This window comes from Ptychodera flava, chromosome 11, assembly GCF_041260155.1.
Source record: "Ptychodera flava strain L36383 chromosome 11, AS_Pfla_20210202, whole genome shotgun sequence".
In the NCBI taxonomy this organism is placed as follows: Eukaryota; Metazoa; Hemichordata; class Enteropneusta; family Ptychoderidae; genus Ptychodera; species Ptychodera flava.
Genome location: NC_091938.1, coordinates 8655532 through 8799710, shown reverse-complemented (window position 1 = coordinate 8799710; position 144179 = coordinate 8655532). Strand labels below are relative to the sequence as shown.

General features: G+C 38.8%; 3 protein-coding genes and 2 long non-coding RNA genes across 7 annotated transcripts in view; 3 read left to right on the top strand and 2 right to left on the bottom strand.

The window, feature by feature from the left end:
* Positions 1 to 14919, bottom strand: part of LOC139143450 (carbamoyl-phosphate synthase [ammonia], mitochondrial-like) — a 74070-nt gene extending 59151 nt beyond the window's left edge. Inside the window, exon 1 of one of the 2 annotated variants that reach the window (XM_070713780.1) lies at positions 14735 to 14919. The gene's annotated coding sequence lies outside the window, so the exon portion shown is untranslated. Of the gene's footprint in view, positions 1 to 4845; positions 5134 to 14734 lie in introns of those variants that run through there. The other variant, XM_070713781.1, reaches the window with a different exon arrangement.
* A 26224-nt stretch (positions 14920 to 41143) lies between these two features.
* LOC139143449 (HHIP-like protein 2) lies at positions 41144 to 72546 on the top strand. 2 transcript variants are annotated; one of them, XM_070713778.1, is made up of 9 exons: positions 41144 to 42308; positions 45682 to 46010; positions 65116 to 65245; positions 65538 to 65720; positions 65898 to 65951; positions 67136 to 67221; positions 68683 to 69054; positions 69548 to 70195; positions 71004 to 72546. In XM_070713778.1, exons 1-9 carry the CDS (start codon positions 41257 to 41259, stop codon positions 71111 to 71113), a joined length of 2964 nt encoding a protein of 987 aa, XP_070569879.1. In that variant the 5' UTR covers positions 41144 to 41256; the 3' UTR covers positions 71114 to 72546. The 2 variants fall into 2 exon arrangements, with proteins under 2 accessions (XP_070569879.1, XP_070569880.1); XM_070713779.1 differs by having other exon boundaries at positions 41145 to 42308; positions 65538 to 65680; positions 65870 to 65951.
* Positions 72547 to 74357: 1811 nt separating this feature from the next.
* LOC139143448 (uncharacterized) lies at positions 74358 to 87174 on the bottom strand. Its single transcript, XR_011554591.1, has 3 exons — positions 87064 to 87174; positions 86601 to 86812; positions 74358 to 76804 (listed from the first exon to the last, which is right to left on the bottom strand). It is a non-coding gene; the product is annotated as an uncharacterized lncRNA (long non-coding RNA).
* LOC139143447 (uncharacterized) lies at positions 80354 to 108145 on the top strand. The gene is made up of 3 exons (XR_011554590.1): positions 80354 to 80479; positions 102871 to 102996; positions 105238 to 108145. It is a non-coding gene; the product is annotated as an uncharacterized lncRNA (long non-coding RNA).
* A 2087-nt stretch (positions 108146 to 110232) lies between these two features.
* Positions 110233 to 135988, top strand: LOC139143446 (ly6/PLAUR domain-containing protein 1-like). The gene is made up of 3 exons (XM_070713776.1): positions 110233 to 110623; positions 130529 to 130663; positions 132353 to 135988. The coding sequence occupies exons 1-3, from the start codon at positions 110542 to 110544 to the stop codon at positions 132637 to 132639; spliced, it is 504 nt and encodes a 167-aa protein (XP_070569877.1). The 5' UTR covers positions 110233 to 110541; the 3' UTR covers positions 132640 to 135988.
* The last annotated feature ends 8191 nt before the right edge of the window (positions 135989 to 144179 follow it).

Below are 144179 nucleotides of genomic sequence, written 5' to 3'. Positions count from 1 at the left end.
CGGAATACTGCTGTATCAAACTAGAAATCAATGGAAATTTCAAAACTTCACAGAGGTGAAAAAGACTATGATACAATAGGTGAGTGTACATGTCTCACTGTGGACGTATCCACTCAAAGTGACAAAGCAACAAGTCCGATGTGCAACATATTAAGTTTGATATAAAAGCCAAATTAATTAATCTTTATTTTGCAGGTAGCATGCATAGGTTTTATGGATTTCAAAACATACAGAGTGTGTTGGAGCAGGACTTTACCACTTTGCTTTTCTGCCTGCAAATCTTCCTTTGCAAATTTCATAAAATTCAACTAAAACGCCTACATGCTTGCAGAATGTTACACTTACAGTGTAAAATTATGGAGGCAAAACACAAGTTCCCGCTTTGGTTTTTTAATTCAATGGAAATAATCATGTAAATATAAAGTCTCCATGAGTAAAATTTCCTGTGCATGTTTTTGAAACGCGTTTCTGCTTACCTTTCAAAATTATGAGTTGACGCATAACAAAAAACTTAACTACTCTGGCCTTAAAAGCTGAAGTATAAGTTAAGTTCAATCATTAACATGCAAAAATAAATACCTGTCTACGAAAAAAACTGCTAAGCAGAGGCAAATGTAAGGTGCGCAATGCTACATTTAGAAACAACGCTATGATCACGATCATCGCTATATATGTACTGTAAATCCATGGTATGGGATGAAGCAATGATTCGGCATAAAGTTTATCATTGCAAAATTCAACACGGCTTGTCGGAGGATACAATTACAAATTTGGGGGAAGATCTGCACCGAAGAGTACGTTAAGAAAACTAGAACCTGTCTTTTGTTGAGGATCTATGATAAAAAAATTTGAACTATATCATTGTATTTCACAAGTTTCATTTTGATTTACCCTGAGTTGACCCACGTCCTCGCAGGGTTATAACCTCTTGTTACAAAACATTCAGGTTTTGAAATGCTCTTGCCGACCGGAAATTCATTTCAACTCGAGAGCAAACCAACATACCGGTGCATTAGAGATACGTCAGGAAAACAGAATCCACTCAGTGAAAATTCTGAAGCATCCCTGAGCGCTAATCAACAAAATGTATTTCACCTCTTTGGTTTCAAAGCCTCTCATTTTTCCTCAGCTGAAGAAACTCAAGAAAGAAAATTAAATGTCCTTATTATATTATCAGTCTGTGACAAATATAAGCCATCCCTCGAAAAGGTTTTTATCGTCAAAATTATCAATGCCACTACATCAGCTCCTGTAATTGGTTGCGAAGGCTGAAAGTGAATGTGATTTTACATACAAAACTAAAAACCTTTTACCAAATAAGGTTCCCTAAATGTCACAGGAAATTTGTGTGTCATGTTTCTGGATGTTATTGAATGATATTCGATTTTTCCAGCGGAAGGCAAGAAAGGCTGGGTTTAATTATTAATTTGCTTTCTGTAAGAAGACAGACTTTCAGGGAAAATGATAATCGGATGTTTTCAACCTTGGGATAAAAATGGCGGTCTCAAACCCATGCACCATCTCCCTTCTCTTATTTTCATTTGTCACGAGAGAAAAAATACCAATTTATTTATAATTTCAAATCTGCTGGTCAATTCTCGTAAATAACGTCTTCTGACGGTTTTACTCTGTAAAAGTCATACTGAAGTCGGGTTGGGAAATTTGATTATATACAACACAAGACAGGTGACAAGCCTCACGTCTCAAACGGCAATGCCGTGACAGGATGGCTTCGGAGATTTGCAAATATTCACATGTACATGTATATCATCATGCTGAGAGTGAAGTGTTGGCCATAAGGAAACCTTCATCCAGAAAGACAACAAAAATTACCCCGTTTTTGTCAGAAATACTGGAAATTTCAAAATGTTACATTTCTTAAAATACTTCACCAAACCAGATATGAACTGAAAATGCTCACGTGTTTCATACAGTTATGTGTAAATTTGAACCTTTGCCGCATGTTTGCAACTTCATTGAAAGTATTATGATCAACATAATGAACAATAATCACCGCCGATTAATTCTCAAAGGTCATGAAGTATACAAATATGTAATCAGCTGAAATAAAAATATTAAAGTTCTTTGACTGCTGTCATTGTATCACCATTTTATATAGCAAGTGTAATTACCATTGGCCAAGTCCTTCAAGCCATATATGCCGAGCTGTGAAAGCTCATTAGATATGCAAATTGTAAATTAGCTGACATGAAAATGTGAAATGACTTTCGATATTGTTTTAACCAGGTATAATCATCAATGTTGTCATGTTTTGCCAACTTTGATCAAGTAATTCCCAGTATATATCCCTAATAAGCAAAGTTCATTAAATATGTAAATTAGGAATTGACTTAAGTAAAAATGCTTAATGATTGTCAATAATGTTGTATCATGGTATCTGCAATATATGTAGCAAGTTTTGTCAACTTTGGTCAAGTCAATTCAGATATATATCTCTAATTAGGAAAGTTCATTAAACATGCAAATTAGGAATTGGCTGAAGAGAAAATGCTTAATGACTTTCAATAATATTGTATTACAGTGTCTGAAATGTACATAGCAAGTAACATCAATTTTGATCAAGTCAATTCAGATGAATATCCCTAAGTAAGAAAATTCATTTAATATGCAAATAAGGAATTGGCTGAAGTAAAAATGTCTTTTGACTTTCAATAATGTTATATCACAGTATCTTTGATGTATATAGCAAGTTTCAATGACTAAAATCAAGTTAAATTGTATTGCTATATACCAAAAATCAGACCTCTAGCTCTATTGGCTGGCTCAGAATTAGATATGCGCATAATTAATGAGGTACAGGATGTGATGTCATAAGGTCTCCCATCATACCAAATATGAAGGGTGTAGCACTTGTGGTTACTAAGTTATGGCCATATATGTATATTGAGGTCAAAGGTCATCGGGATCACATGACATTTTGTCAAAAAAATTGTATTGCTAAGTTATACCTATATACCAAAAATCAGACCTCTAGCTCTATTGGCTGGCTCAGAATTAGATATGCGCATAATTAATGAGGTACAGGATGTGATGTCATAAGGTCTCCCATCATACCAAATATGAAGGGTGTAGCACTTGTGGTTACTTAGTTATGGCCATATATGTATATTTGAGGTCAAAGGTCATCGAGATCACATGACATTTTGTCAAAAAATTTGTATTGCGAAGTTATCCCTATATACCAAAAATCAGACCTCCAGCTCTATTGGCTAGCTCATAATTAGAAATGCACATAATAAATGAGTTGCAGGAAGATGCCAAGGTCAAAGGTCAAGTGGAATCCCCAAAATTGTGGAGAGCAATTTGGTCCCCTACTGGCCATTGTCCAATAGACGCTGGCTGTCTTGGACTTTAACATAGGCCAGAATAAGCCATTGCCATAGCTTAGCTGCATAGGTATAGGGGAGGTCAAAGGTCATAGAAAAATCAGAAAAATAATACTTTAAAAATCTTCTTCTCAAATTTGCAATACCTGTGACTTTGATATTTGGCATGAAGGAGCAAGGCTATATTAGGTCTAACCAGGATTAGGTTGGTAGCGGGTCGAGTTGACTGGGGTCGAGTTGGTTAGGGGTCGAGATGTCCAGAAACCATGGTCATCATGCTTCCCATAGACTACCATGTATCACAAAAATTAAAACTGTGGTAACTTCATTAATATGCAAGCCACGCCCACCAAAACCTTTTCAGTTCTAGCCATTTGAATTCTGAAGATGTCTACCAAATTGACTGAAATACGTTCAGCCGTTTTTGAGATAATGGGGATACAGACACACGGACACACACACAGACACACAGACACACAGACATGGCTAAACCATATGCTCACGTGTGTGAACATAATTTCAGCAAAAAAGTCAAGAGGAAAAAGAAGTCAATTTGTTTTTTGCTAAAGCATTTGCCTTTGCCAATCAATAAAGTCTATGGAGAGATTGAATGCTACAGTTCGTATTCAGTAAAGGCATCCGCAGATAACAAGTACAGTTGATTTGAGACTCGCACGAACTACAAATGAAATAGTTCAGAATTATTGATGTACCTGTTGTAAAGAACAACCACCCTACATGTCAAATAACGCCTTACAAAAAGTATTGACACATAATATGTCACCAAGTGGAAGATATGTTGCAGAATCTATATATCAGGTATTTTAAATATAAAAAAAATGCAGTCTTTTTTAAAGTTCTAGTTTTAGGTTTTATTCACAGTCACACGACAAAATGAAAAGGTATAATTTTCATGCATAATCTCAAGGTTTTTGTACATTTTACACCTTAGTAACCGGACAAAACTTTGGCAGTCTTATTCCACTCTCTTACATGCAGCTTTAAATTTTTGCATTGAATAAAGTAAAAACGAATGTCAAACAGTAAGAAACGTACTGACATAAATACACTTGACTTTGTAGCTCAGCTTGAATACACCTTCAGCATTCAGCATGTAGGTCTGTCTTTTGTGATGACAAAGGTCTGTCTCACAAACTGCCAATCATCTTCTGGATTTAGAAAAATACAAAAACCACTCAAACTTGCAAACACTCCTTCATTTCCCCTACTTGATTCAACAGTGCTCCTGTGCCATTCGTTTTTCAATTTCCCTTGACACATATCAGCCTCCTCCTCAATATAAAATACCACTATCTCATAATCTACAAGCAAAACACTAAAATCCGGATTCCTCCAGGCGAATGAGATAAAAACACTGATAACCTTTATCAATATGACTTCCGTTACCATGGGAAAGAAAACAGAGCCATGCTTGTCGAAGATGATTCATATTCAAGCAGTGAAATTACATCGTTTCTCGGCATACCGTTGCACCTACCTGGATCAAAATGAGAAGACCACGTTAACCTGTGATCAAATATTGATAGTCCGAGTCAGATGAAACCTTCCAACGCTGATGAGCATTGATGAGATGTTTAAATAAAAGGACAATCTTCCAAGTCCCACTGGGTCTTGAAAATAATATGATGGGCAGCCCAAGATCGGAGCTTCTCCAGATTCTTTTGGCGACTTCCAAATATGATTAGCAGCATAGAGACAGGCGCTGAGCAGTCTGCTAATTTACCCTCATCTACCTCGATTCCTGTTTGTGTGTCAGGCACAAATTGCAAATTTGAAGAGATTGCATCTCAAAAGGGTTAGCAAAATAGGGCAGACTATACCACTAAAAAGTAGGGATGTCTGGGTGATATTGACGTAAGAAAAAAAATCGAAAATATACAGTTTCTTATACGCTGATCAATTTTCTTGTCTGAATATAGATTTTTTGTTGTTCTGACAAATAGTATTCTCATATCGTAAACGTTACCCGTTACTATAAGAACACAATTGCTAATTTTTCCAGAGAGGCTGTTATTTCCTTTGATATTCTTTTTCTCCTCCACAACTAAACTTACATGCACATACAGTGTGTAAAGAAACAAAACCTTTTACGCTTAACTTGTATGTGCAGTCATGGTGAAAGTCGTATTATAACAGACGATATACGCCGGCTGATCCTAATGGGCTTTAGTCTATACATTCATTGATGTAGCAAACTTGAGCTGAAAAAAACATTTAACGCTCCATTAGCTGTAATTTTTGATATGTTTCTATTATTCTGTTTGTTAAATGCAGTTTCTTGTTCTACCTCCAAAATAATGTCAACATGCACTTAAATTTATTTGTCAACAGTAATATTTCATTAATTCATATTTTGTATAGCACTTCATGCAATTTGTATTGATAAGTTTGGTTTTTTTGACATAGCTAATATTGCTTATACTTACGTACAGGAGAAGAAAAAGAAATTTTAATTGTTTTGGAGATAACAAAACAACGAAGATTGATATCGAGTTGGTTCAAGCTCATGTTCCTTACAACCAACATGATAGTTTCTTCGATTTGACAACAGTGATCTAGATTTATTCTACAACCTGTACATAGTTACATGTACTGGCTTTTTATTTGATCTTCTCCTTCATAATTTCAGATGGAAGAAATGTATTTACCATAAAAAATACTCGAAAAATTATGTGTACACCATCTATGATGATTTAAAAATTGTGAAAACACGTGATTGTATTAAAAATAATAGTTTCTTCAATATGCAAATTTCAAAATCAACGGTATTATTACTGAGCTCAAATTTATTTTTAAAAGTATACATGTAGACTTGGACAAAATGAACTAGTTTGAATGTACACGAAGGAAGGAGATTGCCGTAGTGACAGACGAACGAATGATTAAATTTCTGTTTGACAAGTTCTGTGGAATCCACACGTTATTAACTTTGCATTCAGCCGTGAGAAAAGTACTTAAATAGGCTTTTCATTTTAGTGGACATGGCTATAAAAAAACTGCAAAGTGGATTTATGGGAATCTCTGGCTGCAAGCAAATGTTTGTCATCACATAGAAAAGGGTCTATGATGAAAGCAGCTTGTTCAAGGTTGAGGTCATGTTGTGAGAGACGTCAACATCACACGACAGCTGTATTGCACGGTACATAATATATGAGTTTTGAGTGGGAAGACAGCGTCACGTTTGATAAAATTTTCATTATTTTTTGTCTTATAAAACATTTTTTCCCCCTCTTCTTCCCTCAGGTATGTTAAAACAAAAGTAGCAGCCATGCAAACACAAACCACTGTACATTGTATACAATATACAAATTGTTTTTGTTGACCCATGATTGTCAGAACAGATTGCCAAATTTGGATGTCAACAATAACATTGGGTGTTTACGTACCTGTACACAAATGTACACCAGTGTTTTGAGATGATCTCCGAGTATTTTGAAATGACTTAGGAATGGAGCACACCATGTAGAAAGTAGAATAAATGTATTCACGGAGTAGATTTGTGTTTTCAAAACAGAAAAGAAACACTAGAAAATAAATAAACTGTTCTACCTAAACTTCAAAGCAGTAAATTTCTACAAGTAAAAACTGTAAGTCAAACTTTCTTAAAACCAAATTGTTGGCTAAAACTCATTGTTCTTATTGAATTATTTCCAAACAGCTAATCAGGCAGAGCATTGCCCTGGTTTCAGACTGTAAATGATGATAATTTACTAATCAGCTACAGCATTCCGAGCAGGTGCACATCTCAAGAAACTTCAGAGAGTCCAGTATACTTGTTTCTTGATTAGATGATAAAGTTATAACTTGGCATTTAAACAAAGCTGCCTTTTTTTTTTGCGCACTTTGAAGAATACATTCATTTTAATTCCTGAATATGCATAAAGATAAAAAGAATGTTTACTTTTAATTCAAATCACAAGTTATAGCACAGCAAATGATGGCAAGTTGCTCTTAATTTTCAGTTTTATCAGAATCTGTTGCAAGGGAACTTTTAACCTGAGTGACGAGATTTGTCTCGAAAAATACTGAAAAATTTATTCCATCAGCTACCGCAGTAAACAGAACGAAATCATCTGTCAACATCACCTGCCATTTTTCACGTGATAATTTCCACCACCTCTGCTTGTTGTCATAAAAACCATATTGCTCAGCTGGCTGATACATGTACATGTAGTCTAGATAACCATCCAATCTGAAAGACACTGGGTCCAATTTTGTCTAATAAATTTTTCTAACATGTAATGATTTCTCCGTGATTTCTTCGCCAAAGAACAGAAAGTTCAGTTGTTGTAAAAAAAGCAAGAAAATCTAAGAAAAAGTGCCACATCTAGAAAAGCAAAAAATATGCATCAATTTTTGAGTAAACCGAGTTTTATTCTACAATTTCTTTTCCCAAAATAGCCCTTTGTATAATACACTGCCTGATCCCATCTGCAAATGCTTTAGAAATCAGAAAGTTGCCACTTTGTTGGAATTTTTTACTCTCATTTCCTTACATCACTTCCACATTTCAGTTCCCTGAATGATCACCCGTGTACAGACCGTGTACAGACCGTGTACAGACCTATCCATGGAGAGTCCTTCGGGAGCTCTCCTGCTCAATTAAATCAGCCATATTGATTTTACAGACTGTTCAATTTGACGAGGCTTCCCCGCACAGCATACAAATCATTGACGGCAATCTGTAAATCACAACGTCCACACACTGAACTAATTTACGCACCCTTTTCGGGCCACTGTTGCGAAAGTCAACTTCAGTAAATAAATGTTGCCTTGCTTTGTGTATTAACCCTTTGAGTGCCAAAGTCAATTTTTGTCGCCTACATCAAACTAGTCTATGCATAAGTCAACTTTTTGCTAAATTTTGCTAAAATTTAGATAAACATCATAAGCAAAAAAATGTGATGTTCATTTGGTCCAAAATAGTCAAAAAAAATTACATAAAAATTCACAAATGCAGCGCTCAACGGGTTAATCACAGTACGGTTACATGAGCTTTTAATCTACATACATGTAAATGAAGAATATTTACACTAAATCTGCACAGTTTCTATATTTTTAAGAAAATACTTGTATTGGGTTGGATGAGAAGTAGCTGGATAGAAATGGTGGTCAATTTTGTACACGTACAGTACATCAGTACATTTCTGTATTTCCAACATATTTCCAAAATCAATACCTTGAATTTTTGTCCTTCACCTCATCAATAGCCATAGTCACTTCAGATATAATAAATTAATATAGAATATGACATCAAATCAATTCCAGCAATCGTTATCATTTAAGGCAAGTAACAGCAAATCGATATTGATATACACAACCTGTAGACATAGATGTGCTTTTACTGGCAGAGGACAGATCATGTAGGTGTTTAAATACAATACATGTATGTTTGCTGCAGGAAAAAATTTCATAAGTCATGAAATCAATGTTTGGAAAAAAGATAAATATCAACTGACTACCAGATAAAAAATTACTATCCATGTACTACATACATATCTATCTTATCACAACCATGCATTGAGGTATTTCTCCATTTCTCTAATTATTTCATATATACATGTACAGGTTATCTGGCAGTCACTAGATCTTATTGCTATCTCTTCATTGTCTCTTGTGCTTCATTTATCACTAGCCTGCCCTAAAACAAACAAGTGACTGTGAGAATACATTAGAGAGTTAAAGTCATTTCTAAGCCAGGTTTGTCCTCAAAGATTTAAAGTAGAACTGGTTCACAGATCAGATATTTTTTGTGAAGAAACCATTTCTCGCAATTTTTTTTTTGACCAACTATTTCTCGCTACTTTCTCCAGCTCCAGTCCCTCCAATTCCTTGGGAAATTTTGGGGAAAATTCTCCATCATTTACATACATACTGTACATGGAACAATTACTGCGCTCAACCACCCATTCCATTCATCAATCAATCAATGAAGGCAGCCTCCATTTCATTTGGGTCAAAGGTCAAATCAAGACCACTTGGAACTGGAGAAAGCGGAATGTCCTTGATTCAACGTACATGTGCCCATAGCATTTTTGAAACACCATACGCTGAGCAAAAGATTTCTATATGCTACAATGCAATACATTAACATTTAATAATAACAGAGCAGGTTACGGTTATTTATAGGGTATTGAAAGCAACAGACTGTTGAATTATCTTAGCGACTAAACTGCATTGTACTTCCATACCATATCATTATTCGAAGAGATGTTCAAAACAGTGACTGATGTACTATATGTACACCAAGAAAAACAACAACAAATGGTTTTTTTATCACGTTTATGTTTTGTTCTGATGCAACATTTGGTAACCCTTTGACCCCATTTCCCTGTGTACGGGTCCAATTTTGCCACAGAAGACAATGGGATTGGTCCAAACCATGTTGATGAAAGGGAGTGAGTGTGGTTCTATAATAATTGTATTAACACTGGCCATTGATCAATCTTGTTGGTACTACTTATCTCACCAGTAACTGAGAGCAAGACGAAAAGCAGCCCTTCAAAGTAATTATTCATTCTTATACTGTAAGTAATGCGTCTAAACATTAAAATTTCTGAAAATCTTTTGAAAACTTTCATATTTGTTTTTTGCAAGATTACAACACTCAGGTGCGTTGCGTCAGCAAATTTCAGAACAAGGTTTTGGTACAATTGTTTTACTATCTTGGTTTTACACAAATGAGTGTACAAAGAACACTGAAACATACGTGAGAAAATGTTAATTATAGACGGATGCCCAATTAGCAGAAAACTACCCCGTCAGCAATTCTTTGATTTGATTATGAAGGAATTTTCCCCCGTGTACAGCTTTTCCTTCATGTCTTCCTTCGGTTTCCAAGATGCTACACAGTCATTCACATGTCTGAGAAAGGTAGCCAAGCCCTGGCATACAATTGCATGGGTACTGTATGGCGCACTGCACTGCCAGCAACGAGCGACCGTATCTTTCTGCACAAGATATCAGTAGACAGACATATCCCATATGAAAATTGACATTCATAAATGGAACATAAAACATTCAAAAAGTTGAAATCGACACCAAGCTGGTGTCATCTGAAGACATTTACAGAAAAGACAAGACTGCATACTTCATCACGGGCGCACAGAAGGGCGCGCATTCACAACATATGGTCGGTTGGTCCATCGATCGCAGGTCACAGCTATCTTTTCCACTGCAAATGTAGCTTGAGATGATGCAACACCGGGTAGACCTACACTACACAGGTGATGCAACAGAGGGCAAAGCTTTAGAAGGCACTACCTTTACTATCTTATCTTATCCAGTGCAGATAAGATGGATTGCTCATTGCCCTGTTCAAGGTGATCAGAGGGTCAGCTGAGGTCAAACAAATAAACAATCACCCAGGACATCAACACCTCTGTGAAAAACAGTTCTCGGGCTTTACTCAAAACTTGTAAAAATTTGAAATACTCATTAATTAGAATGATTAAAAGGTAAAAGAATGACACAACTGTAACAGGGTGATGTTGTTTGAAGCTCCGTTAGCAATGATTTTACCAGACTAGTTGATAAGAAAGGACATGTAACTAAATACTATACAGATACATCTACATTGCCGTGGTTTTGACATTACTTGTCAAGACAACTTTCAAACGTGAAAGATGTCAAACAAGAGCTCTTTCCCACCTCAAATACACTACAAAGAGTGCACTTCCTGCTAGAATTTAGAGTTCTCAAATGGCTGGCTGGCTTGCCTTACTAACACATGCAGCATGACCTGACCTAAAATACTCCAGTCAATTTCGCTGACTGACAGCTGGACGGTCCATTGTGAAGATGGGGGTTAACAGAATCGCTTTGAGTATCAAATGACTGATGGGGTGACTTTCTACTTCTGCTTTTTTCAAAAGGCTGTCCCGGATGAATTATTCACAAACCCACGTGTCCTAGTTTCACACTGAATGGTGGCATACACATGCAATATGGCAGCCATAAAGTGAAAGCAATATAGATATGCCCCATTTTTACAGTGTAGAATTACCATTAGAATTCTCCAAACAAAATATACCTACTGGAAATAAGTCTGACGGGCAAAAAAATGAATGCCAATGGTTTGGGCCCTTCATTGACACTCAGCTTGTTGACTGCCAAGCACAAAGCATGGCCTTCTCTGTTTGCATTAGTCACCACAATGCTACATATTCATACAGAAACTCTCTCACTTCGTGGTATGCTACCCCAAACTTCTTGGGCAACCATATAAGCAACAGTCAATATACACTGACTTCCAGACTTCTCACAAATGGACTTTCACTTGAATACAAGCTTACTGTAAGACTGTAACCGCGTTTGGTAACGAATTACACACTGAATGTTTAGCGCGCACATTTTTCTAAAAACAATCCTAAGGAACACTATGACCTTAGAACCATACATGTGTTCTACAGTATTAATCGGGTCAATGATACATCCTTCAAAAGCAACTACAGGCCGGCCATCTTGATAACTGAGCCAAACACAGATCAAAGAAACACTATATACATACTTTTTATATCACAATTTTCTTGCAACAATCCTCTGTATCCTTCACTGAAACATATTGCCATTACAACATTGCAAATAGTTCTAAAATTTGAATGGGAGTTTTTTAACATTGATCTCTGAAATCCTAAAATGTGAAAATCAAAGTGGCCATCACTCAATATCAGGTCATGTTTGAAAGGGATATGTTGGTATATATGATGTTATATATTCAATTTATTTATTTATTAAATAAACACACAATACTTTGGTCTTTTCTCTTCCTTCAAGCAAGCTCATAACCTTGATACATGAAATTCCAGATACATCTCTTCGTTTGACCTTAAAGCGCAGTGGTCGTCGCGCTGCGCATCCTCCTAAGGGGGTCCCCCTCTGTTGTAAACAAATCCAAGAACGCCGCACATGTTACGGGTTGATTGTAATGTTTGCTATATTGCCGCTTGTTAAAATGGCGGCTGATCTGTCACAAGCATACCAACTAACCAAATGTAACACGCAATTAAAGGTCAATTAATCTAAGTTAAATATCTGCTGAATATTGAACAATAATTGCACGCTGGATTGAGATCATACTTGCTCATGATTTTCTTTAATCAGTTGAATGGGGCTCGGCTACTGATATCGCTCGAGCCATAGAGCTAGACGTACGCAAGTACGCATGTATACGCCAACAGACTATCAACGACTGGGCTCTAGTTTTCGACATCGCTAGCAAGGACGAGAGCTTTCATTTCAAGAGGCTCGACAGGCTCAAACTACAGAAATCTACAGCTCGCAGAGCAATGCCCGCTGCAGCAAGAAGCATCTCTACATCTGTTCCGTTCCGTGGTCTGTATGAACGTCCGTGTCAAACCGGGTATATGGCGCGCTACCTCGGCTGTGGAGAATCCAACTCAACTACAAAGTTTACCCCGTTTTGGGGTGCAAACGAGAATTCGGAGTACAGGTATCAAGTCAAGCGAAGGACCTTTCATAGGTCTTCTTGTTATGTGGGGTTTATCTCACTTGAAAGAGGTTTCAGACCTACCTGGCAATCAGTAGGTACAACAACGAAGTTTGCCCAGCACCGGTAGGCCTACACCAGGTAGCGGTTGGATCACTGCCATGACCGCGCGCGTGCACAGGACCGGGGCACAGGATCTCTCGATACGTCTATGCAATTTTCCTGCCAAATGCCGCGAAAACCCGCTCGTTTTGTCTATTGTTTCCTGTCATTTTACTATTTCTTACCACGTAATACTATGAGAAGTAAGACATGGTGATCAACAGTTGGTTGTGGGCCAAGTCGTCGCGGGCCGGCCGGTACGTTGTGGGACCGGATTCTCTATATCCGTGTACGTCAACGCGGTGACCGTCTCCCAACAACATCTCCCGTGTCATGCTCTGGCTTGCCGATCATGGTCTTGAGTGTAATTTTTTGTGGTAGGCATTGTGCTTGTTGCTGGTCTACATATATAGGCAATGTTGATCATTTTAGTTATGTATTTTCACTGTACTGTACATAGCATTGTGTACAACCAGCGTGATCGCGCGCGATCAAACCTTTTTGAATACTGTGTCTGCGTACAGTAAACTCAGCGACATAATTTGCTGAGTGTAGTGTCCCAATGTTCGTAGCTCTACACGAGTTTATAGATAGAAATACACCACTGAAGTTCGTTTCCGATCTTAATATTTTACTATTGCATGATGTTGAGTCTTACAAAGGCCTTAACAAAGTTGCGGACTGCTCCCATCTCACTCCTATTGAAGTTGAGAAGACTTATGTTTACAAAAATTTATGTTTATCAACAAAAAAATCACGCACGCGCAGCGCGACGACCACTGCGCTTTAACATAATTCGCCTGTTCGACAATACCATGAATACTTTAGGGACCGTTCAGTTTTTACGGCCGGGTGGGGCCGGCAAAATCCAGGGGGGGTCATCATAATTTGGAATCCGCAAAGGGGGGTCATCGCTTTTTCACTGGTAGGAAAGGGGGGTCACCACATTTTCAAAACATAATACCAACAATAAAGTTCACTTTATGCCATGGCCATGATCGACCCTCTTTACAGCACTGGTACGAGGGTGCACGTGGTTTTTTGTATCGAAACACTGTGGGCTGGGCTATGTACTGAGCTGATTGAGTGAGTGTCGTCGGGGCCTGGGTTGAGAATACTGTCCCAACATGATGCGTTTCAAACATGTAAAATTGGACCAGCGCACATCAAAACGATGTTCAGAGTGGATGCGCTCGCGGTTAGGCCCTAATACGGGATGATGCAATCAGGAAGTAACGTTACCGCTAATATTCTGTGAGGTCACTGGCAAATACTTGTCTGTAAACAACAGTCATCACTGACCACAATATCGCTATGGGTACGGGTTGGAGAGTCTATGATAGTCTGAAATCAACCTTGCACAATTCCTAACGAAAGCCGTCTTACATACACTTATTACACACGGTACGAATGTCCATATCGAATACACGCGCGGCCGACCATAATTCAAGCAACATTTCGATTCCTCGATCAAATGAATGACAGGCAGTGATCAGACGTCAACAAACCAGCGCGCCTTTAGCTAGTATTACCATGCCACAGCGCACGTGGCTTCCGAGTTTAGCACAACAGAGAAGCGATCCCGTCTGTTAATGAAAAGAAAGTTGAAGTGTGTCTTCGTCCGAAAACATGTGCGAAGCATGGACGAAAAACAGCATAATATTTGAACGTGCAATCGACAATGACAACGAGCAAATGTTACGTACACACTGTACATTGAAGTTTTTCTCCTTGACCTGTGGAATGAAGGTGGAATGTCAATTTTTAATCCTAACAGACGACCGGCCTAGACGCAACATTAGACAGTAGAACTCACCCGATTCGCCAAAATTTCTGCTCAGTTGAGAGTGCGATATAGCTTCAGCTCTGTTTCGCTGGTTTCACAAACACAGTTTACCACATATGGTATGTCAACTCTTTGCTGCCGCCATTTTTGAAATGTGATGGTGAGCCGCACTCGCTCACTCCAGCTGCCTTATTAGCATAATATTGACAGGATTCAAGCTAGCGGTGGAGGTGTGTCTTCATTCTACAACTGTGATTGGCCACAATCTTGGATTAATTAGGAGGGCAAATGGGAAATGGCGCGAAATGGTCTCGAAGTAGCCCTGCGCTGCAGCTTTGTACCGCGTGTATCGTGCTGCGGTGTGTTTCCCGGCGTTTATACGGCCTCCCACTACATGTGGGAGGCCGTATATGTGGGAGGCGTATAACGCAGGGAACACACAGCTAGTCTGGAAGATGAATAACGCTATTTTAACCTTGTCCCTCCATCAATTTCAAATTTGATGGAGCGATTGAGAATTTATTGTGTTCATCATACTCATTTTTGAAGCGGTAGCGTAATAAAAAGTTTTAATTATAGAATTTTAAACTTCAGAAAGCTAAAGTTACTAATATCATAAGACAGACACACCACAGTGAATGAATTTACGCGTTGATTAGGGGAGAACCATTTGATTTCCTGGGGGGTATGGAAGATTTTGAGAAAAAAACATGTCACCAGGTGAGATAGAAGGAAAAAAAATTGATACTGTCATGGCCTAAGAAAAAATTGTCATAACAGACAGAAATGAAAAAAATTGTCACAATGCGCTAGAAATCAGCAAAATTTGGAAACCTTATTCTCATGTATTCTTTGCCAGCGCGCCGCCATAGGCGGCGCAAAACCACAAGCAATTCTTATGGGTTTTTTTCCCAGCACTTATGATATAAGCATGCACTACATAGGTCTACTTTACACCTCAGTACACTCAATGTTTTCCTTACCTTTTCTGACCCAAGAAATCATATTTCAGGATTTCTGTTGCAATATCTCAATGGCATAGGCACTATCTAAAGGGGACTATTTGACTTCTGTAAATTGTGAAAATTTAAAACACAAGACAGGAGTCAATAAACTAGACTGTTAAAAACAATATATTATTCTCTCAATATAAATATGTTAGAAAGATGTACAAGTTGACAATGAAAAATTGAGGAACAGCAAATATAATGAAATACAATGTGTGAGCCTTGTTTCTCTGACCACAAAAGATAATATCTTCCCTGAGAACTTACATCGATGCTTGGTCATATCATGTTAATTATGATATGACACCACACACCGGATCGTGGTGAACTCTCTCAATAACTAATCTGGCTTCTCCTCTTTGAGGACGAAGATGACTTAATAATCACACAACCAAGCGGAGGGGATACAAACAAGAGAGCGACTGATGAAGGAACCCCATTTTTGGTTCTTAAACAGCGTTAAGACAGTTAAGACGAATCACTCAATCAACAAACCTGTTTACCGGGGACCGGGATTCACCGGTGTCTCGCCATGTATTCGGAGGAATGTAAGGGGAAGGGGTCACTAAAAAAATTGAAAACTTCAGTGGAGCGTTACTCAAAATGTGGAGAGGAAGAAGGGGGCGGGGTTACTCAATTTTTATGTGCGAAATGAATTGAAACACCTCTCAGATTGCACCATGGCACACATCCATTTCTCAAAATTTTCAATGCGAGAGGGGGGCACCCCCCTCTCGTGTTCTCCCCTTGGGTCCTCTAACAGTTTTACTGGTAAAAGACAAATTGACAATACCTCTTGGATTGCACTTTACTGCACAGTGGCGCACATCAATTCCTCAAAATTTTCACAGGATCTAGGACAAAACTGAACTGTTGTGAATTCATCCTTTATCATCACAGAAACATGTTTTAATTTACCTCAGTTCAATGACCATTTTGACAGTTAAACTTACCATATTCAGGCTTTTCATTAGAAGCTGGCAGCTGGAGAAATGGCACAAGAAGGTCACAGATTTTCCGTTCCTGTATATTCATTTGTCTTCAGTCTCTGGCAAACAGAACTGTTTTTCACAAATTGTATTGTCATTGTTCGGTTGTTGAATATTGTGACTCAAATACTGATCATGTAAAAATATCAGTGTTCAATGTCATTTTCAAACAGTTTAACCGAGTGCAAAATAAACTGAAACTCCTCTCAAATTGCACCATTAAATACTGTCAATTTCTCAAAATTTCCAATACGAGAGGGGAACCCCCCTCTCATGCTCTGCCCCTTGGGTATTCTAACAGTTTTACTTATTAAAAAATTAAAAAACACCTCTCAGATTGCACCAGACTTCACCATTGCACACATCAATATCTGAAAAATGTCCATGCAAGATAGTAGAAAGCCCCCGTGACACTTTCCCCCTAAGCCTCTCGCGTGTTCTCCCCCTGTACTTTCAAATTCTGCCCGGTCAGATATCCTAGTGAAAACCCTGTCATAATATCCATCCAAATTAAACAATATACTATATGGTTTGATACTGCGTGAGCTTTTATATCTTTATTTTATTGTGACTTTGAATTTCATTTTGATGGGTTCACGTTTTTTGAACCATCATGAGTCTACGCAGGGTACATCAGGATTTCAAAGGTCTTTACTGTTGCTGTATTTTGTAAATTTTACAAGTACATGTATTGGTATTTAACTTTTGTAAGTGGGGGAATCAGTCAAAATTCAGAGTTAGAGAGGGAGGTTACTCAAATTCATCATGGTTGGCGAGGGTGGGTCACTCGAAATTTCGTTGAGATTACTTACTGCATCACTTCCCAAGTGAAATGAAAAACATGAAAATTTTACGTGGTTTTGCTGGATTAGGATAATCCTTCAATCCGATGCAGTGGAGTTGAAATACCTTTGCCTTCATGCATGAACGTTTTATTGTACCTTATTCATAAGGTGTTTGTGGCAAAATAAAAAGTACCTTAGCACTGACGGTGATGGCGCCCTTTATTTTTCCGAGATTTTGCAAACGCTGAAATATGAATAAAACGTTTTTACTAGTCTGCACACAAGGTTTCGGAAGTATGACAGTATAACATTGAAAATGTCTAAGCATAAGTTTGACCATAAATATTAATGAGGGAAGCCGTCTGGAACATGTCCAACGGTTACATCGAAGTACCACTGTATGGCGTCGATATTTCAGAGCTTTCAGAGCTTGATAGGATTTTGAAGGAATGCATCTCCCTAGCTGAAGGCTAGTACACCGTCTAGGTATGTCCTGGGTGATACGTTGGGAGATTTGTTTACCACTATATGAGGACTGTGGTGATGAACTTGCATTGAACGTGAACTTCAATGAAAACTCAAAAATGTATTGAGGTGGAAAATATACGCCGTTGCGTGTGTGTTAAACTTGTTCGATGTGTTTGTTTGCAGCGAATTCGACATTAAGAGTTATCATTTTCGGCATCACCATTGAACAGGCAATTTTGAAACCTAAAGAGCTATAATAATGAAACAGAGAATATATGTATACAATTTTTCTTATTATTTCAGACAAATGGGAGTCACATGGATAAAAAAATCTGATTATTTCCTGGAAAAAGATAAGTACATTATGTACTTATCTTTTTCCAGGAAATAATTAATTCCATTGTGCCACTTTGGCAGTAGATACATCTACAATCTTACATGTGCATGGAAGTTTTAATGTGGTTGTGCAAGTGTTGAACTGTTGTTATACTTGTGACCCTAGTGTTGGTTACCTTGTTTATGATCTTGGATAGCTGTTACATTCACGGCATAGGAGGATATTATCTGTATGTTATGGCAGCCTCTTTTCACGGAACCGTGAATTTTATGTTGGTGCTGTTTTACGACAAACTGTGAATTGCGTGAGTCGAATAGAGACAGCTTACTAGAGAGCAACATCTATGCTGTTTCTATTTAAAGTGCAAGACACTCCCCTTGAGTTGATACAGTAATCTTACTACCAATAGCACCAAGATAACAGTTCAATGTCGTTAGGATTGTGACTAGTGTCGGACACTGCTAAATGTACTTCATTTGAAAAGCTACCGTCGGTATTCGTGGTTCATCTTCAGCTATTGAGAAATATATTTTTCTATAACTCAAACGGGATTCGAACCCCCACACACTCACGGCAACATCGCCTAGCTGCTAGGCCTCACACAAAACCAGTCGGCCACCGTTTCCAACCCAAAAGAGTTGGTCACAGTAACCGACTTAGATGTTACAATCCTGTGCGCGACCATAGAGAAAGATAGATGTCTATATGTTTCTCTGTGGCGCGACCGAGCAACACAGTGTGCGAGGAGCAGACGACACACAGACACAGTACAAACACATATAGTAATCGGAAAAGCACGAAGCTTTTTACTGATTTAAAGATTATGAAGGACGATTTGCAATCTTTCAGTTCAACAAATGTCAAATATATTTACTTTTGATTCTTTGTCTTACATTTCAATTTTACTTAAAACCAACACATGCCTCTCTACTTACTGAATTAAAAAAGGATAATTCCGAGCCTTTTACCACTCGTCTTAAAAAAAGTTGCGCGCCCATCTTTCTTCAATTGCTTTCACGTTAACCATACTTTACCTCGTCTATCAATAGCAAGATCAGTGGCAAGAAACATTAACATGGCGTACATTTATCGTTCAACAATACTGTAACATTAACAAATTGTTAAAAAGTATAATGTAAGAATTAATCAATTCTGGATAATGAAATGCGGTTGTCCTTTAATGTTGCATTTTCATTATTTGATAATAACCTGAGAGCAACGTTAATAGCCAAAGCATGCAATAAAAATATATTTCATATTTTTCATTAATGGGTCAACATTCAAATTAAGCGTATTAGTAAGTCGCACCTGGCATATATACCAAACGTTCCACATACCAAAAATGTACAAACAGATGGTTCAGTTCTTCCTGTTGAAAATAACGTAGACCTTGCACACAATAACGGGACATCGCAATGAAAAAAAATTATTCTTTCTTTTTTTGTCGCCTTGATTTAAATTCTCAATTAATTCCCGTTTTTAATCTTATGTGAACGCATCGCAGAATGGAAATCCATATTGTCAGTCATGAACCATATTTGACACGACACAGGTTGTTTATAAAAAAACGCCCCCTTGCGAAACATGGAAAAGTTTGGTCTAAGAAAACTAACGTTCAGAGGGATATATAGATACGTCAAAACAAACTCCATTTGTTCAATTTATTTGCTCTTTGAAGGCCATGAAGCAGATGTTTTACTGATTATCTACTCAATCATCTTTCATCAGTTACAATAAAAACTGAATACCTTTTATTAGAGGGAAAACTGAATGGAAAATACAAGATGCACATGTATGGGACTATATAGTCCATGTATCGATTTAACACAACAAAAACGCAGACCGTAGACTGCCTGATCAATTAAAAATACATTGAATTCGTTATGTAACTTGAAGAAGTCCTACAAGAGGTCTTCCTGTTGTGTTATGTTTCAGGAAACATAGATTTCGAATTGGTAAGACGATGTAAGAAACATAAGATACAATCTTGTTACTGTTCGTTTAAGTAACATTATGTCGGCTACACGCAGCTATTATATATCATCAACCTGAATCCGGGCACAATTCGGCCAACCAATAAACCAATTTGCATTTTCAAAAAAGAAATCGAAATGGAGCTAATTTTCAATTTTCAAATGGTTTTGTCATCTTGATTATTAACTTTTAGGCCTATTTCTAAATTTAAAATCTTTGGGCTGAGATTGAAATATAGGAAACAGGTGTATACTGCTGTGAGGATGGCACTTTACGGCCATTCAAATTTCCCTCTGACAAACTCTATTTCCCACAATTCGTATTTCCGTTTTCTCAATTTCCAATATACCAAATGTCCGATTTTCCCATTTCATTTGGGGCGTGGCCCAGTATCTTTTCATACTATGGCGGAAATAACTGTATCGAATTGGAATTAAGGTGTAACATTTATCTCAGTGTGACCAAATGTACTAGGGCGGGGCTTGGTTACGATGATTGGCACAAGATACTTTTAAAAATTAGCGGGGATGAGGGACTGGTCAGTTTCTTCGGCCTTGGAGGCCGGTGGATTCATGGGGGTCACCCTGTTTTTCACTTTGGTGATGGGGTCACCTATTTTGAAATGCCCAATTGGGGTCAGTGTGTTTTTAAATTTCGACACGGGCTCATACTTGCCTAGTATGCATCGTGCTAGCCATGGATTTCATCATTCAGTTTCATTTTTCGGCGCTTCTTTCGGGCGCGTAACTTTACTAATATATAAGATTATGACGAAAATACCGCAAAGGATTCACGAGGACATTGGCGCAGCGTATCGCTCGACGCGAAGCGGAGGGTGATGCACGGCGCCGATGTCATAGTGCATCCTTTGCGGTATTTTCGTGATAATCTTATTATTATACATCTTACATTCTTCACTGGGACATCAAATTGTCTAGCTGTGCAGCTATCTGTTGGCGGGGTAGGTGCGTGGCTATGCAGGTCATCAAAAGGTCATCAAAGGTCAACCCCGCCTTTTGATGACCCGCATAGCGGCGCACGCTATACCCCGCCAACAATAGCTGCGTTTCCACAGCTACAAATTGTCAGAGTAGTGACCGCTTTAGTGCAATGTCAACATTTTTTCTTCCGATTTATAGTGCAAATGTAGAACGCTATCTCAGACGGCTTCTGCAAACTCTGGAGTGTGTGTACTAGTACTACACACGTACGTACAGAGCGCGCGAGGCTGAACAAACTGGCCAATCCCTAACATCGTCTCACATACTGGAAGACAAGAAAAAAGCTGTTCTTTGGTTGGTAGAGTGCACGTGCGGGTGCGCGTTCAGCCGCAGGAAATTCAAGAAATGGGTGATCGATAAAGGAAGAAGTCACCGCGAAATAGGTGTTCATCTCCAAAACGTTTTGCCCACGGCAAGTGGTATCTCTGAACGAACTGTTAGACGATGATGTCTCAAACATGATATCAAACGCCTTTAAGGTCAAGATTTGGATCGGGTTGGAACGGGTGCAATTTGTAAAGTGAGCCGGCATACGGATTAAAACTATGATATGAGGAGAACATCATTGCGTACACAGATTGACAGCTGAATAAATTGATCAGATAAAATTAAATGTGGATGCCGCGCTCTGATTGGGCTGATGACTGTCACAATTTTACACAATGTTCCAGTTTGCGGCGTTGACGGAAAGCGCGCAAAACCTCAGCAGGTCAGGTCAAACTGATTATATCGGCCTTTCCTTTCCGGCAGCCGCAACACTATTGTTCCTTGTATGTTCGTTACTCGATCCATTGAACGAGTTACCCGCCCAAATAACTGTCACATGCATTCCTAGGCCAAAGATAGATACTATCAGCTGCCACGCCCCAAATGAAATGGGAAAATCGGACATTTGGTATATTGGAAATTGAAAAAACGGAAATACGAATTGTGGGAAATAGAGTTTGTCAGAGGGAAATTTGAATGGCCGTAAAGTGCCATCCTCACAGCAGTATACACCTGTTTCCTATATTTCAATCTCAGCCCAAAGATTTTAAATTTAGAAATAGGCCTAAAAGTTAATAATCAAGATGACAAAACCATTTGAAAATTGAAAATTAGCTCCATTTCGATTTTCTTTTTTGAAAATGCAAATTGGTTTATTGGTTGGCCGAATTGTGCCACGGATTAACCTGCACCATTCGAATCCATAAATTGCTCTCAAAAGACCTTGAGCGATCTCTGTGAGCAGGTGAACTTTATTTGGTTGCAGTGAAACTGAAGAATTCCGGGTTTAAATTGAGAAAATTGCTGTAATACATCGCTGTTTTCTTCATTATCGGCACAATCGCCACAAGTAATGACGATATCCTCACCCTGGCATCGAAATTGAATAGTCAAATGTTGAGAAATGTATATCTTGTTACTATCACATTCAACACTCCAGTGCCTTGATATTTGGCGCGATAACAGTAATATAGGTAATATAGTAATGCAAGTGTGGTAACATGTTACACGTGCATCTATTTTCCAAATTTTGTAAAATAGCATCCGGAGGAAATTCGATCATTATTACTTCCTTTCAGCTGCTGTGAGTTATGACCCTTTTCAACAAGAGTAACCTCTCTATATGCAGATGTAGTCATTTTCATACGTATTTTCATCATGAATGGTTGGAGAATGGACGGCAACTCGTTCTGTGTATTTTTGGTGTTCCTGGCTCTGTTGGTACACTTTCATCGATGTGGCGGAGTGAAGACACAGAACAGCTATGGTCATGGTGCATTTCCCTTTGTTTACAGCCGGGAAATCTTGCTGAGCTTGCGTGACCAACAGGTGTCTGCTATTGTTTTGAATGCTAACTTTCCAGCTGATATTTTACGTACAACGATACACTCAGACGGTAACGACAATTTTACTGCAGGAACTCACAAGCGAAGAAAAGAGGTAGGAAGGGTGGTGTAAGACAAAAACTGAGACAGCGAAAATCCAGACTGCCATTACCAACTGTACTTCTAGCAAACGTTCGTTCTTTACGTGCAAAGGTCGATGAACTGCAAGCTAATGTAAACTACATGAATGAATATAAAATTCATGTCTGTTTGCTTTCACGGAAACTTGGTTGGATGAACAGGTTGGTGATCAAGATTTATTTGTTGATGGTTTCGGTACACCAATCCGTTTGGATAGAGACAAAGAGAAGACAGGAAAAGATCATGGCGGCGGAGTGTGTTTTTATGTAAATGAGCGATGGTGTAAAACCGTGACTGTCCGTGATGGAATGTGCACACCTGATATTGAGCTATTGTCTATTTCTCTTCGTCCGTTCTACATTCCCAGAGAATTTTCTCAATTGTTTTTCACTTTAGTCTACGTACACCCACGAGCGAATGTTTCTACAGCAGCTGAACACATATCAAATAATTTACAGAAATTGGAATCACTTGCCCCGGATGCTCCGAAGTTTGTACTTGGTGACTTCAATCATTGTGACTTTAGCAAGAGAGCAAAAAAATATCCACCAATATGTTTCGTGTCCTACTCGTTTTGATAAAATACTTGATAGGTGTTATGGTACAGTTCCTGACGCATACAAATCTTTTGCGTTGCCCTCTCTTGGATCTTCAGATCACAATGTTGTAATGCTTGCCCCTATCTATAAACCAGTCATTAAGCGGATTCGTAGAGTAACAAAAGCTGTGAAGAACTGGTCAGTAGACAGTATTTCTAGCTTACAGGCGTGTTTCGAATGTACTGACTGGGAGATGTTTTATCATTCTTGTATCGATTTTAATCAACTTGTCGATGTCATTTCTTCCTATATTTCATTTTGTGCGGATTCTGTTATTCCTACGAAAAATGTTAAAATTTTCCCCAATAACAAGCCATGGGTGACCAAAAAATTAAAGTCTATTCTCAACCAGAAGAAGAGAATCTTTTTTCAGGGTACATCAGGCGAGAAGCAGTTGATAAACAAAGAGGTCAAGAGAGCGATTAGGCAGGCAAAGTTAGATTATAAAAATAAAATTCAATCAAAGTTTCTTTCTGGTAACTTTCGATCTACTTGGCAAGGTATCAAGCATATGGCAGCAGTAAATAAGGTTACTCATTCAGAGTCAAAAGTTACACTAAATAACTTAGACTCAGCGGCGCTGCCAAAGGTCCTGAACACATTCTTCACTCGTTTGAAACAGAGGATTTTTCATCTCAAATCACAAATCTAAAACAGTCATTATCTCCTGAGTTAGGGATGTCTATTGAGACAGAGAAAGTAGCTAAAACTTTAAAATCATTAAATGTGAACAAAAGTCCAGGTCCTGATTGTATTTGTGGTCGCACCCTGAAGTTCTGTGCTGATCAGCTTAGTGTAGTCTTACAACACCTTTTCCAAGTTTCTCTTGATACAGTTAGTATTCCTGCCATATGGAAAAATTCTATAGTAGTACCAGTCCCAAAGAAAGCTAGCCCTAAAGAACCCAATGATTTTCGACCTGTTGCTCTTACTTCCCTGGTAATGAAAACATTTGAGAAAATAATTAAGTCCATTATTCTGACAAAGGTTGGCAACAAACTAGACCCCCTACAATTTGCATATCGACCGGGAAAAGGTGTTGAAGATGCTAAGCTTTTCATTCTCAATACACTGTACAAACACTTAGAAAAAACAGGTGCTCATGCAAGAATCCTTTTCGCAGATTTCTCCAGTGCTTTCAACACAATCCAACCCCACATCCTTGCAGAAAAACTCTTAAAATTTAATTTTAGCAATCAACTTGTACTTTGGATTATTGACTTTCTTACAAATAGATCACAAAGGGTGTTTGTCAATGGTATTTTGTCAAGTATCATTCAAACAAATACAGGTTCTCCTCAGGGTTGCGTTCTGTCTCCTCTGTTGTACATCCTTTATACTGACGATTGTAGAAGTACACATGAAGGTAGCCATCTTGTTAAGTTTGCTGACGATAGTGCTCTGCTTACACTTCTACAGGGATCAGAATGTCATCATGGTCCCGCTCTTAGTGAGTTTGTTGAGTGGTGTGATAATTCGTATCTAAACTTAAATGTTAAGAAAACTAAGGAAATGATAATTGATTTTAGGAGGCAAGAACGCAACCCTCCTACGTCCATTGTTCACGATCAAGAAGTCGAGATTGTTTCGAAGTATACATACCTTGGTTCAATATTTGACAACAAATTGAAATGGGATCATAACACCGATGCTATACTGAAGAAGGGGCAGCAAAGATTGTACTTTTTAAGGAAACTGCGTTCATTCATGGTTGATAGACAAATTTTATCTCTTTTTATAAATCTTACATTGAAAGCGTTATCTCATTTTCATTCATTTGTTGGTATCAAAATCTGTCTGTTAAAAACAAAACTTCACTTGATAGAATTGTTTCACTTAGCTCAAAACTAATTGGTATACCCCAGAGAAGTCTTTCTACGTTTTATAATCAGCAAGTACTCAGGAAAGCCCACTCAATTCTTTTGTCTAGTGATCATATTTTATCAGCAGAGTTCGACACACTTCCCTCTGGTCGGCGTTTTAGATACCCGGCTTGCAGGTCAAACCGGCGCAAGTTGTCATTCATTCCAACCGCTGTGCGGCTTTTAAATGATTCCTAAACTGTTTTTTGTATAGTCCTGCGTCTCCTACCATTTTGTAAATTTGTGTTATATGTTTTTGATGTTGTATTTGAGCCACGCTTTTTAATTGCCCGTGTTTGGGATAAATAAAGTTCTATTGAATTGAATTGAACATAAGCGTTACTTACAGACTAACCTGTCCGAAGAAGACGTAGCTGTAAGGCAGTAAAGAAACCTGTTAGTTTTAAGAGTCATGAAAATAATAATGCGATAGAATTATATCATAAATTTGGTGATATCATCAATTTATTACCATACCAAAACGAATTTCGAAAGACTTGACTGATGTCACAGCAAAACTTGCTAAGATTGATCACTAATTCTGAAAAGGAAAAAGTGACAGAGATGTAGTGAATTCTGAGTCATTGTGGCATAGCTTACAAAAATATACGTGGCAAGAGTATTTCGACCATCATGTGGCGTCCTTGTTGTCACTGATTTTCGTGTAGGGAGGGAGGGCGGTTTCAGGCCGTAAATAATGACGACTCCCTTATATACAACGCATTACAAACGCATTACAAACTTGATGACCAATAAAAAAATTTGCACTGCTACTCCATTTGAAAAAAAAATGATGCAGGTGTGTTGCTCCCATACCCACTTCCTCCATACCCCCCCCAAGAAATCAAATGGTTCTCCCCTTATATGACCGGCCCTGAGAGCTGTGAATGTGCATGCCGTTCTGTGGCGTATTGATCCACCGATAACCGTTACAGGTGGATCCATGGCAGCAGGGCTAGCCCTGCCATGCATAGCTATGGTATAGTCATAGTATACTATGGTGTATAGCTTCAAATTTTCAACTTCAAATTTAGGTTATCCGACAGTCTGTGTGCGTACTGCAGTCGCTTGTGAGCCTTGACTTTTTACAATGGAGGTTGCGAATGTATTGTTCAACAGGAAAAACAAATAAAAGAATGTCATGTCTCCATTAATACTTCTGATGCAGTTATATTGTACACACCCAGCGACGGTATGCCACGAGATTTTGACCAGATCACGACATATATGCACGAGCGATAGCGAGTGCATATATGAAGTGAACTGGTCAAAATCGAGTGGTATACCGTCGCTTGGTGTGATTTATTGCTATCATATCATAACAGTATATTGAAATTCTGGCGTGGAACGTCATAAATGGACTTTTGCTCAAGCTGAAAGCTCGCGCCTATGCCAACCGTGGTATATTGTCAATATACCACGGTTCTTTTTGCGTCTCGACCAATCAGATCGCTGTATTTGCACCATCAATATACTTGTATGATATATTAATTAAGCAAAAAAGCACACACAGCGACGGTATACCACGAGATTTTGACCAGTTCACGACATATATGCACGAGTGATAGCGAGTGCATATGAAGTGAACTGGTCAAAATCGAGTGGTATACCATTGCTGGGTGTGATTTCCTTTTATTATATCATAACAGTATATTGAAATTCTGGTGAGAAACGACAAAAACAGATTTTTGCTCAAGCTGAGAGCTCGTGTGTGTGCCAACCGTGGTATATCGCCAATATACCACGGTTCTTTTCGCGTCTCGACCAATCAGATCGCTGTATTTGCGCCATCAATATATTGGTATGATATAATATATTATATATATAATATATTATATTATATTATATTATATTATATTATATTATATTATATTATATTATATTATATTATATTATATTATATTATATTATATTATATTATATTATATTATATTATATTATATTATATTATATTATATTATACAAGATAATCACAACCATACCCATTAATAAACCAATAATACTAGGTCAAATTAGTCATTGTGAGCTATTATAAACATAGAGACAAAACAACACAGAATAAACAGCAAAGCATCGGTGCACACACCATAGACCAATTCGTGAAAGAAAGACACATGTTATAGACAGAAGTTATACCAGATATGAACTGAAAATGCTCGCGTTTCATTATATATTACAGGTGTGTGTAAATTTAAACTTTTGCCATATGTTTTCAACTTCATTAAACGTGTCATGATCAACATCATGAACAATATTCACCACAGATTAATTCTAAAGGTCATTAAGTATACAAATATGTAATTAGCTGAAATAAAAATAGTAAATTTCTCTGACTGCTGTGATTGTATCACCACTTTATATAGCAAATGTAATTGCCTATGGTCAACCGTCAAGTCCTTCAAGCTGTAAATGTCAAACTATGAAAGCTCATTAGCTATAAAAATTATAAATTAGCTGATATGAAAATGCGAAATGACTTTCAATACTGTTTTAACCTAGTATCATCAATGTACATACCATGTTTTGCAAACTTCGATCAAGTAAATCCCAGTATACATTCCTAATTAGGAAAGTTCATTAAATATGCAAATTAGGAATTGGGTGAAGTAAAAGTGTATAATGACTTTCAATAATGTTGTATCATAGTATCTTTAATGTACCTAGCAAGTTTCATCAACTTTGGTCGAGTCAATTCGGATATATATCCCTAATTAGGAAAGTTCATTAGATATGCAAATTAGGAATTGGCTGAAGTAAAATGCTTAATGACTTTTAAGAATGTCGTATCCTAGTACCTTCAATATGTATGGCAAGTTTTCGTCAACTTTATTCTAATCAATTCAGATATAGATCCCTAAGAAAGTTTACTAAATATGCAAATTGGGAATTGGCAGCATATTCGATCCAACTCATTATAACTAAAGGTAAAACTGAATCATATTCCAGCCTGTTTATGCTGACATCAGCTCATGATGACATCGTGGATGTTTCACAAGCGTATTGTCTAGATTGTATGTTTTTTTTGTCACTGTTTGCAATTAACGTATAACTGTCCGAATTTACAAAATGTATGGAACTTTGCGTTGCACCAGTTTTCTGAGAAGCATAGCTCCGTAAACGATTTACCTCTGACAAACCTCTGACCGTCCTCGAACAAATTGCAACAATAGAAGACACCCTTTTTTCAGTCGACAGTCTAAGCCTTGTCATTATAAACAGGTTTGTTTTACTGTAGTGGAATAAAATAATCTATTGCTACGGAAACCGCCCATATCGACAGCACCGTTGCTTCTAAAACAATCTAACCTTTAAGTGACCATATCTGCTCTATCCTGAGCGATTCTTTTGAAAACAAGCATTTACAGTATTGTATTGTCTTAGCAAGACTGCTGATGGAACGGATGATATCGATGAGTGCCTGATTTCTTCTCAAGGGAACGTCTAAAGCATTCACGTTTCCTGCTCGTTTATCGCACGTCATCATTCAACTATATGCAATATTGTCAAATCATGTTGATATGCCTCCCGATTTTCCAAAATTGTTCCTCAATTTCCAATAAAGAGCATAGCAATTGTCATATGTCGGTACAGTGGTGCGCTTGTCCCGGGGTAGTACATTGTAGCGTCCTGCACTTAGCATCGAGCACTTGTCTACATGATACATACATACATACATACATACATACATACATACATACATACATACATACATACATACATACATACATACATACATACATACATACATACATACATACATACATACATATGTGTGTGTTAATTTTTAATGTGTTGCAGTTGAAAGCATTTATTTATTAGTTTTTGTGCGACCTAGTAATCAACGTCCAAACTTTGAATGAAAATCCCACAGAATTTGTACATTGTCTATACGCGTTCCGTGAGGACCTCGTTTCAGGGGAGGTACTTGTTCAGAGAAATGGTAGGGTATGTGGCTGCACCTAAAAACCCATGGCCAATGTTAGATCTGAAATCTCGTTATATTAGGACCCCTTTTAGTCCTCAACAATCATTGAGCAAGGTAAAAAGTCTCATCGTCGAAATTCGCAAAGATTATAGGGGTGAAAACCAAGCACTTGCATGACAGGGGCACCTGCAAAGCCTACCTCATTTATGTTGTTGCTAGCCAAGCCATGATTTGTCAAAAACATTTAAGGGAATAAAAAACTAAATTTTGGTGTGTTGCGTCCAGCTTCTGAAAATTGTCAGTTATCACCAGTTGCAGTCTGAACTTATTTATTAATTCCGAACCACAAGAAGCCCGCCCTTTCGTCCGTAAAGCACCAAGTCATGTGGCCGAGCTACCAAGATAAATACCTGGATAAGCAGATCCATTCTGTTGTGATGTTTCTATTGCCAAAAATCTTCCCAATATGGAATTCTGACAAATTAATGACTGTGTTTCAAAAATCAAATCGACATTTACTTTGGCTAAAGCTCGAGGGTCTCGTTCATGGTTCTCCTACCACAGAAAAAAACACCTTGTATATCGATGCTTGCTGAGTTCACAATTGTGGAACACTCAGAAAGAATCTTCCTTTTACATTACAGACGTTAGTCCACACTGGACACTCCACGCGCCTGTTGCTGACTGCGGCTTAGAGCCAGTAGTGGTGCTAGCTAGATGCTGTGGATGGGAACGGTCGGCTGAAATTCATTCTTGTATTTTATGACTGGGCACTCAAAAATCAGACCCCATTTTAGACAGTAGTTTACAGTGGAATAACATGTAATACCCTCATTTAGACCAAATCGGCGTACGGTGTTGTATTGCTGGATTGCTGAATACCTCCTTAATAGCTTGGAGGCCAATAGCCATGTTAGCCATATGAATAGCTTGCTTTTAGCTCTTCTTGGCTATTTAAGCTTTTCTGAATTTCCAAACGACGTTTTTATCCGTTATTAGCCGTTGTTAGGGAGCTATTAGCCGGCTACCAGCTAACCATTGGTGACTTCTGTGAAGGACTGGCTATTCAGCTATTCAAGCTGTTAGCTATTATAGCCGCTAATAGCCTTTTTAGCATGCTATTAGCTGGCTACTAGCTACCCAGTAATGACTTCTTTCAAGGAATGGCTATTCAGCTATTCAAGGTATTAGCCGCTATTAGCCGTTTTCAGCTGAGTAATGGTGACTTCTGGGAAGGGCTGTTCAGCTATTCAAGCTATCAGCCGTTTGTAGCTCCTGATAGCCGTTTTAGCCAGCTATTAGCTGGCTACCATAGCTGGCTACCAGCAGAGCTGTGGACACGTCCTAAAAGGCCTGAGAACTACCACAGTCACGTGTGATCTATTCCGCTCTGAGACTATGCGCCCATAGACGTGTGTATATATGCGTCTATGGGCGCATAGTCCGAGAGTGGAATAGATCACACGTGACTGTGGAACTACTTACAAAGTTACGAGCGTGAATCTTACATATGTGTACATAGAAGACGTCTCATAAATATACTGAAAAAATATTGTAGAACGAAGAAGGCGGTATTGACTTCTATATGGGAATCGTTTTCATTCATTCATGGCTGGTAAAGGGTGGAAAAGAGTCGTAGGTCGCAGTGCGCCGGAGCGCCCGCACGCGACGGAATCTTTCAGTCTAGGCTGGTGTAAGTTTCTACTAACCATGGCGAATTCATTCTGCATTGAAAGCGAAAGAAATCACAAAGTTATTGAAAAATGAAGTTATCAGGAGAATCCTGCGATTGGAAGAACCCAGAAAATACTATAAAGCCAAAGGGCTGGTTGAATGGTACAGTAGCTATTCAATTAGTTTATGTTTGTAAAGGTTTCATGTGATTGCAAGACTTGATTAGATAACAGTGGCAGGTTTTGCATTATCTTTTGTTCAGAGACGTAAAACTGCATGAACAAAAACTCTTTGCAGAAGACTTACCACAACTGATATGAATTTACATAGGAAGTTACACAAGCGTTTGGACGATAATAAATAAACTGTAGGTAGAACCGTGAAAGTAATATCAAATGTCAGGTTGTGTTAGAAATACCTAATTACATCGGGCCATTACACTGTACATGCTGGACCGCTAATTTATCATTTGATACCAAGTCGGCTATTTTGGTGATTCAACTATAATAGCGGAATAGCTGCTAATATCCTGAGTGTCGAGGCTGAATAGCTGATAAATATCTAAAAGTTGGCCTTGTTTCCAATCCAGCAATCCCGCACCTTTATGGAGTCCAAATCCACAGTCGCTCGAGAGCTACATGTATTCAGCTCTGGGACTATTCGCCCCATAGACGAGTATACAGAAGCGAGAAATATGCTTCTATATACTCGTCTATGGGGCGAATAGTCCCAGAGCTGAATAGCTCTCGAGCGACTGTGTCCAAATCGCTGAAAAACCGAACCCATTGGGCGGGATGCATATATTTATTAGAAAGTAATGAGGTCTCCCCGGTTATTGATGCTAAATTGAATAAAAGTATGTGGTGTGTTTGAGTGCAGGCGAGACCGGTTGACGGATCCGCACTCTCAAAGTGTTTAGTAGACCACAGGGTGTTGTCTAAATGTCCGTCCCCAGGGGTGGGTAGGTGTTTCGTTGTATTGCTAATAAAGATATATTCTACCAACCTTTGGTGTTTTGGTCTTAAACTTAGCACTGCCCTTGACAATCTTGCGTTAACGTTTTATCAACATGCTGTATCTATTATCTGATGAGTTTGAGTGCCTAATTGGCCAAAGTAAGCAAGGGTAAATTACTAAGCTGTGGACGCTGTCACCAGATTATCACCGGATTAAATTTGACAAAGTCAACAACGAACGCGCCAGTAAGGTATAACTGAAGAAAGGGCTGAAACTCTCAAAAGCCATGTTCACAGAAATCTACTTTACAATAAACATTCCTAATTTTTCGAACGTCAACAGTTTTCTGACATGTTTAAACGGGGACAGGCCAATTTATGCCTTCGTCGGTTGCTTCTATGAGCAATAGAACACTAATCGAAGTGATGGAGTCAGTGTCCCGATGTGGTCCGTCAGACCGGAAGCCGGAACTAGAAACCTTTGACCTTAGAAATGTTTAGTTTAAGCTCACATGATCGATAGAGGTAAACAAATTAGCCAACATGCTTTGGGATCGAGGAAGGTTGGATCGAGGGTCAAGCTCATCGGTGTTTATAAACATGGACATGACAATCTGTGTGTTTTTGACTACAGCCGGTCATCGTTTAGGGGAAGAAACTCGCCGCTTGTTACATAAAAACTGACTAATCGGCAAAAGTATTTTCATGCCTTTTTATAGGCCTATGCTTATTCGTTTCAAGATGAGATGAAAGCTGCGAAGACACATTGGAAGCATAGTAATACTCAACCAGGTTGATCTATACGTTGGGGAGATATTGATGTCACGGTCTTGTCGAACGAAAACGGGGATGTTTAGGCCACAGCAAAGACGATAAATCAGTCAGCTAAATAAAACGAATTTTTTTGGACACCATATCTTTTTATGTCAGTTTTTGAACCCGCGTGAAACCCTGCGTAACAATGTAATAACTATATATAATCAAAACCTTTTGGACATATCTTTTTATGTCAACGTTTGGACACGCTTTAGAAATGCATGATATAGCATACTGTATATGTCTGACTGTCGGGGAAACACTTCTTGCGCCGCTGTCGGACTCAGTCGCGCGATCGCGGTGTCTTTCCCCGTCTTTCCCTCGCACATTCGCTTTCCCACAAATTTTTTTGTATAAAAAAACCGCAGCTTTACAACTAAGGATGTTCGACTTCGAAGTTTATGCAATCCATCATCATATGGCCACTGGCTCGCCTTTACATGTTATGTGCCCGGGGGGGGGGTAACTCCCATAGATGGCTATACGGGGAGGGTCCGCGCGAAAGGGGTCGTTTTTTTGCACTGTTTGGTATCAGAAAGGGTATACTTTTCACGAGGTGTTGGTATGAGAAAGGGTCCGGTTTTAAACACAAACTGACATTTGTTAAAAAATCATGCTGTCAACACTGGAAACCCATGTATCTACATCCCAGATCTACCATCAATATATCTGTCGGTTTGACTGTTGGTACCCCTGGTACGCAAGGCGAGTGAGTCGTATCTGTATACGTATGGTATTTATTTATTTATTTACACTTTTAATGAGCGTCCGAGTTACTCAAATGAGTAATTTTCACCAGGGCTCGATAATTAACAAGTCACAAAACTGGCAAAATAAATAAATAAGATTACAGCGGAATGTTCTTTGTTATATATTCTTTTAGAAGCACCTTGAAATTTCCAATAGTCGAAGCTAATCTAATATCATTTGGCAGTGAATTCCATAATTTAGTTGCACGATAATGAAAACTCCGTTGTCCAATATTTAAAGCAGATTTCGGAATATAACAATCCTGTCGAGAAACCGAGCGCGTTTGATAATAATGGACATTACTCTGAAATACAAATAAATCCGACAGATAATGTGGAGCACTGCCAGTCATACACCTGAAAGTTAACATTGCCATAAAGTATACAATTCTTTGTCTAACAGACATGACATTTAACGAAGAAAACAAACTGACTGAAGGGTAATCATTGGGCAATTCAAACAGAATACGTAACGCTCTCTTTTGTAATATGAAAATTTTGTCAAGATTTTTTGCTGTGGTATTTCCCCATATTACACAACAATAGTCAATAGTGCTCTGAATTAATCCATTATACAAAACAAGACGATGGTTCATCGGAATAAAAGGACGTAATCTTAACAAAAGACTTATTCTCTTACTAAGAGTCTTACAAAGAAATTCTATATGGTCGTTCCATGATAAGCATTCATCAATAGTTACTCCTAATATTTTTCCGTGATTGCTACGAGAAATTTCAGTTTCATTAATACAAATAGACAACGATTGGTTTGACTCTTTAAACTATTCAACTTGTGAGAAGTCGTTACCAGAAGATACTTTGTTTTGCTGACATTAATGCACATTGAATTTGCCGTTATCCAATTGGAAATTGGCAAAACTGAATTATTCATTTTTCAATAACATCATCAATAGATTTTCCACTTGCCTGTAAGTTTTGATCATCAGCATACATGTGTAAAGTTGGAGTATCGGCACATAATGATAAATCATTAATAAAAAGCAAAAATAACAACGGACCTAGGATTGACCCTTGTGGTATCAGATAGCTGTGGAAACGCAGCTATCTGTTGGCGGGGTAGCGTGAGTTGCTATGCGGGTCAAAGGTCAACCCAGCCACTCACATAGCAACTCACGCTACCCCGCCAAGAGATTGCTGCGTTTCCACAACTAGGTATCAGAAAGGGTAGGGTTTTTTGCTCAAAACTGGTATCACAACAGTTTGGGTTTCCATGTTCGTGCGGAGCCCCCCCGTACTATTAGCCATGGAGTTACCCCCCGGGGTTATGTGCGACTTTGCTCGGAGTTCACTACAATTTGACGTAGGCTTCGTCGGCTATGGCGCGTAATCAAGGCCAATATTCTAACTCCCCATTTTCAACTATACAAAGCGACATTCAACATTCTAACTCCCCATTTTCAACTATACAAAGCGACATTCAACATTCTAACTCCCCATTTTCAACTATACAAAGCGACATTCAACATTCAAACTCCCCATTTTCAACTATACAATGCCGCATTTTCAACTTTCGAACTCCACATTTTCAACTATACAATGCCGCATTTTCAACTTTCGAACTCCCCATTTTCAACTATACAATGCCGCATTTTCAACTATCAAGGCCAATATTCTAACTCCCCATTTTCAACTATACAAAGCGACATTCAACATTCTAACTCCCCATTTTCAACTATACAAAGCGACATTCAACATTCTAACTCCCCATTTTCAACTATACAAAGCGACATTCAACATTCAAACTCCCCATTTTCAACTATACAATGCCGCATTTTCAACTTTCGAACTCCACATTTTCAACTATACAATGCCGCATATTCAACATTCTAACTCCCCATTTTCAACTATACAAAGCGACATTCAACATTCTAACTCCCCATTTTCAACTATACAAAGCGACATTCAACATTCAAACTCCACATTTCAACTATACAATGCCGCATATTCAACTTTCGAACTCCCCATTTTCAACTATACAATGCCGCTTTTTCAACTATCGAAGCCATAGTGTCCCCCTAGACCACAAGCCAGCGAACACAAGCCAAAATTAGCATACATATAGTCAAATACGTCTTCAAAAAATCGTCGGTGTCATTTTACATGAAACTACTTATCACTTTGTTAGGGAGTCCCAAACACACGGTGACCTCGCAGTTACTTTTAAACATGGACGACACCGAGTTTGTTCGTGACCACGTCAGTGATAGTTTGTCTAGGCTGCTACTTGACATTGACTAGCCCGACAGACGGGGAGATGTGTCACGTAGGTGTGAGAGTCTTGTTAGACTTTTGTCACAGTTAGGCCTAACACAGAGTAACATACACAGAGTGGCAACACTTGCATGCCTTTTGTTCCATGGTCGTCTCCGTAGACTATTGGCTTTTCATATTAAATGAGCTTCAAAGGTGTTAAACTTTTTGGAGGCTTTGTTTGTGGTTGATAATTACACGAGATTATGCGAAACATACGACGAGATGGCATCATACTGCCAGTCGCGTAGCAACCATAGTTACTTTGTGAGCTCTCAGGCCAGAAACACTGCTTCACGCCAATCAAAACATAACACGCCAGCAGTTTCATAAACATGTCCTTTCTTGACGCACGTGTAAAAGACGGTATGACTGACCGTAACCATTGAGTAAAACCAGACAGTATCGATAAAAGACTTTCAAATTTGGTTCAAACACACTCATTATATATTCATAAAAATATGAGAGGAATTTTTAAAACGGTAAAACCCACTTTCCTGAAGCTCAAAACATTCCCGTTTTTGCAAGCAGATCAATTCCGATCAGCACCACACGACAACAACAACACAAACTTTGTCGAACATACTTTCGCTTAACAATTGGTGAAATCCGAAAATTACCGAAGGGTGCATGGTCGGCACTCTTCGGAAAAGAGAGCCAAGAGCTTCGTGAGGCGAGGCAAACATGGATTGCTTACGTAACCGCCTCACGCCTTAAACAATAGGTGTTGCCACTCTGTGTATGTTACTCTGTGGGCCTAAGTGGCATTTGAATGTGTAGTGAGCGTATTGTCCAGCCGGTGCAAGCCGCTCAACGTGAACACATGATGTTGAACATAGTGGTCACGGTGTAATAAAGGGAAAGTGGCTTCACTCATCAGCCATCTCGTCTTGTATGTGGTTTGGTGTGTTTAGTGTTAGCTCTGCATGGCATGGCTGTGTGTTACCATAGGGGGTCCAATCTCCGATGATGACGATGATGATGATTAAATATTTAAAAATGAAGATAAATAAACATATATTTGGACTCAGTAAATTTGTTGTTATTGTTGTTGTCGTTGTTGATACTATTTGCAGAAAAGAACAAAGTATGCGCTGCAAATTTCAACACAGCCTAACTATACATGTGCGTCGCAAATTCAATACAGCCTAACTATACATGTGCGTTGCAAATTCAATAGGCCTACAGCCTAACTATACATGTGCGTTGCTGCCTAACTATACATGTGCGTTGCAAATTCAATACAGCCTAACTATACATGTGCGTTGCTGCCTAACTATACATGTGCGTTGCAAATTCAATACAGCCTAACATTACCCAAGGGGTGTCACTTCATTGCCACACACTTTTTTTCGATCGCCAAAAATGCACCTAGCATGCATCGAAATCGGTAAATTCGACGTAGGGTCAAAGCACATTAGTCCTTCTCAATAATACTCCAACATTTTTACCTCTTACCGATGAAAAGTCGAGAAATCAGCAAGTTTTTCAGCGTATCTGGACGTCTCTTACATTTCAGATTTAAAAGGCGAGGCAGTGTATTGAGTCACGTGGGCGCTTTTCAAATCGAACCAATAGCAGAGCTCGCCAAAATGCACCCAGCAAGCATCGAGAGCGGTAAAATTCGATGTAGGGTCAGAGCCCGTACTGAACGAATGGGCCCAGCGTGAAAACCCGGCAGTAACGTAAGTTTCTCACGTCTTTGGAAGACTATGGGTGACACTGTCTGCGTGCGTCTGCATACGAAATTCTGGTAACTTTAACAGTTCCAGTTCACCCGCAGCAAGAGATCGTTCTTTCCAAAGATGTGAGAAACTTACGTTGCCTCCGGTTTTTCACGCTGGTCCATTCAGCTCTGCTATTGGTTCGATTTGAAAAGCGCCCACGTGACTCAATACACTGCCTCGCCTTTTAAATCTGAAATGTAAGAGACGTCCAGATACGCTGAAAAACTTGCTGATTTCTCGACTTTTCATCGGTAAGAGGTAAAAATGTTGGAGTATTATTGAGAAGGACTAATGTGCTTTGACCCTACGTCGAATTTTACCGATTTCGATGCATGCTAGGTGCATTTTTGGCGATCGAAAAAAAGTGTGTGGCAATGAAGTGACACCCCTTGGGTAATGTTAGGCTGTATTGAATTTGCAACGCACATGTATAGTTAGGCAGCAACGCACATGTATAGTTAGGCTGTATTGAATTTGCAACGCACATGTATAGTTAGGCAGCAACGCACATGTATAGTTAGGCTGTAGGCCTATTGAATTTGCAACGCACATGTATAGTTAGGCTGTATTGAATTTGCGACGCACATGTATAGTTAGGCTGTGTTGAAATTTGCAGCGCATACTTTGTTCTTTTCTGCAAATAGTATCAACAACGACAACAACAATAACAACAACAATAACAACAAATTTACTGAGTCCAAATATATGTTTATTTATCTTCATTTTTAAATATTTAATCATCATCATCGTCATCATCGGAGATTGGACCCCCTATGGTGTTACCGGCGTTATACGGCCTCCCACTACATGTGGTTGGAGGCCGTATAACGCCGGTAACACACAGCCCTGCCTAGCCCTGCGTACGATGCTGTGTGTTCCGCTACAGCTAATCGCCACGCTCACCAGGCGATTAGCTGTAGCGGAACACACATCATCGTACGCAGGGCTAAGCCCTGCCATGCAGGGCTAGTTTAGTGTTTGAGTTGTGTTTTTGGCTGTAATAGTGTGGAAATTAATAAGCGAGTTGTTAATTTTAAAATAAGCCATGGCGAGCCACGCATGCATGCTCTTGATTAGACGACATGATAGCGACCGAATTAGGCCTACGTGATGGCGGAGGTCGGCGGTAAATCTTGATAGCATCACAAGTGTTTCCAGTCCACATTTTTGGACCCTCTAGAACATCACATAGGAATAACTCTAAAACTCCGAAACGTCATGTGACGTATCTATGACGCGTTCTGACGTAGTATAGCCCAGAAGGAAAACGTGGGTAACTACAATGAAGCAAGTTAGGGATGCCTAGGGAGAATGCGAATCCTAAATGTTGAGTTCGAGAGTTGAAAATGTGGAGTTCGAAAGTTGAAAATGGGGAATAGCAATCCCAAATGTTGAGTTCGATAGTTGAATGTTGAGTTGTAAGCTTATAGTTGAAAATGGGGAGTTTGAATGTTGAATGTCGAGTTGTATAGTTGAAAATGGGGAGTTTGAATGTTGAATGTCGCTTTGTATAGTTGAAAATGGGGAGTTTGAATGTTGAATGTCGAGTTGTATAGTTGAAAATGGGGAGTTTCAATGTTGAATGTCGAGTTGTATAGTTGAAAATGGGGAGTTTGAATGTTGAATGTCGAGTTGTATAGTTGAAAATGGGGAGTTTGAATGTTGAATGTCGAGTTGTATAGTTGAAAATAGGGAGTTAGAATATTGGCCTTGATTACGCGCCATAGTCGACTGATAGAATGGAATAACAGAGATGTGTACATCGGACACAAATGCGAATGCACCGTTTTTTGCGCCTCCGTCGGACTCAGTTGCTGTGTCTTTCCCTTGCACGTCAGCTTTCTCGAAAATGTGTTTTGTATAAAAACAACTTTACAGTGAAGGATGTGATCCCTCGAAGTTACTAATACACTTGTCGATTTGATATGCGAAGACACACTGACGACCAGTTATTTATTAGTTCTCAAACCTGGTGAAAATCAGTCCGCGACACTAATCGATTATATGTGTTTTGGAGAACGTCCTAAGAACCTGACATGACCCTTGTTTGATGCGTTAGGTAGTTGAGTATAAGGATTGATAAAATAATGTATCAAATATACACAGATTAACGCGACTGCACTATCATATTCTTGGCAGCTCAATGACGTTTATGGCCGAGAGGGCGGGAGTCTCAGACCCAAGGGAGCATAAGCAGTATGCAGTACATTGCATGCTTTCCATGCAAAATCCGGCTTTGACTAATGTTCCCGTCCTGTTTCCGAGCATAACTTTCGAGCTGCGTAGCTAATAATGTTGAGGACAAGATATCCGAATCGTTCGTGTTCGAAATGCTACTTCATTTGCAGAGAGAACATTCGACCTTCTTCTTTGTGTTTTAATTAGCACATTGGGTCAATTGAAAAATTCAGAGCAAACTATCGCGGTGTATAAAATCTGCAGGCACGTAGTCACCAACCCACAACACCGCTCGTACTGCACACAATCGGTCGTATGCAAAACATGTCTTTTTTGTTACTTGAAAAAGAAGACTAATACAAAAGTGTACGTATTGCAAGAACGCAGTTGATAAACTGGACAAGTTGAAGGCGAGCTCGAACGTCGAGTTAATAAAGTCTTTTCCGTTCTTGTTCTCGACTAACACGGAATTTTTCAATATACCCGTGAAGTCTGATTCAGTTCGATGCGGTGTTAGGCACGTCGACCAAGGTGGTTTTTGCCGGGCCAGCAGGAAGAGTATAAACACATCTCCGATACGTTACCAAGGTGTGTTCAACACATACCACGCATTCCTGGGAGGTCCTCCTTTCCGACCTGTTCGTTTACAAATGAATATTCAAGTTTGTTTTGCCTTCTGTTTGTTTCTGAATACATGAATATAAAGTGTCCACTAGTTTTACGGACCACCTCTGGACATGGCTTTTGAGAGTTTCAGCCCTTTCTTCAGTTATACCACAGTCCCTCTATCCAGATAGAGGGACTGTGGATAGAGGGACTGTGGTTATACCTTACTGGCGCGTTCGTTGTTGACTTTGTCAAATTTAATCCGGTGATAATCTGGTGACAGCGTCCACAGCTTAGTAATTTACCCTTGCTTACTTTGGCCAATTAGGCACTCAAACTCATCAGATAATAGATACAGCATGTTGATAAAACGTTAACGCAAGATTGTCAAGGGCAGTGCTAAGTTTAAGACCAAAACACCAAAGGTTGGTAGAATATATCTTTATTAGCAATACAACGAAACACCTACCCACCCCTGGGGACGGACATTTAGACAACACCCTGTGAGTAGACTAGAACAAAGACTGTGGTATGTATTCAAAGTCGTTGGCCTTCACGATGTATTGTCTGTTGGGCTTGAAATGCAACTTTGTTTGACTGCAAAAAAGGGCGTGCCACAGTATACAGACAGTCGTCGTCTTACAGAAAGCAATCCAAAACCTGTTAAGCCGACAGTATGGCACTTTTCTACACATTTTCTCTGATTTGTTGTGTCATAGCAATATCAATAATACAGCCAACTTTGGAACATCCTCAGTGTTTGGATTATTACGCACCCTTCGATGCAAGCCAAGATCTAAGTTTTTGCAGAGATTACTCCGACTTTGGCTGTTGTACGACAGCTCGGGACAGCGAACTCGAATCAGACTACCAACAGATTATTGCTCAGATAAGTGCTCTTTCGGTTGCGTGTAAGAATTATACACGGGAAATTCTTTGTACAGAATGTTCGCCTTACGCAGCCCACATTTTTGGAGCTGAAGAGACGTCATTTATAGCCTCTTTTCCAGGTCTATGTACAAGCTACTGCTTAGATTTCGCCCAGGAGTGCACACAGGTAATCAGAATGCTCACCACAGATGGACGATTAACCTCTTTGCTGCAGGATTCCGCAAGTAGCTTTTGCGATACCGTTGCGGCTGTCGATACGGACTATTGTCAGCCTGATGTCATGTATAGCGAAGAACTAAACCAGGAGATAACAGTGGCTGTGAGTGACTCCCACGGTTGTCTTTGTGTTGAGGAATTCGCTAGTGGACTGCGAAACCCGATCGCTGCCGTTCATGCTGGCGACGGCAGCCATAGATTGTTCATTGCTGAACAAAGGGGCAAGGTTTACGTTTATTTCATGAACGGAACAAAAGTCCCTGAACCTTTTCTGGACTTAGAAGACACAGTGTTGACAAGCACAAGGCGAGGAGACGAACGCGGGTTACTAGGAATTGCTTTCCATCCGAAGTATAAGGACAACGGAAGATTTTTCATTTTCTATTCTGTACTGTCTGATGGTACCCAACTAAGTAGAATAAGCGAAATGAGGGTATTAAGTACAGACGCTAACAAGGCAGACCCTGATTACGAACGTATTCTTTTAGAAGAGGACGAACCCAGAGCAAACCATAATGGAGGTGAACTTATGTTCGGAGACGATGGTTACCTGTACTTTACACTCGGTGATGGCGGTGGGAAAGCAGACGCCCATGGTGAAATAGGCAACGGTCAAAATTTGTGAGTCAAATTACAGTCCCTTGGGACTGTAGTCAAATGCAAATAATATGAAATACTGATCGATGTGCCTAGACTTGAACAACTCGAACTATTTCTTAATCATATTCTGTGGTGATTAAGAGTGACAGAAATGCATGCGTGTGCTATTCTTGTGATGGCTTTTAGATGTGCAAGAAATTGAGAGTAAAGGTCTCAATTGAAACTTTCCGTTATTTTAGTATGCCAAACAATACCAAATATATTTGCTTTTCAGCTCGAACAGCTATCCCAAACAAGTTCATATTATGGCTGTTGCTGCTAAAGGTGACTAGAAATGGACAGTCTAAGAAATATTTTATTGATGTCATAATTATGACATTGAAAACCTGAAACTGTTGTAGTTAAAATGATAAAGTGACATTTCAGTGACATGCCTAGCATTCACTATGGTGTTAATTGTTGTTTATCAGTATCAAGCCTCGTCACTAGGAAATTAACCAGTCACATTTTCAGACTGGTGGTAGAGGGACTGACCTTCCATACAAAACGTAATCAAAGGATTGTGATAAATTGTTAAGTCGAGGTCCCTGGTTCACACTTGTTTGCCTTCGCGATAGGATTAAACCAATATATGGCTTAATCCTACCTAATGAGATTGTTTCCACCAGAAAAAATTGACGTCACACAACCGTAGACAGCAGTCCCCCCTTTACCGCCCATGATACAACCAACGCAATCGTGTTGTCAGTGTTCTAATCTCCTCCGATTTCTTCGCAATGTACTCTTCTTTGAAATATTCAATAGTTCAGAGAAATATCTAAGATGTTATGGTTCTTACGGTAATTGTTGTTGTTGTTGTTGTCGTTGTTGTTGTTGTTGTTGTTGTTGTTGTTGTTGGGGCTTCGCAGAAGCTTCTAGTCAGAATAACCAAAATAGTATAAATGAGGTCCGCGTCAAAAGAAAAGTGCCAATTATGACAGGGGTTCATTTTCCGGTTTTCAAACAAAAATGTTTTGATGCAACTCTCATTATTTGTGAAGACTTAAGATTTATTGTCAACTGTTATGAGCCTAATTCCTGAATACTGCCCTTTTCCACAAACATCATCCATAACGCAGAAGTCACGGTTGATTGATAAGAATTGCATTTGTCCTCTATTACAACTAAGTTGATAGACCCAAGAGGACGACTTACCCTCGCCCTGGGCATTTCTCGTTTGGCTTGCTCAGAGGTACTCGGATTCTTCAAGGTAATAAGTGACTGCAAGAGACATTCAGAGTTTGTTGGTGCTATGCGTAGGACATATTTTAGGCGGACAGTTCACACTGGCCATCGCCCACGATACAGCTTTTTCCGTGTCTAGGTTTGCCTCGGTGAAGAGCGGGAGGGCGAGAGCGGTGATCGTCGTTCGTCTGTCTCATTGTCGAAGCACATCGTTTTAAACAATAGCCGAAGACGGGGTGGCTTCTGTAATACCGTACACTATGTCTGAATCGAAGATAAAATATTCATTCAACCATATGCATGCAATGGTTATATGACTCTATAGGCCAAGTCACCATGCTAATACTTCCTGTAAATGTCGATATCATACGTGTAGAGACAATCTTCACCTGTCTCATCAATGTAACCAACATTTTATGGTCTTATGTTTACAACCCACTAATAGGTGAAAGACTGTGAATAACGAATTACATTACAGTAGCAAGGTTTACATGATGTTTGGTCAACGATCGCCTAGTGTTTAATCCTTGTGGAAGGATTTAATCTTGTGGTAACCAAAGTTTGTTTTCACTGACTATACGGCAACTTGCTTCGAGGTTTGCAAATGTGATATGTAGATTTCTATGGATGATCTAAATCACATTTCTTCTATAAATGAACGAAGTTGGATTTCTCGACGATTTCTTATAAAGATATTTTAATAAAAAAAGTCTGCCCGATTGTTTAAAAATTAAGATTTCTGATTATCATCTCTATATTGTGTGCTTATCATTTATGCCAAGGTTTAACTGCAAAATTGCATCGAATACTTTGTTACTTTCTGGTTTATTATCTTCTGATTCGCGTGATTTTGTGAATTTGAACATCCAGAGTAAATATAATATGGTAATTTCCATTGTTTAAGAACTTACATATATATATATATATATATATATATATATATATATATATATATATATATATATATATATAATTGCGAACATTAAGTTGATTATTGGTCATAAGTCTGATGTAAATAGTTTGTATTATTTTCAGAGATATACAATGTCGGTTAACTTAAATAATACTTTTATCACATTGTTCCTCCTTAACATTGGTAAAATATATTTATATTACTGAATGATTCATCTGGCGTACTTAAAGTTTCTGAAGAAGTTACATTTACAGAAAAAATATTTAATATAATTATACTGAAGTCAGTCTGATCAGTCATATCATAGTTTGTGCTCCCTGTTCAGCTTTTCTGCAACTGTGCTTGCGAATATCGTTAAATATGTTGTCGACGAGTGGGTATTCGTGCAATGGAAGAACATTTATATCTCCACAAGTCTACGAGATGGACTGTACAATGCTAAATAACTATAAAAACAAGTATTAAAGCAACGTCCCTATGGATAAAAGGTAGCTAGCAGTTTAAAAACTTACATAAAACACAAAGCGTATGTGTGAGATGACGGTCTATAAGTAGCTCTGTTGACGCCCTTAGGTAGCTCTATTAATGCCTGTAGGTAGCTCTATTAATGCCTGTAGGTAGCTCTATTAATGCCTGTAGGTAGCTATATTAATGCCTGTAGGTAGCTGTATTAATGCCTGTAGGTAGCTCTATTAATGCCTGTAGGTAGCTCTATTCATGCCTGTAGGTAGCTCTATTAATGCCTGTAGGTAGCTCTATTCATGCCTGTAGGTAGCTGTATCAATGCCTGTAGGTAGCTCTATTGATGCCTGTAGGTAGCTCTATTAATGCCTGTAGGTAGCTCTATTCATGCCTGTATATAGGTAGCTGTAATAATGCCTGTAGGTAGCTCTATTAATGCCTGTAGGTAGCTCTATTAATGCCTGTAGGTAGCTGTATTAATGCCTGTAGGTAGCTCTATTCATGCCTGTATATAGGTAGCTCTATTAATGCCTGTAGGTAGCTTTATTAATGCCTGTAGGTAGCTCTATTAATGCCTGTAGGTAGCTCTATTCATGCCTGTATATAGGTAGCTCTATTAATGCCTGTAGGTAGCTCTATTAATGCCTGTAGGTAGCTCTATTAATGCCTGTATATAGGTAGTTCTATTGATGCCTGTTGGTACTTTTAGTGATGTATATTGCATACTTACATTCAGAATGGAATGTCATCGTTAAATCTGCAAAATTATTTTGAATATATTTCAATTTATTGCAGACAAACTCTTCATGGTTCTATTTCGCGAATAGATGTCGACAGCGAGGACAACGACCTCCCATATGGAATTCCGCCAAATAATCCATTCGTTCATGTTCCCGATGCAAGGAATGAAACCTACGCCTATGGTACACGTAATACATGGCGCTGTTCAGTAGATCGAGGTGACCCAGAAACAGGAGAAGGGAAGGGTAGAATATTTTGTGGTGACGTTGGTCAGAGTCTCTATGAAGAAATTAATATGATTATCAGTGGTGGAAACTATGGATGGAGAGGAAAAGAAGGATATACCTGCTTTGACCAGGACATGTGCAATAGTGCTGTTCTTGGTAAGGTTTCATATCGCCTGTTTTGGAAAGCTATAGGCGCACTGTGTTCTATGACCTGTTTTGGAAAGCTATAGGCACACTGTGTTCTATGACCTGTTTTGGGAAGCTATAGGCACACTGTGTTCTATGACCTGTTTTGGGAAGCTATAGGCAGACTCTGTTCTATGACCTGTTTTGGGAAGCTATAGGCACACTGTGTTCTATGACCTGTTTTGGGAAGCTATAGGCACACTGTGTTCTATGACCTGAGTAGTAAAGAAAAGGTGGTCAACTGGGATAAATAAGAATTTTTACACCCATTTTATTCATTTATCTACATGAAGCGAAGGAAAAATTTAACCATCCATGTAACTAAAGTATAACCCTGACCTATATACGAACTCACTCACGCGCAGCAGTGCATTGTCCTGAACTAAGCGGGGAAATTCCCTTCTGAGCATGTTTATACACGTTCCGAAGGTGTACGGGAAATTCCGTGTGAGTCATCACCATCAAACTAGCCTATATAAAGGAGCCCCGTTGTCAGTCCGGCCGGCCGGTCGCGGAGTCTAGCTGATGTTGAACACGAAGTTCCTATAGGTGCGAACTTGTTCACCTGATAGATAAAATTTTAGTAATTTCCTCTGAACTTAAAATGTGACGGAAGACCATTACTTCAAATAATATGAGACGTTTCAGATGAATGGTACTGATATCTAAAGTGTTCACTCTTTATCTCTACGTACAAATGTAGTTCCTAAGTCGTTCTCTATTCTATTCCCACCAACAAAACATTCAATACTCATTTCCCCTCCCCGATCTTTATCAATACTTATGATAATATCACAAGTTGTTCTGTTATCTGTTTTCATAGCATAATATCCAACCAAATCGTCAAATTCATCTCCAGTAGCTAACTTTACACATCTAATGAGAACTGTACCATGTTGAAGTATTTTCATATTATCAGTCATCTGTTGATTTACAGTCTGTAAAGTTAATTCAGCTGCCTCATCACCGACACTTTTCAGACCCAGTTTCTTTAAAGTTGTGTCCCAAAATAATCTAACTGGAACTCCGCTAGCTGTATACGAGCAATAATTCTCCCCCTCGTTTATCCACCTTCTTAATGTATTATCGGCCTTCATTATTGTATTAAGAGGACTAATTTTAAGATGAATTGGTATACCAAGAAGTGCAATGTATGGATTCGTAGGAGTAAGCCAACTACGAAAATCTAACAATTTATATTTGTTTACATTGCTATCAAAATAAATCACATTCGGAGTTCCTGGTGGTTCAGCAACACCTCCTGCAATTTCACTATCCAATATATCTAAGATGTTACGCGGCACATTATAAGGCATGAATTTCTGACTAGCCGAATCCCATGTCAGAGCAAAAGGAGTAGGATCATTCGAAGCCTTTGTGGCGTCAATTACAGTTTCATCAATGTCTTTAAGTTCGGAAAATTCTACAGCATGTTCGTGGGGTGGCGCCGCGGCATTGGCTAAAACGAAATATTTTTCGCGGTCTTTATAACGAAGGACGTAATCCTTATTATGATTAGCAGCCATCTTAGTATTATTGTTAACTTTAACATCACTCAGATCTTCAAGCTCAAGATTTTGCATACGAATTGTACCTAGACCGAAGCCACTTGGATCAGACATACTCCGTAGGGACCTATATACAGTGAAAATTAAAATAATACCTTGTAATATACAATACACAGTCATGGCTTCAGCTATAGGAATGACAGTTCTCGGTGCTGTATTAAATGCAACGGCATTCACAGGAGGAAATATTATCGGGCAAAAGCTTTCTGGGAATGGTGACGCTCTTATTGAAGAGAAGGTCCGACATGATAAAGCATTAGAAAAATTTGAACATGATCGCAACGTCTGGTCAGAAAAAAGATTACTACAGGCTGACTGGGAAAGAGAAAATCAGGCAAAGGATGCGCATGCTGCGGCAGAATTAAGAGATACAGATGCAGAAATCCTGGAAGAAGCAGAAGCGGTGCAAAGCAACTATGCATCAGGTCGTTCCGAAGGGCCAGTTCAATTCTCAGATTATTATCAACCCAGTCCTGAACAAAAGAAATATGAAATGATTTATATTGCTGGAGGATTGGTCGTGGGATGGTTCATCTTCCGATAGGGTTACACCGGCCCCGCTTCGGGACTACAATAATTCAATACAAAAGCTAATTGGCCAGTTATTGAAATCGATCATGTTCCCATCCTGATCTGTTATCCAGATATGCATTGAATTCATGTAATCTCCCCCTTTTCTCAATGGCATAGAAATTGCTCCGTTTTAAAATCGTAAGTAACCTTTTCACTTATTCTCTCGTATCCCGGATGGGAAGTATTTGTAAACAGTTCGATACTTTCCCCTGTATGTATCCTCCGGAGGCACCCGAACCAAATGAAACATAATTTCCAGTAACATCGACTACATCTGAATGAACTATATATTTAGTGACTGTTAAGAAATCCACTTTCTTCGGACTCATAGTACTTTTTATAACTGGGTTGTCCTCAGGTTTATCTGAAAAGCCGACGACGTTGGCGAAGCTACCTGTGGCATTGAAATAGACTTTAATATCTTTAGCCAAAGTTAGATAAACATGGTTTGTCGGCAGATGTTTTCAAAATTAATTTTTGCTTCAACCCGATTGCTTTGTTTAACGTATCGATATTGTAGTTACCTGGACGTATTGATTTAGTCTTCTTCGGTTGGTCACCTTCTTGATATTTTATTACATTATTCGTCGATGTTATGTTATGCCATGAATTATATAGTCCGCACTCTAGCAGTCTTATCTTCGTAAACTGTGTCGTGTCAATGCAAGGGTAAAAATTAACAGTGACTGGTTCACCTGTTTGGCTTTCAATCCAAATGATCATTGTTGTACGTTGTATATATTACTAAGTATAAGTGTTCGATGAATATATTATTATTCCGAAGGTGCCCATTACACAGTATAAGGTTCTGCAGGAATAATATTTTTCTGTTCAAGGAGATCTTTGGTCGCAACCGCAGCAGCAGTCGCACCGCCTAATTTTGCCAATCGAGTTAAATTTGGTCGACTTGGATCGCCAACCTCTATTTTCAGAAATTTGCTGGAGATCATTAGATATCCCATCGCAAGTCCTGCGATTACAATACCATCGTACATTGTGTTTACAACTGTTTTAATATCCATGATTGCTGACTAGTATATAAAATAGAAAAATAAAAAAATAAAAAATATGGGGAGTTAATCCATCTCATACAATGTAGAGGAGCTGGGTCCCCCCTCTCCCTCCCCCTCCCCTGTCGGAACTGTTCCGGAGGGAGCTGCTACGTGCTCTGTTTTTTTCGCTTTCTGGGGAGGATCTTTCCGAGGGGACAAATATGTCGAGCACGCCCCCAATATAGTCCTAATGCAGTCAATGAAACTCCACAATTCCTAAAACAAGATAACATTTATTATACCATTTATTATCGCGTGAATTATTATCACACTGTTCTTTCATTGTAGGCGGTAGGCTTATACAGTTTGTCGCTACCGCATCACTCCCCTCCCCTCCCTCCCCCTCCATTGCTTTTAGTTTCTTCTCCTTGTTTTTCCTGTTCCATTCCGCTAATTTCTTGCCCGCAGCAACTCTCCCTGGATGCTTCGGCGGTAACGTCACTTTCTCTATGTTGCGCTGTGTCGGAATCGGCGGAGCCGTTTGCGGTGTGGGCTCCGTCGGCGGGGCTTCTGACGGAGTCCCTGGCGGAGCCGTTTGCTGAGTCGGCGAAGTTGAATCCATTTATTTCAGGTACTATATTAAACCCGATTTTTTTAAAATTTAAATGTTTACCCGTAATTAAACCAGTGGAAATTAGAGCAATCAGGGGTCCACATGTGTAGGCTATCCGTCCTGATAATCGTTTTATTTCACTGTTTAGAATAAAATCCTTTTTAAGATCAGTGGCATAGTTATCTCGATCATCGATTGGAACTACCTGACTGATTGCACAGGCTCCTAGATCTATGAAACTTTGAGTGATGGTATCACTTATAAGAGAACTGTATTTCGCTTCGTACATTTTGAAGGCTTTATCCACCGTTTCATCTTTCCATTTTTCTACGTCAGCAACTGTAATCTCCTTACCAAAAATAACTTGCTTTGACCACTTGCGATGACACAGAGTATTTTTTCACGTTTTGTCTCTATTATGGATTGATTATTGTCCGAAGGCACTGAAGGTGCCGAAGCCCCTTCGGAACCGTTCCGGTAGGGCGCTGCCATATTTGCCGCTGCCGATGACTTTATTAAATTCTCCATTGTTTGCAGTATGTTATCTATTCTTAGTAAAAAATAAAAAATTCGTTTAAACCTGAATCCGAAATAAAGTATTAACATAGTCTGGAATGTTAGTACCCCTAACAGAACCGTACCGACAGGGATTCCGACAGGGATTTCGGGAAAATTCTCCTCCATTTAAATCTATATGTATATAGAAACACGAATAATGAGTACAGACTTATTCCCAGTTGCTTTTCAATTGAATAAGACGAGCGTACCGGCAGTACAGCATGCTGATACCCCCCTTCCAAACCGGACGGGGGAATAAAACCTATTCTCATGGACTTAGAAATATATGTAACGCCGACAGATAAATTTACTTTCCATCCTCGGGATGTGTTCAAAGATAATGTAATCACTCATAGAACAGCAAAAGAAAGTAATGTCTGGCTGGGCAGCCCAAAGATGAAATACTGGGACCAGCAACTGAATTTCGCTGTATGGTGCAGCACTACTGGTTGCGGTATATCATTCGCCCATCTCTTTGATAAGAAATTTCCTCCGCAAATACGATCATTCTGCCGTTTCCATGTATATTTTACAATACGTCGTATCCTTCACGAAATGGGCGTTGCACTTCCAGACGATACCCCCACCTTCAAAGCGGGCGACAATCCATACAATCTCGTCCAATATGAACTTCTATGTACAGAATTTGGAAATATAAGTCCAACGAAGTCCGACTTTCGTTATCGAAAAGGTCAAAATAAAGGTCTTGGTTATGGTTATGAATATTACACTAATCGTGGACCCGTTCGACAGCCAAAAGCGATATACAACGGTCATGACTTTTTCCTCTCTGCCGACGGAGGTGTTTTCTATACACATACAATTTTTGGAAAGAAAAAACATGTACTGCCCGACAAAGACAGACCACACTATTATTTCTTCCGAAATGATGGATCGGAGGGACAATATAATAGTTTCATTCCTCTGAAGGGAGACTCGGGACTAACAAAGGCCGGTCTCGCTCGCCTCAACGAAAGTCTTGAAGCCTACGTATATTGCATACTCGGCGCACAAGCAAATATTCGCAGTACCATAGTAGGTGATACTGGCAGTGCACAGCAAGTCCGAAAAGAATTCGGTGTTCTCCTCGAAGATGAAATTCGTAATACCGACAAAGTAATTAGTTATAGGCGATATCAAGACACAATAATGAATACTGGTGTCAAACTTGATATGGCAGTTTCACCAATTTACTTCTCTTGCCGTCTGAGATGGTCATCCTTTCGGGCCCGGCAATCTCGGGTTATAATAATGAATTGCAATATGCAACAGAATCTATGTCCTCGGGTGGTGAACGGTGATATAAACACGGAAGTTCGAGAAAGTGCTGTACACGAGATGGAGGGGTGGGATGATCCTGTGAAGTGGCAAGACGAGCCCGGAGAGTCACCTCACAATGACACGACTCGGGGACCCCCTCCCCTCCCCTCCCCGGAACGGGCAGCATCTACGACCAGCGTAGACCCTATTCACGAATATGGTAAAATTGGTTTGTTATCTTTAGCAATATTCATTACTATTGTAGGTACTGGAATAAAGTCACTAACTATATAGTTCATTCAGATGCTGTCGATGTGACTGGGTTTCATCTAACTCGAACCAGTAACTTAAAAGAACTAGAAGAGATTCATTAATTACAGTATATAGATCCAGAGGAAATGTCAATATACGTAACCCCACCATTCAACATGATTATAACTGGACCGACATATTCTGGCAAAACAGAATTTATGTTGGACCTCCTCACCGGTCCGTACTTAAGGAAATTCGAATATGTGATATTCATTTGCCCAACATTCATGAATAATAAAGCGTATAATAGAAGATTCATTTTCACCGATGATAATGTGTTTATATTTCCAGTCGGACTCGATGCAGTGGATGATACATTAACCTACGTGCATAAAGAATGGGCTGGAACGAACACTTTAATAATCCTCGATGACTGCGCCTCGTCCAAAGATATGAAGAAGCGCAGTAACGTTTTAGTCCAACTTGGTTTCAGCGCAAGACATGACGGATTATCTGTCTGGGTTCTGACTCAACAATATACTAGTATTAGTAAACCATTTAGGGAAAACATACAGATGTTAGTACTATTTTACACACCGAACAAGATAGACAACAAAACTATTATAAAAGAATATGGAATGGAGGTGTCAGAACGGGAAGCCGTGGGTCTAATCAAGCAATTGAAAAGTAGGCCATTCAGTAAACTAGTATTTCGTTTACGGAATCCGTACGACATAAAATTATTCGTATAATATAACAATTATGGAAGCTGAAGCCGAAGGCACCCCCGAAGGAACTCTTAGAGAATTATATTACAACCCGAAAACTGGTTTTGGAGGTGTACAAAAATTGTATGACGCAGCACGGGCCAGCGGACTGAAAGTGACCAAGAAAGAGGTGCAGGAGTGGTTAAAAACTCAGCTAACTTATAATCTACATAAACCGGTACCTCGTACTCGTGGGGGTGCCTTCCGGGGCGGCCGTCGCGTTTTTGTAACATCGATAGACTCTCAATGGCAAGCGGATCTCGTGGAATTCCCTCCCCCGTTCGCAAAAGAGAATCGTAACATTCGATACATGCTAACAGTAATCGATGTTCTCAGTAAATACGCATGGGCTAGGCCGATACAGTCAAAAACGGCTGATGATACGTTAGAGGCGCTACAAGACGTGATTAAGAAATCCGGGAGAAGACCCGACAAACTTCAGACAGATGAGGGGCGGGAATTTACTAATCGAAAAATGCAGGGGTGGTTGGAGGAGGTGGGAATTCACTGGTTTCACACCTACAGTGACAAAAAAGCTAGCGTCGTTGAACGTTTTAATCGGACCCTCAAGACGATGATGTGGAAATACTTTACATACAGACAGACACGTGAATGGCTTTCTATTCTACCCCACCTTCTCGAGAATTACAATAACACCGTTCACGGAAGTATCAAAATGAAACCCAGGGACGTAACAGAGGAGAACGATTGGCAGGCATTTTATACACTATTCGGTCCTGAGTTGGCAGCCGGGGGAGTTGACCCTGAATTCAAGCCGGGAGAACGGGTTCGAATTACAAAATACAAGACCACTTTTAAGAAAGGATATTTACCAAATTGGACAGAGGAGATTTTCGTAGTTTCAAAAGTTGTGTACGCAGCTGGCTTGGGAACACCACCAGTTTACAAAATAAAAGATCTGAATGGAGAGGAAATACTCGGCACTTTCTATTCTGATGAACTTCAGAGCGCACCTTCAGAACGCGACGAGCTGTACAGAGTAGAACGAATTTTGAAGACGAAAAAAATTAGAGGAAAGAAATATTATCTGATAAAATGGAAAGGTTATCCAGAAAGTTTCAATAGTTGGGAGCCAGAGGAAAATGTTATTAGTACTAACGTAAGTACTTCGTAAGTTCCTGTCCATGGTACTTGTCAAGTACTACGTAAGTTCCTGTCCATGGTACTTGTCAAGTACTAACGTAAGTATTTACGAAAGTTATTCAATAAGTACCATGGAAAAAGTCTTAATTTCTTGAAAGCCGAAAGTGTCAGTTTACCACCCCACTTCCACCCCCCACCTGGCCAAGTATTTATCATGTACTGTCGTAAGTAATGTTCACTTACTGCATCTTTTTCGGCCGTATGTGGATGAGGTGGGGGCCCCTCAGTTCCTCCGAGGCACATATTAAGTTTGCAAGATCTTCAAAACGACTTCTCATGTTACCACAGTTCGTTCTTTCGAGTCCCCCTTGTTCAGCTTTATCGATAAGTTCTGGTTGAAGTATAATGTACACAACTGACATAAGCCATAGACAAGTAACTTCAAAGTCCGGTGTTACAGAACCGTAGGGTTTCATAATGTCAAGTGCTCGTAGGTCAAACGAAGCATTATAAGCACACACAGATTCACAAGCGTTAAGAAGTTTGTGTAGGTTCTTTAGTGAGACTCGAGGTTGTTCTAGTTGTTCTTGACCAGGTGGGAAGTACGCTTTTTCAAGTTCCTCCTCCTTGAAACCGTCTATTAAAAATCCCTGGCTGCCGCTATCGCGTGAGCTGCCCCATGCAATTCCAAAGTCAAAAGCTCGTGGATATTCTACTGGTCCGACTGTCTCGGTATCAATTGTTGGATTAAGTATATTCTTGAGAACGAGGGGGGTAAGAGCGTTCCGAATTACCAAACATGGAAGTCTGTAGTCGTGGCAAATTTCTAAGAAAGTCTGTTTGAACTTATTGTGAATCTCTTCTAGTTCTTCTAAGGCGGTACCGGTGATTTCGTACGACCTGGCTCGAGTCAACACATTCCGCCTGCAATAATCCCAAGGCATATCTTTGAATATGATAATGAAACTGGGTAAATGGTCAAATGCTCTAGAAACAATCTTTTTTCTTCCCACTCCGTGGAAACGCCCCGGATTCGAGAAAAAGTCAGATGTTGAATTATGGAAGAGTCACAAATAATGTATTGTTCTGAAGGGAGGGGGGAGGAGGAAACCTCCTCCCTCCTCCTCCCAGCCTGACATTGTAAACTAAGCGTATGTTCTATAAACTGGTTCTGAAAATCGGCAATCGAAACGGGGGTGACACGCCCATTATAAAAGTCGGCAATGTTGCTGGAAAAACTAGTGTCAAATTCTGGTACGTGATACGGATCCAAATTTATTGCATCGTAACTCTTACCACTTCCAGTTGGTCCATTTATGAATATGTATGACATTTTAGGATACTATATCATAGAAATTTTTTTAAAATTATTTTTTATTAAGATATATACGATAAGACAATGACAATCCTTTCTATTTCAGATGCAATAAAAATACTTGAAACCGGAGAAAACATCAAAATTGATGATGGAGGCAAATTAGTATTTGGTGAATATGTAGATCCTTTCATATACGTAGACAGTGAGCTAGAAGTAGTTTTCAACATCGGACCTAAATATGGTTCGGGAGGAGATCCAGCTACATGTGATGGGGTGTGTGTCAGTTGGCAACTGAGTCTTCAAAAGTTTACTGATTTAATAATATTCCGTACCCTAGGTGAAAGTTTCGATGCATCTACTGCTAAAAGTTATGCTCTAAGCCTGGCCGCTCACTCCAAGAATAATTCCTGTGGATTTTACAATCCATCTAAAGTGTATCAGAAGCGAGGAGCGAGGCGCAAGCCGGGCATGAGGTATTTTAAATTTCAGTTTAAAAGAGGGAGAGGGAGAGGGAGAAATCACGATTTCGCTACATGTATTGATATGGTTCAAGAAATTGACTGCGGTTTTAAAACAGTGAGTCCGTTACTACCAGTCCGAGAAAATCCTGCTATTGTACCTCGTAATATCCGAAAAGGTAGTAAGATAGAATTCTTAGCATTTAAACCGCGCTTAAGTAAGCGTGGCCTTTCTTTCACTGTTGAGAGATTAATATTTTGTGCTGCGCCTAATAAACCAGAAATTCAAGATGTGGAAGAACTAGTCGACTTAGAAAGATTAGGTGAGATATATAAACAAATAAATGCTGACAAAAATATTATAGTGGATTTTGATGACCTATCATAGAATAATTATTTTTCATTTTAAAAATTTTTAGGATAGTATATATCATAAAGATTATTATGGCCCGTCGATTACATACAGCATTCAAGGGAGCAGTTTTACAAAAAAAATTTCCTGAAGTCAAGCGAGTCAAGGATATCGGGGAGCTGGTGGATATTGAAGGTATGGTCCATTCGGAACGAAAGATGTACTCTGTTTTTACCGAAATGGAAGTCAAATTATCGGATCCGAAAACTGGTAATACACAAAATCGTACATTGCCTGTTAAATTAAAAGATACATACACAAAAGATGTAAGAGGATCGGGATCGGATGTGGGGCAACAATTAATAGATCGCTACGATCGTATGCTTGATACAATTGAAAATGTTGAGGGTTCTGGTCTCGTTCTCGAGGAGATACTTAATTTTGAAGTAATTCTAGTAGAAGTTTTACTCGGGGCTGGCCCGGGGGCTGGCGCAGTCCAACTTCCCAGATGGTTAAAAAATAAGCATTGTGTGAGCGATCTGGTGCTACCTTCGGCAGCGAGAACTGTTTTCAATACGCCATCGTAGCAAGTTTAAAGTTGGCCGACCCCGAGTTTCGTGAAAAGAAATGTGGTCAGGTAAGGAGAAATGGAATACGTACGCCCCATTTATGGCTGACTACTGTTGGGAAGGTATTCCCACGCCCACGCCCGCCGATATGACTGTATTCAGGCGCTTCGAGCAGCAAAATCCAGGGGTCAAACTTCAAGTATTTCAGATCTACGAAAATGATCCCGCTCCCCCGTCCGACATAACTGTGTTATATAGTGCCCCTGGCGGAGCCCCTGACGGAACGGAAGGTGAAGCCCGTTCCGAAGGTGATAGGAATCAAATAGCAAATATCTTACTGATAGTTGGCGAAGACGGCGGCCGTTCTCACTTCGTACCAATTACTGCGGAAAATCGCCTTCGTAATTCTCGTACTAATCGAAAGAATGAGCGCAGACGGAAGTGTATTTGCCCGGTTTGTAAAAGAGGTTTTAAGTCAACAGAAGAATTAGAAAAACATCAGGTATACTGTGGAACAGACACTGCCCAGCCAGATTTCCTAAGGAAGTGTGTCAATTTGAAGGACATCGGAAGAAGGTTCCTTCTCCCTACGTCGTCTATGCAGATACTGAGGCAATTATTGAGAAGGGGACCGGCCGGCACATTCCAATTTGTCTTTCGTATGTTATGGTGGAACGGGGCCCGGGCCGACCCACTGTTTATGGTAAAAGAACATTCACAGGTCTCTCCTGTGTTACAGACTTTCTAAAGGATATGAAAGAACGGGCCGAGTATTATTCTAAATCGTATTATTGGAAAATAATACCGATGAGGGATCCTTCTAATTACCGGCGCGACGGATGTGATCCAGTCTGTATTGCATGTGGAGAGCCGGCAGGATACCGAGTAGTGAAGGAGGAGGCGACCTTCTATTGCGAAGGATGCCGGCCGTCAGAACCATTCCTATCTACTTTCACAACCTCAAGGGATACGATGGTTCTTTTATTTTGAAAGAATTACATGAAATCGACGCCGGAGGGGGACCAGAGCCTAAAATCATAGCTAAGACGAGCAATGGAGGAATTATGGGTCTCTCGAAAACATTTATTTTTCACGCCTCAATTGTTGTTGCCGGAGGGAAGAGGGAGATAAAGAGACGTTTCTTTTCTATAAAGTTTATGGACAGTGCTCAGCTGATGATGGGGTCATTGGCGAAGTTGGCAAAAACTGTGCCGGAGACCCACGGGTGGACGGCAGTACCACTTACGTACCCGGACATTCAAAGGGCGAAAGGTTTCTTCCCCTACGAATATTTAGACTCGGTTGACAGACTGGGAGAGAACCAGCTCCCGGAGAGGGACAAATTTTATAGCGAATTGACGGAAGAGGGGATTTCTGAGTCTGATTCGAACATGCATTAAGAGTATGGGACGAAGTTGAGTGTAAGACGATTCGTGATTATATGGAATTCTATTGTGAGACTGACGTTCTACTTCTTGCGAATATATTCGAAAATTTCCGTGACACATGTTTAGAAGCATATAAGTTAGATCCGGCCCATTACATGTCAGCGCCTGGCTTGACATGGGATGCTATGTTACTTTACACGGGTAATAAGTTTAAACTCATTCAAGATGCTGAGCAGATGACTTTCGTACAACGGGGAATACGAGGAGGTATCAGCCAGTGTAATATTCATTATTTACAGACAAATCATCCGGCTTACGCTGGCCCCGCCGGCGGGAATTACGATCCGGAGAAACCGGTGACCGAAATAAAATATCTCGATGCAAAATCTCTACGGCTGGGCAATGAGTCAGGCAATGCCTACGGGCGGACTTCATTGGATGACGATGGAAGAGTGGGAGGAATGGGAAGAAGGGGCCCGAGGCGGAGCGGGGGGCGGAGCCGGAGCGTGGGGACCTGGTTCCACCTTTCCACCAAGTTTTCTAGAAGTAGACTTAGAATACCCAGCCGAATTACATGAAGAACACAGCGATTTGCCATTAGCACCGCATCACTATGAATTTCCGAGGCAGGGCGGTCGACTGATTACAAGTGTGATGGATAGAGAGTCCTATGTCTTACACTACAAGTTGCTGGAATTCTATCTTCGGATGGGAATGAGATTGAAAAAGATTTATCGGGTGCTTGCTTTCGATGAAGCTCCATGTCTCGCGAAATATATCGACTTTAACACTAAAATGAGGGCAAACGGGAAGACAGATTTTGAAAAGAATTTCTATAAGCTGATGAATAATGCAATGTTCGGTAAGACAATAGAAGATGTTCGAAAGTACAGAGACTTTAAATTTGTTTCGGACTGGAACGGCACGGATAGTGGACGTAAAAAGATTCAGAAGTATAATCCAAAGATGAAACATATAACTTTCATAACTTCCGAAGAGGATGGCGATTCCTGCGACAGTGCCCTACTGGAACTGAAAACGGATGAGCATAGATATGTAAAACCAGTTTTCATCGGCGCCGCAGTACTGGAACTTTCTAAGCTGCTTATGTATGAGACGCATTACAATTACTTTCGGGCCCAGTTCCCTGGAATACGATTAGCCTACATGGATACTGACAGTTTTGTTTACAGTGTACCAATACCCTCCCGGATCCGGACGTAACTTTCAATGATATAGTTCGGGAAGATGTGGAAAAGAATGGTGAGAAGTCTATATATGATACTAGTGGGATGAGTGGACCCAACTTTCCGAAGATAATAAAAAAGTGATAGGTAAATTTAAAGATGAGTTGAATGGTGAACCTATTCTTGATTTTGTCGGCATACGCTCGAAAGTGTATGCTTTTCGAACTCCAACTTCGGAGACGAAAAAAAATAAAGGGGTGAAAGATGTTTGTGTTAGAAAACATTTGAACTTTGAAGATTATAAAGATCTGTTTGAAACTGGGAAGAAGCCGGAGCCGGCACAGTTTGTACAGTTTGTACGGAAAAAGGCTGGAGAAATCCGTAGTGAAAAGCGTAGTAAAATCATGATGGCGCCAAATGATATCAAACGTGTGCAGTTATACAATCCAGACACGGGCGAATGGCTGGCAGAAACATGGCCGATAGGACGGACGACGGGTTTAAAATTGTAAAGACATTAATCTACTATTTTCAACAGTGACCTGGGCATCACTGATAACATAAATGTGGGCAAATATATTATCATTGTGAGCGTCATCGCCAACCCACGCGGTATCTTTCTTCAGGATCTCAAGTTGAATTCCGTCCTTTGTGTTAATTACTTTTAAACCATTTCCATGAAACTCAATATCTTTAAAGCTACGCAGATCGATAAACAGACAGAATTTATTCTTCAAATAATCGACCTCATCTATATCAATTTCACACCAATCTTTATCTTCAGCAAAATACCGTCGCACCTCTCGCCAAAATTGTCTTGGTATCATCTTCTGAGCGTACACTTTATTTGCAATGCCTTCGATTGATACAGACACAGATTCAATGGAGGGGTTAAAGAAAAGTTCACTGTTCAGTTCTGACTGATTCTGATTTTTAGTGAAGAGTATAGCGATACCTCTAATGCTACGTCGTGGTACATTTATATTTTCATTGATAACCGTGTCCGATTCTTTGAATGGGATTGTTCTAAAATAATGTATATGCTCGTAAAGGTAACTTTTTCCACCGTTGTAATAACCAGCAGTTGACCTCGCGAGATTGAGGTCAGAAATTGTCTCGTATTCCATTTGAATGTTTTTTAATTTATAATTGGTTGTAATCAGTTTATTACTGACAAGTAATTGGGGGGCGGGTGCCAACGTAATTTCCCATTCAATATGACTCCCTAACGCTGATGGATATGCAACTCCATGGCCTGTTATGAGGGGGTGAGTGAGACGAATAGCATATTTTGTTTTATATGTGTCAAAAAGTAAATTATCACCCACGACGGCAGCATCTGCATCGGCCGAACCGCTTCTTAATTTTCTTAGATTTTCGTTCTGAATTCAGTACAGTGTCATGTTCGTTCTCTCCTTTTTTATGTTTGAAGAGATCGCGATAACATTCAATAAGGTTATATTTATTCAAATCGAAAGTGTCTGACCCTCAAATGTGAGTTTCATACGCTCCACCAAATTTTTTGCAACATTTTGTACTACACGGGTAGTTCCACCTCCCATTACTTCGAGATCAAAAACCAGGTCGAAAGTATCTGGAACTAAGAGTACTCCGCTTTCTAACTTTGGACATCGTATGATAAGTGTCTGGCCTGGATCTGCCTCACTTGGATTATGAGCAATCACGTGATGAGTTCTTTCTGACTTCGTTCCATTCGGTATTCGGTTGGTGAAAGTCGGTGATAATGTTCTATCGTACCCCATTTTCGTGTAATGTATATAGTAGAAGAAAAAAAGAAAATAAATCACATCTTACATTTCACTTCGTGTATATAATAACTTAGAAGAAAAAATCACATCTTTACGTAAATATTTCCGTCTGACTGAAAGATAAATCGATTGCCTGTGTCGCGAATCAATCGAAGAACCCAATATTCTTGGAGATGATGAGCCTCTTGGTCATCCTCAGTATCCTGGAATACAGCTATGAATTCTAGTCGCTTAAAGAAGTTAGTCTTCTGACATTCCTTCACGAAAGCTAAAATGTTATGATATAGATTATCATCTTTGAGTCGGACACCTGGATTTGCTCGAAGTATATGTCGATTTACTCGTCGGAGTTTGCACCATTCCAATTCGACAGAGAAACCAAACAGGTCTTTATTTTTAGAAAGAAACTTTGCAATATTCTTTTCACCAAACATGTCGATGCCGTAGGGGGTGATAATTAATACATAATTTTATTTATAATGACTAATGTTAATCCAGTTAAAAAATATCCATAGCTGTTCTCCAACAAATCCGACAACCGATCCTGCTGTTTTTAATAGAAAACTGACGAGGGAACCGATTAAACCTGGTATTGCAGCAGCACTTTTTGCGGCCAATGTTTTTAACCATTCGCCAAATTGCTTTACAATTTCTTTCGCTTTTGTATATACTTTGGGTGGACCTGAACCAGACCCGCCAGTTCCTGCTCCCCCTCCTCCTCTAGTCACAGCCAGGGCAATTGTTGATATTGTCATTCCAAGGGCAGTCAGTATTGCAGCGATTGTAATACCATTTCGTTTAAATAACTCTGTCAGCTTCAGCCTGAGTGACAATTCTGGATCAGAAATTACATCACGAAGAGACCTAGTCGTAGCCAGACTTTCACGTGCCTCACTGATCTTACCATGTTCGTATTCAATTCGATTGTCAACTTTAGCTTCTCTTGTTATGAGTTCAGCTAGTAGTTTCTTGGCTTTTTCTTTTCCTTGGGTGTGATCTTCAGGAATTTCCTTTAACTGTTTTTCAGCTTCTCTTTTCAATAGCCTTATTTTACTTTTTCGTTGTTAAGGTCGCTAATACGCATATTCGCAATCCTTAATTCATCATTAATAGCTCTATATTCTGGGTTTAGATTGTTCCATTGTTCGATTTTATTTTCAAAAGCTTGTATTTTATCTGCATTACCAGAAGCATCTTGCCGTAACTCTGTCAGTTCATCTTTGTATATACCCATGTCTTCTGGCGTCATCTTCTCAGCCGGTATTTTATCATTTTTCACATCTTCAGAATACAATGTACGACTCACATATTCGGGCTCTGCGCTGTCCCCCGTCTTACTGTATACTTTAGTTACAAATTCATATCCTCCTGCTTCTTTTTTTACTGTCTTGAGCGATTTAAAACCACTTCCTGAAATTTTGATAGTCTGAGTTCTTTATAATACAGCTTTCCATACTTAATCTTTGCATTCAAAAATAATTCGTTTCGTGCTGCTTCATCAGTAATATTATTCTCGTTTAAGAATTTTTTAGCCATTTGTATTTTAAGTTCTACTCCAAATTTAGTCGAAGGATCTACCTGCGGGCTCCGCGCGCTTGAGCTATCCCGGTAAGGATCGACTTCTGCAAGAGCATTATCATCTTCTATAAAGAATGTTTCAGCAGTAGCATCATCATCGTCATTTACATTTTCATCATCTAAACCCTGGAGTGGTATATCTTCTCCTCCTTCTGCCATATTGTATTTCTATATTACTACAATTATTTTTTATCCCCCCTTACATATACAGTAAAAATGCACATCTCAGTTGTTGAAAGCGTTGAACAATTGGCTGATTACATAGAAAGAACAAGTGCTGCATATCGACGAAGTTATAAATTAATGGGTCGAATTGATATGGCTCTCAATATTACTAAGGGAATTCTTGTAAGCTCTGCTGTCATAGCGGCAATTCCAACATTTCGGTACTGTTAGCCTTAACTCCTATACCAGGTGTTGTTATTGATGTGATACAAGGGAAAACTGGTGTAGCAAAGAGACGAGAGAAATATAAACATTATTATGTTCAATATAAACAGCTGCTTACACAAATACAAGAAAAAGGCGCAACCCTTCGGAACGAGGAGGCTCCGGGGTCAGAACTTATTCAGGACATATTTCATCAGGCGCTAGAAATTCAAAAACAAGAAGGATTTAGTCCACCTCTGGAAAGATATTTAAGACATTATGGATTGAATGGATATGAAATTTAGTTCGCACCGATAGGAACTTCGTGTTCAACATCAGCTAGACTCCGCGACCGGCCGGCCGGACTGACAACGGGGCTCCTTTATATAGGCTAGTTTGATGGTGATGACTCACACGGAATTTCCCGTACACCTTCGGAACGTGTATAAACATGCTCAGAAGGGAATTTCCCCGCTTAGTTCAGGACAATGCACTGCTGCGCGTGAGTGAGTTCGTATATAGGTCAGGGTTATACTTTAGTTACATGGATGGTTAAATTTCCTTCGCTTCATGTAGATAAATGAATAAAATGGGTGTAAAAATTCTTACTTCATCCCAGTTGTCCACCTTTTCTTTACTACTGACCTGTTTTGGGAAGCTATAGGCACACTGTGTTCTATGACCTGTTTTGGGAAGCTATAGGCACACTGTGTTCTATGACCTGTTTTGGGAAGCTATAGGCACACTGTGTTCTATGACCTGTTTTGGAAAGCTATAGGCACACTGTGTTCTATGACCTGTTTTGGGAAGCTATAGGCACACTGTGTTCTATGACCTGTTTTGGGAAGCTATAGGCACACTGTGTTCTATGACCTGTTTTGGGAAGCTATAGGCAGACTCTGTTCAATGGCCTTGCCTGAAAACTCTTAGACGGCCTACTTTGGAAGGCACTACGGCCCCTGTGATCTATGACTATTGTCAAGTGTTCACGTATCTCAGAAATAGAAATTCCTCATCTACTAACACATGAAAAATAGTTAAGGTAGAATGCACTTCGGGGACAGATATTCGGATTCTCAAACTTTTACAATTCTTTTCTGATTTACCTCTTATGGGGCTCATTTTAAAGCCCTTGGTATAACAAAAATTTCACTTAGTTTTTCGAAAATCGAAGATTTTATTTTTCTTCATAATCATAGAGTTAACAAGTGATGGCGGCCATTTTGATTTTCAAATATCGGTAAATCTTGGTTAATTTGTTTCTCTGGTACAAAAATTTGCACGGTGATCCCCGATTTTTATTCTTGATCTTGAAAGAGAATCGTGGAAAGAGTCCCTAAGGAAAGTTTGAGCAAAAGTTTAAGTCTCTCACTTTCGTGTCGCATGTAATTGGGATGGGCCGGGAGACTCCAAATTTTTCGAAGTTTCTAGGTAGGGCGTTTCCTTCTTTCATCTTGCGAAGTTAAATGCTATGGCTCATTTTCTAACGTTTTTATCGAGTCTGATGTAAATAATAACCTTTTAGGCACTGTTTTAACCCAAGGGTATAGAGGTTGTTTAAAGTGACAAAGGGATTGAAATCGTTGCTCTCTCATTCACAAGGCCACACTCCATTAAAGGTATACTATCACCTGTTCCAATTTTGCCACAGTTACCATGGAAAGAGAAAATCTAACCAATCACAGATTTTAAGCAGGTGGCCGCCTTTTAAAAACAGCGCCCTCACATGGGCATTTTGAATACCAAGGAACGCCCTTTGACCATATATGGGCATATTTAGAATACAGGTGACTGTAGAATGCGCCTCGGAATAGATATTCAGACTCCCAAACTTTCACGGCTGACTTGCAGCGTGTTTGCAAGGTTATATCTGATTGGTCGATTGTCATTATTCACAGCAACTTAGGGAGTTTATTTTCATTGTTCAATTATAACGGTGAGATTCTGCCAACCAATTGGATAAAAGCTTTCAAATCGCTGCAAGTCGCCCCAACTTTCACAATACTATTTTGTCTGCCACTTATGGGGCTCATTTTAAAACTTACGGAGTAAATATAGTTTTAGTTTTCACCGACTCATTTTTCTGAAAATCGAAATTTGTATTTTTCAAAGTAGAGTTAACACAGGGATTGTGGCTATTTTGAATTCCAAATGTCGAGAAATATTGGGTAATTTGTTTTTATAGTACTAAATGTTAAACGGTGTCCCCTGATTTGTATGTTCTTGATTTCGAAGGGGAATGTTTTAAAATTTCCTCCCGGAAAGTTTGAGCAAAAGTTTAATACTTTCAATTTGAGGCGCGTACTAACTTAATGTGCTATGGCACTCATTGCATAACACAAATTACTATACATATTTGCCAATCGTAAAAAGAATAAATATTAACTTTTGTTTCTCTAGGCGATGACGTTCTTCCAATCCATGCCTACGATCATTCAGTCGGTAAATGTGTGATTGGTGGTTACGTCTACCGTGGATGTCAGTCACCAAATCTGCAGGGACTTTACATTTTCGGTGACTTCTACAATGGGTATGTCACCTTTAATGACTGCTAATAGCATTGTTTGAAAATTATTAACTCAATCGCGAAGAATAGCTTACAAATGTTGTGCGGTAGTTCGTCGTTTGTCAGGGCAATGTAGCTGATAGACAGCAGCAGCCAGACGGTCCTCATTCATATTTCTGGTCCTTGACACTTTTTGTAGTACTAACACCATAGAAACCGAACACTATTATGTGCGTCTAATTGAAATAGGGCTTGGTGACATCTTGCTAATGAGTCAAATCGTACCAGGTACAGTCTATTCTTACATGTATTTCAGGAAGTTATTCAAGCTGACAGAGAATCCTGAGACCGGTGCATGGGAAAGTGAAAGGCTGTGCATGGGAGATGACAGTATTTGTAACAGCGGACTCACCGGAATTTATCCAACCAAAATACTTTCTTTCGGCGAAGATGAATCGGGTAAGATGACATTTTCTTTGAGGAACATTTTCAACATCACGTAAGTTCATCTTATAATGCACCTAACAAGAGTGGGTTCCAATTACCATCCACAGACTGTTTCGTCATATATCGGTTGTTATACCAAGTTACCTGAAGCTGACTACCGTTGCCATGAGTTTATACATTTTCTCATGTTTCCCATTTCAGGCGAATTATACATATTATCCACCAACAGAGAACGCAATAACAACAATGGTGGCAAAGTTATGAAAATCGTCGACCCAGCCAGGTAACTCACTTTAATATTGTTAAAGGTATACAGTCACTTGTAATCTAAATATGCCCATATATGGTCAAAGGGGTCTTCCTTGGTATTCAAAATACCCGTATGAGGGCGCTGTTTTTAAAAAGCGGCCACCCGCTTAAAATCTGTGATTGGTTAGATTTTCTCTTTCCATGGTAACTGTGGCAAAATTGGAAACAGGTGACAGAATACCTTTAATATAATACAAGGAACGGGGAACTTGAATGCTATGGACACAGACGGCATAGAAACAAAAAATAACGACATTGAGACTATTAGTTACCAAAGAAGCAGACCTATTTTGTCTGATAACAGCCAAATATGATAGGGTATAAGTTACTACACTGTACCTAAACGATGTTTCAGCGTGTCTTATTATGCATGTAATCTTGACTGCACCATATCAACAGAGCTGAGCTCTTCTTTGATTCTTACAATCACCACTGTTCAAAAACCACAAGAAAATCGTATCCATTCCATCAAATATTGAACATTTCAAAAAAAAAAATAACGAAATTACTTTGATTTGCTTGATTATGAAATGAACTAGATTGGCATATGATAGTATAGAACAACAAATAAACCTTAGAATGAACAACTAACTTTAGGTTTTGTTTCCTTTGACCTATGCACCGACTCTTCCTTTTCGCAATGTCATACCCAGTTTTCTAAACTCAGGAGCAGTAAACGAAGGAGATATTTTGTTTCAATTCATTCATCCTATCTATCTATCTATCTATCTATCTATCTATCTATCTATCTATCTATCTATCTATCTATCTATCTATGTAGTTATTTACATCTCCATCACCTATATCGAGACCGATAGTCGATATTTACTGTAAAGTTACCTAAGGCATCGCTTTACTGACATGTCTTCGAATTGTGTCAGGGTCATGGCGAGTAGAGGTCAAACAATACGTCAGTTCCGGCATTACTGGAGGGAGGTCCGTCTTCAGTGATTCCGAGTACCATAGTGATCTTTGTTCATCCACTATCGTCCGCTCGCACGGGTCCGTTACTTCCCACTAACTACCTGTCATCTGTTTTCGGGAAGCATCCAGCTGCCCGGAAAAAAGACCTTGGCCAGCGAAGGTGCTATTTTTCAAGTATTTTGTTCGTCAATTACTTTTGAAAAATAACGGCTAGCTTTGATTTTTTTTCGCCAGGCGCGGAGATCCCGAGAAATGTGGTAAAAGATTTGATGACCACGATCTCATGGTCTCGACTGGAAAAGTTACGCCTACCCATTCAGGTTAGTAATGCTTTAGAAGTGCAACACGGTGCACGTCATTTTCATCAAATGAATTCTTGCTGTTTTGGAAGTATCATTTACCACACGGGTAGGTGGCAGTTACTTGTCAGTACACGCCGAGTTTTGGTCTCGTCATAATATCATGATTTATATAGTTTCTAATACATCTTTCAACACAGAAACGATGTCGAAAACACTTAAACGTCGCATTTAACCTTTTCCCTTTATAGTTGATAACAATTGCATTATACGGCTCTCTCTCTCTCTCTCTCTCTCTCTCTCTCTCTCTCTCTCTATATATATATATATATATATATATATATATATATATATATCTCAAAGAAGTGGGAAACATGACGTCAGCCTATTCCTTCCGATCACTCTCACAAATATACAGACCTCTCTCTCAAAACTTGATCTTCTTTCCGGAACTAACATGACGTTTAGAGTTGTATTTTAGATTGAATGAGTTATGCATACCGAGTGCAATATTTCACAGTTTTAAGACGATCCCACGTTTAAATATGTACTTGAGAAACAAACAGGCCTCTGGCTAAATGACATTCGCCGAGAAATGACCGTGACGATCCTACAAATTTGGCATAGCTGTGATTATCTGTTACTATGGCGATTTCACGCAGTATTAGCAAAGGACGAGACCGTTGAACGAATTCAAAGTTCATGTTAAGGTAGAACGCACCTCGGGGACAGACATTTGAACTCTCAAACTTTTACAATTCTGTTCTGATATACCACATGTGGGGTTTCATTTTAAAGCTCTTGGTGTAAGAAAACTTTTCATCGGCTTAGTTTTTCGAAATTCTAAATTTTTATTTTTCTCAATAGAGCTTACACAGAGATGGCGGCCATTTTGAATTTCTAATATCGGTAAATCTTGGGTAATTTGTTTCTCTAGTACCAAAATTTGCACGGTGACCCCCTATTTTTATTCTTGATTTTGAAAGACAATGGTTGAAAAATTCCTTGAGGAAAGTTAGAGCAAAAGTTTAAGTCTTTCACTTTCGGGTGCATACTACCTTAAATTGTTTACCGTACATGTAGGTAAACTCGAGAAAACTAGCTCTGAGGAAGAAATACCGAAGGACAGGATCTGAAATTATCTAGAAGCGTATTCGTTCAAAATGAAATCTAAATGAGTAACTTGTATTGTAAGCAGCGGGTTTTTTCGCCACGCCCTTTGAACGCAATTTTCATATTACAATTGCAAAATCTGGATAGAACAGAGCTGCGTACGGGAGTAAATTTAATTGAAAACAGCAAAGTTAGTCAAATGGGATTGCTTACCATGACAGCCATTCCCAAAGATTCAGAACGAGGCTCTATAACTAATTAATATATTCTTAAAGTTTTGTCCAAACCTAAGGGCTTAGGAACTTTTAGAAGTATTCAGTATTTCAGTGCACACAATGAATAATTTCCACACTTTAAATTTAATTGTAGTGACAACAACATCACTGGCCACAACGACTGAAATGTCACAAACTACAGCACCAGAAACATCACAGATCCAATCGACACAAAATATACAAACAACGGCAGCGAAGGTTACACCGACCGATAAACAGACGTTGAAAACGACCAAGGAGGTAAAAGTCACTACAGCTGAACTGTCACAAACCGTAGCTTCAGGACCATCACGGGTCACCACAACCCTATCGTCACCAGTAACACTGGCATCCTTAATCAAAACTGCAGAAGAATCAGTCTCCACGTCGGCTGAAAAGTCACCTTCCAAAAGCACTGAAATCCTTCAAACTACAGCAACCGAAAAATCTGAGGTTACAACTCCAAAGAAGTCGACAGTCATCACGAGTAAGGAATTATACGCCACATCGAAAGAAATATCAAAAATTGAAGCAACTGACAGAGTAACTTCCACCCATGCAGGCTGGTAAAACGGCACTCTGCTATCACAGGTCAAGAACAGAGAGGCTCTGAGTGGGCTATGAATTGAGAAATGGCGCTTTTATCATGGTGGCATTGTATATACGACGTACACAAAGAACCCAGACAGAAATGGCATGAGTCAACCACCACAACTTACTCTCACAGAACTACAGACCATTCTTTCTGTGACATCCTTCTATGCAAATTAATGACTCGTTTTATAGAGCGGTATATATCAAGTTTGTTTTTACTTATTGTTAGTAATTGTTAGAGTATCGAACAATGGAATTCCAAGCTCTATAACTAATTAATATATTCTTAAAGTTTTGTCCAAACCTAAGGGCAAAGAAACCTTTAGAAGTATTCAGTATTTCAGTGCACACAATTAATAATTTCCACACTTTAAATTTAATTGTAGTGACAACAACATCACTGGCCACAACGACTGAAATGTCACAAACTACAGCACCAGAAACATCACAGATCCAATCGACACAAAATTTACAAATAACAGCAGCGAAGGTTACACCGACCGATAAACAGACGTTGGAAACGACCAATGAGGTACAAGTAACTACAGCTGAACTGTTACAAACCATAGCTTCAGGACCATCACGGGTCACCACAACCTTACCGTCATCAGTAACACTGGCATCCTTAATCAAAACTGCAGAAGAATCAGTCTCCACGTCGGCTGAAAAGTCACCTTCCAAAAGCACTGAAACTCTTCAAACTACAGCAACCGAAAAATCTGAGGTTACAACTCCAAAGAAGTCGACAACCACAATGGAACTGAATCATGTATCGACGCAAAAACCAAAAATTAAAACAACAAATATGCCACAAACTACCGCCGTTTCAGAAAAACATACGAGATCGTTTACAACAGAGGAGGAAAGAAGTACTAAAACCCCACAGCTTCGGCACACATGGTTTTCTAACAGTGAACCATCGCAGCCCAACGTGACGGAAGTCCAAACGACTGGAAAACCAAACATCAGTGAGACCGACATAGCCCCAGACAGCACAAACGATGTACGGGACACTACAAATCCCGGTGCTTTTCGTAAGTCAAAATAAGATTTTGAAATTCAGTGTTTTTCCCCTCTGTTCAAACTGTATTACAGTGTCCCAGATCTACAGTGCGTCTAAGTGGCTTTACGATAGTGTGGTGCACGGTCTTGCTCCGATCTGCTTCTTTGTAAACCCTTTGAGCGCTGTAATTTTCTCCCGCCAAAAATTTAGTGCAAAATTTTACAAATTTTTATGAATTTTTCTGTAATTTTTTGATAATTTTGGAACCAATGGACATAGCATTTCATTGGCTACAGTTTTTTCTCAAAATTTTGGCGAAAATCTGAGGAAAATTTATTGGGTTTATTTTATAAAGGGGACAAAATAGACTTTGGCGCTCAAAGGGTTAAATAAACTAATGGATTGTAACCAAGTGCTGCACGACACGCTTGCAATAACGCTTGAACTCTAAAGCGAGGAATTTCGAAAACACCTCCGTCTTGAAATGTTAGATTTAATAACGTTTAAGCACATTGAAACTGAAATAGACAGATTAGTCGATGTCTTTAGTGGTGAAAATAATTGACTACTTCCGTACTTTCGTAAAGAATGTACAAAATGTAAAAACATAGTGTTTAAGAGTGTACCAAACGTGCTAATAATGCAATAACTTACAAACTATTTGACTAAATATGTCAAGTATTTTACGAACAAAAAAGGAATGTGATAAAAAGTAAATGAAACGAGTTGTTGTGAAGATATTTCAGACCTTATTGTCACTCTTTATCAATCCGCCACAAATGAAATTATTTCTTTGATGGTAATCGCATGTTTGAAATTCTCATCTTTTTTCTCCACAGGTGTCAGTGGTACCACTTCGACATCAGTGTCCCTCATGACAGTCAGTACATGTATCACGGTGACCCTATATGTTATTATGAATTGGCTGCGTGGGCTGTCGTTCCCTTGAACTGAACTTTGATGTGAATATTTGTATGAACACATTTAACAGATGTAAACATTGGCTTTAAGTTTACAGAGATGAAAGTCACATAGTAAGGTTAACACATTGACCTTTGATGGTCGATTTATTTTTTTGAAATTCCCAAATTCAATTTCTTGTAGATATTTGTACATATATGCACTTTCAATAATCCCACTCCAGTCAAGGAAATTTACATCTAAAAAATAACTATGCATAGTGCCTAACTTCATATAGTGGCTAACTTAAATGCTTTAGTGTCCCCTTGTGTCTCTAACCGTGCTGAAAATGCTACGATCTCTACAAAATGCAAATCTTGGTACTTTTCTACCGTGGCCGAAAAGACCATCGTATGGACACTGAAATTGCCACTGTGTTCAAAGAAACAGTAGGAGTACACCGAGTGAGAGAATTACTGCATTGTGGTAACTTCAACTACAACTTTGACATTTCAAGTTAAGGTTTCCATTTGAACATCATGAAGAGGGGTGCAGAAACCAATAATTAATTTTGAAAGAGCTTTGTTGTCCATAACGTTCGCCTTTCAGAGAATTCCCCGTAAAGAATTTCATAGAAGAATAATTTTCGGTTACGAAATAACTTCCCCATAGACCTAATCTATGGAGGTGGAAAATAGCAAATACAGTCAAATATGTTTTAATAACTGTCGGCGTATTCGCTTTGTTTCTGAGCAAAAATTTCCTGACATCGTGGGTGAAACACTTAACTTTGATTTTTTCAAGAAAAATTTGTCGTGGCAAAATCATCTTTTTGTATCCATATGTTACAGTTAGCATACTTTATACATGCCAAATATAATAGCATGATGTGCAATACTTTTATTATATATTAGTGAGGTAATGAATAAGAATGCGTATTTATGAAGCAGGTTCTGGGGGAATGTGAAGGAAAATCGAATTTATCTTCTTAATGATGGAAAACCAAACGAATTTCTTGAAAATGTATATAACCTCGCCGAGTTACAATACTGTCACACGCTTCCTTATGTTAACAGGCGAAAGGTAAACATCTTATTATTTTTATATTCTGTAAAAGGTGTGTACTTTTACGTTAATGTTTGGTCAGACATAGAAAATGATTTAAATAAATTGAATAAAGAGTGATTTCTGGAAGGAAAAAATATCGAGGACTATTGAAATTACCAAACAGTTGAATGTATTAAACAAAAGCTTTCGTTTTAAAATTCCTGATCAGAGGTTTCTGGGATATCAAGCTCCTTTTTAGTTCAAAACCATTCATTTTGCAAAACTGCTTGATTGTGCTATTTCAAGGTATGGCCATAAAACACCTGTGACTAGATCCGGCAAATCACGTCAGCGTCTTTGACGACGTAACGGTTTGGTGACGTGGAAAGCGGTCTTTGTGTCGATGAAATACTGGTATAGACACACAAACTCAAACAGACGATGCATCTCGTTCGTTTCGCAAGCACTACGATCATCATAATCCTGTGCTGCCAAATCGAAAGTTTATTAAAATTCGAATTGAGAAAAATGAAATGGACAAGGTGGATTGATGTAAGTTTGTAGAGAATGTCAGTGTAAGGCAAAGAAAAAGTAAACTACTGAGATTAATGCCATTAATAATGACAAGTTTATTGGCGAATCAGATTGATAGCGCAAAATTACTTGTAATCTGTAAGAATTCTGACAAAATTGTCCACTGACTTGAAATAATGGTAGAGGAATTTTGACAAATCCAGAAATGACGTAGGCTTGACAAATGAATTGAAAAAAAGTCTTCAGAGCGCCGTAAATTGAGGTTTGTGTGTTGTATTTGTACACTTATTGTAAGATCAGAGGTTTTTCTCAAAAATGATACTCATCCTGCAGGACCTGTCACATCGCTAAGCATCATTTATCAGTACGTCACCGAAAGCCAACTAATCTGTGTTTGACATCTTTTCCTTTAGGAGAAAGAAGTAGTATCTCTCAACCCATGCTATATAATTAAGCAATAAAGCACACCCAGCGACGGTATACCACGAGATTTTGACCAGTTCACGACCTATATGCACGAGCGATAGCGATACCGTCACTGGGTGTGATTTATTGCTATTATATCATAACAGTATATTGAAATTCTGGCGTGAAATGTCAAAAAAGGAAGTTTGCTCAAGCTGAGAGCTCGCGCGTATGCTAGCCGTGGTATATCGCCAATATACCACGGTTCTTTTTGCGTCTCGACCAATCAGATCGCTGTATTTGCACCATCATCAATATACTGATATGATATCATAGGTAATAAAAAAGAGAGGTGACACGGAATAATGCATGGTATTGCTAAGTATATCATGTACGCTACAATGACATTGAATGTACATATACCCTAATCTACTATTATGAAAAAAATGCATCCTCAATTAGCACCATTATCGTGCAGGGTAGACAAGTCTAGCCATTTCAAAAATTGATCTGTGTAAAATGTGTACTAACTTCTCGTAATCCAAGCAGCAGACAGGGACTACTGTGAGAGGTATGGTATGGTATGGTATGGTATGGTATGGTATGGTATGGTATGGTATGGATATTTATTATTGTGGCATTTGCACTCGCAGCTCTCCGCTGCAACTGTGACAAAATACAATACTGCAAAATAAATAAAGACATCGGTACATTAGGGACCCCAATGCATGGTGATTGTGAGCAGAGTTGACAATCGAAAAATACATTAGGCAATACACCCACCGAGAAGAAAAGATTTCGGCCACACCTAAAACTGGGTTAGACGGAAATTTTGTACAGTAACTGATCTTTCAAATCTAAATTTACTCTTCATACGCCAATTTAACGACTAATACCAATTATATAGCATTTTCTTCAGTGATCGATTCTCTTTTTTCACCAAAAAAATACGAAATAATATAGGTTGGCAGATTTAAACATCTGCTGCAAATCGTCGAGCAAAGTGACACTATCTTTGCGCTTTTCGGTTATTTGTTTCAAAAAAAATAAAAGATCTTTCGGCAATGAATAATAGTTACAGTATTGATTTAACCCTTTCACCCCAGTTCCCTGTATACAGATCCAACTTTACCATAGAAAACAATGGATTTGGGACAAACCATGGTGGTGAAAGGGCTAGAGGGTGAGGTGTTACATAGGAGCACATCAAATTTTGCCTGATTTAGTCTGCGCTAACAAACAACTGACAGGGGAAATTCAGGTGCCGTCTCATGAGCTCAAAGAGTGCAACTTGATAAAGTAAGGACGCGTGGAGAAGGATCTGAAAATACTTTAGATCTTACCGGTCCAAAATTATATCAAATAAGTTTCCTTCATGCATCGGTAGCCCTTTGCACCAAGACTGGAACAGTAAACAGTTTTACAAATGTTCTGGTAGGAGTCCAGTAGTTTCACAAAGCTATGGAAGGACCCTTCTGAGAATCTATTTGTTTTTGTGATACAAGAAGGGTCTGGTGTTCTCCAGATACGTCGCATGAGGCGATATAATTCAGGGCTCGAAATCAGCGGTAGTCCCGCGTCCACAGACTACCAACTTTTCTCTGGGGCTACCAAAATCCATGAAATGGTAGTCCACACGGACTACCAAAGCCTGACACCTGAAATTCAGTCAGTACTTGGCATGCCATGCCCGGTCTGTCACTTTGGGGTGAGCTATTAAAATGCAGTCAAACCCAGCTGGACAAAGAAAGAAGGTCGTGTTTTTGTCATGACGACTATCAAAATTGGCATTCAACTCTGAGAGTAAAACGGGTATTAAAGATGTTCAATATTATATAATATTGCACAAACTTGGGACTATGTGCCCGAAGGTATGTGACCATTTGCCCGACATAAGGAGGGCAAATGGTCTCCTACCTCGAGCTTACATAGTCCCTATTTTGGGCTATGATATTTTTATTACATGCCTCTCTTGCATAATTTTCACTCAAAAATTTTTTGGGTCACATACATATGACAATTATATGCTTTCAATTGTTTCTATGTTATACGAAAATCTGTGGAAAAAATTTATTATTTTAATCATCGCACGGCACTTTGATATATTTAAATCACTGTTATACGGTAAGTCGAATTTTTTCGCATAATTTTGTGAAAACAGTATATCCTATGTAAAACATGTAATTTATTCTTTTTTAAATCCCGAAGTTGTCATGTTGAAAATAGTTCCGGTTCACTTTAAGTCAAATGATAATTATGCGGCCCGCGACGTCATCGTCGAGTTACTATTGAATCCTATGGAGCGCGCGACTTTCGATATATGAAGCATGTAATAATCACATCATATGACTAGAAAATCCACTTCATGGGCAGAATTAAGAAAAATAGCCAAATATGCATGGGCTACCAGTCATTGTCACTGGGCTACCAACTTAAGAAAATGGTAGCCCAAGTGGACTACCAGGGGAAAAAGTTAATTTCGAGCCCTGCATTATTTGACCCAATGCAACTCTCTCCCAACGGTATATACTTACACGTAGTGAGTGTACGTTGGGCGAGAGATGCGTTGGGTCAAATGCTAATGATAACGTCTTATACAGTTTCTTATGACATCTACATTTCGTTTGAAACGATAAAAACACAACAGTTATGTTCGTTGAATTATATTGATCAACAACAACACGACTAATATAAAAACATAAACAACAATGCAAACAACAACAAAAACCAGATTACTGGGTCCCCTTTGGTATGTATGCAAGAGTTTGTACTGTATACACGTTTGTGTTTACGTGTGTATATATACTTCTTTGAATCATTCTACGCATATGTATAACATTATGCATGTGTGAGTCTGACAGTATGTGTGTTGTATGTATATGTGTTGTATGTGTGTATGTATGTCTGCTTATTTGTGTTTGTATGTATCTATGTATCTATTAATGTGTGCGACATATATGTCGCCGGGTATAGTAAAAAGTAGATTTATAAAGTTCGTGCAATGCTACTCATAGCTTTTGTCTTACATTTATTTATTTAATTAGTTGCGGATTTCTTTTTTTTTTATTGATATCGTTCTCATTTTCTGTATATCTTTATGTTGCTATCAATCCATCGAACTATTTAAAGTACACCTTTTTTCATGGATCTGCTTTTTTCCCAAGTAATGTTTTGATATGCATCAATGAAAGATCTTTCGCTCTGTAGGTATGTGTGTGGTGATCTCCACCGTGTGGTTTACGATTGACATTGAACACAGAGCACGTGAAGTCGGATTCACTTATTCGTATGGATACTCAATAATCGTCGGCTGGGTAGCCATCGGGCTGCCCTCAGCGGTATCCTGGTTGCCTACTCACCGGAGAGCCGGCCCTCGAAGGAAGACGCTACAAATCTGATTTGATTGATTTACATGCCACTCCCTCCATTTCTACTTGTAATGTGACCCTCAGGTGAACGAATCACAAATTCTTTTCTAGTCAAGACTGCCATTCAAATTCATACTGAGGATTCGTCGTCACGGGCGCCCTCTGTTGTCTGCGCCTGTGCACATCGTCTTTGAAAGTGGCGATTCAGAATCCATGTATTCGTGAGTATGGTGGCCTGGGCGAACACTATGGGAGGTGTGCTGCGAAACTTGTAGCTATCTATGAACGATCATACGATGGCAAGTTGTTCTTGCAACTTTGAACTTCTCAGCGCTATGGATCTTACATACGATTGGTGTAGGACATATCCATGAATGGTCCAATTCCTATCGGGAAAATACGAAGACAATATTTTTGGTTGCATAGAATAGCAGCTAACGTACAATAATTCGCATTTTAACTCAGCTTTTGTGAATTTTCATTTACGCATTTGGTGCGAATGTCCCGATTTTACATATGGTGGTTAATTATATAAAGTCGTTCGTAAAGGCACTGTTATAAACTAAATTATTTTCGACTCTGCGGATGCGAATGTCGGTGAGAATTATCGGCGTCAAATTATCTGAGAATTACCGTAAACAAACCCAGTTCTCTCAGTGACAGACTCCGGGTGTAATGAGGTTAGCTGGTTACCCATGCCTATCGGCGTCCAAATGGTTGATAAACACGTTTCCCCCTTGGCCACGATCCCTCCCTGTGCAGGGACTGTGCCCTGGCGATCTTCTGAAAATTTCACCTGCGACCTGCAAAAGTCGTGGTAATAATGCGCGTTTTATGTCGCCGTCTCTGTGATGCCGTAAGTTTGCCGTAATGCTACCTAATCCCTGCCAAAGGAATGGATTGAAAGCTTCTTTGAGGCCATGGTATCGTAAATCTGTACATAAAAAGGTACATAGAGCTAGATCAACGCAACTTTTGCAGTGCGAGACAATCGCTGTACATAACATGATAAATACACTTTCTCTTTCTTCTCCCTGAAGCATATTTTGAAATGCAAAATATCCGCTTTAACTTGCGAATGCGGATCACTGTGTCACTGTCATTGTTGAAAAATTACTGCTGCCGGCGCGATTTTCATAGTATAACAACACACTGTGTGAACGGAAAAAAATATTGGAAAAGCACATAAAATGTCATAGCTGTAGTTTTGCTTCCGAATCAATAATAATGACGATAAACGTAAGTTTCAAAATGCTGAGTCGGTCATAGAAAAAACATCGGTAATTGTGTGATCTCTCGGTGGGTCAGAGTCGCTCGCGTCTATAAACTGCAAAATCATAAACAAAGAGTAAAATACAAAAAAAAACATTCGCTTCATCAGATATGGCTGAACAAAAAAGTGTGTGCAGTCTTTGATTCGGATGGAAGTTGTCTCCGGGGTCATTTTGACCGACACAATATGACAAACACCTGTAAAGCCGCGCTTTGAAAAAGTGAAAAACGTGCTTTGAGTTGGCTGAATTTGAAAAGAATGGTTTTTGTTACAGGAAATATTACCATGCCCTGTCCATTGCGTTTTAATTGGTCGAGCTGAACCACGTGACTGTCCACAAATACACAGTAATGGTTTGTTTTCATGTCCGTGAATATGAATAATATCGTAAACACAGTAACTTTACAGCTAAAATGAAAACTGTGATTTGTACAAAAATCATAATCAACCACAAAATAAAATGGAGCATTTGTGGGCCAAGTTTAGACGCTTTTTTCAAAAAATCTCCGGATTTGCAAAGTTTTTGCAGCGCGTGCACTACTCACTGACAGGTTCTGGGGCCCCGTTGTCGTTCGCACGGGAAATTTTCGTAAATTTTGACGGTTTTTCGGGGTTCGTTGATAATATAATTGAAATAACAGACTCCACACTGACCATTAACGTTTATTTATGGGCGGGGCGAGAGGAAAGCCAAATTAACGGGCTCGGCAAGCCTCGCCCGTTAATTTTTGGCTTTCCTCTCGCCCTTGCCCATAAATAAACGTTAATGGTCAGCGTGTCGTCCTTTATTTCTATAGTAATTTATTCGGTCGTACTTAACCTAGAAAAGTACTAAGTATATCTGAACTCCTAATATACCGTCTGGTACCCATTTGATATACCTCATCCAGTTGATATTACAGCAAATTGCAAATTGTGCGGGTCACTTTACGGTACAGTGTGCCTGGAGGACACATATGCAGACTTTCTCATACATCTTACATCACTTTGCCGATATGTTGCTTTTGTGGACTTGTCAAGCCTTTGGAGCAAATGAAGTTTCCATGGGTCTAATAGGTCATCAATCCATAGTGATGGTGGTTGTAGTCAAGGTAGTGATTGTTTTGATGGTAGTAGTGGTGGTGGTGGTAGTGGTTTGATTGAGGTGTTGGTGGTGGTGGTGGTGATAGTAGTGGTGATGGAGATGGTGGATTGATTGACAGTGGTGGTGGTGATTGATTGGTGATGGTGAAGTTGTGGTGGTGGTGGTGGCTTTGTGGTAAGGATAGTGGTGTTGGAGATGGTAGATTGATAGCAGTGGTGGTGGTTGATTGGTTGTGGTGGTGGTGGTGGTGGAGATGGTGGATTGATGGCAATGGTGATGGTGGATTGATGGCAGTGGTGATGGTGATGGCGGTGGTGGTGGTGGTGAAGATTATGGTCAAGGTGATGACCAAGATTGTTGTTGTTGTGATTGTTGTAATAGTAGTGGTGGTGGTGGTCAAGGTGGTCAAGGTGGTGGCGATATTCATGGTCATGTTGCCTGTGCAGTGCAAGATAGTGACTGGAGACAGCAAAATTTATATTCGTTTTTATGAAGGTCATTTTGCAAAGGACTCATCTTCGGGTGACCTCCACCCAGGAATTGAAAGCAGAAGTCCTTGACCGCAACCACAGCAGACAGCTGTTGGCAGCTTGCAATAGTTATGGGAGATTATAAGACAGAGGACAGTAACTAATGTGAACTGGACAACAAAATATGGATAGAAACGCTTAAAGAAACGACAAGAGCATGCAAAGATATAATGGTACAGAAATGGTACAGAAGTGTATAAAAATATAAAAGTATAAAAATCAGAAGAGAATATACAAGACTGAGGAGGATGGAATTTGTATAAGACTGTAATTTATACAATCATGGAATGTGCAGACAGCCGGCCTTTAATTTCATAGAGAACTACTTTCTTCGATTTCTTACGCCCTCTACGGCTATTTTTTTCTTGTGGCATGGCGCTGAGTGTTTCGGCATGTATAGGTACAGTACAGCCCTGTCGATTAAAGATAAAGTCAAAATCAAAACAAGAATTAAAAACTCAAAGAGAAAATGTCTAAGATGGGTTTCAGATAAAAACAAAAACATATATAGCTCCAATGGTCCTTCGTACTATCTTGACTGTCTCATCGAAGTTCTACGAAGATATTTTTCATTTAAAATGTCGACTTTCTTCAGTATTTAAGTCGGAGGCGGGTACATTAATCTGAAAAACAAATTAGATTAAGGGGTGATCCACTATATCTTGGAAAGGATGGTCAACATAAGGGGTCTACACAGGATGATTGTTTTGAAAATCAGGCTGGCTGCTTTTTGCAGAAAATATCCACATATACAACAGAGAAAGTGTTGAGATTCAATGTATGGGAATGTCCTGAATGCTCTGATAAAATATTTCAAATGGGGGAAGGCGAAAAAACTGTGTGTTCTCACTCTGACCGCCCCTACCCAAGACTTATCTCGGACTTTTTTTTGCGCTATTTTATATGTTGACAGAAAATCCCCATTCTCCTTGTCAGGCTCTGTCACTTTTAGCCTGCTCTTGGGAGTTCTAAAATAGGTACACCTAAGTTATTAAAAATTCTACCATCAAAAGCTGCGCCGGTGACCCATTTAAATCAGTTATCGAAACGTGAAACGGCAACCGAGCATAGTTATGTGAGCGCTAATGACGAGCAGACGACAGCATGGGTTCCCGCTTTACTATTCTTGTGGACTACACTATATTTCTGCTATTTTTGACGTCAGCAATTCAAGGTAAGTGTTCGATATTACAGTTTCGCACAAAAATGTTAGGATCTAATTCCATTCAAACAGGTATTTTCAAAATTATCCGAATTTGTGGTATTTTCATTCCTCATTTTCACGTTTCACCACGGTTGTTGGGAGATTCCACGAATGTTCTTAATCCAAGTGTATTTTAATACAATGTAAATGTATCACTTAATCGATTTTTTTAAAAGAAACGCAGTCGGCTTTCTATTCGGGGAAAGATTAACTGAGTATCGACCAGTATATGTAGAATCACAGGACTGTGGTAGAATGCAACACACACAACTATCGTTCACAAGTATATCTCCATGACGTCATAGTATTATAACGCGCGCTTTCAAGAAGACAAAACTTGGTGGTTCACAAGCAAACAAGACCTCTGATTACTTGACGTTTGGTTAGTTTTGCCTCCTATTCAAATCACATACGTATTTCATAAAAAACAATCCCTTGGGTCAGTATAGTCTGCAGCAACCAACAGCTTTCCGGTGGCCTGTACGAAATGTTATTCTCAGAGTCGATTCTTGTCATATAATACATCAATGTAAAACATGCACAGTCCAGAACTGTCTAGCTTTTCTTACAATGGTGTCTGAAGTATAAATTGTGTACATTCGTTCTGAGTTCAGAATGCATGAACACCGGTAAACAATAACCACACGGCACAACACCTTCCAACTGTGCAGGTACCTTCCACACCACCGATAATTCAAGTCTGCGAGATCGGAAATCGAGAAAATCAGCGGTCAAATGTATTTCGACGCGCAAGAAGAGCGATGCCATTGATTCACGGTCCAGTAAATGATAATATAACGGCTACTCGCGGATACTGGCCCCTGGTGAAATATTTGACCCACATGGTGTTATCATAGGTGGTGTCGTCTGGTAACTTGAAGTACGTCGCCTGGTTTATTCACCTCTCGGAAGTTAAACAAATATTTGAAAAGCTTGGCTCTTTGCTGATTACTTGACGCGGTGATTGTCTGGTTGCGTGACTTTCAGACGATTAAACTGCGTTTTCACCCGTTCAATGTTAATATATTCTTTGAACTGCGAAATGTTTCGCTTCATTTCTCCTGCAAATGAACGGTATTTTTAGATATCGCATACCAGTGTTTTACAAGTTCCTCGATATCAAGGGTTCGGAGTAAAGCTTTGAAAGAAATTTGTCTACTGCCGGTTATCACATACATTTAAATGAACTAAACTACAGTGCAAATATAACTCATCGTAAAAACTGAATAACTTTGAAACTGAGTAGGGCGCAGACTATACGAATACGAAACAGATATGTCGCAACATTAGGGATGGATCATTAGATCTTTGGAGGTGGGTCGCAACATTAGGGATGGATCATTAGATCTTTGGAGGTGGGGTACCGGGTGGTCACAATCAGATTGTGAACATTTTTTTTACAATCGTAAATTTATGAATTTTTTTTCCTGAGTGAGTCATGATATGCCAACTTTTTGATGAGTCAACCGTCAGATTTATCGGGGTTTTCTTGCGTTCTGATTTTATTTTTTTACGTTGCAAACTAGTCTGAAGATTTTTTCCTAATTTTTTGCGGTTTTTTTTCTGTTTTTGACCACCCCTCCCTGATCTAATGGTCCATCCCTTAGAGCTTATTTACCAAAGTGAATGTTTCAATATTAAGTGGTACATTACAAAGACTGTTATTGTCAGCCTCGGGCAGAGTTTACAGTTCACAAATCCGTTCGGACGAACAAATTTAGAGAACAAAGAAAGGGTTTGAAAAGCCCGCACATATTTTAAGTAGCTTGCTAGGCAATTTGCCCAGATCCTTTACCTTCGAGCTTCGCTACATTGCAAGTTACGCTTATACTAACTCTATAATATAACCAAGTTTAAAAATACATTCTTTGGGCGACAAAATGTCGCAAAAGGGATAAGATGACACGATTTGGGTGTCTCATTTTCAGTTCATGTTTATTTGTTATTTTTTCGTTTCTTTTTTACTTTGCCTGGCTATACTGGTTTGAGACAATAACCGCAACAGTGTACACATATTGACTGGCTGTGAGGGTAACAGCGTATGTTTGTTGCCTGGGGCAAACAACATATGCTGTTATGTGTACCCGAATATGGTCTGCCAATACGTCACGGTGTTGTGAAACACACCTCATCCAGTTTTCTTGACTGAAAAATGGAGAAGTAACCCCCTCCATCACTCATAGGTCGCATTCGATACCCTCTTCACGCATTCTAGGCGGCGCTTTGAACCTTAGCCAGTCAACAGTTGTTCAGGACTGTTACCCGGTAAACAGTTTCGAACCTGTTAACCGGCAACACACTCTTTGCGCGTGTCAGCCCCAAAATGACGCATACCACGTGACTGTAACTCAACGAATCACGCTGTACGGAGTTTGGGCGATGTCTGGTACACCATTTTTTACTGATTGCAAAATACTGCATTTTAATTTCCTCTCAGCATTTTGGCTGTATAAAAGTTTATTAATTTTATTGATGCGATATTTTAAACGTTGAGGTTGTATATTAGCCACTGATTGTTAACATGTCAGCAAGACTTTGGACAACCACAGCTGTTAAGGACAAAGGCAAGTCACGGTGCTCTTGAAGCGATGCGAACGCTGACAAGAAGTAGCTGCAGTCGTTTCCACTGACTGCGAGCTATCCTTGCCATGTGTGCGCGTATCTTATACTGCCTTGACTTTGCAAAAGAACTGTTGAATTCCTCATTATGATACAGGGCGAATCGATGGAACATTATAACATAAAAACGGACCACATTCTTGATAATTTGTTACTGTTGTTTAATCTTCGTGCACCAATAATGATATTGCCAAAAATTAGGTGATTAAATCGGACTTCCCTTGGAACTGAGGCTGGCAATGTAATTTTGTAAACAATAAACAATCATTTTATTATCTGGATGTATACTTTTGTAGGCGGTGGTTTATTAGCACAGGAGATTTAGCCAAAATTAACTTTCATGAAACGTTTGGGAGTTGCTTTTTGTGAGATTGCGCTATCAAGGTAGTGTAGGCAAATCAAAGTTACGTAATGCGCGCGCTTTTGTGTCATCTGCTGGCCCGGTTATGTTTCCCTGATTCATGTAAACACCGACTCAGTATTCTTGCTCGGACGAAATAACACACGGCAGTAGTTTGGAAATACCGTCTCATGATGTTACTGCGATATATATATATATATATATATATATATATATATATATATATATATTATATATATATATATATATATATATATATATATATATATATATATATATATATATACATATATACATATATATATATATATATATATATATATATATATATATATATATATATATACATACATACGTGTACGTACATGCAATCCATAAGCTATACATAGAAAACATGTAAATTGTAAAAACGCCGTATGCGTTTCAGTTAGTCTAAACTATTTCATAGCCTAAAAATCCAATCTAATTTTGTGGACATGTAACACGATCAGCTATACTAACATTACCTACATAATAAAATATCGACACGGATGTTTCTTAAAAGGCGGGCAACGAAAATTGCTGTAATAACTGAAAATGAGTTTTTCCTATTAATGAATACAAAATGACAAGGACCATACGCTCGTATAGTAGTTTATCGCCCTTTCCTCGATAAAAGTCGTTGCGTGTTAAATCTACAAGTATGCGACTGTTTCGTTTTGAAGCATTCTCGTGTGGAGCGTGGCTGTGAAATACTATATGACGGCTTGGCTCAATCAGTCTGGAGATTGTTATTTAATGGCTTACAGGTGAGACATCCGGGTCTCAAACAAAATTGGCGCTCCATGTAGAAACATTTTGCCGCGTTTGCCAACAAGACGCGTTTTGTACCATTCTTTTGTATTGTCAACCGTGAAATAGAAAGGAGAGAGAGAGAGAGAGAGAGAGAGAGAGAGAGAGAGAGAGAGAGAGAGAGAGAGAGAGAGAGAGAGAGAGATTATGAAATAGTCAGTTATATTTCCCCTCTTTGCAAACAGGGAAAAACAGTAACCGCTAAAATCATAGTGGAGTATTGATGTTGCTTTTTCATACAGTGTAACCTATAGGGAGTTTATCTCGGAATCTAAATATCCTCCGAGGAGAGCTTCCCTCTTGTGCAGTTAATTTCCGTTTCCATGGATACAGAACGCATTGTTGCTGTATCGGGACTAAATGTTAATCGCCGAGATGTTTGACGTTGGAGAACGACTGAGAAAATGTCAACAGCGTCCTTTTCAGCGTCCTGGGTATAATGAAGTATAGCTCTCAGCCTTTGTTCAGCAAGAGTCTGACGTAGAGGGATGCGTGCCGAAGGGAATTGTCTAATAAAGAGGATCTTCGCAATAAACATGTTCCGTGACATTAACAACTTTCTGTGAATGTTTTCCGCGAATGTTTGTGACTGACTGCTACAGCTTGGAGCACATTGTGAAAAATTAATCTTGTCTTTCAGTCTGCGCCGTTAAATTTCATGAACATTATAAACCGGGATGTTGGCTCCCTTTCTTTCGGCGTCGTAAAATCGCCTGTCTTGATTTTAACGAGGCGTACATGGAGGACAATTTTCGTCTGACGTTTGTTCGATACTATCGCACGATGTGAAATATCGCCGAAAATCCCATCACGAGCCAGTCGTTTCATCCGGTGTTATCTCGCCAGAACTGAACAAAGACATTCCAAGCTACGCTGTTGTCATCGCCACATACATGGTGATAGATCACAGCGTTTTAATATAGATCGAATCAAACACTATCACAATTTAGCTTGCTTTTATTGTAACTTGATTCTTGGAAACAGACAACGCTACGGCGAACGTTTTTCATCTACAATTATATTCTCTGTAGTTTTGTTGATGCAATTTTCAGGTCATTGACTATGATATCAGCAAAACGGTTCGAATCAGCTAAACACCAAAGCTATGAAGAGGAGGCTTCAGCTATGCCAAATCATTATAATAAACATGTGTACATACATACATACATACATACATACATACATACATACATACATACATACATACATACATACATACATACATACATACATACATACGGAAGGAAAGAGAAACACACAGCACGAATATGCACACAGAGTGACGTGCATTTGCACATTGTGTAAGCTTATATCAGGGTCCGTATTGCATTGATAAGAGAACCGTGTGTAGTAAACACAATTGAAGCCAAAATTGGTGTTTCAGTCCATGGTATTCCAACATCGCCGACATAAAATCGCCCGTTTGCTAGTAACTGTACACAGCTCGTAACGCTGCAGTGCACACTGAAAACGACCACAAAAAAGGAAATGTTCAACGCTTGCTCATCGACTGCTTAGAAACAGCTCAAGTTAACGCCACATAAAGGTTATGTTACATTAACGCTGGTCATATATGAGTGGACATAAAAATCATGACCATGAGAACGTGATGGAGTTTCCCTGAGAACAGAAAAGGAGCAATCAGTTTACGGTCGAATTACCAACTTTACAGGCCAGGCGAATAATGCGAATGAAGTGACATGCATACTAATTATACCATGCATGGCATATGTAACCGTGACTTTGCCAATGACGGGTTAATTATAGAGATTTGAAGTATCTTGGGATACTTGTGACGTACCACGGGGATTACGGTTAAATATACTGTTCAATATGCCTGTTCTTTGCTGTTTCGAATGACCGCTTCGAAGAGAAGTTGAACCCTTACGAGATGGGTCTTACCTGGCGGTACTTTTTACATTATGTATGAGGTTAGCAGCTTTCCCTTGCATTGTGGGGATCTTTATCGGTCACAGGAAAGCAAGTCGGAATAGGAAAAATCCATTTTGTGTAAAGTCGTAACCGAAACCATATGTTCGAATTCAGCAAAGACATAATTTTGACTTGTAAAGTCATGTCACTTTGTACAGTGTGACTTTATGCAAGTATTCAATTCTCTTGATATCAAAAAAGGTCAAAAAGAGTGTCCCTTTTAGCTATTCGGAGTGTGCCATCAGATTGTAAACATTTTAGCGTTTGCGCGGTCAAAAATTTGAAAATTCGGATACTACGTGGTATGCTTTCTTTCCCTTTTTAACAATTTCATGCTTTTTTACCTACCTTCAAAACAGCAGAATTTTTTCAGCGACTTTCGCTCTTCTGAATTTTATCCCCCTTTGTCATTCCCTCCGAAAAGCTAATGCTTGAAAGCACGGTCCCTCCACAAAATCTTACATGGAAGCTTCCGTCCCATGTGTCCTTGGCGCCATTCTTTCAGGGAATTGTAGTCAGCGAGCAAGTTTCAAATGCATCCCATACATTCCTATCCTTATCTGTCCATCACAAAATTTCCAATGCAAGACAAAAGTAGAAAAGATGTACATAAACTTTCACTGAAAGCATATACTTGAATTACTTAAACTGTTTGTTTATGGTCGCATGTAAGCCACCTTCAGATACCCATATCCAAAACTGTGTAAGGGGACAGTTTATTTGGCACAAAGGGATAAGTGGATCGAGTCTTTAGATACGGACTAAAGGGGTTTTCTGGGGACTTGAGCTATGGATTCTATCCCAATCCTACATTAACGACTCCCTAGGTCACTTGTTACTGAATTGAAATGCTCTTTAGGCCCATTTATCTTCAGTGCTACCCCGTGATCGTTCCGATATTTTTCTTGCGTTGTCCCATGCCTTGCTGTGCGGAGTTGTAAATAGTACAGTTTGGTTTGGGACAAATCTGATTGAAAAGGTGAGCTATAGGGCATTCAGTGTATTGACATTACACTAATGAGATTATTATAACTGACTTGAATGGTTATATAAAGCAACATACCCGACAAAATATAGTGTCACGGCCCCTCCACACACTGTGATAGTGTATTATCTTTGGCTGTGCAATTTCAGTATTTGTATAGCTGCATACAGCCTTGTATAGGTTACATAAGGTCATCGGTTACACGTGGTCATTGCAAGAAAGTCTTGAGTTGTATCGTTTGTTTTCACTCTTATCACCCTTGGTTGGCGAGTCTTCAGCGGTAATATTAGCCCATTTTTAGATCACGTGTGTAAACACGTGGGCTAATGTCATAACGATGTCTGTCTGTCCGTGTGTGTGTGTGTGTGTGTGTGTGTGTGTGTGTGTTTTAGTGTGTGTGTGTGTGTCTGTCTGTCTGTCTGTCTGTTTACGCGATAACTCAAAAACGCCTGAACGGATTCAAGTCAGATTTGGTAAACGGGTACCATATGCTACTTGCAAGAACTGATTAGATTTTGGTCAGTGTGGCTTGCATATTAATGAAGTTATGCAAAATTGTTTTTTCCGTACAATGGTTTCCCTATGGAGACGGTAATGACAGTGTAGACATATATCAAGAAATACTGCACCAAATTTCATGAAACTTTTCACAGATGACAGTCTCAGAACATTATGATGATACTGTGAGTGTCATGTCAATTATCTTCTCATTTGCATATTTAATGAACTTTTGTTATTAGTGAGATAACTCTGAAATTCCTGCACCAAACTTGATGATACGTGCAACAAATATTGATCTGATATATATCTAATTATACTTAGAAGCATTTGGTAGTGTCAAGTTAACAAATAGCTCATTTGCATATTTTATGAAGTTTTGTAATTAGTCATATAACTCCGATATAACTTCACCAAATGTGATGAAATCTGCTGCAGATACTGATCTTACTGATATCTAACTGTAGTGTAAAGCATTTAGTAGTGTGAAATTAATTAAGGGTTCATTTGCATATTTAATGAACTTTGTAATTAGTGATATTACTCAAAAATTACAGCATTAAATTTGATGAAACTTGCTACAGATGTTGATCTGATAAATATCCAATTGTACTGAGAAGCATTGAGCAGTGTCAAGTTAATAATTAGTTCATTTGCATATTTCCTGAAGTTTTATCATTGGTCATATAACTCCGAAATAACTGCATCAAACGTCATGTAAACTGCTGCATATACTGATCCGACAGATATCTAACTGTGTTGTAAAGCAGTTAGTAGTGTAAAGTTAATTAAGGGTTCATTTGCATATTTAATAAACTTTGTAATTAGGTATATAACTCTGAAATTACGGCACCAAATTTTGTGAAACGTGCTACAGAAATTGATTTGATAAATATTTAATTGTGCTATGAATTATTGTACAGTGTCAAGTTAATTTAGGGTTTATTTGCATATTTAATGAACTTTGTAATTATTTACATTACTCAAAAATTACAGCACTAAATTAAATAAAACGTGCTACAAATGTTGATCTGATCACAGAGTAATATCATAGACAGAGTGGCAACAGCTATTGTTTAAGGCGTGAAGCGGTTACGTAAGCAATCCATGTTTGCCTCGCCTCACCAAGCTCTTGGCTCTCTTTTCCGAAGAGTGCCGACCATGCACCCTTCGGTAATTTCGGATTTTCACCAATTGTTAAGCGAAAGTATGTTCGACAAAGCTTGTGTTGTTGTTGTCGTGTTGTGCTGATCGGAATTGATGTGCTGGCGAAAACGGGAGTGTTTTGAGCTTCAGGAAAGTGGGTTTTACCGTTTTAAAAATTCCTCTCATATTTTTATGAATATATAATGAGTGTGTTTGAACCAAATTTGAAAGTCTTTTATCGATACTGTCTGGTTTTACTCAATGGTTTACGGTCAGTCATACCGTCTTTTACACGTGCGCCAAGAAAGGACATGTTTATGAAACTGCTGGCGTGTTATGTTTTGATTGGCGTTAGGCAGTGTTTCTGGCCTGAGAGCTCACAAAGTAACTATGGTTGCTACGCGACTGGCAGTACGATGCCATCTCGTCGTATGTTTCGCATAATCTCGTGTAATTATCAACCACAAACCAAGCCTCCAAAAAGTTTAACACCTCTTAAGCTCATTTTAATATGAAAAGCCAATAGTCTACCGAGACGACCATGGAACAAAAGGCATGCAAGTGTTGCCACTCTGTCTATGATATTACTCTGTGATCTGATGTATATGTAATTGTCCCATGAAGATTGAGCAGTGTCAAGTAAATTAACAGCTCATTTGCATATTAAATAAAGTTTTGTAATTAGTGATTAAACTCTGAGAGTACTGTGCGAAGTTAAAAAATCCTGCTACATATAGTGATAACATATATCTTATTGTTCTGTGAAGGGTACTTCTATTAATGAACCTGTTGTGAAACACATGAGCATATTCAGTTCATATCTGGTCTTCTTTTGACAAACATATTCTATTTTTATAATCAAAACGTGATTCTAATTCGTAGGTCATGACCTGGTTCAAAAACGCATTCGGGCGCAAATCGTTCTACAAGTATAAGCTTATCTCCTCGAGACATCTCCCTTCAAAAATAATCATACATTTTTGTCTCAAAATGGCAAACGTGCCTGGCTAGAAACTGTTGTTTTTTAACTAATGGTAAACATTTTTTAATAAGTTTATTTACTTCTTGTACGGCTCCCTCCTACCCAACAGGTAAACCAACTCAATACCTGTGGTTTATGATGAATCGTTTTAAGGTAGTGAGCTCGAAATCGAAAGATTTAAATTTTTGCTCAAACTCTCTCAGTACACGAAATCAAGAATAAAAATCACGGGTCACTGTGCAAAATTTGGTACTACAGAAACAATTTACCAAATGTTTACAGAATTCAAAATGGCTGCCATCCCTGTGTTAACTCCACGGGAGAAAAAAAATTCGAATTTCAAACTAGTAATACGGTGAAACCTTTATTTACTCCATATAAACTAGTGAATATTGTACGATGCTTTTCGATAAAATAGAGCCAATTACACTGTATACGTTTCTCCATCAGGTACTTCGATCACATTTCAAATTATGAAAGACAGAAGCAGATGTACTCAATGATGTTTTTGTTACTTCTAGACGGACGAAGCGATTAGAGAATGTTCTTCCAATGAACAAATGAACGAGTAGATTTTGTCGAGATCTTGGGGGATTTTGAGAGGAAAACTCAGCGTTTGACTTTCTTTAATAAACCCAACTTCGTCTGACAAGATGGACAAAATAGTGAAGAGAACAAAATAAAAAAAAACATATAGATCAAAAGGTATAGCTTCTGGTATTTCGTCTAGTTTGGCAGCGTGTCCAAAAGGCATGATGTGTTAATGAGATCTCACTTCATTTTTCCGCATGCGCTTCAGATACAATTACTATATAAAGGCCCAGTTAGGCTGTCTGTGTCATTTCATTAGTGTAAAGCTCAACTCTTTATCCGCAAATACAAACATTTGAGATTTCACTTTTAGTCAATTACGTATTTAAAAGTCGTTTTATTAACAAAATAACTTGGTTAACTCTGATGGTTCTTAAAAGCAGAAATTTGCAGGGAATGTCACATCTTTGCGATCTACAGTCTTTTAGATTTACTTCGCAGTTGACCATTTGTTCAACAGCTTATATCTGTATTTGATCTACCTCCTAGGCACCATTATCAAATTATAATAGCAATAATTTGAATGTCATTTCAAGCCCTTCTGTCCTGTTCTTACTATGCTTAGCCTTCTAGTACAAATACACATATGTCCATACATGACGTTATTTCTAAACACTATTGTTTACGCCTTCAAAGCAAAACTGGTTATGTAAACAGAGGCTCCGAATGCGCATACACAAACTTTCACTGCAAGTAACACAAGGGTTATCTGAATATTTCGTTTTGAGTTTTGATAAGGATTTAACATTCTATGCCGTGTTTTCTGTGATGTTCGTTATTCATAGCTCCCCAAAAACGTACGCACAACAATGCCTTTGATTCTATGTGTCTTCATTCACTGTGCTGTCATAAACCATCGCCGAGGTGTGAAGGCACGTTTTCAGCTAGGAGTGTGTGGGTGAAGCGTGCCTTTCATTACGGCGTCTTGTTGACAGGTAACAATCAGAATTCATCGTTATGATTTATTATGGATTTCGTGAACCCAAAAGAAAAGGTCATTTTATGCCATGTGTTTGGCATCATGAATCTTTGTGAGATTTGCACATAGATGTTTGACCTCAATGTCGACCACAGCGATATGATGGAAGTGAGGAGTACACTTCGACTCAACTAAATCAGTGCGCTGAGCTGTCCAATTATGCCGACTGCAAGCCAATCCGTAAAGAATCTGCGCAGTGAAGAATAATTTCTGAGAATCGTTGTCTGTAACTTTTGCTCATTTCTATTTTCAGCTGAACATTTGTACAGAAATTTGCGAGAAATGGACACTTTCTCGCTTTTCTTTGCGGGAAGTATGCGAGAATACATACTATCTCGCACTTGATTTACGAGAATTTTGTTTTCTCGTAACCAGCCAGCGAGAACTGTTTTTTCTCGATCTGCATCTGCGAGAAATTGAATTCTCTGAATCAACCAGCAAGAAATTACGGTTGGCAGATTGATTGCGAGAATTCAATGTCTCGCTGATGCAAAGCAAAAAAAAAAACAGTTCTCGCTGGCTGATTACTAGAAAACAAAATTCTCGCAAATTAAGTGCGAGACAGTATGTATTCTCGCATACTTCACGCAAACACGCGAGAAAGTGTCCATTTCTCGCAAATTTCTCGCACATTTCTGTACTAGTGTAAGTACATCAGTACTGAGAAGCTGGGGGCCAGTATGACCCAACTACCATCTGTTGAATTACTTGGTCATATTAAGAAGTTGTTTTGTATCATATTTCTTGTTCTACGTTTGCCCGACTTGAATGTCGTGCAAGCCAACGTGTCATAACGGCAACGTAACCTTAGATGATATTTTTATGCACTATTTTTGTTTTTAATGCCAATCACAGTTTCTTGTTCTACTCCCAAAACATATTGAGGTACACAGTATTCAGATCGTCAACTCTGCCTGTATATGTGTAGACTGCATGTTATTGTTAATAAATGAATTCTGGCCGGACAAAAATTCAAACCCAGACAATATAACAGTCCACTTTACACATGTAGACGCCGTGTTGACGAGCTAAATAGTGGAACAGAAAACTGTAGACATTAAAATAAAAAGAGTGAAAAAATCTTCAAAAGTTACAGCTATTGGCCTTCTAAAATGTGATACACCATGCCTGATTGATGGCGCCATAGTCGTTATTTAATTAGATAGTGTATCGCCCACTAATTTAAAATATTGGATTAGCAATCAAGAATCAATTTCATTAAAATGAAATTGATGAAGAGATGAACACATTTGTATTTTTAGTCGTTCTTGTTGGCGCCTCTCTAAAATTACATACATCATAATTGACGCCTGTAAATCGCGAGATTTTAATGAGACCTTCGACCTTTGTAAACCTTCAACTACAACAGCTATCAAGAACAACAGCGAAATGCAGCCATCTCTACCTTTGATTGTATTTAGATTATGACGAATACAAAACAATGGATATTGAATAAGACGACAACCAAATTACTTTCAATAAGTCAATAATGCTCTCTGGTTATTAGTTCCCTCGGACAAAGTCAGTGGCCAATGGATTTGGCTCCATCCGTCCTTGCGTCCGTACGTCCATCAGCTAAAGTAATTAATGAGACATGCCCGGACCACCTTCGTTCAAAGTTGGAACCAATACAGTGTACTGCACCGTACTTATGCGTGTCAGTTCATGTTGTGATACAATCCAATATGGCTGCGCTGGACGGTCATTTTGTTACGATTTTTTCACACCCACAGCCATAACGCAGACATGTCTGAATCATGATTCCATAAAAACTTGCTACAAGACCAGCTTAAATGTACCATTCTGTATCTAATTAGATAACGACTACAGCAGGCTGACACTCTGGACACACTTTTTGTGCCAAGAACGTGCACATAAAGATTCCAGTAACTCTATTATTGGACAATGTACTATAATATTACACGGCATAATATACGTCCAATTGTGCTGCGATAAGATCCCACATGACACGTCTGGTCATTATATTTTTTTCGATGTCAGAAGCTCTTTGGCAGACATGTCTGAGCAGATTTAATTTCAGTCTCGGCATACGGACGATGCACTACGACAATTTGTTCTGCGATATGATTAAATGTCGTGGTGCAACCTTATAATGGTCATATAGTGTCAAGGTCACCATTTATAGCTAGGTATTTTTTAATTGCATGCATGTCAACATATCATCAGCAAGAAAGTTTAACAGCTTCCAAATACCGTGTCTCCAGCTTCCAAATACAGTGTCTCCAGCGGATACTTTGTCTTGTATCATGACTTGTTTCCAAATCTGTTTTGTCCTGCACAGCAGGGAATTCATGTTTTGTTGCAACAGTACTTTGATGTTGTGAAACTCCCAAGTGATTTATGGATGAGATTTCAACCAGTTACCTCCTGAATCATCAAAGACATTGGAGCCTTAATAAGCCAACGTTTGCTTCTATGGGTCGCAATTTGCACTTCACTTATAAAAATTTACTCTCTTTTGATGAAAGATTAATTAGGGCAGTATGATGCCATGTTTTACCCTCATCGATAATATTTTTTATTTCTAATCGATCAAAATAATTTTTTTATTTCAATTATAATAAACCATGCATGTGTCACGCTATTTGTACTTCTCATTAATCACTTTCAACAATGGATGGTTTCTTTTCCAACAAATGTTTTCACCAGAATAGTTGAGCGCATTTAATTTGTCGCCATATGGTTGCTGATGTTGTGTTTATAAAGTGCCCCTTGGAAACCATTATTTTTCTTTCGTTGCTCATAGGCCCTCGGTCTACGCTGAAATGGGTCTACCGTTGAAATTTTAAACCATCATTAGCTGGGTCCCACAGAGGCGGTTTTTAACGGTTCTCACGATGTGGCCGACCCCGATCTTAGGCTCAGATGAAAACATCTGATAACGATTATTACCAACGAACCAGGTGCGGAATATCTACCCGTCTCAAACGGCATTTTGAAACCACAGTCACCTGTGGTCGGTCTATTCCGCTTGGCGTCTATGCCCCATAGACGTGTGTACATATAGGCATATGTACCCACGTCTATGGGGCATAGACGCCAAGCGGAATAGACCGACCACAGGTGACTGTGTTTGAAACGCCAATGCCCGGGGAGGTGATTGTTTGAACCGGGAGAGATTTGCTTGAGCAAGGCGAGGTTGAACCGTGTTCCCTATAATGCGCAGCTTGAAGAACACAAGATTAGACCACATCCTCTTTATAGCCATCAGTGCTTGTCTGAGGGTGCCTGTCATGGTGAATAAATACAAAAGTACCCCTAAGATAATGTTGAATTTTACTGCAGCATGAGCCCCTATTCTGCAGTCTCGCCGAACACCTGAGTTGCCGTAAGTCAACGTACTTCAATTCGATTGTAAATTGTGCTCTTTAAGGTAGAACGCGCCACAGGGACAGATATTCGGACACTCAAATTTCTACAATTATTTTCTGGTTTAACACTTGCGAGGGCTTATTTTACAATGTAAAGCTCTTTGAGAAAGAAAAACTTTCATGTCACACAGGAATGGCGGCCATTTTGAATTTCAAATATCGCAAAATGTTTGGTAATTTTTTTCGCTAGTTCCAAACTTTGCACAATGACCCCCGATTGGTATTCTTAATTTGGTAAGAGAATGGTTGAAAGTTTCATTTAAGAAGGTTTGAGCAAAAATTTAAGTATGCCACTTTCAAGGCGCATACTACCTTAAAAGGCTTCCAATTCGTCACATTTGTTTTTTCAACCTGCATGACTAATCTTGTAGTACAAGAAACACAAATATATACGCCTTCTGTATGACAGAATCACTTGGCAAAGTAGTTTAACAAGCTAGAATAGCCTTCCGTTAGTTTTACTAGGTCAATTAAACGCCCCATGGCAACGAACACTTTCAGTATATTTGCTCTCCTAAACACAGAGATTGACTCGTTAGGTCTGATTTCGTTAGCCCTCAAAGTCAACTCTCTGACTTTGCCCTTTCATCGTCCAGATATAGAAATAGTCGCTAATGTCCTTTCATCTTCGCGGCGTTGTTCATGGGTTACTATCTAGCGTTTTCAGTCGATGACAAGGAGTATTTATTCGAGTGATTGATGAATCCAGAGCGTTGATGAATGAGTTGGAGCATCAGATTTGTAAGGTACGACAAATTAAGTGATTTCATTCACGCCGGCATCAACAGAGAGCAAATGAAATTAGATCATGGAACGCTCTACAATCTCTTGGGGATCCTCGATGAAGTTTATTAATATAATACGATGATAGCGTATGTATTTGAAATACTCTCACCTTTAAATAGGACATTATACCAAATGTTCTATACAATAGAAATAGCTACTATTCTCCATTAAAAATGGCATATTTGGAAATGAGCAGATGGTAACATTGCCTGTATAATACCAAAGATCTTAGACACGCAGACCTTGAATCAACACGAAAAATATTCTGTAGATAATAACAACCGTGAAACGCTAAGAGCAATGAGCTTGTTGAAAGCGTGAATTCCATTCATGGATGTCCGTATCGTGTTGGATGTCATATCACAAATGTATGTCACGGTTGATTTGTGTTCCTTTATGACGTCGGAATGAAATATTGGTACATTCAAGAACAAAAGATTTTATTCATTGTCTTGTACACCGTGTTTTTCTGCAGCCAATGCATCACAAAGGAAGATGACCGTACACACACTAATTTGTAACCAAGTGTTCGGACAATACCCATGCAAAACATGTGTAAGAGAACAAATTGTTTTTTATTGCTTTGCTCCTACTCTGAGCATCAACAATTTCCTGTGTCAAAGTGGCCACGCATAGGCATAAAGAATGTTTAATAGACTAGCATGAAATATCATCTATCTATCTATCTATATACAGACACAGACACAGACACAGACACAGACATATATATATATATATATATATATATATATATATATATACATACACACATATATATATTATATTACTACAGCATTACCTTGCACTTGAAGTAATTTTGTGAATCATATATATATAATATATATATATATATATATATATATATATATATATATATATATATATATATATAAGTAATAACACAAATTACTTCAAGTACAAAGTAATGGTATCTTTTACTTAAGTTTCATGCATCTAGCAATCATCAGACAGATATATATATATATATATATATATATATATATATATATATATATATATATATATATATATATATATATATATATATATATATATATATATATATATATATATATATATATATATATATATATATATATATATATATATATATAAAAAGTATACAGATGTCTGAGTCGTCATGGAAAATTACAGTTTCCAATGCCAAAGGCAGCTTGCTATCTTCAGATGGATGAAATACCAGATATTATTACGTTGTACTTGAAGTGATTTATGTTATGATTCATAACGCTCTGCTTTTTGGCATCGAGCATTGTATACTTAAATGTAAAGCCAGCCGAAATCTAATCGTGGGGAATAAATCTACCGTGACACATGTACCTGTACCATTAGCAAAGGATGGTGACCCAGGTTGCCTTGTTCCCAATCGACTACACCGCACATCTGGCGATTGTGACCGAGGGATCGCGCACTCGTAATGCTCAGGTCACCGACGAAAGCCGATAAGGTCACGCGTCTCAGCAGGGAAACAGCCGCTACCACTTCGCACTTTTTTAGCGTGAAATCTTGTACCACGAGTCATCAATGAAAAAGAAAAAGTGAAATATCTGAGTGGAATGTAGGACAAGAAATCACGGATTGATGACATTTCTGATTGAATGATAGAACGATGCGACATACAAATGGGGAGACAGTGGCCACCTACCGTCTGGGATTGTTTTTGTTTTCAATGATTTTCGTACGAAATTGCAGAGAACTGGTTCATTAAAACAGGAAAAGACGTATAACATGTCATTTTTAGAAGATTGTATCAGAAAAATTTAATCTGTGGGAAGCAAAGGCCTCTCGGGAGTCATACGTGATAAAGCTGAAAATATGAGTTGTTATATCGTGGAAAACGCTGAACGAGATCAACATGGAACTTATCATTGTGCCGTACATGAGTCGTGACCTCTGATTTTAGTTATTCTATCCACGTACAGAGACACTGCATTCTAACCAAGCTTAGCATGCATCCTTTCTCATTTCGAACATTATGTGGTTGGCTTTCCGAACCTTCTGGGCAAAGTCACGTACAAACTTGGGGTTGCGTTTCCTTGTTTTCGTCTATGGTCGTGTTCTTGTTCAGTTCACAAGGGAGAGATTGTCGATGGCCATCTTGATAAGACCGGTCTCGACGTCATGGCATGAAAAATACTGCCGTCCATATATCAAGCCGTCACGGCGGTTGCCATGGATATTTTCATAGTTATGATCATGGCTACAGGATACTGAAATACGCAATTTTAATTTTTTGCAGTAGAAGAATTTGACCAAATACAAAGAAGTGGTGCAGAAAAGAGGGTTCTCTTCTTTTCCAGAAAGACATATTATATAAATAATCAACATGTAAGCTTAATATGTGTTGTGCTATACTTTACCCAGGATGCATTGCATGTTCACTGATTTGACTTCCAAGCGATGCAAATATTACATATCTTCACGATCGAAAATTTAAATTGCGTAATTTGAGATCTAAGAAACAGCCCGGCTGACTCATCTGTCCAGTTCAACCGTTCTCTATGAATTTAGACAAGAATTTATCCCGATCAATGGCACATTTTTGCGGCATAACTTTTAACAATGGTCTACCATTACAAAAAAAATGGCTTCTATTTATTACCTTATTATCATCAACCTCGGCATAATTACTTTTTACGGCCGATTGAACTATTTCTGACCTTCGACAACCCCGTTGATCATGATATCTCGATCGCTGTCTCACCCATCCATACAAACACTTCTTATAGTCGTTACTGTAAGGTTCAATGCACTTCAAACAGGTATTCTTTACACTGTCTGTACACGTGAACGGTATCCGCGATTTCTGCCAGCAGGGTCTCTGGCTTTGATACCTTATATGCATGCCCTATTTGCAATATCACTGTGATGCTGTTAATTAAACAGCTGACATAATTTCATACTTATTGTCACACAGAAATATATACATTTCTAAGTTCATCTGTCAAGTTCTGTATCTTCGAGTTCATTTCTGACGGTCCTTTTCAGCTCATTGGCTGATGTGGCATATATATTCAAAATATGGATGAACTTTTCCCAGAAATAGCTGAAATTACTCCGGATTGTGAGAACAATATAATATTTTACATAACATATAAGATGAACTTATGATGTTCTCTATACCAGTACGTTTCCATCTCTTTCTGGCTATGAATGATATCTAGAACTGAATCTCAAGCCAAAAACTAGTAATATAAAATAACTGACTGTTTACACATGCCTCCACTAGATTTATTTTAGTCACAGAGCAAAGGTGGAAACAACAATATATGCACATGAAAAAACGTGCGAGTAAAAATTTGTTCAACTCTGACCTCTCACTGTAAACAAACGAGTTGTGGCTTTTTTGTTGTGTAGAAAATGCGCTGCGCTGCTGTATCTTTGCAGGAATGCTTATAGAGGGGCCAAACGCAGATAGCTGTCTCCGCATTGAACACTCAAAAGATAAGTTGAACGTGTTGATTTCTTGGAAACATACACGCTTTCCTGTCTTTCATTGTATAATCAAATAAAAATATCTGGCGTGGAAAATTGCATGTTGTACTACGCATGCCCAGGTCTGCTGGTGAATCCCTAAGCCATAAACAGAAGCTCTCCAGGCAAGATCTTGTAGCTCTTTGAAGAAGCACTAATTCCGTTCCTTCAAAATGTTAATCGGAGAAAAAGAAAGGAGAAGAAGGAAAAAAGAAAATCTCCCACACAAAAGAATATCTCCCTGGAATGATATCGCCATTATTGGTGAGACCCCTTCATTCCGTTGCTTTCTAGTGCACACAAAGATACGTGATTAATTTTCTTCGGGTTTGAATTATGTCACGTTTCAGGTGTTGATCGAAAAGGTTTGATTACACTGCTCTATAATACTATTCACAAATTCAATAGACACAAACGCTGACCAATCCGCGTCAAGATTATGTTTTGAAACATACCAGTATATTGATGGCGCAAATACAGCGATCTGATTGGTCGAGACGCGAAAACAACCGTGGTATATTGACGATATACCACGGCTGGCATACGTGCGAGCTCTCAGCTTGTGCAAAAATCCGTTTTTGATGTTCCACACCAGAATTTCAATATACTGTTATGATATAGGCCTAATAACAAGAAATCACACCCAGCGACGGTATACCACTCGATTTTGACCAGTTCACTTCATATGCACTCGCTATCACTCGTGCATATATGTCATGAACTGATCTCGTGGTATATCGTCGCTGGGTGTATAATGTATTCGAAGCTGAATATGAAGGAGACATTACCTCGGTCAAAATCGATTTCTTGGGGGTTTTTTTAACTAATCACGATGAACTGAATTTCTTACTGGCGTTCCAATATTTGTATTATTTTTTCGCCATGAACTAAACATTAAATCTTAAAAATTAGCAGCCACCGCCTCGTCTTCACACAATTGCGGTACCGCAATGGATACTCACCAATGTCCCCTCGGTCTCGCGTGGAAGGGAACAGTTGTCTAACAATTTGCGATTTCACCATAGAGTTGTGTTAAATCCATGCAGTTGGCCTTAGAGCGCAAATAACGCACTTTCGATGATTTTCCATCTACTTCTGTCGTTAATGTCAACTACAGCTTCTTGCTCGAATCCAAAAAGCATTTCAAGATACACAGTATTCAGCTTGTCAGCGTGTATATGTGTAGACTGCATCATAACCGTAGACAAGTGAATTCTGGTCCGGAGTAAAATTCAAAAGTAAATTTACGACTACTGCATTTTACAAACGTAGATGCAATATTGACAATCTAAATATATAGTAGATGTTTCGACTTGCCTTGGGGAGTAAAACAAGAAGCTGTGGTTGACATACTAAAAAATGTGGAAAAATCATCAAAAGTTAAAGCTACATGTACAGGCCCTATAACGGATTCTGGAATTAATGCCGAAATATCTATGAAGCGCATCTGTTAATTTTAGCATTGATTTGTAAAAGCAGGTGTTACCCTGTAAACCGGTAATTTCCTCGTCATCTGTTTAACATATCAGATTGTAACATATCGTCTAAGTAACTACAGTGATATAATTTACTGCAGTTTCCTGGAACAATATTTCCTTTCCTGTGTGTCAGGACAAGACGACAATTTATGCCCTTCGCTTCAACTGGGCTTGCTTGCGTGAACTCAAATGCCCAATAGTTAATGACTCTCGCTCGTCAATACGTCATGTAATGAAGAACGCGCCTCGGGGACAGATAGTCGGACTCTCAAATTTTTACAAACAAATTCTGATCTACCACTTGTTGAGGTTCATTTTAAAGCTCCAGGGGGAAGAAAACTTTTACTTTAGTTTTTCGAAAATAATTTTTTTTTGTTTTTCTCCCATAGCCTTAACACAGGAATGGCGGTCATTTTGAATTTAAAAAACATCAAAATGTTGGGTAATTTGTTTCGCACCGTGACCCCCGATTTTTATTGTTCATTTGGTAAAAGAATGGTTGAAGTTTCATTTAGGAAGGTTTTCAAGGCGCACTACCTACGGTAATGTTTTTCAACATTTAGTAACATAACATTTTCCTATGAATTCATTGTTTTCATTTATTTATGTCTCCGCATATAATCATTGTCTTTAAAGCTCCATAAGCTGTATCTTTTGGCTATTTTTTCAGAACTTTTGTTTTGTGGTTTCCCTACACTTTCTGCATTGAATCCCTAAACTGTAATTTAATGCCAAGTATTTAGCATATCAACACAACCTATATGAGTATAATCTACATTGTTATTGTTGAAAATTGTATTCAAGTCCGGACTAGAATTCATTTGTAAACAATAAATAATGATCACTACACACATACAAGCTGTGTTGACAAAAAGAATACTCGAAATTTCAGCATGACAAATGGATTAGGGTCAAACACGGTAGTTGATATACAGAAGCAGAATACTGAAAAACTTGCCACAAGTTACAGCTTATGTCCCATTAACGTATCAACATGCATTATTGTCTGCAATCGCTTTCACAATCTTGCACACCGTAACTATTGTTGAAATAATGATCTGTGTTAGTCTGTGTTTTGCCGAATTAATCTTAACTTCCTCTACCCTAAAAAAATTATAACCCTAATATCGAATCTAATTTTTGATCGTCATGTTTACCATCTTTCACTTGTTCAGTGTCGCTTGCCCTTCACATTGCAGTTATCGTATTAGCTTATACGCTCATTGCTATGACTTGACCTGACTGTGACACGCAAACTACGCTCATCAAGGCATATACATGTGTAGGTATCTCCGAACCCGTTCTTGCGACATGTTCTTGCGATCTTTTCCATTGAGGGCGCTCTTATAGACGTCACGATTTGATCTCGCGGCGAACGCAGCGGTACGTACCGGGTACTGCTCTGAGGTTCTTGAAACAAACAAGAAATAAGAGACAGCAGTGATATCTGATTAGGCATAAAATATTGTGTTTCCATTATCATGCCAGGTCGATCGAAATCTTTCTTACTTTTGAATTTTATTTGCGCATGACTCATCAAAAAGCAGCAAAATCTGGCATAATCAAGTAAGATTTTTGAAAATGCGAGAAAAATTAGGGTCGGAGGGTTTTAAATAGGGTAGCTCAGATTACCGCGCAGCGCATGTAAATTACACTTTTTAAAAGACAGCGGTGGTGTCTCGAATTGTAAGTCGACCGGATAGAGAAAGAATAACAAAGCCATCAAATTGAATCAGAATGCGCCTCGGGTACAGATATCCGCACTCACAATTTTTTACAATTATTTTCTGATCTACCACTTGCAGGGTCTCATTTAAGGCTCTTAGGGTAAGAAAAGTTGTCACAGTCTAAGTTTCTTTGAAAAATCTAAAATTTTATTTTTCCCCATAGAGTTATCACAAAGGGATGGAGGCCATCTTGAATTTCAAATATCGGTAAATGTTGGATAGTTTGTTTCTGTAGTTCCAAACTTTGCAGGGTGATTTTTATTCTCGGTTTGGTGAAAGAATGGTTGAAAGTTTCATTTGGGAAAGTTTTGATCAAAAGTTTCAGTATCCCACTTTTGAGGCGCGTACTACCTACAAAAAACTCAACGTGCAATTCTAGATCTGTGTCCACAATATAATTTTTCAACTGAGTCTTCAACTATAAACTATGCTGCAGCCAACTGAACCTATGAAAGTTGTGATACATCAAGGATAGAGTTTCACAACTGGCATTTTTATCAACAGCTTTTCCCTAAAAGCGCATTCTATAAGTGCTCTTCCGTGTCATTCCCACACCCAGAGACAGCGGCGTTGGAGTGCTATTCGTGTCGACTCCAGGATGACAACGCCAACTGTAGCAACGCGGCAAACGTTGAAAGCTGCCAGATTGGAGAAGACGCCTGCTTTACGCAAACTGAATATGCTGGTAAGTTTGGCAGGTCAATGAACTTTATTTTGTTTTGGAGAGAGAGAGAGAGAGAGAGAGAGAGAGAGAGAGAGAGAGAGAGAGAGAGAGAGAGAGAGTAGTTGGCTTCTTGTAGACGCAATCCATGACATACTATGACATGACACGACATGATATCTTTGGATAAGACATAACATGACATGATATAACATAACATGACACAACATAATATGTTTGATATGACGTGGTGCGACATGACATGACATAACATCACATGACACGAAACGACGCAACGTAACATGGGTAAAAAGTAACATATTTGAAATGAGATATTACGTTTAAGTTCAAAAGCCTTTTTTTCAAACATCGCCAAAATGCTACTTTGAAAATTCATTTATCGTTGTCTACTTCGTCAAAATGACATGCATTCTTTGTGTTCTACCATTCATTGTTGCCACGGCCTATCATGAGTCACGTTAAAGCGCAGTGGTCGTCGCGCTGCGCGTGCGTGATTTTTTTGTTGATAAACATAAATTTTTGTAAACATAAGTCTTCTCAACTTCAATAGGAGTGAGATGGGAGCAGTCCCCCACTTTGTTAAGGCCTTTGTAAGACTCAACATCATGCAATAGTAAAATATTAAGATCGGAAACGAACTTCAGTGGTGTATTTCTATCTATAAACTCATGTAAAGGGTACGAACATTGAGACACTACACTCGGCACATTATGTCGCTGAGTTTACTGCACGCAGGCACAGTGAACAAAAAGGTTTGATCGCGCGCGATCACGCTGGTTGTACACAATGCTATGTACAGTACAGTGAAAATACATAACTAAAATGATCGATATGTAGACTAGCAACAAGCACAATGCCTACCACAAAAATTACACTCAAGACCATGATCGGCAAGCCAGAGCAGGACACGGGAGATGTTGTTGGGAGACGGTCACCGCGTTGACGTACACGGATATAGAGAATCCGGTCGCACAACGTACCGCCGGCCCGCGACGACTTGGCCCACAACCAACTGTTGATCACCATGTCTTACTTCTCCTAGTATTACGTGGTAAGAAATAGTAAAATGACAGGAAACAATAGACAAAACGAGCGGGTTTTCGCGGCATTTGGCAGGAAAATTGCACGGCTACACCGTGCATAGACGTATCGAGAGATCCTGTGCCCCGGTCTTGTGCACGGTCATGGCAGTGATCCAATGCTAGCTGGTGTAGGACTACCGGTGCTGGGCAAACTTCGTTGTTGTACCTCCTGATTGCCGGGTAGGTCTGAATCCTCTTTCAAGTGAGATAACCCCACATAACAAGAAGACCTATGAAAGGTCCTTCGCTTGACTTGATACCTGTACTCCGAATTCTCGTTTGCACCCCAAAACGGGGTAAACTTTGTAGTTGAGTTGGATTCTCCACAGCCGAGTGTAGCGCGCCATATACCCGGTTTGACACGGACGTTCATACAGACCACGGAACGGAACAGATGCAGAGATGCTTCTTGCTGCAGCGGGCATTGCTCTGCGAGCTGTAGATTTCTGTAGTTTGAGTTGTTGTCTTTGTACAACTTGTTGTACTCCTGTCGGGCCTCTTGAAATGAAAGCTCTCGTCCTTGCTAGCGATGTCGAAAACTAGAGCCCGGTCGTTGATAGTCTGTTGGCGTATACATGCGTACATGCGTACGTCTAGCTCTATGGCTCGAGCGATAACAGCAGCCGAGCCCCATTCAACTGATTCAAGAAAATCATGAGCAAATGTGATCTCAATCCAGCGTGCAGTTATTGTTCAATATTCAGCAGATATTTAACTTAGATTAATTGACCTTTTATTGCGTGTTACATTTGGTTTGTTGGTATGCTTGTGACAGATCAGCCGCCATTTTAACAAGCGGCAATATAGCAAACATTACAATCAACCCGTAACATGTGCGGCGTTCTTGGATTTGTTTACAACAGAGGGGGACCCCCTTAGGAGGATGCGCAGCGCGACGACCACTGCGCGTTAACATATCCATTTTGACTCATTGGGTCACTTTTACACTCAAATGGTACAAACGCATCGTACCTGCGCGTCGCGCAGAATATTACCTGGCCCAATTTTCCGCGACATAATATGCACTACATGTGTTGTGATCAGCCATAAACAAGTCGAAAAGGGTTTCTATTGCGTAATGCGATTGATAGAATTTATATTCAATTGTATCTCAAATTCTCTCTCTCTCTCTCTCTCTCTCTCTCTCTCTCTCTCTCTCTAGGTGGATCAGATTTTGAGGTCAAAAAGGTCGTTAAAAGCTGTGTGATGAGTACATTTTGCTACGAGGAAAAAGCGCATTACAACCCAGAAGAGTGTGTGCGCAGGGATCAAGACTACATTTGCGTCGCATGCTGTCGCGAAAACAGGTGTAATGTTGGATCTGGCGTTGCCATGGTGACACCCAACCTAGCCGCCATCATACTTCTGTTATTAACAGCTTTCTATCATTCCACACACGTTTTTGATACCGTCGGGAATTCCAAATCTGAAATAAAGCGAGTCGTCACCAGGACAATCAGAACTTTGTCCTGTGCTGTTACGTGCATCGCCATGGAAACCGCTGCAATGTGCCCAAGCTCAAGCAGGGCGGTGTTTTCCAAGACAACCACCCACGGAAACTCATTTAAAGGGATCGTTATTTTGTGCAAGGCACTGGGCTGGGCAGGGCTGTCTGACAGGTTGAATCATGTCAGGTGAAAATACGATGGATTGACCGTCTGTACAGTAAACAGCGACGCGAAATTTCCATCCGTCATCTCGTGAAACTTCACGACATGATACCTTTTTACGGCAGCTGATGCGAGATGAAATTTTATCACAGCGGAAAATAGTCCACTCATTCCGGTCCTGTAAACTGAACAATTCATTGTATTTGCCCGTACCGACAAAGGAACCCGCAAAGCGCGGTTTTGAGTGGCGACATAACGCCCTGTGAGAGAAATACTACCCTTTTCAGTAATAGAGCGCGAAGCCACTGCAGTGAACTGCAATAAAACTGCTCACACTAATTAGTTTCAGCTGTAGCCAGCTGGCAAAGTCGACAACATTGTATGTCCCATGCAGACAGTTCGTCACATGGACCAGTGCATGGTAGTGTTACATTGTATCTTAATCTTGAACACAGGGTGCCAATCGTAAACTCTCATTTACAACTCGAGCCTCAGACAGAGCTAGTTTTGCCTTTGTACAAGCAGACTTTTTGTCTTTATCAAGTAGCCTTGTTCAACACCAAAGTGGCCACGGCTACAGCTGAAACTAATTAGTACAAGCAGTTTTATTGCAGTTCACTGCAGTGGCTTCGCGCTCTATTACTGCAAATGGTTGCAAATAATCAACATGAACGATCACAAATTGTAGAATTAATTTTGGTCACATATATGTTATCTTGGTTTCGAAAAGTAGAAAGACACTCAGTTCTAACTTCAAGGAATATCCTTTGGTGGGTAATTTTGGAGGATTTCATTTTTCTACATAATCTTAACGACATCTTTTTACGAGCTGAGTGTTTTTAAACTCTCAGCGCAAAAAAAGAGATATCTTTTCCAGCCTGATGGTAACACGGTCCCCCACCAATAAATTTTGATATTGTACAGGTCACAAAATATCTTAGAGTTGATAGTATTCGCTATTCGACCTCAACGTTCAAATGAACAGGGGAGGCGTTCTGCGGTTTCATCTACTTACCGATCGTCTTGTTTTATGCACGTCTGTTCGAGCGGTGAAGGATGCATGGTAGTGTATAGCAGTAAGGAAGATTTCACTTATTATGACGGGGGTGGCTGGAGGCATCGGGAAGGGGTTTTTTTTGCAAACCCGTCCTTAGGGTCACATTTTACAAACTTAGCAAGGGGAGGATTACATTTTCGGTGGAGTGCTGTAAGAGGGTCACATTGTACATGATGGAACACCCCTGTTTTACCCGGGCCTGCACCCATCCCGCCTCCTAATAATAGAAAGCTCCCTAAGCACAAGTAAGATTAATGGTATGTAATTTTTCAAAGGGGAAGTAGGAAATAACAATTAACAATATTAGAATTACCCTAGAGATCGTCAGAGCTAACCTGTACCTGTTCTGTATTTTGATAAACCCTTTTATAGTTCTACATGATCTAAATCAATGTTTTCTAGGACCTCCGATTGTGCTATTTTCTATTCACTACAACACGCCAAAAAGTTAAGACAGCTACTTTGTGATAATTTGCAAAAGGGATATCGACAACCCTCCAATTTTTCTATCGGAAAATGTTTTTCGACTTTTCTTGTCATATCTTTCGGACGACAAGGTGTATTTGCGGGATCCGACATCTTGCATGTTACATGACTTCTGGGAACCACTCATTTGCCTCGGTAAATGAGGCCAATAATTTATCGTAGAATATCGAACGAGCAAGGACTGTTTCAGAAGACTGGTTGGAACGATCCTCTGCAGTTTTGTTCGCGTCATTTTTCCGAACTAGAGTCACATTTTGTGTTGGTTGTCTGAGTAACGCAGATGACCTACCTCCTAGTTCTCAGAGCCTGTTTGTGCCTCCGGTAGGTTTGTCTGTATATTAATGCACTTGAGTCTGAGTTCGTCCATGTGGATATATGTTTGTTGCAGGAATAACTTGAAGAAATACTTGACCAAATGCTGGAAAGTTTATGTCATTTGTTATGAGGCAACTTTAAGTGGAATGTTAGGTCTGATGACGATTAACTCGCATTTTATGATGAATTTGTACTTTGGTGTGGGTTATGAATTTACTTTGATGCGAGATACTACTTATATTGTTTGGCATGTCGAAAGATACTGAATGAATGGGTGACCATGCATAAATTCGACCCCGGTTTTAGACACGATAAACGAAACCGTCGTGTCTAAAATCGGAGCCGAATATATGCATGGTCACCCATTCATTCAGTATATTGCAACATGTCAAATAATATGAGTAGTATTTTGTATCAAACAAAATTCATGAAAAATGGCCGACTTTGTCCCTTTAATTGCGCTGATTATTGTGGGGTCCAATGCTCGATCAGTTTGCTCTTTGTATGAATTGAACAACATTTCTTCTGATTGCTACTAATTAGTCGGCATTGATTAAACAATAAATTTTTAGACGGATACTTGTTGTTATAGCAGTAATTTTGCATACGCGCGTTGAACGGTAGAGGGCGCAAGCCTGAGAACCTGGCACCGATGAGCAATTCCTGAGGCAACTGGTATGGGTAAAGCCAAATTAACTGTAAAATTTTCCATTTTCTTTGTTCTGTCTGTACAATACGATTGTTTTGTTCCTCTCCGATAATCACATCGAATTATTTTGTGTTCAACTTGTCAAATTCAGCGTGTAAAATATCATTGGTGAGGACTGAATATTTTACTCCGGACTAAAATTAATTTGTCAACAATTACATTACACATATTTTACGCGATGCATTTGGTTTTCAAGACTACTGCAGCTTTTTAATTCAATCTATTTTAGGGGCAGAATAAGAACATGTGTTTGTATAGAAGAAAATAATGAAACATTAACAACTGTTACAGTTTTTGTCCCTTTAATATTACATTTGAATTTTCACAAATAATACTTCATGCCCAGATTTAAGTAGTGCTTTGGGCCGACGATTCCACTGTGATTACTTGATTGGTGTTGCATGCATAGCAAACGTTAATTTATATCGTTATCTTTAATAACACGGTTTTAGTAAAGATACCATGGATTAACTGTAAGTATTGGTGTATTTTCAGTCATTTTATTACGTACGTAAAATACAGGTTTCTTCGGGGTTTTTGTTCTGTTACCGAGAACAAGTAGCAAAGCCCGGTATTCAACTTGTAGACAAAGCATGTTTGTGTGGTTTGCCCGACGCTACTGTCGACAACTGGATTCCAGTCCTGGGTAGATTTTGTTCGCGAACAACAACGTTTGATGTTATAAATATAATGTGTTTTCAAGGTTTATACCTAGAATTTTAGTGCACCGTGGGGAGAAGACGACAATATCCTTGTTTTTTTTTTCCAGAACAAATAGTTGAAATATTATTAATCCTTTGAGTGCCAATGTCATATTTTTGTTGCTTCCGTACACTATAACGCAAACATTTTTTTTCAGATCTGGACATTTTTTTCAAATTTTCTCCAAGCGTTTGAACAAAATCTGTTGCTAGTGCAAAGTTATGTCCATTTACGGTCTAAAACTATAAAAATACAGGAAAATAATCATAAAATTAGTAAAATGTGAAAAATTACAGCACTTAAAGAGTTAAAAGTTACAGACTTAACATTGCACGGTACTTATATATAAGGTGGGAAAGTTAGTGATATTTTCGTCAAGGCGTGCGCAGAATTCTTCTAGGCCTTGTGGTTTACAAGAACATCCTACTGTAGATTGCGGTTTTATCAAGTGTTCTGGAGGACGTGGCCTGCATAAGCAAAAGTTTTCTCTCCAATTTTGAATTTTTCTTTCCGCAAATAAAATCGACATTTTAATTTGTAAGGGATAAACTCTTTCGCTGCTGCTGTTTTTTTATTGTTTTTTTTTGTTTTTTTATTGTTTTGTTGTTTGTTTGTTTTTATCTTTAGAATGTCTCACCCCCTGTATGTGAGCGGAATGAATCCAATTACGTGTAAGTGATCTTTTCGGCCGTTACTCAATTACAGAAGGTTTTACCGCTTCGGAATTGGTTGTTCGGTTCACACTATTTTGAGTCTGTTGCTTGGCTCTTTAAAGGTAAACAGTCGTCGGAACTGCGCCTGTGCGAGTTTCTTGTTTACAAACAAAGTATTTCGTGCACCATATCTAGCTGCACCTCATCATCAAAGCTGCAACATTTGAATTAAACGATGTAGCTTATGACAGACCTGTTTTAACTTTCATTAATCTCCATCGTACCTTTAATGCAGTGTTCACATCGGTCGTATGGGTCCCATACGACATTTGAGCCCAGTTCCGACGGCTGCATCACTTTAAGAACCGAATACCTGTGAGCTTTTTAACGCCCCTTGTTGTATAAACAAACTTGTCAATTGTCAAAGTCGTCATTCAAATACAATATCATGGATGATGTCCGAACTTGTCGTCAAAAGCTCAAAGAATAGTTTCAGTCACGGGAGATTGTTCGCAGGAGAACATATATAATTCAAATTTGTTAACGATAGGGAGCTTTTTGTGTTACATTGGTAGCAGGAGGGCGCACCAATATGTCGACGACAACCTTTGTGATATAATAGTAATTCATTTCTCACAAGCCAGTGTAATGCCAGTGGATGATCCTTGCTCAGTGCATTGCTTTTGAACACCTGACAACGCGTGTCATCATTCCTGAACCGAGATTTTCACTGTAACGGTTGAGAATGTCACAGATCTCGTGAGCCTTATCCTGCCCTGAGCCGGTGTCCTGTGCACACAGTGCTGTCGATGTACCTGTTTGGAATCGACTGCAAGGTTTCCCTTTCGATGTGACCGTACTATCACGTCCGGAAAACGAAGGTGCGCTGACGAGACGGGAGGTTCGCGGTGCACGGTGACTGTGTTCGGTGAAAATGGCGAGTGTAGGTTGGACGACGCCGTGGAGTTATGTAGCTCTGTGTCTCTGTGCCCTTTTCCTCATCATTTTCAAGCCAGGTAAGGTAATCCGGTAAGGCGTTGACCTTGTGTTCGTTGGCGTACAGCAGTCCGGCCTGCTTTTTAATGCTTTGATTGGGAAACAGTGAACCGTATCCATGACGGCAAGCTCGTCTCACTTGGTTGAACATGAACTCTTGCCCGCAACCTTGTCGTTGAGAGACTGTATGAGCAGTGTATGTTGATAGAATTCCTGTATGGCACGAGATATCCCGCTACCTTTGAGCATCATCGTATAAACGGGAAATGCATCGCATATTTCTAAACAAAATTATTTCTTATCGTAATTTTGTCGAAAATTGCAATGCATACAAGCGATACAGAGTGCGTGCTTCGTCGAAAGAGATATAAACACCGTTCGCAGTCAATGATGAAGGGCGTATGAGAGTAGGGGGCCCCAACTGGGTGTCCACCGGAACATACGTTTTACTACGGGAATCAGTCGACAAATGATAAGGGATTCAGTGCATTCGTCTTGCCAGACTTTCTCGTTTCAATATTTATTTCCTTTCACCAGAGAAAGTGATAGGGCTTTTAGCGCTCGGAGACGACGATAAAGGAGAAATTGACTCCACAAACGAAGTACACGAAGCGAAACACTCTGCTATAAGCTATTATAAACAGTTGAGTGCGTCTGACGCATGCTTTTCCACAGGCGATGACCGCGTTCGTAATGGTATCTGAGTGTATATAGTGTGTCTAAGTTGAAGATGGTCGACGCATTATATCGGGTCCTTCGAATCAGGTTTATGTCTGATTCCAAAATCTCAGATGCGAAAAAAAATGCAAAATACATAAAACTAGCCTAGCTTTAGTACAATTCAAACTCGTAATCAGATTGCAGATTCCATGACGAATGGAAAATGTGGCGCGTTCTGCGTGAATTTTTCAATCTGGCGACAATAATCTCAGTCAAATTCAGAAGATGGGCAGATGTTCATGAGAAGGGCACGGTCATGACTGGGAAACAAGTACAGGTGCGTCGAGTATGAGTCTCCGAGCGGAAATTAAAACACTCCCGTTCCAACTGTTCATTTCCCAACGTCATCAATATCAGGTTCACGGTCGCCAATTATCTTGTGCGTAAAGAGCCGTCGGCACACTCATTCGTTGTCTACTTTCTCACATATGTGAACTATGACCTTTAGGGTTGAAAATAGATCTGATATACCAAGTCTTGGCATGTTTTTTTTTTATTTTGTTTATTTTCCAACGAGATTAGTATATTGTTAAACGTCCTTGCGTGCATATGGTGCGATTTTTTGCTCAAATAAAGAAACATGACACCGCCCAGCCGCAATACTATAGGGTTATTCACAAAATACGGCCCTGTATGGACGAGGGCTCGAGTCCATAAAGGGCCGTATTTTGTGTATAACCCTATTATTATACACCTCCCTCCATTAATCGTCCGTATAAACTAATTCTATGGTAAATTTTGAGGGATGCGGCACGCGCGATGTGAGTTGAACGCGCGCGATTGTTGAAATAAAATTGCTACAAACCCTAGGCCTGAAAATTTGCGCGTCGCGCGTCTCCCGTATTCGGGACTCCGCGTACTATACAAAATACAGAAAGTTATTGGACGGTCAAACTCCCATTACGGCAGTAGGTGTATAATAATGCTGTATATGTGCATAATAATAATAATATATGACTAACAGTAATGATAGCGTTAAATGTTCGAAACGTCATTTTCAAAAACTTCATAGGGCCTAATTTCTGATGAAAAAATTGCAGAATAAAAACGATCCTCTTAATGGGTATTTCAAACTGAGTGGTGTACACAGATAATTTACAGGTTTCAACAAAAACAAAACTAAAATAAATACAAAACAAACAAAAAAGAAAAAAAGGAACGGACATGAAGTTGAAAGTTAATGAAGGTTTATTTCAGAATAGCTGTTATCAATCACTGAGTTTAAAGGGAAACGGTCGTCGGAACTGCGCCTGTGCGAGTTTTTTGTTTACAAACAATGTATTTCGTGCACGATATCTAGATGCACCTCGTCATCATAGCTGCAACATTGAAGTTTAAATTATACGATGTAGATTATTACAGACAAGTTTTAACTTTCGTCAATTACCATCGTACCTTGGATATAGTGATTACATTGGTCGCATAGGTCCCATACGACGTTGAGCGAGGTTTGGACGACTGTGTCCCTTTAAGGGATTGGCAGTAGGGGAGGGCGTAAAAGCGCGTCCAGATGATTGAAGTGCGGCGCAGACGCAGCAGTTCTGGTTGTCGTCTAGTAGTCCAATATTAATGCTATTAGTATTGCTAGTTGTAGCTGAGTGTTAGTAGTGAGGATGCCTGTTATCGTAGTAGATACTGTGGTGGTAGTGGTAGTGGTGATCCTAGGGTATTACTATTGGTGGCAAGGTATAATAGTACATATTTAGTAGTAAAAGTTGTACTGAATCACAGTGACTGTATCATTATCAATTTAGTATTGGTTGTCATTATTGTTCATGTGGCGGTAGTGTAGTTGGAGGAATGAAAATAGACAGGATACGCACAGCATGATAATACAATAAAAAATGTTGACATCTTTTGTTTTTCGGGAATGAAAAAATGCACACTCCATATTAGCGATATCAGCCTGAAAGACATATTCATGCGTGCACTCAAGTAAACACAACGTCCAATACGTTTTAATAATTTGACATTCATGGCACTTAAAATGTCAGCTTCACTCAGTGGTGATTGCGAGCACAGATACAGGTAAATTGCTTATATCCAATACAGATCGATTGAGTAAATTCTACGTCTGCGTGGTTTCTGCCACTAATCTTTGCTAAAATCAAACAATTTAGCACAGATCAAAGTTTTTCTCTATCTGTGTTCACTAACTTGGCACGCTGTTGACGAAACGCGCAAAACTGATTCTGAAGTACGCGTAAATCACAAGGGGAAATACTTGTAACGTTTGATAATGTTTTCACTACTTTTTTGTTCTGAAAAACAAATATTTTTGCTTCTTCCTATAAACTTCCTTCATACAGGATATTGACGGATAATGTTTTAACCCTGCAAAAACAACACATTGGGTACTAATGTAGTGTTATTGATGACAAAAAATTCTGGTCTGGACTTAAGGTGGAATGCGCCTTGGGGACAGATATTTGGACTCTCAACATTTTACAATTCTCTTCTGATCTACCACTTGTTGGGGTTCATTTTAAAGCTCTTGGAGTAAGAAAAATTTTCACCGTTTCAGTTTTTCGAAAATCAAAAATTCTAATTTTTTCTTCATAGAGTTAACACAGGGATGGCGGCCATTTTTGAATTTCAAGTATCGGTAAATTTTCGGTAATTTGTTTCTCTAGTACCAAACTTTTCAGGTGACCCCTGATGTTTATCCTTGGTTTGGCAAGAGAATTGTTGAAGGTTTCATTGAGGAAAGTTTGAGTAAAAGTGTAAGTCTTTCACTTCCGAAGCGCATATTGGCTTAAATCCAGTTGTGTCTCCAATACTATTAAACATTACACGCACAGGCTGTATTGTCACGGGTTGAAGAGCAGGAATTTCTACACGACTTTTGTTCGTGTAGAAGAAAAGATGTAATATAACTTAACAAATTGATGGAAAAATACACCAGGCTTTACGGCTAACGAGACTTTAAATAACCGTTATACACTCAGTCTGTCAGATTACTGAATCCAATTAAGATCGGAATCCTACAATTCGAATGTGAACCTAATTCGAACTCGCGAAACGTGTCTGTGTCTGAGACTCTCGTGACCCAGTATTCACCGACTATTCTGTGTGAAGTTTACAGAACGACCAAGCCCAGGCTGCTCCCAAGATTAAATTCCCTATTTATTCGATCCTAACTGTTCCTCATCTGGTGGAAATTTGATGAACCTTAGGGAGCATTCTTTTTTACATCGGGGGGGGGGGGTCGGTGGAAATCAGGGGGGTCGACTTTTACAAAACAGTTTTTTAGGGGGGGTCAAATTTTACAATCAACGATTGGAAGGGGGTCAAATTTTATATAAAGGTTTGTATGGAGTTTGTGGAAAAAAATTTGACTTTGGAATTTCACCGAAATGTTGCTTGGTCCTCCATACATAATGTATGAGTAGTATATGAGAAGCTATGAATAATTTCTTTTAAATACAAAGCTAGCCAAATCTGTGTATGTATGTACTCTTGATTATTGATATTAGTGTACTTGATTAGATTAGCGCGATGACAAGTTCAAGTTTGTGCAAAAAATTTGATTTTGGAATTTAACCAAAAATGTTGATTCTCTGTACATTGAGGTATGTGAGGAAACTTTAAATATTTTTTTTTACAATACAAAACTAGCTGTTAAAATCTATGCTTGAAAAGAGTTAGACAATTGATGTAAATGTACGTGGACGAGAATATCATAGTTGAAAGAGCAGATCTGAAAAAACAATATGATATTGGAATTTCACCCAGTGATTATTTGTAAAGTTCAAAAAGGATTCTTTGAAAGTTCAAAGGTCACATGGAAAATTATAAGTCAATTAAGATATTATTGATACGGACTGTGACATCTGGGGGAGGGTCGCTGTTTTTTGTGCATGAAAATTGGGGTGGGTAACTCTTTTTCTTGCAAACACTTTTGAAGGGCCTAATTTTTCAGCCTAGGGCCATACAGTGCGAAGGGTTAATGAATCAAATCTGATGATTTTTTTTGGGGGGGGTCACATTTTACAATTGATGAATTTGGGGGGTCGAAAATTTATAAATTTGATTCGGAGGGGGGATCGCTTTTTACATTCCATTTGTCGCTCAAGTTCCACCGACCGACACCCCTCTCCCAATAAAAAAACGAATGCTCCCTTACTACATGTCGCAGGCTTCCCTACATGCATCGTCCGGATCGCCCAGCCTGTAGTTTTGTTTGTTTGTTTGTTTGTTTTGTTTGTTTTTTGGCTGACCATAAAGTTTTCCTGTGTCATCCCTAGGATCGCTCGCGAAGATACCTCTGATAGCGTATATAGTCTCATAAAATGCATTTTACCTTGATTGTTGGAAACTATGCGCACACATCCCCATTGCTTCAAATCACCGTTGTCATTGCCAAATTCGGTACGCAGACAGATAATTTTAATTTCAGCTTTAGTGGAGGAGGGGTGGTTCAGAGCGATCAACGTTGAAACAATGGAGCCAATCATTGAAATAACCTGTTGGCATTAATATCTATTCAATTTATAAAAAACTTGAAAATTGTCGTGTTCCAAACAACACTAGACTTGCTCCAAGTCTGTGGGTATGTAAGTACCAAAACATAAAAGAAATTGAAGGACTAGACATCAGCAGACCGTCGCGCTAATAGGCTGTTGCGTAGATCGTGTGGTGAACGCCTTGGCCCACTGCCGAGAAAAGCCAGGCGGCTGGCGGCCAGTCTAAAACAAAACTTCGGTCGACAAGTTGACAGTGTGTATTTCGGTCAGAACTTGCTGTATACCGGAGACCAGAAAGTATATTTGCAACCAGCCGAATTCATCGTACCTGTACGAATCGATTCGGTTGGAAATTTCTCGGCGAGATATTGACTGCACGCCTTCCGGAGCAGAAGTTTTTAAATACATGAAGGTTATTCTTTTCTCTACGTTTCGATGGCGATGATTTTTCCGTCTTGGAATATTCCCAATGTCGTTCGTAATGGAAAGATAAATTACATACAGGACTGCTTTTCCCTACAATATAAGCATAGAGTGATCCATCTCTATGTCAAGTGATGTGTCAACTTCCAATATTAAAAATTTATATACGCCTCCTAATGTTGAGCATTGATAAAAGTGGTTAAGAAAAATGTTTTTATCTGTGTATTCTCTCGGACTGATAGATCTATCTTTTAACCACTTAACTATAATGTCGTTGAAGATTATTCCATCGGTCAAATTCCGATCTTAGCAGATATTGGTATCTCACTATCTATCTATCTAATTATTTCAGTTACGCAGACTTCGAATGGGTTTGTTAACAACCTGATAACGAACAGACGTACACAGACCAGAAACTGAAGCCGATCGTTCAACCATGTCTGAATCATAGCAACACAGATTGCACGCTGTATTCACCAGATGTGGTCCTTCAGATCAGGTGTTTGTGGCTGCCATTTTTTCCCTAAAGGAATATGGGTCGGCTTTCTTTTAAAATAATCTTCAAATTTCCAATAAACATTCCATTCATATTTTTTGCAGTAAACGTGCGAAAGTTCGTCTAGAGAAATAAACATTTTTGAAAAGGCGGCAAAGAATCTCAACAAGGTGATCTTCCTCTTCTTGAAATTCTGAGTGAAACGAGAAAGACCCTGAAATCAGGTCACTTACAAAAGAAAATGGTAAAATGTCTTGATGCATTGCTAGGCAAATTAATTTGCTGATTGATCAGTACAGAGAAATTGATGGAATGCATATATGGTTGTTCTTCCGCGCAGCAGACTGTTCTCCACAAAATGACCCACTTTCGTGTTTTATATTATACCCATGCGATCTCATCCAAACGATTGACATTCGGTATGCTTTCCAGCTAGAGTTACTAGTACGATGATTAGGTCGATTCTACTGCCCGTTTTCAAAACCAAGCCTATCTAGTCGCACAAAGTCACGCAAAGTAGTATTTTCTGATATAGCTAAAATAACCTTTGATAGGAAAGCTGTGAAAGCTTGTATTGCGCGTGTATACGTACCTATTTATACGTGCATATGTCCCTCGTATCAGTTAACTAAGGATCATTATATACAAACGTGGATCAAAAACCAAAAGGTAGAACCAGAAATTTTAGTACAAAACGAAATTGATGGTTGTATTCGGTTTGAATTCAGGCTTGTGTTGTTGTTTTTTATCAGAGATAGTGATTTTTGTGAATACTTAATGATTTGAGTGAAACAAGATCATTTCGTACTCTTAATTACATGTCAGCGTACAGGCGGCACCAGCAGTCCTATCAGATCACTCGATTACACACATGATATGACTTTCTTGTTGATTCAACACAGTACAGTATCCATACTATGATACTACATTCATGCATTTGAAGAAATCCGGTAAAATGCCCCGGGGATTAAAATAAGCAAACTGAAACTAGCGCGAGATTGCCAAGGTAACCATGTTATCTTTGTCTGCTCACACAGCTATGGGAAGCACGATGGTTTCCTGATGTTTGTTTGCTTTTCCAGATGTGCAAAAATGTACTCCCTAGTCACAAAGGAAGACAGTTGAAATATAGAAATAGGCATATAGATGAACAAATCGACCTGGTAACCGTTTGAACCTGCATAAATGTGATAATCACCATAATATAATTACCAACCAGGATTGTAATGAAATCAAACACAAATATATTGAAACAGTTAACCATAAATGTGACAACACCCAACCATAAATGTAATTACCAAATTAACCATAATTGTAAAAAACACTTAATTGTTAATGTAAAAAACTTGAATTCGGGTGAAATCATTTGTTTGTCAATATCCTGAGTAAATGATAAACACTGTAACATGACTACCATGTCAGTATTGTAAATTTTCCCGCGACTTTGATTCATTGTTACAACATTCTGTTTACCGGCAGTTCAGTCTGCATAACCTGGTGCTTATGTATTAAAGAAAGGAAGGCAACTTCACATATCGGATCTCTCTTTGTCAGTGATACGAAATATTGGAACGCTGTGGCTGCGTGACATCAGAAATACGCCGCTGAATACGAGTTGATTATTAAACTCGGTCACGTCAATTTTGTCAATGGTAAAGGTTCTATTTATGATTTTTCTAGTCTTCAGCTCAGTGTGGTCTCTTAGTCAGTGACTTCACCTTGAATCCCTCATTGAGATAGGATAAATTCAAGTTTTTGCCGAGCGGTTTTGAATATGATGTCTTCGCTAGGTGACTGGGTGAGTTGTGAGTTCGAATCCGATCGAAAATCTGCAGTGTTTGCTTAGAGTTTGTATTTCAACATGTTTGTAAGGTTTGTGTATAAAGGGACTTTTAGGAAAGAAATGTGAGACAATGTTTTATCACTTTTACTGTTTGACATTTCGTTTCTTTATGGTGATGCCAGACTCTTTGTTCATTGTGTAAACGGTCAGCCATGGGCTTGAAAATGCCGCTAGGTTGGAAAATGGAAAATAAAGCCACTGGGAAAAGAAATGTGGGCGTCTTTTGTGAAGTTCTGTTCGCCAATCGATGTCATAGGGAAATGAGAAACTTTTTATTGTCGAAGCTGTGCAAAGTGTTTGTAAAATTGAACTGATCAACTCACAAAAACACAAATTACCAACAATATTGTACCGTAATAGATGTATTTTAAGTGCTAATTCTTTTATGACCATAAAGATATAGATTTGGTTACATTTATGGATGTTTAGTATTATATCTATCGTCGTTTTTATCAGTACTTTTATGGTTTCTATGATTGATGGTTTAGATTCATCACATTTATGGCTTCATTCTATTATAATGATGGTTGATGTTAAATTCATGGAGATTATTACATTTATGGAGCTGACGACTGTCATTGTACGTTTAGTAACACCAAAATACAAGTTCTTTGAACATTGTGTGGCGAAAACAAAGACAATTGTGAGTGTGAATGGATGGTGTTAATTTGCATACAAAAAGTCTCGACAGGTACATTAACCAGTATATTGTCCTCAAAAACAAGACTACAACCTGAGATTCAGACTGCAAAAAAGACATGTTTGCTATTGGCGAGCTGAAGTGCTCGACAGGTCATGCATCTTAGGAAACAACGCGCAAAACATCTGCTTTTCGGCTGTAGCAACAACAATCTATTACGACATGGCAGCATAGGCTCAGTTATATTTGACCAGTTATTACAGAACAATCCTAACATATCTAAATTCACACATACAGCGAAGGTGACTCGGAGGCTATCATGTAACCTTTAATTCACCGCAATATGTTTGTGATTTCAACAAAAATCAAGAGGTAAAGCTCACCAAGCCAACTGTAAAGATGAAAGTGTGTTGTGAGTGTACTTAATATCACACCACATGGAGACCTAGTAATGTGTCTGTAGGTTCTTTTCCAACTCAAAGCTACCGTTCACAGTCTCAAACAACCGTAAAGGCACAAGACCAGCAACGTCCTATAGTTCCGCATGTCACTGTCGTGGTAACGAAACTGTCATTAAAGTACGCATCGAAAGATACGTGAACTTTTAATACGACACAATGACCAGTCCTATATGTTATTACTTAAATACATAGGTTTGTGGCATAATAACGCAATCATTTGCCCGACGTGAGAAGACACCATTTGACCTCCTTACGCCGGGAAAATAGTTTCCTACTCGGCCCGCAGGTAAATGTATTAAAGCAATAATACTTTTATAACACATGCATATAAGCGACAAAAGTAATGAAATATCGGAGAAGGAAAAAAGTTAAGTACTACCAGTAGTAATCTCCGACTCCACTTTGTCATTTTCACCAATAGAAGGAGGAAAGATTTGTTTAGGGATATGGAATCGCAAGACGCGTAATAATATTTTCTACGTCATGGCTGACACAGAAGCAGACGAACGCGATCAAGCCCGAAGACAATCTGGTAACCCGAGAAACTTTTTATGACCAATTTCTTAAAAGCTGTGCAACCGATGAAGCTAGCTCACCTAAAACTTGATATTGCTCAACCCACCAATCAAGATGTTCTAGTATGTATGCAGGCAGGCACGGGACGTGCGAAGAACACATTTCCTTCGAGCTAGTGCAGGACAAAGTAGTTCCGGTCACAGATTTTATTTATAGGTCCGGGAACCATGGACATCGGTACAAGGTCTGCCGGACCGACAAACTGCCCAGATGTCTCTGAACAATTCAATATATTGAGTAGGAGCCCAGATCGGGACATGTAATAAATTACACAATACCATACTATACTTCTGTTGTGCATATGAATGAATCCGTGGGGAAGTGTGTCTTTTATGTCCACGCAATCACCCCTCAACAGCATGTATATGAAAGGGCAGACTTGGTACATCATGACGTCACAGGGTACATAGCCATCTTTATGTGCACTCGAGAATAATTCAAGTAAAATAGTGCAATAAATAATACACTGTTCTTTAGAAATAGCAACATAAAAATGGCGACTGGTTTAATTGATGTATGTCAAAAATGAATTGCTGCAATTAATATTGGATGCTGCTTTCAGAGGAAACCTTTGGCGGGTTCAAATTGAATATGGATTTATTTTATTACCGCAATAGAGAAATAGTAAGGTATGTCGACAAATTAATTTTTTTTTTCGCGAGATGGAAAATATGGCTTCGTCTATACCGTCCACTTGTCTTGAATTGGCAAGGCTCGTATTGTAATGTGCGGTATTTGCTTCAAGTGGGAATCTGGAACTACACGAAACTAATTCAATGAAGCCGACGATGGTACCCAGCCACTACACCTCAAGTGAACCAGTGCGTCGGTTTACTTGTATAAAGCGATGAGTTTTTAGTCTCTCCGCATAATCAATATGCAAATGAACAATGCAACAAAGTAAAACTATAATGAAAAGACTATCCTGGTATGGTATAGTTTGCAACTGAAGATATCCTGCGGTGGCTGTATTGACGAAACCGACAATATATACATAAAGCGTGTGTACCAATATGAACGAATGGTAAAAGTGTACAGTATTTAAAATGGGCAAAACATTGAAATTTCAATGAAAGTACTAGTATTGACACTCAAACTTTCCCCTGCCGATCAAAAAATGAGAATTTTCTCAAATGTTCACAGTACTTTTCTGGTCTACCGCTTGTGTGGGTTCATTTTGAAGCTCTTGGAGTTAGTAAAATGTGCAACGTCTTAGTTTTGTGAAAATCAAAAATATATTATTGCCCCATAGAGTTAACACAGGGATGGCGGCCATCGTGAATTTCAAATATCTATAAATTGAAACATTTGTTTCTATAGTAAAAAAATTGAACCATGATCCCCATGAACCATGAACCCCATCTCAATTTCTATACTTGATGTCCCTTAGGAAAGTTTGAGCAAAACTTCAAGTAATTCAACTTCGAGACGCATACCGCCCTTAGGCAGTCGTAAATGCCTATCTATCTATTATCTAAAAACTATCGTCTGCACTGACTGTAAAAACTGTCGTCTGCTCTCTTCAATGCCGACAGAACAACCGCCGTTGATAATCGCAGGTTGACCAATGACAGCGCCGTGCAAGATAACCATCTCTGAACAAAAAATGTGGAAGATTATACCGATTATGTATCGTAATTAGTCATAGAGAAAGCGCTTTTTTTACAGTCTGAAGATACTTTCTTTGAAGGGAAAAAGAATTAAACTCGTCCACAAAGAGTTGAGCGTTGTCAAAATTATATAAATGAACTTTAGACTTCTGTAGAATTTCGGGTCAACACGGAAGCTGCTATATCTGAAGGGATGTCCGCAAAGATTGAGATGTTTGTAATTTCCCTTGCCCACCCGGGGTGTTATGTTTGTTATCTGCATATGTTTGTATTGCTCATATTGTGCAACGCAAATTAAACTTTGACTTTACCAACCGTGGACTGTTTGTTTTTACTAGAATATGCTACGGCACTGGGGTGAACGAATACACACTGTGTTCATTAGTTATCTCGCATTATTCATCTGGTCCATCTACACTGGTCCGACCGCCATTGTGCGGTATTGACGACCTTCTCTTGGCGCGTCTCTATCACATATCACTGGGAAGCCCAAACCTTTATCTATATATTAACCTGCTGTTTATTTGTTAGAATCTCATACGAATACCCACAGCAGATATTCACCAAGTCGCCATCAATATATTTTAGTGAGCGCAGAGGAATAGGCAAAATAAATAGAGATGTGCGTATACTGCGTATGGCATCAAAATTGTTAGTTCAGCGTCAAATGGCGAAAAAGATATAATGTATACAAGAAGTCTAGCGCACGGTATTTTTTTTAAATTCCTTATTTAACTCACATATAATTAGCTCGGCTTATTTAAATCAATGACGAAATTATCAAACTGAGCTCAGTCAGCGATGATCAAACAGTCATCCGGCCGTCGCCTCAGAGAACAACGCCAAAAACGACAAGAGAGCATCGATCGATTTATGTCATACATGATGGGAAGTGCGAGAATAGCTCTCTTTGTGCATTGGGCTGACAAACGGGCTTATCACGTGCAGGTAAAGATAGCGTGGCAAGTTAACGTGTTCCTCGAGACAGAGGCACTCAGGAACAGGCATGAAAGTGTTGACAACAAACTGATCGGAGCGAGACAGAACAAGAGACATAGAACATAGAAAGAAAGAGAGAACTTGGAGGAGACATTTGTGTAGATAAAATAAAAGTATTGTGAAACTGTGTTTTAATTTTACTGACAATAACTGATTATCACTCATCGTACGCGTGTTCAAGTTTAAAGATTTTAACAGAATCGGGTCTCCCTTGCCGGGTTTGTCTCCACCGCCTCGGAGCTTTGACAAACACACGTGAACAGGTTAAATACGACATCAATATTTCACAAAACACCAGATCATGACGTGGACACAATATAGTAAATGCACAGCATTTTCCCATACGTTTAATTGTATCTGCAGGGCGTGCAGGTACCTGGCCTCTGTGTATTACAGGGCGAACGGCCGCGTGTTCCTTTATTCATGAGAAAATTGTTTCATATAAACGTTAATAACCTGTTAATAACCTTATTGCAGAGCCGCATTGTTCAACGTTTTCAATAGTATATGTAGATAATAGTCGCAGTATAATGGCTATCAAAATGACATATTTGCATATGCATATGGAAAATAAACTGTCTGGAATTTCGATACTATAGAGGCCAAAGCAGGAAAAATATTTCCGATAACATGGTCTCTGGAATGAAATGAAAGGTAACGGCGAGTCGGCAAATCCGGCATATTCAATTTTCGATGGTTCTGGTAAATTCGGTCGTCAAAATTAGAAGTTTGATGAGGAAGTTACGATTTATTTTTCCTACATAGGACCCATACTTTGCACTGAAAACAGAACAGACGCTATTTAGAGGACTCGGTATAAGGTTCGTGTAGGAATTATCGATGGAACTATCGGGTCTCAATGTACAAGGATAGACTGATGCTATTAGCAGAGTACATCGTAAAAGCGTCAGGAACGAGTCAGAAAAATTGAGCTGCGCTAAAATCGCCGCAATCAGAAATAGAAGAGCGTATCGGGACATGTTTCTACTAACATATTATGTAGGAGCTGGAAACAGCTTTCGCTCTGTATTGCTTCGTTGCTGTGTACATCATGTTATGTGCGTGTTATCACTTTATCTCTCCACACTAGTCGACCTGAAGTTACTCCGACTCCAACTTGGAATCTTCAAAACGACAGCTTAATTATTCAAGCCAGGTCCAATATTTCGAACAGGGTTGTAAAATGTCTCTTTTTGCAGAGTACCGATAATTGTTCAGGTGTCTCATAAAATAACGACAAGTCAGTCGTATGTTAGCATTTTAATGAAAGTGACTCAAAGATTGCACGTTTTTGAGAAAAATCTGCATATGTATTTTGTGTATACATGTATGTATGTATGTATGTATGTATGTATGTATGTATGTATGTATGTATGTATGTATGTATGTATGTATGTATAGATTGATGGATGGATGGATGGATGGATGGATGGATGGATAGATAGATAGATAGATAGATAGATAGATAGATAGATAGATAGATAGATAGATAGATAGATAGATAGATAGATAGATAGATAGATAGATAGATAGATAGATAGATAGATAGATTTCGATACGGCTCAAAAAGTTATCACAGTGGATCTTGTGTCATAATAATTTATTCCAAACCCCCGACACTAAAATTAAAAAAGGAAGTCAAATTCTGCAAAAACCATTCTTGGAAAACGTATCCATCGACCCACACCATGGCATGTAACAAACTTAACTAGGAAATTCTGACGAAAAGCAAAACACCACGTGATCTGACTTTTCCAATGGACTACCATCTGAACATAGCAGTAGGCAGTAGCCTGCAGGGTTTTTTAAAATGGTGTCCGAGATATACTAATTTATCACCGATAATTACCCGAATAATAGTCCGTTCTAGGTTCAATCAACGACCCAATGATGACCGTACCACGGAACTCTCGTTGATTTACTCTTCACGTGTTTGTTCACCTGCTTCGATACTTTCAGCGTGATAGCTGATTTACAGCAATACTCAGATGGAGGGGAGATTGAGTTCGTGCCTCAATAAAACAGGCTCATGTATGGATTTCCGTCAATAACATCCGTGTTGGCCTGATATATCCAACAACCATCGCAGTTCCATCGTTGACTTGCGTGTTCACTTGCAATGCTTGTTTTGAATTTAAGTACTAGTTTGTTTGCTTTTGTGTTTCGAGGGCATCCTTGTTTTGGAGGTTTTGTTTTGTTTATTGGCAAATAACGAGCAAAACTGTGTAGCAGTCATCAGAAAGAATCAAATGATGCATATTGCACAAACCGTATTAACCATTCTAATTCAGGAAATTTCATGGTGAAATGCTGGTATTCTTCGAGTCAGGACGTGCATGCCTATCTGTGTATGCGTCTGTGATTCCATCGGCAAGAACTCTTACCTACATGAACACGTTTTTTTATAATCATACGAGGATTGTTGACGTTGCCAGATTTAAAACACTGTAACGCGCTGTTTGCGATCTACATTGTAAGAGATCCCATAATGCAGTATTTCCTTTCCTTTTGCCGTTGCTTCAGACACTAAAATTTTGCAAAGTTGACTGGAACTGGTGCGTCCTTTGCTTGAATTACAAACCATCGACTAGTGCTAAATATATCTAGCCCTGCTTTTCATGAAGGGGTAATATGTTCCATTGTTATGTCGATGGCCTTGTGTCACCTTTGATCTAATTAAAACGATATTGTTATTACGAGTCATTCTTTTGGTAGTTCGAGTTAGGATCTCGTTGAAATGACATAATAGTGCGTCTATATCTCGAATTCCTAACATATATATATAAATATAAATATATATATATATATATATATATATATTATATAATATATAATAATATATATATATATATATATATATATATATATATATATATATATATTATATATATATATATATATATATATATATATATGAAGTTCGGAAATATTCACGGTGTAAGAGTGCTCAATACCTGTATGGCAGAGCGATTTACGGTAAAAAATGATAACAAGTTGAACACAGGACTTAGGCGTTACTCAGAGTTTCACGCTACGTGTGCTTTCTGTAGCGATCATCAGACGATGATCTGATGATCGCTACAGAGAGCACATGTAGCGTGAAACTCTGAGTAACGCCTAAGTCCTGTGTTCAACTTGTTATCATTTTTACTGTATATATATATACATATATATATATATATATATATATATATATATATATATATATATAATATATATATATATATTATATATATATATATATACACGGTGCAACGGGACCTTGGCCATGAGAAATTTGTTAAATTATTTAGTGATTATATTTTCATTATGTAACCGATTCCCTGTAATCCACAGATACGCCATTAAAGCTTGTGTGAAACCATCCGTTTCTTGGGTGTGTATAGATGAGTTGCACACGGGGGCAGTTCTTGCAGTTCGTTACTTTCCCTATTTATGTTGAACTGTAATTCACATATTTCACGGTGTCCAGTTTATCAGACTTAAGGTAGTATGCGCCTCGAAAGTGAAACACCTAAGCTTTTGCTCAAACTTTCCGAATGAAACTTTCAACCATACTCTTACCAAATCAACAATAAAAATTGGGGGTCACCATGCAAAGTTTGATACTATATAGAGAAACAAATGATCCAACATTTTGCGATGATTTGAAATTGATTTGAAATTCAAAATGGCCGTCATCCCTGTGTTAACTCCATGGGGAAATAAATTTTGGATTTTTGAAAAACTGAGACGGTAAATGTTTTTCTTACTCAAAGAGCTTTAAAATGAGGCCCAACAAGTGGTAGATCAGACAAGAATTAGAGAAATCTGACAGTCCGAATATCTGTCCCCGAGGCGCGTTCTACCTTAAACACGTCTTTTTGAAACCTGTAACTTCGCCTTTTTATTTCAGTCTTTCAGTGATGCTCTCATCTTTTGTGGTGTTCATATTCATTACTGTACACGTCAGAACACGTTTTTGAAGGCAACGTTCATATGTTTTCAGTATCATAAACCATCCGATATGTAGATAATGTCATTCGATATTATTTTGCTATGGAATGAACGTCAGGTTGCAAGTAGCCTGTGCAACACATAATCGTAAATTACTTTTATTTAACGATAAATGTTTATTTTACCCAAAGACCAAAGCACTAAGCAATGAAACAGGATCCACCAAGCTATTAGTAATACTATGATGCGGTTACAATAAACCAAAACTACATGATTAAAAGAAAAACATTTAATCTTTGTTTAATATTTATCGTTGTGACCTTTGAACTATTCAGAATGTATTCAAAATGTATCCAAATTGTTAAAATTTCCCAAACTACATCAGCTATAGCACCGCGCCTCGCTGTCTAGAAGTAATAAAATGACAGGTTAGCGGCCTCGGACCTCGGATTCAGTTGTGTCACATAAAACTATTCTTGAACATATATTTGAGCATACGAACACTATTCATCCATACATCCACCCATATATCCATCCATCCATCCATCCATCCACCTATCCAACCATCCATCCATCCATCCATCAAACCATCCATCCATCAAATCATCCATGCATCTATCCATCCATCCATCCATCCATCCATCCATCCATCCATCCATCCATCCATCCATCCATCCATACATCCATACATACATACATACATACATACACACACTTACAAACATGCATATACACGTGCACTAACTTTGAACTGGATTCCCTGTACCTCGAAGGAATCAGTTCTATTGAAGTAGTGCAGTGTTTACGTAAATTTATTTATTTTAGCAGAATGTAGTCGAAACCCAGTCATATGAAAGCGAAAGGTGTGACCTTGATTATTGACACATGCATCGTACGCTTGTTATGTTGTTATACAATGTCAACATCCTGTCATGAAGGGTTAGAGAAAGATTTAGACAGAATCAATGGAATTTGGCGTCATCAAGAACTCTTACTCTGGGAATTTTAGAAGACAGACAGACAGAGAGATATCATATCGTCATTTCCTAACTTTTTAATGTACCGGTTTTGTCGCATACTGATTAGCAGCCCAGGGCATAATGAACGACTCAACCGAAACTTTTTTCTGTTTCTACAGTGCAATCAACGTTTTACCTACGTAAAAGACGTCAAATTATTCTAGTTTTTATTTACAACTTGCAATTGAATTCCTCTGAGTGGTACAATTTTCGAGGTTGCACGAATTATACTTATTTTACATCGGGAACCTCTATGTTTAATGGGAAATCTGAGCACGACACTAGGCGTAAGTTTTGGGTACGTACCAAAATTACGGAGAACTGCGCGTTTGAGAAACACGTGAAGTCAGTCACTAGATTTGCCCTTCTATTAATTGGTCAAGAATATCATGGGAGTTACTTCATTATCATAAGATATGCCCAGTATGTTCAATCATGGAACATGGCCCAGTCCAACGGGTACCGGTCGTATACCTGAATTAATTAACGTGGGGACGTGGGTGAAGTAATTTTGGCAGTCAAAAAAAAGCATTATTCCTGGCTTTGACAGATCGTCAGAGCATGATGCTAGGGGCAAGTATTGGCACAGTCTCACTTCTACTGTTTATGGTTTTGGGGTACGATGGCAAAACCACGGAGAGGTTCCTCACAACAACTTTAAGTAGGGGTTCAAATGCTTTATATTATACAAGTAACTTCGATTACATATGCTACCGTTTTACACCCACTAAGATATCTCTTGCTCTCTAGTGTCGTAAAATCCATACTTTGTGTATTACTTTAGTCCAAATTGAGCAAATTGCCTTTCTTGTAGAGCCGAAGTGGACTAAACAGCATCGATTCTTACGTTTGCAATCAAACTTTGTGTGCGAGGTGCTGTACGCGACGTATCTTAACTATAATGATCGTATTTATGAGCACGCCCTCCTTCGCATTATTCTCGGAGTGCACAGAACAGGCTTTGAGTGTCCGAAGTGAAGTTATATGAACAGGTAATGTATTCGTCTCGTCAGTGGACAACGGAATGAATTCAACTGTCAGAGATACACATTGTGGCTTCCTGTCCACACCGTACAACCCATACAGCAACAGTGATTTCACGCCAGCGTTGAAGCAAAACAAGATCGATTTCTTTACTCGCCGGCGTCTTTGATTCCAACTCCCAAAGGATTTCGTTCCTGCTGATGAAATTACAGCGGTAAAACGTGATTGCTGGACCTCGACGGTTTGTACGAACAATCAGTACGTGAAGCGAATCCGATGAAGTCGTCAACCATGGATGTCCTCCCGTCTCATCTCAGGTTCTCACTTTGAGCAGGGTCACGGATTTGAACATCCTCATTTTGCTCATTTTGAATTAGAAAAAGAACCTGCGGAATTTTCACTGTGGAATTGCAAAGATGAAACGTTTCAAACGTCCAGCTAGCCTTTTCCACGATTAGCTTGAACATATCCAAAATCATACCAACATGCATAATTACCCGCTGACATCGGTTAAAATACTACCAAATTAATCATCAACGAATAGTGTGAAGATCTGATCGCTTTTTATAAGCCTATTTCGCAAGAAGTTATCTTTAATCGAGTATTTTTGTGGAAACAATAACCGACAGAAAAATAATCATTGACCCTTAGAACTGGGGTTAACGGAGAAACTCCAATCGCTGTATGAAATATTTTTTTAAACTTTGTGAATCTCAAGCTCTTTAGTGAACCTGCTTTTTCCTGTCGCTTCTTGTTTTCTCGGCGTGTTTAGTTACATGTTTGTGAACATCGTGACGTCATGTCGTCTGCTCCAACAATATGTACACGATTTCCATTTTTGCGTGAAAAAATCAATATCAGTGGTATCCATGTCTTAAAAAGCAATCATGAATGTGCATTTTGGCTGTGCCATATTTACAGAATCCCTGAAAATAATGAAAGCTAGCAAACATATAGCACAATCTGAGGCAAATAACTGATGACGTTTTGCTGTACATAGCTTCACCTAAACATTTCGCTTCACTTAAACATTATTGTACAATAAAAGTTCACGTGGAGCGAGGAATTTGGGGTTTCACTGAAAGCAATACGCTTTGTATTGAAACTTTTCAGCAAAGTAAAGAAGATTCAAATCGACATAACTTCTTCAACAGTCCTATCTTCTGTATGCATCTATCTATCTATTTATCTATCTATCTATCAATCTATCTATCTATCTATCTATCTATATATATAATAATTCATTTACACATTATATATATATATATATATATATATATATATATATATATATATATATATACAATAATGTGTAAATGAATGAATTATATGTACACTATATATGTACGCATATGGATACATTTCTGTTTATGTCTTTATGTTGGAATGGATGAAAAAGTGTTATGCTGATAAAAACAGATACATACATACATACATACATACATACATACATACATACATACATACATACATACATACATACATACATACATACATACATACGTACATTCAGACGTATGGTACATATACATGCCATGAAATTAGAGCATTTTTATCGATTACCGAATATTAAATTTCATTTCTCTTTCAGTCGACTGCAGATGCAAACGAATAAAGAACCGAAGTAATAGGCCCTAAAGATCCAATAATGAACTTTTCATGTCATCTATAATTTGCCCCCAGCGGATTCAATCCAGTCGTAATAATTTTATTAAATCTTTACAGTGTTCACACTTTTTTCTATCCCAACAGCTTTTTGCTTACAGTGTTATGGCTGTGAAAGATTTGATTCCGTCGAGGAGTGTCTGAGCGACTCGGTAACTGTCGAGTGCCCTTACGGATATGACTCTTGCTACACCGAGACGATGTTCAAAGGAAACAGATCCAGTGAGTAACTCTGACATTTATTTCGCTCGGTTCAGCGATGATATCATGTGTAGATATGGTTTCCGTTCGATTCCTCATTGAAATCATAATAGGCCATGTCAACCAATGCAAATGACGGGGTTTTTTTTACTACCACCGTTGATTTGCATTTTATCGATCATACCGACAAACCGAATCATAAATCATACTCTAGCTGCCTCCTAATTTGCTGTAATCTGCAATCCTATCGCTCTTTAGGTTGCGTTTTGCGTGTTCTGTATTGGGAAATTGGGCCAAAACGCAACACAAAGCCTATGTTTCTCTGAAAATTTCTCTCAAACATTTTGTTTCGTTGTATATCACATCTGACTCTTCCCCACCAGTTACTGTTATTTACTCTCCATATTCCCTTTAGGCTACATCTGATCTCATCAAACCCATCGAATAAGTTTGTGCGCCATAACGATGGCTTCAATTAAAATTAATACACGCCACAACAGTGCGACGTTTGGTCAGTATATGTTCAAGTCGAACTAAAATATACGTTTGTCCCAAAGGCATGACGATAATTTAAAATACAGAACCTCAGTCATTCAAAATGATTTTTTTGAAACGTAAATTTTGTAGGCAAGTTTAAAAACCTTCACTTTTTCTCAATTTCCCCAAAGTCTTGTATATGTATGTCAATGTACATAGAGAAATTATAGTCGACATGCAAACCACCACGCCAAATTACGTTCCATCACACACCACAGACAGCACGACCCGCATGATATACAGATTAGAATTAAATAGTGGCCCTGTGACCATATGTTCCGATATGGTAACTATAAATTGCCATTTACCAGACAAATACTCGCTAATAAGCATACCCTATGCCCCAAAACTCTCACATATACTTAAAACGGCGAAAACCGTGTTATCCCTAAAAAACATTAACGCCGAACCGTACGCCTATTTGATATATGTCTGTGCGGCGTTGCTGATCACATGAAAGACGACCCCATTGTGAACACAGTACACCGACCGCGGCGTGTTCACAATCAGTTTCCAGGGCAGTGTTTACCGAGCAATTCTGGTAAATTTTCGAGTTGCCAGCTTTTAACATTTGTGTATTTACAGTCTCCGTTTCCTAAGATTTATATGTAACGAGCAATCGGTTTTAGCGATCGTGCTGTTTTGAAGGCGATTCGCCACGCTGGCCCTAATATTTTTTTCTGTTTTTAAGTAGGTCATTCTGCTAGGGCAACTTTCAATATCACCGGGTTTTGATGGACTACTCTTGCATTAGCATATTGCGACTGATTGTTTGCCTAACCTTCGCCATGTCTCGTGAATATTATGTCGCGTTATAACCATATGAATTCATTGCGAGCTCTCGCCAAATTGGGGTTAATTTGATTATTTTCAATTTTACGTCTTCGATCTATATATTATCATATTATCATCAACTTAATTGAATATGAACGGGAAATGGGGGTCATGTTATTTTTTTTGGGGGGGGGGAATGGCTGAAAATCAGAAATCCAGACGAATGTTGCAGGCAGTGAAAATCCCTTACGAATGTTACATTATGTTTGATGTCGCTCTTGCATGCTGCGACGTTTCAGAGGCGATTGTAGTTGTATCCATGGCAACAGCACATAGAGTGGACTTTTAGACGTGTAATTTTGACATATATATAAAGTTTATATTCTGTCTCTCTGGCAGGAAAAAGTGACTTCGATCCGCTGATAATGACCAAGGGATGTATAACTGGAGCATCATGTGCTGACCGGAAGAGGAGTTACGGCGAGTGCGAGAAGAGCGCTTCGGACTTCGTGTGCGTTTCTTGTTGCACGGGCGAGAAGTGCAACAAAAGCGCAACATCCGATACAACCATGGCAACGGCTGCTCTCACGGTCATCGCGATGGCTCTGCTGTCTGTCGTCGTCCTCACGATGTCGTGGGCGACCACGACGAAGGAGGTGTCCCAGAGGTTCTGTCTCCCAAGTTGATATTTCTTCCATTCTCATCACAGAAAAGCTAACCCTTGGTAATCCAGTGACGATATTGTGATTACAAGGGCGTCGCCAGAGCCTTCCTAGCAACACCTAAGTGGCAATGTGGTTGGACAATGTCTACTGCAGTGTTGGGTTTACTGCAGGCATCAGCCAATAAAACCTGTGCTTTCAGACACAATGCAGACAAGCCACTGTAGGTTTTCAGCGCTACCCGTTGGGTTATGACAGTTTGTTGCTTTTCAAAAAGGGAAGGCCCTCCTTGGAAGGATTTATATAAAATAATTAATTCGTTTTTCCTATTTATCCATTTTTTAGAAGTGAAAGTCAATTGTAAGATCTATTTTGAAAAGAGCAGTCTAGTTATCATAAATTTTCATAAACGGCATTATATATTGGCCGAAAACAAAGGGGAATTATGAATTTTATATTTGAAGATTAATTCTCCAGAAGGCATGCATTGGTAACCTCACGCGAACTTTGAAATATGAACTTGACAACCGCAATGAAACGCGTCAAACATCTGCAGTTCTTGGTCGATGTCAAGTTCACACTCATCCATCTTGAGTCTTGTCATCCCGCGATCACACCTCCTGGAAACGTGAACACGTGCATATGCTCTTAATGCATTTGTTTGCACGGTTAAGCACTCGGGTGACATTTTGAATTTAAACAAACCGTCACGAGTGGGGTTTTTTCCAAAGTTGCGCTGCTTCAAGTCTCTCTGCCCTGACACGCCGGATCATAAATTTCGCGAGTAAGAGAAAAGAACAGGAAATAATACCGCCTCAAGTCACTTGACGGCTATAACTTTTTTTATTTTCAGTATTTACGATCTTTGTGACAACGTAGCCAACTTCGAATTTCTCGCCGTCTGAAATCCAGTATTTCAACGATCTATGAGTTAAGTTGTGCGCGCTACACGACGTCTCTGCTTGGTTCAACACCACAAGGTTGTTGAAGCTACGTCTTGCTTCTGTGGAAAATTCACCCGCAAACGACAGAAGTACTAAGCCGAAACAGTGTGCCTAGCTGTCGGATGAAAACGAAAGGGTACATGGGAGCAAAAAATACCTGAACAGATATTTTCTGGCAGCTTCCACTCGGACCCGCCGATATTTAAAGGTATACTGTGACCTGTAGTTACCATGGAAAGAGAAAATCTAACCAATCACAGATTTTAAGCGGGAGGCCGCTTCTTAAAAACAGCGCCCTAACATGGGCATTTTGAATACCAAGGAACGCCCCTTTGAACATATATGAGAATATTTAGATTACAGGTGACTGTATACCTTTAAAAGACAAAATTACTGTTTCATTGCATTACATCAGTTTTTAATCATCAGTCCAGTCCACCAGTTCGATATCTTGTAACGTACTGAAAAGAGTGGTTGACAAACCAATATTCAGGTCCGCTTTTAACAGAGAACGGCAAAACAATGACAATGACATGTGCCACTATAGGGTAACGATTGCTTCATCGAACCCCACACCTTGGCGTAAATTAAAAGCGAGGTTGTCTCGTCTTCAGGGTATATTGTTGTACATGGCACTTGTAACACCATATGTGAACATTCTTTGCGTTCATAGTCTGTTTTCAAGCTCCGGTAGCTGTTATTATTCTTACCATCTTCATCATCTTGAGATGCATTTTGCATGATCTTCGCTCTTCATGTAAAATAGTTCATCCATCTTCTACCAAGAAACAGTAAATCTAATTTCCATTTCCATTTCGGATATTTTTATATATCATCAAACTCTTTTGTTGTCCGTTAAAAAATCTGACTTTGTTAATTGGGATGTCATCCTTTCAAATATGAGATATTGTTCAACATATGTGCGACTGATATCTCGCTTCTCAGCGTTGAATGTGCGTATCGTGTTTCAGGATAATCACACAGTTCAACTGACACATAAAAGTGGGTGTTTTATAGACAGAGAACGACTTACACAATAATGTACACAGACATCGGTATTTATTTTGGGGGTTTGTTAGATAAGTGTGTATGGCTAAGAAATCGCTATGGTGCTCTTCGGTATTTGAATGGGTAGAATTTTATTATCCCTTAAAAGGGCGAGTAGAATTAACAGAGAAAGGGATTTGGGAGAAAAAACAGCCTCCCCATGGAATCAGTTAAGAATGTTGGGACCCTTTGTCGACATTGTCATAGCACAGTAGATGTTATAGCACAGTGAAAATCATATATATATATATATATATATATATATATATATATATATATATATATATATATATATATATATATATATATATATATTATATATATATATATATATCTTCAGACTAGTTTTTCCTAAAGAAATGTCTCTCATTTATTAGTCCAGTCAAAATAGGGTTAGACCCACCACAAATTGCAACAGAATTTTTTTCTTCAGAATGCATTTCAGAGAGGTACCCAGAACAACATATTAAAAGTTTACTCGAATCCACCTTGGGGAAATATGTCTAATTTGCATAAATCAAATATGGCGGCCAACCATCCAACAAAATAACATAATTTGCTATATATCACATGTTAAACAAGCTATTTCAGTGATTTCAAAGTCTGACACTAGTAATTTGGCTCAGGGAATCATTTTGGAGGTATAATGTTCCTTATAGGTACTTCATTAATTTGCATAATTCCAATATGGCGGCCAACATTCCTACAAAAGACATTTTTTGGTCATATACCACGTATTAAACAAACCATTTCAGTGATTTTAAAGTTAAAAGTATATTTCTTTGGCATGGACAAACAATTTTCGAGATTCTATGATTTGCATAGGTAATTGTTAATTTGCATAAATCCAATATGGTGGCCAACATTCTTACAAAGGACATTGTCGGTCATATACCACGTATTAAAAAGCTATTTCTTTGATTTTAAAGTTTTAATATTTTTCTTGGGTATGAAGAAACACTTTTAGTGGCTCAATTTTTACAAAGGCCCTTTGATAATTTGCATAAATTAAATATGGCTGCCATATTAATGCCCCATGGCTTAATAGCTTCTAATATAAATAACGGTTTTGGTATAGTTTTTAGCACTAGGAATCTATCAAGAAGAAACTGTTAAGTCCTTGGACATTCATTTTTAAAATTTTTTGATTTTTCTGTATATGACGACTGTTAATGAATGTTAGTCTTCTGAATGATATATTTTCTTCCTAAATATAACATTGAATTCATCTATGTGCGACATTTTCGTAATTTGTAAGGGTGTTTAACACTCTACAGTGTCAAAGTATGAAATCTGTAATGTCTTTAGTTTTTAATTTAGACTGAACCCCCTTCTTATGGATGGGTGCATCTTTATAAGATCCCTCAGATAATAGGCAAGAAGTCATTACACATAACAGCAAAATACAATAAACACAACAAAGCTAAAAAAGCAGAAAAAATGATATGACCGAAATAAAAATGTCGTAATACACACAAATTGAAACTTAGCACTATTGCAAACAATGTCAGATTCATAAAAACTTTATGGACACACAAATTCAAAAAAATCTGAAAACTGCATGCTTTAGCAAAGACTTACAATTAATCCAAACACAGAATCCAACTACACAATACAAAGAAGTACATCTTGAGTCATTTTTCCAAGTGTCATTTTCCCAGATGTACATGTTTTTATCGTGTAACAGTTGGATTCTGTTGGGCTAATGAGTTGTTTGAATTAATTTTAAGTCTTTGCTAAGCATGCAATTTTCAATTTTTGTGAGTTTGTATGTCGATCAAGTTTTTAAGAGACTGACATTGTTTGCATCAGCACTAAGTTTTAATTTGTCTGTATTGTGGCATGTGTTATTTTTGGTCACATTATTTTATTTTTTGCGTTTTTATTATCTTTGTTGTGTTAATTGTATTTTTGCTATTATATGTGATGACTTCTTGCCTATCGTCTAGGGGGATGTACCAAAGATGCACTCGTCCATAAGGTAGGGGTTCAGTCTAAAGTAGAAACTAAAGATTTTGTCCACAACTTTTTTAAAGCAGTAAACATTAAATATTTAAGCAATAACCCACGCCGCAGGAGGGTATACACGAGATTTTGGTACAATGCGCGACATATAGCACGAGCCGATAGGCGAGTGCTATATGGAGCGAATTGTACCAAAATCGAGTGTATATCCGACTGCGAAGGGGGTTATTGCTATTATATTATATCAACTTGCGTGTCTTTGTTGTCTTGCTTGGGTATTTTCGTCACTTTTAAGCCCCAAATGCAGAAAACGGACGTCTGAGAGATCGAACGTCGGAAATTCTGCGCCCGAGACCGAGCATTTTTATAAGTTGGGATTACGTACAGGCACACAGTATCCTACGATAAATACGCATTACGTTCATATCGACATTGCATTTTATTCGCATGCAACACGAACACTATCATACTGCTGAAGTCACACAGAAATAGGTCAAGAGTTCAAATCAAAAGAAAAAAGTAACAATTTTTTTCTTAAATTTACATAAGAACAATAGTCCTGGCTTTTTTGGCATACTAAAAATAGATTTGTCTCATTCTGTACCGCATACGCGGTATACGTCGACCGCGGCCGTCGCGACATTCAGAGGTGGCACAATGAAGTTACAGGATCTATTTTTGACGGATAATTTGGACGATAATTGTACCAGAAAGCAAGCAGTTTTGAAATAATCCAGACTTGCGATGACTTCAACTGTGATGAACAGTTGTGCAGAGTGTGTTGCCCGATGCAGGGAGAGCTGGACGCTGACACTGCTCGTTGCATTTGATGTCAAATTCCGTCGCAGTCGCCAAGAGTCATCCCATTGCTATTTTGAACTTCTTGGTCTACATCGTTAGGACACCCCGGTCTGTTGCAGCCCAAACTTTGGTAACGAATATCTGACATACCGTTACTGTGAGGAAGTGTCAATTTATTTGTGTATCTTCATTTTAAAGAGCGGCAGGATATATCGCGTCTCGACTCCCGCAATATCAAGCAAAGTGCACGGTGTGCAGACGCCCTAATATTTGTTGTGTGCATCACACCCGAAATGTGCTGCTTCAGATATGTCTTTCATCATCGATCCCAACTGATTTACACCAAGAGGTGAGTTACAGACCCACACTTCCTCTGTGTATCAAAATTCGGTCTTCGGTCTTCGAAACAAAGTGGACTATTTAGGTTTTTGTCGAGGGTCTATGGTTTAGATAGGTACGTTCAAATGTACCGACCGGGCAATTTTTGAAAATGCTGGTTTGGGGGCCCGTTTTACCACCGCTATCAGTACTAAAACAGTATTTTAGCATCGGTAGAATGAGCTCTCGTCCAATCAGAATGGCGCATGGTAGCATGATATAATATAATACATGTTTTAGCACTGTAGAGTATAAAGCACCTATAAAAATCACAATTATATTATATCATGCTACCATGCGCCATTCTGATTGGACGAGAGCTCATTCTACCGATGCTAAAATACTGTTTTAGCACTGATAGCGGTGGTAAAACGGGCCCCTAAACCAGCATTTTCAAAAATTGCCCGGTCGGTACATTTGAACGTACCTATCTAAACCATAGACCCTCGACAAAAACCTAAATAGTCCACTTTGTTTCGAAGACCGAAGACCGAATTTTGATACACAGAGGAAGTGTGGGTCTGTAACTCACCTCTTGGTGTAAATCAGTTGGGATCGATGATGAAAGACATATCTGAAGCAGCACATTTCGGGTGTGATGCACACAACAAATATTAGGGCGTCTGCACACCGTGCACTTTGCTTGATATTGCGGGAGTCGAGACGCGATATATCCTGCCGCTCTTTAAAATGAAGATACACAAATAAATTGACACTTCCTCACAGTAACGGTATGTCAGATATTCGTTACCAAAGTTTGGGCTGCAACAGACCGGGGTGTCCTAACGATGTAGACCAAGAAGTTCAAAATAGCAATGGGATGACTCTTGGCGACTGCGACGGAATTTGACATCAAATGCAACGAGCAGTGTCAGCGTCCAGCTCTCCCTGCATCGGGCAACATACTCTGCACAACTGTTCATCACAGTTGAAGTCATCGCAAGTCTGGATTATTTCAAAACTGCTTGCTTTCTGGTACAATTATCGTCCAAATTATCCGTCAAAAATAGATCCTGTAACTTCATTGTGCCACCTCTGAATGTCGCGACGGCCGCGGTCGACGTATACCGCGTATGCGGTACAGAATGAGACAAATCTATTTTTAGTATGCCAAAAAAGCCAGGACTATTGTTCTTATGTAAATTTAAGAAAAAAATTGTTACTTTTTTCTTTTGATTTGAACTCTTGACCTATTTCTATGTGACTTCAGCAGTATGATAGTGTTCGTGTTGCATGCGAATAAAATGCAATGTCGATATGAACGTAATGCGTATTTATCGTAGGATACTGTGTGCCTGTACGTAATCCCAACTTATAAAAATGCTCGGTCTCGGGCGCAGAATTTCCGACGTTCGATCTCTCAGACGTCCGTTTTCTGCATTTGGGGCTTAAAAGTGACGAAAATACCCAAGCAAGACAACAAAGACACGCAAGTTGATATAATATAATAGCAATAACCCCCTTCGCAGTCGGATATACACTCGATTTTGGTACAATTCGCTCCATATAGCACTCGCCTATCGGCTCGTGCTATATGTCGCGCATTGTACCAAAATCTCGTGTATACCCTCCTGCGGCGTGGGTTATTGCTTAAATAAAGCCGTACACAGATTAATCCAATGTTATATTCAGAAAGACATTATTATTAGATGACTAACAATCATTAACGGTTGTCATATTTGGAAAAAATCACAAATAATTAAAATTGCATGACTTTCTTACACCTCAATAGTAAACGCACATCAACATATACGTATTTTAATCCGCTTGGAAGTCATATATGTAAGTCTACCAAATTTGCTTTAACATTCTTTTCAAAATACAATATATTTATGGGGTATTTTAACAAATTCAGGTATCACAGACACCTATTAAAATAAACTTTTATTCGTAAATGGATCGTTATTGTAAGTAAATTTATTGTATATTTTCCACATTTTTTAAAAATAAATGTTCAAGGACTTAATGTGGAGCTACACGTTGCCAACACAGTTTTTTCGAAGGAATATTTCTCATCTAAGATGACAAGGAAACCCGTACAAACTATTTTGTGAAATGTAATATTTCATTTGAAACAAGAGTATATCCTCATTCTAAAATGGCATGAGCTGAACGACTGACACTCAAAAAAGTGCTGAAAATCATGGTTAGCAAAATAAAAATGCCTCTAATTCAAAATGTAAGAATTTTATTGCAAAACAAAATAGTTGTTTTGTTATATAGCATTTAACAACATAATGTGAAAATTTCAGAAAATGTGACCCAGCTAGAACAGAGTTATATTCTTTGGAAATCTTGAAATTCGGATAAAAGGGAAGCTGGAAATCGGGTGATTTGCATACATTTGCATACATGAACCCTTCTATATCATGCAACTTACGACTGCTTGCCAAGCTAAAAGGTGAACCCAACCAATTTTTAATCTTGGGTTCACAAATCAATAATCTTGGGTTAACAAATTAATAAAAATTCGAAGAATATTCGCAATAATATATTTTGAGAAAAATACAGTGCGTTGGGTGCAGTGCCCTCTTGACAGTTTTTTCTTGATATTCCTATTCCTAAAAACTCTACCATAACCTTATTTATATTAGAAGCTATTTGGGCATTAATTTGGCAGCCATATTTAATTTCTGAAAATCATCAAAGTGTCTTTTAAAAACATTGAACCACAAAAGGTGCTTCTTCATGCTCAAAGAAATATAATTAAACTTCAAATGGCTGAAATAGATTGTTCAATACATTTTATGACAGAAAATTTCTTTTGTATTGGATTTATTCAAATTAACGAAGTGCCAACGCAAATCATTGCACCTCAAAAATCATTTGTCCATGCCAAAGAAATATACTTTTAACTTTGAAATCACAGAAATAGCTTGTTTAACCCTTTGACTGCTGTAATTTTTTACACCAAAATTTTGATGCAATATTTTACCAATTTCTGTGAACATTTTTGTACGTTTTTTCATAATTTGCTACCAAATTGATATCATTTTTAGCAGCTACAGATTTTAATCAAAATTTTGGCAAAAAGCAGAAAAATTGACTGTGGTACGTTACATAAAGTTGACAAAAATAGACTTTGGCGCTAAAAGGGTTAATACGTGGTATATGACAGAAAATGTCTTTTGTAGGTATGTTGGCCACCATATTGGAATTATGCAAATTAACAAATTACCTATGTAAATCACAGCATCTCGAAAATCGTTTGTCCATGTCAAAGAAATATACTTTTAACTTTAAAATCACTGAAATAGCTTGTTCAATACGTGGTATATGACCGAAAATGTCTTTTGTAGGAATGTTGGCCGCCATATTGGAATTATGCAAATTAATGAGGTGCCTATATGAAATATTATACCTCCAAAATGATTCCCTGAGCCAAATAACAAGTGTCAGACTTTGAAATCACTGATATAGCTTGTTTAATATGTGATATATAGCAAATTATGTTATTTTGTTGGATGGTTGGCCGCCATATTTGATTTATGCAAATTAGACATATTTCCCCAAGGTGGATTCGAGTAAACTTTTAATATGTTGTTCTGGGTACCTCATTAAAATGCATTCTGAAGAAAAAAATTCTGTTGCAATTTGTGGTGGGTTAGGTGCCAAAATCTCGTAGATTGACTGGACTATATCTGCGTGGGACGTAAATGGGAGAAAATCCTGATGAAAAGACAAGTCTGAAGATTGCTAGATGCATAAAACTTAAGTAACAGATATATTTATCATGTACTTGAAGTAAGTTGTGTTATTATATGTAAGGTCTGCTGTTACGCATCGATATATATACATATATATATATATATATTATATATATATATATATATATATATATATATATATATATATATATATATATATACCCACAATGTCTGAGGCCGGGGGAATATATATATATATATATATATATATATATATATATATATATATATATGAGAAAAAAATTACATTCTGTTTGTTAAGATTTACTTGAAATCAACTCTCAATTACCCGTTGTCTTCCCCCTCCCAAATAATTGAAGGAACGGAAGAGAACTTTTGTAGACCTGATGCAGTGTCGTTTCTAGAAATTATTGTATACATTCCGTATCATGTGCAGAAATTAATAGTATGCGATATTTTCTGGACAGTCCACATTTTCAGAAAATGAAATAAATACGATGTCTCAGAAATAACTTTTTGCGGTCCTCTCCATTTATTTGGCGAAAACATCTCGACAGACAATACCTCCCAAAACAACGCAAGGAGTCGGCAGATTACGGATTTCGCTTTTCACTTTCCCCGAAGTTATTCACAACTTTGTTCAGAAAGTTCTATATGCAGTTGGTTAAATTCTATCCCATTCGAATTCATGAATTCATTGCATGAATTGAACAGGCACGGGGAAGTAAACATTTCCTCCAGACTTCTTGATAGCTAACCTTCCAAACGTCGATACTTTATAAATTCAAGGTGTATTCTCGGCCTCGTTGTGTGAGAAAGGTTTCCCATAATAGTGAACGATACAGCTTCCGATGAATTTCTCTGAAGCAAATTGCTAAGGCTCAGTATGCAAAAGGCAGATCAAGTTCATAATGTATTCCTCCTTGAGCAGGGTAGGGTTTAGAACAATAACAGCGTTGTGAAATGACAAAGTTCGGTCTCACGCATGACGTCATGCGTGATACATGCTCAGTTACAAGTTTTTTTTATATTTGTTTGATTGTTTCCATGTGATATAAGTGCTCATTCAAGAATCAAAGAAGAAACTTGTTTAACCTCTATAATATACACTAAAATGTGACGATCTGCAAGCATGAAGGTTTTACAAAATTTGCAAACAAAGATTCATGGGAAGAAAAGTTTTGCGGTAAAGTCCTATACTCAGATACACTGTTTTTATCTGCTTGCGATTGTTGGGCCTGATGGAACCATCAAAAGATGAGAAGCGGCCAAAAATTATAGAAAAGGGCAAAAAGGGCACAACTCGGTTCGTAAATCCGATTTTAACAAATATATAATGAAAATGCAAAACAGGGGAATGCAGCAACAAGGAAATATTTACTGATGAATTTTTCTACTGTGTTTTTCAAGGATCTTGGGATGAATTTATCGAGCACGAGTGTTCTATCGTAACGGTATGTCATAATTAAATGTGTTCAAACGCATCTAGATGTATATGGGAACGAAAACCAATTTCGTGTACGTGTCATGGTCGACCTAAATTCGATATATTAACCCCTGCATTTTTATCAAATTGTTGATCAAGATGACATAAATTACACTACACTGACTTGATGTAGTTATGCCAAACCTGGGATTGTGCATGGAACATTAGCCAGAACAAGGTCAGTGGTTTTTCACGAAGTCGTAAGGTTGCTTACTTCATGAGCAGTCTATTTTACGTGTGTTACTGTCTATTCGTTTGTTTGTTTGTGTATGTGATGTCCAAAGTCATTACTGTGCGATCCGAAAGGAGAGCCGCGCCGTGACTTTTCATCCTTCCATAATTGAAAACAAAATGCTTTGAATCGTTAGAAAATTCAGATTGTTTGACAGGAAAGCATGCTTTCTGACAAACTTAGTTGAATCATCTGCCATTTCAACTGTTTTCAATCAAAATTTAATGATATAATTTCCTTAACCATGAACAGACCACCGAGTAAAGCAGCTGTGATATTGTCTTTCCTGCCTCGGTTTTATCAGACGAGATTTTTTGCACATCTGCGATGGACGTGATATCGTCAATCAAATTCTCAATTTAAGTCGAGCAAAGTTTCGAATGCCACAATCAAGATTAAATCACAAATTTGATACACCTAAGCATGTAAGCTAACTGAACTTACTGATCTGCCATGGGCTAGATTAGTCCTAATGTTTAAGTGTCGGCAAAGAACAAAAAATTCATATTTGCTTCTGGTAACTCAACTTTCTGTCCACCGTGAACTTTTTCCTCAGTTCAAACCTTCAAGGTCATGCCAAATCAAGTAATTTGTCAGATTCAGTACATTTTGGGTTGCAGACCCAAAATGTGATAGAATACAAAGATTCCGACCCACACCAATTCACGAAATTATTGTATTGGAAACAAGCACGTTTACTATATCTGAAAAATACTGTATCCAAGCATAGACCCTATGATCCAAAGTACATCGGCGATGGGTGAATGTTAAAACACGTTTGTCATAATGGACATCGTAAAATGTTGCAGCTATGTTGACGTGATATATCGTGCTCGAAATACACTGTTTGTAAACAAGAAAGTCGCACAGGCGCAGTTTCGACGGCTCCCCCCCCCCTTTAAACCAACACTACATTTATCGTACTGACCTTCAGTTTACGAACTAAACGTTGTCTCCGAATTGCAAACTTCTCCCGTACTGCCAGACGATGACCTGTGAACATGACTACCATGTGTTTGGTTGTATTATTTTTGTTTTGTTGG

Bases quoted from the DNA above. Each gene is read 5' to 3' on its own strand.
- LOC139143449 (XM_070713778.1), top strand. From the start codon at position 41,257: ATGGCACTTTTCTACACATTTTCTCTGATTTGTTGTGTCATAGCAATA. The intron at 67,222-68,682 runs GTTAGTAATGCT...ATTTAATTGTAG, and splicing joins AGTTACGCCTACCCATTCAG to TGACAACAACATCACTGGCC. The intron at 69,055-69,547 runs GTAAGGAATTAT...ATTTAATTGTAG, and splicing joins GAAGTCGACAGTCATCACGA to TGACAACAACATCACTGGCC.
- LOC139143446 (XM_070713776.1), top strand. From the start codon at position 110,542: ATGGCGAGTGTAGGTTGGACGACGCCGTGGAGTTATGTAGCTCTGTGT. The intron at 110,624-130,528 runs GTAAGGTAATCC...CTATCCCAACAG, and splicing joins CCTCATCATTTTCAAGCCAG to CTTTTTGCTTACAGTGTTAT. The intron at 130,664-132,352 runs GTGAGTAACTCT...TCTCTCTGGCAG, and splicing joins GTTCAAAGGAAACAGATCCA to GAAAAAGTGACTTCGATCCG.